Below are 134,014 nucleotides of genomic sequence, written 5' to 3' on the forward strand. Positions count from 1 at the left end.
CCGATTTCATCACATCCTAATCCCCGACCCACGGCCTCACCGTCGTGCCTGCAAGCCCTTCTGCCAGTGAAGGTAGTTTCTCATCTACTTCACCTATGTCCTCTCTCTCATTCATCATACCCATCCTTCTTCCACTCATGTTGTCACTACCTTAAATTTTTTTTTTTATTATTGTAAAATAACATTTTTGCTTGGGTTTTTGAGGATTGGTGGTTGGGGTGATTCATTGGTTTCAGTGGTGGTGGGTTGGGGGTGAGTTTAAGCGTTGATGGTGGTCGATTGGGGGTGGTGGATCGTTGGCTATGGTGGTTTGTGGGTTTCAATGGTGGTGGATTATGGGTTTTGGTAGATGGTTTTGATATAGATTTTGAGATTAATGGGTTTTGATTTTGATTATGATTTTTCAGATTAATTGGTTATGTGGTATATGATGGTGGCTGGGTTTGAGAGCTGAGAAAATGGCTGAGAAAATATGAAAAAATTGTAGGAAAATAGCATTTTCAGAATGTTACCAAACACCAAAAATCATTTTCTAAACTATTTTCCATTGCAGAACCAAACACCCAGATTTCATTTTCCTTACGGGAAAACAATTTCCCCTGAAATCATTTTACGCTCGGAATTGACTTTCTGTTGAACCAAATGCAGCCTTAAGGTTTGTAGTTTGCTAGACTTGAGTCTTTGAAGATTGATTATTGTAAATTGAGTTTTGAGTTGATTGGAAATGGACTTTTTATTTCTAAATGGCGTACTTAATGTTTTAAATTGAATCAATCTTTAGACCTTAGATCCTTCTCAAGTTTAACCATACATTAAACTGGGCATTTTAAGTCTCTCTTTGTTTGTTGGTGTTTCTTTTTTTTTTTTTTTTTTTGGATTGCATGTTTCATTGGGCTTTGCAATTTTTTTTTTTTTTTGGGCTTTGTCTTCACTTTTTTTTTGGGTGTTTTAGTTTTTATGCACCAAGCATTGAGATTAAATTCATTTACAACAAACAAAACCTTGCAATTAAGGTCAGCCACAAGCAATTTTTTAATGCAAAATTACATGGGCTAGGTTATCGGTGTATGATATATTTGGGTTTCTAGATGAAGGATAAATGTTGGCTTTAAGATCACATACAAGATACAATGTTATACCTCCAAAACGGTGACGTACGAAGCATGGTGTTAATCAAAACAATAAAGTTTTAACTTTATTATACCTACTCAAAAGGGTTGTGTGGTACTATGCAGTAGGGTGGTAGGCTCGCCCATGGATAACCAAGTTCAATAAATATCGTGATCAAAAACTTCTACTTCTGAGCTTATAGGTTATCACACATTAAGCAATAATAAAACAAGCATGTGATGCATGATCAAGCTAATATGAAAATTATGGAAAGCATGTAACAATTAAGTACAGAGAACATTATATGAATGATCATTAATTAATTCCAAAAGAAGTTTAGGCCTTAAAAACCTCATTGGAGTTGCCACTATATGGATTTGCATCTTCATTGATGACAGTTAAGCACTAAAAACAGTTACTTAACCAATGATGCATTACTCCTAAAATTGAGGGTTTTACAATAAAGTTTCGACTTAGCTTAATTCATTGATGTGATAAAAATTACACGGGTTTGGTTCTAGATACAATATAGAAAATATATACTACATAACTTGCTTCCCAATTACAATCTAGAAAAGGCAAAATTACATTGATAAGGAACAAATCTACAAACCCAAAATCTAAGTTCAAATGTTAGGTTAAAAAATGAGAAGGTTTTAGGTATCCATTACGCCCGATCTGAAGACTAGTCTTCTAAAAATTAATGGTTATATTATGTTACACACAAATCATACATTCCATCATGTTCATCATTATACTATGGAGGAATAAAATAATGTTCACCATGTGATTTGAATCATATTTAAATATTTCATCCTAGTATGCATGTTGATCATATTCTATGCATGAATAGTCAAACATCAACCCATATCATAAAAATTCAGTATTTTATGCACCTATTATAAGGAGAATTATATTATATTAGATTCAAAAACTTGCATGCATGCTAGTTGTTGGATCCTCCTTTTGATTGTTTGTTCTTTTATATATATATATATATATATATATAGAAAAAATAGATTAGGAAGTTTAAGGGTTCGTTTGATAGTAGTGTTTAGTTATTGGTTTTCAAAATGATATAAAAATTGTGATCTCATGTATTCAAAGAACTCATAATGCAAAAAAAAAAAAAAAAAAAAAAAGTGTTTAGTACCATGTTTTTAATAACATATTTTCAAAACTCTCTCAAAAAAAAAAAAAAATTAAACTAAAAAAACACAACTATGTGTTTGGTATGAGTATTTTTATTTTATTTTAAAGTTAGTACATTTAACAACTACAATGCATTTACTATTATTTTATTCTAAGATGAGAACTCCCACCATAACATTGTTGTGCTCTCCCTTCTTTCACTTTAGAAAACCCATTGTGCTTTTCTTTTTTCTCAATACTCTAAGTCTCAATCTTGAACAATCGTAACTCCCATGCAAAGACCCAAGTGAAGCAGCTCAACACATCCTTTGATGTACAGATGGATCTCAAATTAAAAATTTGTAAATACCACAAATCTAACAGAGAAATAGGGTTTGAAGAACTCTTTAATGACTATAGTGATATCTTCATACTCTTAGCACCCATTTGGTTTAGCCTTTTGAACCCAGATACCATGATATGTTTTCAAATCGGCAATTTTTAGCATTTGGTAGAATTTTCAAATCCTGTATTTTGGGCCCATGAATGTGGAAAATCTTGTTTTCGCATTAGACCCTATAAGCAACAATACCAAAACGCAATACCAAGATAGCTAGGCCTATTCAAAACCACACTATCGCCGACAAAATCACCCAGAGCCGCACCAATCCGACCATCTAAAGGCTCCATCGAAGCCTCTTGGCACGATGGTTGGCATGCGTTTTTCGTTACCGAAGTTGGCTGGTTTGGTAATTGGTTACAAGATTTGTACACCGAAGAGAAACCAACCAACTTTATATACATACACACACACACACACACACACACACACATATATATATACTTCTTTTTTTACACTTAACTCGATATCCTCTTCAAGTGAAACAATGTTGTTTAGGTTATTACTACTGTGTAATATATTTTTTCATCTCTTTTGTTCTCAGCCACATATGTTGAAATCTCTCGACCACATGAAGGCCAAACCACTTTAAGTTACCAAATTAAAAGAAAAAAAAAGGGGACGAAGATGGTGTTAATGAGTTACTGGTGAGAAAGTTTAGTGTGGAAAGACATAGGATGACTTTGGCTAAAATAATTACAGTTGGTGAATTGCCTTTTAGGTTTGTTAAGCATGACAAGTTCATTGAATTTATGGCAAAGGTAGAGCCTAGGTTTGAAATTCCCTCCCGTGTTACTGTTGCAAGGGATTGTCTTAAACTTTACATGAGGGAGAAGGACAATTTGAGAAAGGTTCTAATGGGTGGTCAAAGAGTGTGTTTGACAACTAATACTTAGACTGAAATACAAAACTCCAACTACCTTTGTTTGATTGCACATTATATTGATGTTGATTAGGTTGATCATAAAATAATTATGAATTTCTTACTAGTACCCAATCATAAGGGCAAGATCATAGGTAGGATGGTTGAATCTTGTTTGCTTTAGTAGGGGGTAGATCATATATTTATAGTTATTGTTGATAATGCAAGCTTAAATAATGTGCCTATAGACTACCTTAGGAGGGAAACAAAGGATAGGGTGGATAGCCTTATAGGTTATAAGTTCTTTCATATACGATGTTGTGCGCACATTTTGAATTTAATTGTGCAAGATGGGATAAAAGACCTTAATGAGTCAATTTTTAAGGTCCATAATGTAGTGAGACATGTGAATTCCTCTTCTAACATATATGAGAAGTTCAAGGTGTGTGTTGAAAAAGAAAAAATTCAAAGCAAAAGTTTGTTGTGTCTTGATGTATCTACCAGGCGGAACTTACTTGATATTAGAAAATGCACAGAAATTTATGGCTGCATTTGAAAGGATGGAGGATGATGATGGACATTTCCTTCGACATTTTGAGGATCCATCAAGTGGTCCTAGGTTTTTAGATTGGGAAAATGTGAGACTCTTTAATAAGTTTCTATGTATGTTCTATGAGGCAACTTTAAGATTTTCTGGTCTTTATTTGTGACTACCAATGTGTATTTCCATGAGTTTGTTACGTTTTAAGACCAACTTAATCTATTGTGTAATGCTAGGGGTGATCCTTCGCTGAAGGGCATAACACAAAGAATGAAATTAAAGTATGATAAATATTAAGGAAGTGTTGATAGGATATATTTGATGTTATTTGTGGCTATTGTAGTAGATCCTAGATATAAATTGAAATATGTGAAATTTTGGTTTAAGCAATGGTATGACAAAGAGAAGGCCGATAAGCTGGGATTGAAAGTCCAATATGCTTTGAATAGATTATACAAGCATTATCATAGAGCAATTAGGTTCCCATGTGATGCAAGTGCTAGTGGGATTAGTGAGAATAGTGGTAATGGTAATACTTCCATGTCCTCCATGCTAAGTGGCTTTGGTAGTGTAAAAAAATGAATAAGAGGTATAATACCATATACAAGCAGTTCTTGGCTGATGAGGATATTGTGAAATGTAAATCTGAGTTGGTCCAATATTTGTTAGAAGCATGTGAAGATCCTAAGAAGGAAGAATTTGATATTTTGGATTGGTGGAGGGTGATCTATTCTAGGTATAGAGTCCTTTCTCAGGTTACTTATGATGTTTTGCAATTATAGTATCTACAATTGCATCATAATTTGCTTTTAGCATGGGGGTCGAGTATAAGATCATTTCCGGAGTTCATTGTCTCCTTAAATTGTTGAGGTTTTGATATGTAGGGTCCGTTTGGATACAGCTGAAAACTGAAAACTGAAACTGAAAACTGAAAAGTACTGTAGCAAAATAATTTTTAAATGTGTAAATAGTCATGTGGGACCCATTTTTAATATATTTTTCTGAATAAAGTGATTTTGGGTCCCATGAACAGTGTTCAAACAGTGCATGAACAGTAAAATTTGTCTCTGCACAGTAAAATTTGTCTCCCGCACAGTACATGAACAGTACTTTTACTGTTCATTCGCTGAAAAAAAAAAAAAAAATTCTTAAACGCACTCGTACTCAAAATTGGTTGAGGTCCAAGTATGAACCAATTAACTTACGGGAGGCAATGGATGAAGTGGAAAACTATGAAGCTTAATTGGGTAATGTGTTTTTTTTTTTTTTTTTTTTTTTTTTTTTTTTTTACCATTCTTGTTTCTGTCATTTATTTGTAAGTTTTTTTTATATGAATTTTTTAGAGCTTGCATCAAACCCACTATGGTACATATTTTTTATTCTGGATTAATGTGGAATGTTAGGGGGGGGGGGGGTTGGACTTAGCTTAAACTATCTAACTTAAAATTTATTTATTTTGTTTTATATTTGTTGGCTATTGTTCAGTGTGTTGTTGACTATCATTTTTCCATTTTCTACTAATTTTTATATTTTGGGTATTAACTTTGTAAGGATGAAGTTTTTCTATACACAATTACTTGAAGTTAGAGTTGTTGGCTAGCTTACTGTAAAGAATTTTTTGTGGATATAACAAGCTGACTTGATCATGGAGAGGACTAGATTGGGAGTGGTTGGGCACTTGGGTTGCAATCTATTGACTAGATTCTGCTGCTTGCTGGCATATGTTGTTCTCTCTCTTATTTTGGTTTACTAGAACTAGATGCACTCAAGTGACAACAAAATCACACAATCACAATGAACACACACACTTGAAAATTACTAAACTTATTAGTCTTAGTAGACTAGACTATCTCATATTTTTGTGTGAAAAAATTGTAATGTATAGTGTGCCGATTGACAATTGTATTATCTAGTCCTACATCATTTTTTGTATTGTTTTTCTCAAGCACTATTGACTACTGTGTAGTGCTACACTACTCCTTCTTATTGATGTGCTATTGCTATATTATATAGAATGAATAATAGTAAGACTATACTAGAAATACTAATGTGAATGTTGCTGGAATTCACTCATTGAATGTTTTGCATTATGATTTATATGTGTTACTTTGCGTACTGTATCAAAGGGTCTTTTTATCAATGTGTTTGTGTATTTGATTTGTAGTGTGACAAGTTGAGATTTATCCCCACTTTGTGTTTAATGAGTGGTACTGGTATTGTGTTTATTAGATTGAGATTCATACTTTGTTAATGTGATAGGTTGAGTTTTTTTTTTTTTTTTGATAAGTAGTTTGAGATTTTATTACTTTCTTTACTAAGTTGATAAATCATTTTGTAACCTGATTATATGACAAGTTGAGAATCTTCAGATAGATCATTTTGTAACCTAATTATATGACAGGTTGAGATTTTATAAATGATAGTCAGTATTGAGTTGTTGATTTGTGAAGAGTTTAAGCCCAACATGTATAAAGAAAAGCTCAAATTACAAAGTAAAAATTGTTTCTTATTGCCCAATATCTTTTTAGAAAACAAAGCGCAAATGGCTTACAAAAAGGTCCTGTTTGAAAAAACAAGAACAATGAGCTCAATAATACATTGCTTTTTACTGCCCACTAGCCCAAATTAAGAAAAATATATATAAAAGCTCAATCGACATTACTGAACTAACTGCACCAAACCAATAGGATGCACCACACCTTGTGTAGATTAGTTTTTTCCTTCTATAGGAGAGGGGCGGTTCGTTATTGGAGGAAACTGCACCCTATAGGTGTGGTGCAAAAAACCCCTCCAAAACCGACCGCATCGAACCACATACAAGCCTAAAGATGGTTGTATAACCATTGAGATTTTTTACTATTTTCTCCAAATTACCCTCACATTTTTCAAAAATACTTCCTTTTTCTCCGTCTTTAAGAAGAAAACAGCAAGTGGCAAAAATGGGCTCCAATAAGCATTGTTGGAGTCACATAACATTCAGATTTTTTGTTATCAAACCAACATAAACTATTTTATTAGTGCTTCAAAGTTAGTAGGATATCATACAGTTTTATCCCAACTCAGTTGATAAACAAAAAAGTAAATAATAAAAATATATGATATATTTTTTAATATATATTAAAAATGGGTGGGTTGGGTTGAGTTGGGTTAAGCAAATTTGTGAATCTACTGACATGCACCCAACCCAACCCATTGAAAAAAAAATAATAATAAAAATAAAATGTTGACAATTCAATCCAATGCACCAACCCCTAAAAATAGAACCAACCTAGTAGGTTGGGTTAAATCGGGTTAATTTTGATGGATTGGTAAGTTGGCTGCACACCTCTGCCCATGACACTTAGTTTGCTCTCTCTTTCTCAGTGTGTATATATTATTATGCATGAAAACATTCTTTCAAGTATATCATATTTTTTTACTAAATTGTCAAGTAGATACACACTTGCCCTTATACATATATGAAAATATGATTTGACAGCAACATTGATATGTGAAAAAAAGGTAGCAAAACAAATCAACTTATCCATAATTGCAAAATCCATTGTAGAATCATGTCAAGGGCTTTAGACAAGTGGACTAAAGCCTTTATTATTTAGTATGCATTTGATGACTTGCCTTTTTGTTAAACATGAAGTGAAAATTTGTCGAATATGAATGCTATTTATTATTAAGTTAAAATGTCAATTAATTTTTGATGTAAATGGAAATTAATCTCAAAATTCCTTACTTAACAATAAGGGACTTTACAGTACTTTATAATTTTAACAAACCCTTTTTTAAGCCATTAGTCTAATTATTGGAAAGTGTGTAAAAGGCCTCCTATTATTATATAGTATGGATTTGATGACTTGGCGTGTTTTTTTTTATTTTTTTTATTTTTTTATGTGAATGACTTGGCTTTTAGTAGAACATATGGTGAAAAACTATCAAATATCATGTGGAAAAGAATTACCATTGCCCAAATAAATAAATAAATATATAACTTTGATTGGACAGTAACATCCACAAATAAAAACAAAGAAAAATTACTAAAAGTTTAAGATTTATACCTTATTTAGACTTTTTTTTTTTTTGAAATTATACCTTATTTAGACTTGTTCTCAATTTTTTAAATTTGTCAATTAAAATCTTAAACTTATGAAATTATTTTAATTTGAACCCACTGTCCATATGAGTTATTCAATTTTTTTTATTTTTTATTTTTATATTCTAGACAGTAATAAAGTAGAGAAAAAAGAAAAAGCAAATAGTTGATATATAAAACTTTGTAGTTCACTTAGATAACTAGTTTCGAACAATTATTTTTTCACTCTAAGCAAAACTTTCTCTCTAGACGGATATTTCTCTCTCTACCCTCTCTGTTCAATTATAGCCAATTTGATTTAGGAACAAGCCTTAATGCAAAGTTTAATAAATGATTTTCTACTTCTGTCTACTTTGTTATTGTTTAGAATAACAGAAATGAATAAAGGTGATATGTAGAGATTTCAAATTAAAATCATTTTCTAAATTTGGAACTTTAATTAATAAAATTAAAAACTTGGGACATAATCAAAATATGGTAAAAACTCTTGGTCTCTTATGTATGTAAATAAGAGTATATATAAATGTAAAATCATTCGAATGTATTAAATTATAGAAAAGTTAATAGTAAGATCTACGTTTACATGTCTCATCGAAAGTCATAAACATGGAAATTGTGAACCCTCTCATTAGCAATTTTTATTTTGTATTAGGGAATATAAAACACCCATCGTGATACAAAGTACCACCTCCCTCATTAGCCTCTTGTCATGGACTTTATTTTAATAGATTTTTAATCTGTTAGAACAGTAAACTAGTAAAGATAAATTACTTTAGACCAAAAAGGATTAAAGACTTTATCTAAAAGATTTGTTAAAAATATTGATGTAAAAAATGGAATAGGCTAGGGTTCCTAAAGTGTTTGATGACTTGGCCTTTTGAAAACATAAAGAGAAATTTTTTTAAGTAGGTGGGAAGAGTGAAATCATGAGCGTGCACATATATAAAAATCATAAGAGACACGATCGATTTTATTGATTCTTAAAAAAAAAAAAAAAAGTAGTCAATTTTATTCATTATGATTATTTATTATTAAAATGCTACAACGGTAATTATTTTCGATTTTCTAACAGTCTCTACTCTCTTTATTCAATTAATGCCGGATTGATTTAGGAATAAGCCTTTTTTTTTAAAAAAAAATACTAAGTATTTTAAGACACACACGGGAAGGTCTTAAAGAAATTGACAGTGGTGTATATCCAAAAGGGTCTAACTTTTGGATATACAACACATGCTTTAAACTTCTTTAACTCACACTCATTTTCTGATGTGAGATTAACCCACTGTTTTTTCTTTTGTGAATTCTAAGTATTTTAATACACACACAAGAAGAGTGGAGTTTAATAAATGATTTTCCACTTTTGTCTACTTTTTTATTGTTTAGAAAATGGAAATAAATAACGGAGGTATATAGATATTTCAAATTAAAATCATTTCATAAATTTGGAACTTTAATTAATAAAATTAAAAACTTGAGACCTAATCTTAAATATGGTAGAAACTCTTGGTCTTAATTTTATGCATTCCTCTAAAAAGAATAAATAAGATTATCTATAAATGCAAAAATCATTTGAATGGATTAAATTATAGAAGACTTAATAGTAAGATCTACGTTTACAAGTCTCAAAAGCCAAGGACACGACACTCGTGAACCCTCACATTATAAATTTTTATTTTGTATTAGGGGGATATACAACACCCATTGTGATACAAAATACCGCCTCCTTCATTATTCATTAGCATCCTGTCATAGGCTTTGAATTAGTAGATTGTTAATCTGTTATGACAGTAAAGAGAAATTCCTTTGGACCAAAGGATTAAAGTCTTTATCCAAAAGACTTGTTAAAAACATTGATGTAAAAATGAAACACTTGGAGTAGGTTGGGGTTTCTAAACCTTTTCAAACCTTATGATAGACAGAGACAAAGGAAAAATAGAGGAGCCACATAATAAAGCTTTTGATAACATGGCCTTTTGAAAAACATAAAAAGTGAAAAAAAATTTCAAATAGGTGGAAAGAGGAAAATCATAAGCGTGTCTATATATATATATATATATAGGATTGGGTTCAAGTTATACCTGATGTAACTCTAAACAATATTACACCACCTAATAACTTATTATAAAATTCATATTTTGAGAATCCCGCCATTGAATTACATGTTCTATATATTCCTAATATGCATACTAATTTTCATGCCAATTGGATATAATTTACCATTCAATCCATAAATTCATCTTTTATGCATTATTTTAAATTACAAAAACTTGAATTTAAACAATTGATTGATGACATGACCATTGATCTTTGATCATCTTTAAATTTTGCAAGTATGAAGAATATATGGAGATAATGTAATCTAATGGTAAATTTGTCAAAATTCGCATCTAATTAAAAAATATTGAGTGGTGTAAAATTGCTTAAAGTTACACCAAGTGTAACTTGAACCCAACCTCTCTCTCTCTCTCTCTCTCTCTCTCTCTCTCTCTCTCTCTCTCTCTCTCTCTCTCTCTCTCTCCTCTCTCTCTCTCTCTCTCTCTCTCTCTCTCTCTCTCTCTCTCCTCTCTCTCTCTCTCTCTCTCTCTCTCTCTCTGTGTAACACACAGGGGCAGAGCTATGTTATAGGGTGGGGGGGGGGCATGGCCCCCAAAATTAATTTTTTTAATATATATATATATATATATTATTTTAATGTTTTTGAAATTTAGTATACAAAAATTAAAGTTGGCTCCTCCAAATATTATATAATCTAACGGTAGATTTGTCAAAATTTGCATTTAATTAAAAAATATTGAGTGGTGTAAAATTGCTTAAAGTTACACCAAGTATAACTTGAACCCAACACCTCTCTCTCTCTCTCTTTCTACACACACAAGGGCAGAGCTATGCCCCCCAAAATTTTGAATTTTTTAATATATATTATTTTAATGTTTTTGAAATTTAGTATAAAAAAATTAAAGTTGGCTCCTCCAAATATTTGAATTAATTCAATGATGCTCTTAAAAAAAATAATTGGTCTAATAGTTATAGAGATATATTATATTTTTCACAATTCTAGTTTTTTATTGTAAAATATGCTCTTATATCTGTTAAATATTTGAGAAAGTTTGACACAAAACATGTTTGAATCTATCTTTTTTCAACCCGTTATGTGGCAATTAACAAATTACTAACTCATTAAAAAAAATCTTGTCATTAAAATTACACATGAAATGTCTCTTTAGTTGCCACATATTTGGTTAAAGCAAGATAATTTCAAATTTGTTTGGAGCATAACTTATTCCTCTAAGTTTTGGATCATTCATATTTTTTAAAATTTCATTAATTCAATTGAAAGATTTTTTTATAATTTGATAATTTGTATTGAGAATGAAATTTTTTAAGAATTTCACTATGAAATGATAAAAATGAATTTTATTTTATGAAAAATTGCTTCAAACATAATTTTGATTGAAAATACTAAGGTTTGTGTGTGTGTGTGTGTGTGTGTGTGTGTGCGCATATATATAACTTATCAAATAAAAAAGAGTGTGTGTGTGTGAGTTGTCTTGATAAATATATTAGTGCCACAACTTTGTCCCTCAAACAAAAATTTTTGCCTTTGCCCATGTATATATATAAAGCAAGGTGGAATTAATCAAATTGTGCATATTAAATTATTTGATTTTATTATCCTGAAATGGCAATAGAGAAAGAGAGGAGGCTAGGGCCAAGAGTTAAGTAACTTGTTATATGATTAGTAAGTGCCAGTATGTTTTTTACTATGAGAGTATGAGTAAGTTTTTTTAATAGTTATTTTTATTTAAATAAAAAAGTTGTCCGAAAAGAATTTCAGATTTGACCCACGGGAGAAAGAAAGAAAAAGTTAGCTTGTTATGTTAATAAGTAACATCAATGATAAAATAGTTATTTACAAAGTGACAGTTCTTTATGATTTTGTTCACTATAGATATTTTATTAAGGGGTCAAATGATATCATTAGTCTTGGGATATAATTTATTAATAAGGTCTAAAGTGCAATTATATTTATATAGTAATATTAAATATAATTAATGGTAACTTTGAACTTATTAAGAGTTAACAGATAAGTCCAAGACCTATTGGAGCTAAAGTCTTATTTGTTTCCTTTGGTCTCATCTCAAGCCACAAACTAAAGCTCAATTGGGTAGGCCCAAAAGGCTAACCCAATTAGATAATCAATTTTTATTTAATAAGAGTTATTAAATAAAGTAACTACGAAGATAGTTAGAATGTACGTATGATGAAAAGAAAAGAAAAAACAGATTTTCTCTACCAGGAGAAGAAGAAGGACTTTCTTTGAGAATCAACATACTAAAAGACTGATTGAGAGACCATTTTTCTTGGGCACCATGTGGAATTTAGATGATGATTAGAGGTATTCTCAAGTCTTGGTTTTGAATTTCACAGTATCAAGGTACGCTTTCTATTTTTTGTTCTGAAATTCAAGGTTACATGTTATCTCTCATGAATGAAGTAGATCTGTGATTGTTGCTTCCGCTATGTATTTTGTATAAGATGCAAAACCAGATTTTCCAACAAATTCTAGGAATCAAATTAGAAAATGGGACAAATTTTAAATACCAAAATGGTGTTTTGCCATTAATTTTAGGCCTAAATGTAAAATCAGCCCTTAGGGGTTGGGTCAATTGCAAAAACACCCCATAGGATTTCAACTCTTCCTTGTAACTTCAAAAGGTTTTTATATCCACCAAATCAACCCCTAAGACTAACTTATGTAATCTCTTATGGATGGATATCATGCGACCATCACGTGACTAGTGACACAAATTAGTTGATGAGTTTTCTTAATACTATAACTTCTGTTGTTGAACTTGTGTTATATGTGTTGTTGTGAAGAATTAAATATTATTTGTTAGATTTTATTGAACCTGTTGGTGAAGATGTGAATCATGTGATGGTGTAAATTTAAAAGAACAATTTTGAATTGATATTCTTTGAACCTGTCAGTGAATTCATCATATGGAGTTTTTTCATTTTTATTGCGGGAGTTGTACATCAACTTATTATTGGGAATATACCCTCTAAAATGGAAAAGTCAATATCAATAAAGAAATATGTTTATAACTTATTATTGGACAGATATCATGTTCATGTGACCATCATGTAAGTATGTAACCAGTGACGCGAATCAATTGATGAATCTTCTTAATGCAAGAACTTTTGTTATTGAACCTGTGTTATATGTGTTGTTGTGAAGAATCAAATGTTATTTGTTGGATGTTATTGAACCTATCAGTGAAGCTGTGATATGTAAATTTAAATAAACAATTTTGTTGAGATGTTCTTTGAACCTGTTGGTGAATTTGTCATATGAAGTTTTTTTAAAAAAAAAATTTATTTATGATTGGAACTGAACATCAACTTATTATTAGGAATATACTCTCTAAAATGGAAAAACCAATATTAAAAAAAGAAAAAAGAAAAAAAGAGGCAGTTCTAGAATCTATGCCAATTTACACCTATCATTGCACCGATCTGAGTAACTGGCAATTTTGATGTGTTACTCCACGAGGTCGAGGAATATATTTCACTTATTATTGGGAATATTTTGTTTGGTATTCCATAATTTTTGGTGACTTATTTGTTAAATGTGAGATAAAAAGATATATAAGAGTTATTTTATTTTCAAAAATGCTAGTTTTGTTTTTTTTTTTTTTCTTTTTTTGAAATGAGAGTTTTTATTAGTATTTTTTTGGGACAAGGTGTGACAAAGGCAATTAAAAAAAAAAAAAAAAAAAAAAAAGCCTTCGGCCAAACGGACTAGTCTTAAGCCTCCACACATTATATTTTGTTTCTTTGCCTTCTATTTTGTTTGGATGTCAAATTGGTTGCTTTATCCAAAATCTAAAAAGTAAAATAAAAATGTATCATATAGTGATTATATAACCAATATATTCTAGATCTACCTATATGTTTTTCATGGTAGGGAGGACTTATACTTTTTGGTAGATACAATAGAATTTTAATTTATAGCGTCAATTTTATAATAATTGTTCTTTATCATTAGGATAAAAATTTTCAAATCCTAAATTTCACATTTGATCACAAAAGACTCTATCAATTCAGCTAACTAAATTTCACAATGAAGAATTATACTTAGATGTACTTAACAATGTTATTTCCCAAATAATTACCCTATGCCTAATAAATAAATAAACAATCAAACGAATATGAAAAATGAAAATAATCCCATAAATATGTGGTTTGGATAATAAAGTTAGTACATATTTACTTTTAAATGTACTATTGAATAAGATAATTTTAATTTTATTACACTTTTTTTTATTTTCCTAAGGTAGTAAGCTTGCGAGTGAAGACAAATAGGTTATGATAATAATCCTAACACTTAGAAATATTTCAACATCAAATTAGTCTGTGAACAAAGATAAGATGGCTATGAAAATAATCCTAAAGCTAGTTGAAATAATGAAATGTATCAAAAGTCAATGAGGGCTTGGCTCAGTTGGTAAGTCTTGAGCATTTTGTCTAACTCATCTAAATTCGAGTCTCGCTACTAATAGGAGTCCGTTGGTGGGCGTCCATAAGGATTGGCTACATCCAGAAAGGATGGGTTTTAACCTGAGCACCCTGCCCGAGGGCTGACGTAACTTAGTTAACACCTATTTTCTTTCACTAATAAAAAGAAAGAAAAAGAAATGTACCAAAATAAATGTTACTTTAAGAAGAGGGTAGAAGCATATGTATTTTATATATCACCTTTAACTTAAAAAATAAATAAATTATGGGATGTCTAATTAGTAAAAAACATGTCAAGAATATTCTTTATATTTACTTTTTATTTTTATTAATATTTTTTATTAAAAATAAAACCTTTAATTTTGCATGAAAAAAGTAACTATGAGTTTATGGAGCTATAAACAAATAAAAAATAAAAACCCTATTTTAATAATCTCACAGTAACTTGTACTTTTTGAAAGTATAAAAGAAAATAATTTTTGAGAGTAGGTAAAAGTTTTTTTTTCAAATGATTTTATATAAACAAAATGAAGTTCTTAAAAAAAAAAAGAAAAAAAAAAGAGTGTTCTTTAAGTTTGTCCAACTAAAATAAACGAAAAATATCTTTATCTAACATGCTATTAATGATTGAGCTTATTAAAAAAAATACATTAAAAACTTCAACCCAAAAAAGAAAGTAATAAAAAGGTATAAATACAGTTACTTTTTAAGAGAGGTTTATTTAAAAAATTAGGATAACAACCATATGTACACAACAGAATCAATCAATCAAATTATCCATTCATATACTCAAATAGGTTAAGATAGTAGTAATAGTAATATAAACACTAAAAATTAATCAAGTATAGATTTTTAAGGAGCCTATTAAGTAAGATTAAGAATGTGGGGATTTTGGATAAGTAAAATTAGTGAATTAATGAGAATAATAATGACATGGAAGAGAAACTATAATTGCTCAATCCAATGTAGAGGCTAATCAGCTGCGTTTTTACAGCGTGGCAATTTATTAAAAAAAAAAAAAAAAAAAAAAAAAACATGCGTAGTGGAAACGGTACCCGACGACTGTGGTCAAAGGTTAATTAAAGGAAACACGCTACAACAAAATAGAATAAAGAAATGACACGTGGCGCAAAAGTGCTATGTTCAATAACGTGTAGGGCCTTTTTGTGGATAATAACAAATCTTCCCATCACCACGCGCTTCCTTCCGAGTCGATCATGTTGGCGGTCGTCTCACTCATCAATGCTTGCTAGTTTCACAAGCAATTTTCACTTTTTGATGAAGTGATCTGAGTGATGAAAAAAAAAAAAAATAGTAGGCGTATGAAGTGTATATCGATCATAGTCAATCATTTCCGCAAATTATGTAATAGGACAAATATGGGTAGAAAGTGTCTACTGCTTACAATCTATCGTTTCCACATATTGCAAATTGGGTGTATTCCTAAATTTATTCTTCTAGATTCACAATTTTTTATTTTACAAAACTTTTCACAATTCATGAGGTGACAAATTTAAAATGACAAATAACAAAATTGAAATCTTATTGTGCCTTTAGAATTTCTTACATTATTAATACACACAATTGGACACATCTAATTTCTTAATTTGTAAGTAGCTAGTGGCAACTCCAAAAATTTTGTTCAGGAGGTCATTAAGAAATTTAAGTTAAACATAATTTTAATAAAAAGAGATTTAGAATATATCGACTTATCTACAAAAATAAAAATATACAAATCATGAAGTTTTAGTGTTTTACAATTTCTTTCTATGAATTTTCATTATTTTGAAATTGTTACATGCTAGTTTATTATCAATTGTCAACGTGGGTAGATGTAATTATTTTATTTTATTAAGCTGGTATAAAATTTTTATTTTTATGTAGTTGTCATTATTTATTTGTCATTATTTTAATAATAATATTTTAAACTAATTGATAATAATAATAATAATAATAATAACACATGGTCATTATTAGATACACACTTGCACACATATAATATAAATTTTATAATAAAGAGAGACACTCATAACTCACAAACATCCATTATTTATTCTTAGAGTTGGAGATACCAAGATAGTCAAATAAAGAAAAGAGATAAGGTAAGATTAATGAAAATGAGATCAAAGATTAAATCAAAGAGAGCGAGAGTGTGTGTGATCTGTGTTGTTAGTTGGTTTTGGGTTGTTGATCTATGATTAGGGTGTGCAAAACTATTTTCAAAGGTAAATTAAACAAGTAAATATATATATAAAAAGCCAAGGATTCATTTGAACCCACTAAATAGTAGCTAGTGTCACGTCGCCGCCCCTACTTGTAAGTGATGGAAAAAGAATGGTGGACTCATGTAAAAAATTAGAGGTGTCAAAAAAATCATTTAGATTGGATTTATTGACCAGATTGGACTAAAAATTTGGTTTGATTCGATCTTTTGAGGGATTTGGTCAATCCCAATTCTCCATTTAAAAAAAAAAATTAGGTTTCGATCCTGATTCTAGTTTTGCAAAAAAAAGGATCAAGCTGGACCAATTCTATATCCATATAAATATAACCTATCTCCCCAATTCTTTCCTTTCATTTTATTCTAATACAATTGAGCATATACTTGGTGTGTTTTTTTTTTTTTTTTAATTTTAATTTTATTTTTTATTCTTTATTTTAAATTTTATTATTTTTCTTATGACCAAAATTATTTGCAAAAGCCCAAAAAAATTGTTAGCCTAATAGTGCGTGGCCTAGGATTGTAATCCAAACCAAACTGACCAAGATCAATTAAGATTGATCACTTATTCAATCAAGTTTAGTATAGCTTTTATAAAATCCCACAAAACGGTTTAGTCTAAAAAATGCAAAATTCAAACTAGATTGGACTATTTACACCCTTTATAAAATAAAAAAAAAATGGTTGGTAAAAAGTGTTTATTACTTACAATTGACAACTTCATCATATTGTGAAAATGAGTTTGCCTATAAAATTATTCTCAATTTCACAATATAATAAAATAATTTATTGTGAGTGATAAATAAGAAGTGATGAGTGTATTAAAACTTTGCGAGAAACGGCCGGCTCACAAAGTCATATTGACCACTTTTGCATGCAAAATCCCTAAATTTATGAGGAAGTATAAGATGAACCCAACTTTTGTACTACCACTTTTACCAACAATTACGATGCGGTCAATTTATGAGTAAAGAAGAAAAAATTGTGGATCTAATTGAAAGTAGTTGCTTACCAAAAAAAAGTTGTGGCGAACGGTGCGGTCCTAGAAGAGCGCTAATATTTATTTGTTGTCTCGTTGCCACGTGGTGGAAAATTAAGCACTAACATATAGCGCGTGACATCACGCGCAGCACATAGCCCTTGAATGAAACCAAAAATATTAAAAATTTTACATAGACAAGGACCAGTTAAACAGAACTCTCCCTTTAAAACCCCCACTGCCTCCGCAGAAGTTACCATTGAAAAACCCAAACAATAAAACAAAAAAAAAGAAAAAGAAAAAAGGAAACCAATAAAAACATTTTTTTAGGGTTTGGGAAATTAAGAAGAACTTTCTAGGCAAAACCCCAGAAAGCCATGACTGACCATTTGGTCGTCGAGGCTCATAACCTTAATCCTAACAACAATTTCTCCTCTGAATTCGATTCTCTTCCAATTCCTCCTATGGATCCTGTGTTCTTCGAAAGCGATACCCACAACATCAATAATTCCGAAACCTTTGATTCGGATCTCGGGTTTGGATTCGGATTCGACGACAATTCGAATTTCGAGCTTACTTTCGACGACATCGACGATTTCTACCTTCCTTCGGAGAATGAAGAGTTTATCATCTCTGAGCACTGCCTCGATTCGGTTCAGCTGGATCTTGAAGAACCGGTCCAATCTCAACCGGTTCAGGTCTCGGATTCCATTTCGGGTTCTTCTGGGGTTTCGACCGATCATGTGGCTTCTGACGTTTCGAAATTCCTGAACTTCTCGGGTTCGGGATCGGCCGAGTCCGATTCTGGCGATGCGGCAGCTAGGGTTTTGAATTTCCCGTCTCCCGAATCGGGCGGGTCAGAGAGCAGCGGCGGCGGCGGGTCGGTTTCGTCGCAGGGATCGGGGAACGGGCCGCGGTCTCCGAATGTGATCGTTGTTGATCAGGTGATCAAGGTGGAGGAGGAAACGGCGTCGAAGAATTGCGTTTCGAAGAGGAAGAAAGAGCACGTGGAAGAAGGAATCGCCGCGGATTCGAGGACCCCCAAGTACCGGAGATCGTCGGAGAATGTGGCGGATTCGGTGAGTTTCGAGGCGGCGCCGGCGAACGAAGACGAGGAGAAGAGGAAGGCGAGGCTTATGAGGAATCGAGAGAGCGCCCAATTGTCGAGGCAGAGGAAGAAGCATTATGTGGAGGAGTTGGAAGATAAGGTAAGGGGTATGCACTCTACAATTGCTGAATTGAATAGTAAGATTTCGTATATTATGGCCGAAAACGCCACATTGCGCCAGCAATTGAGTGGCAATGTGCAGCCACCGCCGCCCCATTCGGGTATGTACCCACATCCCGCTGCAATGGCGCCCATGGGGTACCCGTGGATGCCGCCTTGCGCCCCATATGTTATTAAACAACAAGGGTCTCAAGTTCCTTTGGTTCCGATACCGAGGCTGAAACCACAGCAGCCTGTACCGGCACCTAAGGTGAAGAAGTCGGAGAATAAGAAGAGTGAGGGGAAAACTAAGAAGGTTGCCAGTGTTAGTTTCCTGGGTTTGTTGTTTTTCGTCATGCTTTTTGGTGGGTTGGTTCCTTTTGTCAATGTTAGGTATGGAGGAATAGGGGACAAAGTTCCTGGAGGGGTTGGTTATGTTAGTGATAGGTTCTATGATCGACAACTTGGGAGGGTTTTGAGTGTTAATGAATATTCAAATGGGTCTGGAGGAAGTGTAGGAGGTGGATTTTCTAGTGGGGAATTTGATAATACTAACAGAGTAAATTATGTGAGAGGACGTGTACGAATCGAAGAGTATGAACGGAAAGGACAAGGGTCGCAACCTTTACCAGGTTCAGATGAATCTATTCGTTTGGGCAACGGTAGTGAGCCTCTTGTTGCGTCTTTATATGTGCCGAGGAATGATAAGCTTGTGAAGATTGATGGGAACTTGATAATTCACTCTGTTCTTGCCAGTGAGAAAGCTATGGCATCTCAGGCTGAACCTGAAAAGAAAGACAATAAAGAAACTGGTCTGGCAATTCATAGGGATTTGGCTCAGGCATTGGCAATTCCAGAAGTTGGAGGGAATAGAGGGAGACATTCTCATGTATACAGAAATCCTACAGGAGGGCAAAAGGCTCTTGCCTCTGGTTCAGCTGATACTCTGAAGGACAATTTGAAGTCGACTCCAGCTGATGGTAAGCTGCAACAGTGGTTCCGTGAAGGTCTTGCAGGTAATAATTTTTCTGCTCTCACTTTGCCAATAATTCTTGTTTGCGTATATATTAGGGTGCTTACTGATATGTTCTATGCTTTGAATAGTTTCTATGTCATAATTTAATGGCAAGCTACCGATTCTCCACTGGCTGAAATAGACCACATTGTGTTTAGTCTTGGTTTTGATGACAGGCCTCTAAGTAAGACCTTGTTGGCAGTGTATGAATTAAGACTTTTGGAATTGTGGAAATTACCCCTAAAGTGTATTGGGGTGGAACATTTAATTTCTTATTTTGACAATGCACAAATATTATGCTTCCCCACTCCTCCTCGAATTGTGTTTATACTCTTTTTTAGCTAGTTTTGTGGTGGCACTCCTTGTTGCTTGCAGAGGATATATCAAATCTTATTTCTCAAGTTAAGTGAATAGCATTCACTGACTGACCCACTGGAAATAGTTCAACTCAATTCTTCCACTTTTGCAAAATACTAATAAAACATATTTTATTTATATATTTATTTGCGAAAGTCCAACAAAACATATTTTGTGTCTTGACAAGAAGTGCTTATCTTGTCATCTTTATTTATGAGAAGTGACATTAGGCCCATACCTCACATGCTTTCTAATTTCAGGAATTCATAGAATATGGTGTCCTGCTATTCCTCCATATCACTGACCTTTTTTGGCCTACTTTATTGATGTTTGTTTGTCTGACCTTATGATTAAGAGTGAAGTACATTAATCTCAACCATTGATTGAGATTAATGTACCCGTATATATATATATATATATATATATATATATATATATAGTGTTTGGCTATATACCCATTTAGTTGGAATTATTAGGGAATATGTAAATGCAGATCCAGAGCCTAAAATAGGGCAACGTTTCATTTAGTGAGTGCACCAATACTAGCCTCTGATGCACCTAAACTTCGTGCTCCTGACATTCTGACTTTCAAATCATATACTTTCATATACTGTCTTACTAGTAGGTCTGTTCTGTTGCAAGAGAATGATTAACTGTTGTCACCTTCTCATTCAAGAGAGCATTTTCCTGTACATTTTGGCTGTCATTTCTGGGGGTTCTGTGCTGGGCTGCAAGTTGGGTCAATGGTGACAGTTTATCTCATGTTTTCAGTGTCCATGCGTGTTCTCCTCACTAAAACTGGATTTGAAATTTGGCACTCTGTTATGCTTAGAACTTACCAAAAATACTTTGTTAAATACTTAAGGTTCTTTTCCTTTTACAGGTCCAATGTTGAGTTCTGGCATGTGCACTGAGGTGTTCCAGTTTGATGCCTCTCCAGCTTCTGCTCCAGGAGCTATAATTCCGGCATCCTCAGTTTCCAGTGTTCCTGCAAAACACCTTAAGAATGCTACTCGCCTTAGCAAGGGGAGGAATAGAAGGATCCTCAATCGTCTTCCGATTCCTGTGGCTGGATCCAATTATAACATTACTGAAGAGCATGTGAGAAATAGTTCTCAGAAGGAAAGCTTTCAAGGCAATAAATCTTCTTCTATGATTGTTTCTGTGCTTATTGATCCCAGAGAAGCTGGAGATAGTGAGGTTGATGGCATGATTGCACCAAAGTCGCTTTCGCGGATTTTTGTAGTCGTGCTTATGGACAGTGTGAAGTATGTCACTTACTCTTGTGTGCTTCCACGGTCTGGTCTCATCTAGTGACAACTTGAAAGAGGAGAGTAGATTTTGGTGATATGGAATAACAGCAGCTTCCAACTCTAGCTCCCAGTTTTGTATATAACAGATAATAAGCAGCTTTAATAGCTTTCTTAGCCTTTAGATGTACTCTAAATTACCTAAACTTCCGTTAACTTCGGCTTGTTAGGATATACTACAATGTTCTTTGGTTGAGAAGTAGAACATTAGCCCTGAGGTTTCTTCAAATGGATGTGCGGCTGTTGTTCTCTCTCTAGTGTCTAGTGCTCTACTCTGTAGCATGTCATAATGTTGTACTGATTGCAGACATTTGACTAAATATATGGAATTGGAATAACTTATTTGGTGTATTCTTTTATTAAAAGTTCAATCTAGATGAATGGTGTTTATCACTGTCGATCAAACTTGACAATATGCTTTCTTTGTGTTGGTAAGAATAGGGTCATGATTCTAAAGCTGGATGGTTTCTTGAGAGGAAATTAAGTGCCCGTTTGGGAAGTGCATTTTCCAGCGGTGCGTTTTTGGATGATGGGTGTTTTGTTCACGGGACTCATAAGTATTTTTTTCAGCAAAATTTTCATTAAAACTGAGTCTCACGATACCATTCACACATTTAAAAATTATTTTACTATAATGTTTTTAGTTTTTAGCAATAAGTGTTATCTAAATAGACCCTAAAGTTGTTCTTTTGTTAAATGGTCTTAAAAAAGGGTCAAAATTGGTTTTGAAATAGGTTTCAAAAATGTTTTTGAATGGTTCTTAAATGTGAAAAGAGAAGCTAAGAGCCTTATAACTTGACTTGTTTGGGAGGAGGGAGGGAAATGAATGAAATGGAAAAGAATAGAAAGAATAATTTTAGAATATTCATATTCTTTTCTTGTTTGGAAGTTTTTAATAGAGGGAATGAAAAATCCATTTTTTTATTTGAGTTTAAAGTGGGAGGGAATGGAAATATGGAATGAATGTTTCCTCTCACTTATTTCATTCCCTTCCATCCATTCCTTTTTATTCCTTCAAAACCTTAAATTTTTATTATTCCCAAAATTGAGAGGAAATAAAGAGAAATAAAATTAGATTTAATAATTTTTTTTTTATTACTAAAACTCTTAAAATGCCTTTATATATTTAGTAGGGGTGTCCACGGGTCCTCATCACTCGACCAACTCATCGGACCCGCTCGAAACCGACTGGCCACCACCTGAATCGACCAATCCGATGGTCGGCAGCGGGTTGCCATGCACAGAACCCGAACCCTTTGGGTCGGTTGGCGGGTTTCCTCCCCAAAAACCTGAGCCACCCGACCCGACCATCAAATCAAAACATCCGGCGACATTCAAAGGTATTCCGACAAAAAATGACAAATACCAGCGAGATTTTTGCTTTTCCGGCGAAGTTCTACTTGAAATCCACCAGATCTAGCGAGATCCAACAATATTTCGTCGAGATCTAGTCCAGATTCGACGGATCCGGCCAAATATCGGCCAGATCTTGCTAGATCCTACAAAATTTCAACACCGGCGGCGAAACCCGAAACCGATCGACACAAACCTGAAAACTGATGGACTCGAACCGGACAACCCAACCATAAAACGGGTCAGTTTCGGTTTTGATTTTCGCCCACCTGAGAAATTTGGGTTGGTTCCGGGTCAGGCACAAAACTGACCCAGCCCGACCCGTGGACACCCCTAATATTTAGCCATTTGTTTTAAAATATGAGTTTAATAGTAATCTCGTCATAAAATGATTTTATTCATTTCTTTCTACGTTACTTCCACACAAAACTTACCATCTATTTTTCTAATTCCTAATTTTAAAACAATAAAAAAAGGTTACTTAATTTACTCATTTCTATTCTCTTATTTTAAAATAATCAAACAAGGTTATTTATTTCATTACATTCAATTCATTTCCATTACTTAATTTCATCAATTCCTTTATAAAATGAAGATATCCTTATTTAAATATTCCCTCTTCCAACTATCGAATTACTTAAAAAAAAAAGGGTTAAAAGAGAAAATATTTATTTATGTGGCAAATGTATCTTTGCTTCAAGCATTAATTAAAAATACAAAACCTGATCTTGAAAACACAAACAGTTTTTGATATTTGCGTAATAAATTTGAGTAACCATTTTTAAGTTTGGTTTTTGGAAAAAAAAAAAAAAACCGTTTTTAAAATTTCAAACCAAATAATCATTTAAGTTGCATAAAAAAAATTGTGTGAATTTAATCCGTTCCCTAATTCTACGTGAACATGAAGGGATGATAATAATTTGACATCTTTATTTATTTATTTATATTGAGGTAGGGAAATAGAATCCTCCCATTTTGGTGGTTACATGTTTCTTTTAAAAGAAGTACTATATTTATAATATTTCCACAACAAATTGTGTGAATTTAATCCATTCCCTAAATCTACATGAACATGAAGAGATGATAATAATTTGACCTCTTTTTTTATTTATTTATATTGAGGTAGGGAAATAGAATCCTCCCATTTCGGTGGTTACATGTTTCTTTTAAAAGAAGTACTATATTTATAATATTTTCACAACAAATTAAGGTGATAAGTTGTTATTGATCCTAATTTGAATCTACAATTTAAATTACTTTGTTGCTCACTTGTAATAATCAATAATAACCTACCTCTTATGATTTATTATGAAAATATTGTGAAAATAATAACCTACCTCCTATGATTTATTGTTGCTCTCTCGTAACAATCAATAATAACCTATCTCTTATGATTTATTGTTATAAACATAATATTTTTCTTTTTTTAAAGATGGATTACTGGCATAAAATGTTTAGGCCACATGGATATTCATATATATATATATATATATATATATATTTTTTTTTTTTTCTAAAAAAGTGTCTTAATTATCGTGCAGAAAAAAAAAAATGGTTCTCTTGCTCTCTAGCAGTCGTCTCTTGCTCAATTGCTCAAGCGTCCCACTGCAACACCTGCAACCCATCTTTCTCTGGTTGCCTTTTTTCAATTTTCATATAAATATATATATATATATATATTCTTTTTTTCAGTGGATTTTGATTAGTAGCGGATTTTGGTATTCTAGATTTGGTTGTATTGTGAATTTTGTGGGATTATAGTGTTTGTTTGTGAATTTTGTGTTGATAAAATTTGTGATTTCAAAGCATTTTAATCACCCATTAAACACATGAAAATATTTTCCAAATGTGTTACCAAACACCATAAGAAAATTTTGTTTTCCAGAAAATAATTTCAGTTAAATATTTTACACAATATTTTACATCTATACACCTCCCTTTCTCTGAGAGAAATTTGAGAACTAATCCAAGGGAAATTGCAGAGTTGTGGGGAGCCGCATATAGAGTTGGGGTGGGGGAAGTGTATATGTGGTTCCACCTTGGCCTTCATCATGGCCATTTGACCCTACAGATTTTTGTAGGGGTAAATGGCCTTATATGGTCTCATTTATGTAGCAATTAATAAAACTATCCACATGTATTATTTAAACAATTCACATGACTTAATGAAAAAATCGTATGGATTGTTTTATCAATCACCATGTAGTAGATTAGAGTTGACCCTAGCTGGGGAATAAAATTGATACAATGGATGCCAATAAAAAGAGGTAGAAGTTTGACATCACGTTGTAACAAGCCAAGTACAGACCATGTTGTAGTTTGATTGAAGTATTCAAATTAGCAACTACAATAGGATACTTTAAATCATCTGAAAAATGGTTTCTATGTAAACTCAATCATCCATAGCAACACTAATCCAAATGTTTGCTAAAATTTGATCTCTGGCATCAATCTTCCAACATCAAAGAACCGCAAAAATTCAACAATTGATAACATGCTTTCGGCTTTAGTGATTTGTACATTTGAAAGTCAAAAAGTACAAGTTGAAGAGAGAGCTACACCTGAAAGGAATCAAGCATGGCTTTTAGAGTTTTCTCAGATGCTTTCCACTGTTTATCGTTTGCGCTAGCTACAAATAAGACGACGGTGTTCCCCTTTGCTGTTGCCTTCGCAAGATTATGCGAACCCGTCAAAGCAAAAGGAGTCTCAAGCACATATTTGTAATACTGGACATCAAAATATGGAAATTTGTTAAAGGAAGTATTTTAATAGAAATTTAAGTGATGTAACATTAATAAAAGTTACAGAGAGTGCGTACTGAACAATAGCCATCACACACACATATTGCTTTTTTCTAATTCACAATTAATTTTCACAAAGTAACTTAAAACAAACATCTAGATTAAAGAAATGAAATATACTTGCTTATATCCAAGCGTCTGTTGGATAAATCACTATTGATTTAAGAAGCAATAAGTGTTAGCAGCCATTGTAACATATGAAAATCAGACAAACGCCTTCAAATTTCTTTAAAATTTTCAAGTGACTCACTATTCTCAATAATTAGCCTCTCTCGACATATCATTTTCCACAAATTTCACAAAATAACTCTAGTTTTTTTTTCTTCCCTCATTGTCAACATGTGTTGGAGACTACATGTCTAACATCCTTGCCCAAATATATGTTATGACAAAGTAAAGCAAGTTTCATGCATAAGCAAACCTCACAGCAATATGAATAGGTAGTAATACTGGCAATGTTACTATATTCATCTGATAAAATATTTGCACATGCTCCAGTGTCCCTTTAAACTGGAACAAATCCTGATTCAATTCCTCTGGTTTTTCTACCGTTTGGAACACACACAACCAAATAGTGCTTATCTGTGTCCTATTTCTAGTTTCTTTTCCTACTTGCAAGCAAAAGGAAAAGAATGAGAACTGAGCATAAATGACAACAGAAAAATTATGATAGCTAATCATATGGTAAGTAATGTAGTAAAGAGTTGTACCGTTTGATCACCAAGCTTTTCAACTGATGTCTCAAGGAGTTCATCTGGATCATATGTATTTCCAGTAACAAAAGGGCCAAGAGAAGCAATGAGCTTCTCAGGGCTCCCAATTTCTTCAATTGATGAATTGGGTTTATTGGTCAAGCGTATCAAAGGTGAAGCCACTACCTGGACTTTTCCTTGTTTCTCATCTTCGAATTTCACCTCCACCCAAGGCTCTGCACATTTTGGCTGGCAGTAATTACCAGATAATATATTTGCTATTCGCAATTGCTTCCAAGTTGGTGGGAGGATGAACTGGTAGGGCTGCACATTTCCTACAAAGAACTAAAACTCAAGTATCATTAGCATATACAAAAAAGAGAAAAGAAAAAAAAAACAGAATAATTATGAAACAATGCTAGAGAAATATTGGATTATTAATTTATTTAGATGGTATATTTATTGTTGGTAATAGAGGATATTAGAATCTAGATTCTAAAATCTATTTCATTCTGTAACTCTGAATTGTCTAGTTAAAAATGAATTGCAGCAACAGCATTTGATATGCACATTATGGTATACGTTGTTCATTACATAATTGATTATGTATTTGGTCAAATTATTTTTAGTTTTCAAGTAATACTAAAGTGATGTTTCAGTCAGTTGATGGTGACGACAACAGTGGAAACAAGAAAAGCCTCAACTATGGTTGCAGGATTTGAGGCCTTAGGAAGGTGGAATATAGCAGTGGTAAAGGCATTGTAGTTGTGACCAGCCTAATAGCAGTGGTAAAGGCAGCAAAGATGATCAGAATGCTGCTGGTATTTGGAACTATAGCAGTATGTTATTGTGGGATGGACGGTGGTGGTAATAATTACGTGGCTGTTACAGAATTGTCATTGCTCTATTGGTCATAACAAGAGTTGGAATGTGCTGGAAAAGCTGATGTTGTTGGCCATGATGCAGAAATTCAACACTGGTAGTTGCAAATGAAGCACAAAAATGTCTTATAATTAACTAAATTGGGGGTAAGACTGCCTATCAATCACCTCTCCCAAACCCGACAAAAAGTGGGAGTCTAGTGCCCTGGGTATGATCTTTTTGTTAGTATTAACCAAAAGCCAAAAAAAAAGAGGTTTATCATTCCTCTCATTTAGTGGTAGCATGTTTGGCAAATATTAAAGGTTAACATGTATGCTAGCGGGACAACAATTATCATGTTCCCTTAATCCTCAATACTTTATTCTGATGCTATTGTGATGCAAGGTGAAGGGACAATACTACTTATAGTTCAATAATTTAGCAACTTCTCCAATGATAGACACTGGCAGTTGTGAAAGAAACCAAATAAGAGTCTCAGTGCTAATAGCAAAATTGCGATGTTTGGGAGTCTTTAGATGCTTATAGAAAATTCCAGGGCAAAAATGTTGCATTCATTGATTATAGGGACAACTTCTTTATGCAGAATGCTTCAATTGATTTCCTGATCTCAGGCTTCATCTGACTTGTTAGTAAACAATTTCAGGTATCAAATGTAGTAATGGACTCCCAACACATAATTATGTCAAAAGCTCAAATCCACTTCATTCATTCTGTGATCAAGAATTCCGGATCAGTTGATACGTCAAGGAAATGCAATAAGTTGCCTTTTCAGTCCACATTCACAATGTCAGTTCCCCTAAGTTTCATGGATTTGCTTGACTTCCTATTCCTATCACTGTATAATCCTTCTAAACCTAAACATCCCTAACTCAAATTCCATTTTGATTAAGTCTATTGACATCCAAGATATGAATGCTAAGTCGATTTCTTTTTCCTGGGTATAAAACATGGAACACCCATTTACAATTTGAATACAAACACAACATGATCCATTAAGAATCCATGTGTGTGTCTCTATAAGCTGAATCAATAAAATTCTAAACCCTTTTGATTCTTCCTTCTTCATGTTTCAAACCCAATTGAACTTTCAAAAAACAAATCGCGAAAACTACAAAGGTATCAAAACCTTGACCAATCACCATACTACTCGTAACGCAAGCAGTTAGTAGATACCAGAAAATCAACGTAATTGCCATAGGTATTGATGAATTACCATTTTGTCCTGAAAACTGAAATTGATAAGAAAATGGTTAACTTCTATAATTTAACCAATTTAAACCTTCCTTTATAGGATAGAATGAATCCACAGACACTAATCGAAACCTTCAAACCCAATTTTTTTTGCAAATAAGCAAATTAAGATCAATGCTAAAGCATACATGAAGCCAAAAAAAATTCAAAACATATTGATGGAATATTAGTTATTGTAGCTCTAGGTGGATGATGTAATGGTGAGGGGAGGTGGGGTTTGAACCAATATTAAAGATGTCATTACTACTGATGAGCCATCACAATATAAACGAATACAAATCCTCTGTTGTATCTCAATGACATACACAGCATTATTCTCAGTTTTCTAGAACACATATATAGTCAAAAAAAGAAAAGAATGAAAGGGTGTAGGTACCTGCGCGAAGAGCCGGGGTGTCTTTGGGAGAGGCTTTGAAGAGAACAAAAGAAGGGTCAGAAGGCAAAGTGGGGAGGTAAGAACCCACCTCCACTTCTTTAGCTGCAAAAGAAGGAGGCGCTTTGAGAAGAGGGAGCACTGCACCAGCTGCTGCTGCTGCTAGGCCTTTAAGCAGTACTTCTCTTCTGAGACTGAGAGTGAGAGAGTTCTGACTTATCTGCTGAGAAAATCTGGCTGCATTATGGGCTTTGAAGTGAAGCTGTGGAGGTTTTGGAGTACTGGTTGAGGTTGAGGTTGAGGTTGAAGTTGAGGATATGAGACTGGGAAAGCGTGGAACTGTAGAAGTAGTTGCCATTATTAGTTGTGTTGTTTTTGAAGGGTGGGATGAGATAAAGAGATGGATTTGGCATTGGTTCCCTCCCGCTGTCTTGATTTAGTCTTATCCATGTTGGATGATGGTAACTAGAGAGAGAGAGAGAGAGAGAGAGAGCTGATCATGACTTTGTGATTTTGTATGGTATTGTATAGCCCAAAGCCCAAGGGATATTTCATTCGTTAATGGGGGTTGGGCCTAAAGCTGGCAGTGTAGTAGTTTTTTACATGGGGTCTAGCCTGAAGGCCCTAAAAATATAAAATAGTGGTTTAGAGTGATGAGTGTAGTAATTTATATATGGGGCTTAGCTTGAGGGTCTAATAATTTTTCCATATTTTCTGTTTTGATAATTCAATATTTACAAGAAGGGAGATTTTAAATCTTGAATGTCATGGATATTCCAAAAGGTGCCAACTAGTTGAATTACAAGATTTTTGGCTAAATTTTCTATCTTTTTTTTTTTAAAATAAAATAAAATAAAATATGCCCAAGAAATATTTAGTAGCAATTTTAGACACTAAAAAAAAAAAAAACAAAACTATCAAGCCCATTGTTTTGGGCTAAAATGGGCAAACAAAAATTGTTGATTTCTTTTGTAATTAAAATTGTATAGAGTATAGACTATAGAGCACAACCTACCCTTTCGAAGCATCGACAAATCCAATTTCAACCAACCATTCGGTAGATAGCGGGTCATAGACCCATTCATTCAATTTGAGCAAGTTGTTTGTGTTTCTAAAAACTAGAAAACTGTTTTTTAATTAGGAATTGAATGCATATTGGATTTTATTCCTTGCCTTCCTATTGACCCTCAAAAAAGGTAATTGAAAGAATTTTCTTTTAAAGTTATTTCATTTCATTTCCATTTCATTCCATCACCTCTCATTTCTCTCTCCCAAACAAAATGTTACTTTTTAGCTTTAGAAATTAGCAAAAAACTAAACAAGTTGATGCCAATGTACAAAACATTTTTTAAGAGAATAAAAAAATTGTTTTAAAATAATATTGTGATTTAAAAATGAAACATAATTCTTTCATTTTTTTTTCAAAAAATAAAAATTTAATAAAACTTGTGTTGAAAGAAGAAAAAACTCAAAGCCTACTTAATGGAATTTCAATGACAACCACCAAAATCTCACCACATCCATGTGAATCTAAACACCCAAAAAAGCACTAAGTGCATTCACATTTAGATTTGAAAAAAAAAAAAAAAACTCTATTTTATTTTACACTACCAAGTGGTCACTTTTTTATTTTACAAAACCCTACATCACATTCTCTATTTTGTAATATATTCCATTAAAATAATATGTTTTCTACACATACCAACAACAACAACAACTAGACTGAAAGAAAAAAAAAAAAAGGCCGAGACATCGCAACTCCATCACCTCAACCTACCCCCCATTCACTACTACCATTGCCACCAAAACCAAACCCAACCTTGACCCACACCCACACTAACAACCAAAGACCACAAAACCTCAGCAACCCCAACCCTAAGTGGTTGTGGTCCATCGGATAAAAAAAACCATTGTGGCAACCTGCATCAGCAACCCACCATAACCAAGCCGACAACAATGACCCACCACAACAAACTGAAGCTGACAATCACAAATAACACGCAACAACATTGGATAGAAAAAAAAATCCAAATTTGATAAACCCACACACAATAACACTGCAACTAAGTTGTGATTAGGGGGCCATACCTATTGGGTAATGGATACCTGGACCGACCTGACCCGATAATTGTGGGTATTATCCTACTCGATTAGCGTCTAGGTATCAAGTATGGGTTTTTACGCATATCCAAATTTAGCGGATCAAGTATGGGTATTACCTAACCTACCTTTAATATATATATATATATATGTGTGTGTGTGTGTGTGTGTGTGTGTGTGTGTGTGTGTGTGTGTGTGTGTGTGTGTGTGTGTGTGTAATTTTTATTTTATTTTTTTAAAAAAAGGTGGTATTATTGAGTGGATAAAAAGAACTTTGATACAAATAAATAAATAAATTAATTAACCTCTTTTTAAATAGAGAAAAAAATAAATACAACAACCAATCTGCCTGTATCAGTTTCTTCACACAAAAAAACTAGTACATTCTATCAAGAAATAAAAAATGAAAATTTATCTCTCAAAAAAAAAAAAAAATGAAAATTTCTAAATTCCTTTGCAATTTCCACGAAATAATATTAATATAGTACTATTATTATACATTGTAGTAGTAAACAATTTTTCTCTATATATAGGCTAAAAATTAATGATTTTTTTTTTTTTTTTTGCCTCTTCTTCTAATGATAGATAGGATATAGCTATTCAAATGACATTCCAATATTATAAATGAAAACGTATATTTGATAAGGAAAAGTATGTGATTCTAAAAAAAAGAAGACAAGGAAAGGTATGTTGTTGACATTTGTTTGATAGTTGTCACTAAACATTTAAATTTTGCATTAACTAACTTTAATTTTGGTAAAAGGAAATTTTAACTAAATTTTGATTTCAATTTAAGAATAAGAAAGAGGACAGTGAACCATAGTGTGCCATGAATATTCTAACAAAAATTACGAAATACAAGGAAAATAAGAAAAACAAAAGGAAAAACTTTTAAATGTACCTCTAAAGTCTCTAACCAATCAATACATAGAAGTTGTAGAACCATTGACAGTTATAATTCCATATAGGAAGCAAAAGTGAAATAGTGTCAACAGTAAGATTTATTCATACCCCTAAATTTTTATTGTGTCTTTTTTTTTAAGTAAAGTTTTTATTGTGTCTTTGATAATGAAGAGTAATTCTCAGGTATTCCTGGAATACAGTGAATGATGCTCAATCCTCTCAAATTTATAGTGGGGTCTACTCATTAAATCATATCATTTTATTTCTAAATTAATGATAAGAATATTCTATGATTTATTTCTCTTATGTATCAAAATCATATCCTTTTATATAATATTTCTAAATTAATTCAAAACAATATATGTGAAGCCATTTTCATAATACTATACTTTCTCAAAATAAAAATAAAAATTCATAATACTATAAAAGGAATGAGATCAAATTAATTACTCTCCTAGTTGCTCCATCCTTAATCCATATTGTTTGAAAACATATTCATACCTACTGATTCTAAATATCACATCTATTGCGATTGGGTTGCAATGCTCTTTGAATCTACTAGGACATTAAGACTCTTCACTAGGTACTAATGTAGAAGAGGTCGTGATGGCTAAAAACAATTTTAAAATGTGAAACTTTATTTTTTAGCGCACAAGCTAAAATAATTTTCCCTAAATTTGAAAACATGAATTTGAATTTGACTTTCACTTGTATGGAAAGTATTGATGTCATTAGTATAATTACTTCCCATTAAATACTAGATTAATGTAGTTGTCTCACAAATTTTTCTTAAGAATTTATAAGCATCAATCTTCCAATAGTAATTGCTTTTGTTTGTCTGTGCATGTCAACTTTCCTATAAGATGCATATTGAAGTAATTTGCAAGAGTGCGCTAATCATGTCTATTTTATTCTTAACTTATCTGATCATTTGTACATATTTAGAAGGTTTAAATTAGTTTGTTTGACACTTTAATTAAAATTAGCCACATACTCATGTGATGTGTGAGAATATATAAATATTATTAAGAAAATTATTAGGTACTCCCGGAGTACCATAAATGTGTACTCCCTTCATTTATGTGAGAGGAGGGAGTATGCATTTATAGTATTCCGGGAGTACACAATAATTTCCCATATTATTAAATGGGATGTAATGTATAAAAAGTAACAACCACTCATGCGATGTGTGAGAATATATAAATATTATTAAATGAGATGTAATGTATAAAAAGTAACAACTACTTCAAGTATTATTTATTTTGTAAAAAAGAGTTCTACAAGTAATTTTTATCTTTTTATCTCTACAAAGTACATATATATCATGCTATTTTATTTTGTATGTCTGATTAATATTTTTTTTAAGGTGAACTATATTTTTCTAACTTCTATTGTAGTGTGTTATATTTGATATACAACTAAACTTTATAAGTTTCAAATTTATTATTCAAATTTCTCATCTCTTAAGTGTCACTACATGGAAAAAAAAGTTTATTGCAACGAAAAAAATGGTTGCTTTTTCGTTGAAATAACATTAGAGTCATTGCAATAGTTGATACGGGGTCTTGCAATAAAATTTGAGATAATAAGTTTGTGCAACAAAAACTTTTGTTGCAATAAATTCCAAATATTTGAATGACAACTTTGATGCAATGATATATACATACATACATATATATATATATATATATATATATATGTATACACACACATTGTTGCAATAAGTAATTTATTGTTTCGAATATCTTGTAGGTATAGACTATTACTTCACGAATTTATTGCAATAGATTGTAAATAATTGACCAAAATAAGTTGGATTAAATTATTGCAATAATATATTCATTGTAATAAATAATTACTTCATTTTGTCATTGCTATAGATTATGAAATAATTGATATCAGGTTATTACAATGATGGATTGAGATCTCGTGCAATTCCTAGGGTATTGCACGGTGTGCAATAGCACAAATCCCAGCCATTCATTTAATCCAATGACTCATTATTTTAACACCTCACCAGGACACGTTGGCAATCCGTGTGCTCACTTAGGATTTCATTTCAGCTTCCCATTTTTGAATTTCACTAAAACTCTCTCTCCTCTCTCTCACTTCAACCGAGCTCTCTCCATCACTCTCCCTAAAGCTCCACTCTCTCAACCCCAACTGCGCCTCCACCACTCTCTCAACATCCACGCTTGCTCTCTGCCTCTCCCTCAACCCTGTCGTCATCGCTTCTTGCATAGCCAACTTAGACCCATAAGCAAAAACAATGAAAAAATGGCGACTCACCATCTGAAATCCCGACCCCCAAACACTCGCACCTTTTTTAGACCTAGATCAGAGAGAGAGTAAGGGTTGGGGTTGGAGAGAATCGGGTGTTTAAGTGAGAATTTGATGCTTTTCAGACCAAAATCAGAGAAAGTAAGGGTTAGGGTTTGGAGAGAATCGGGCAAGAGAGAAGTTAATGCTTTTTCAGGTTTGATCTATGGAGGGATATGAGATTGAGAGAGAAAGAAAGAGAGTTTGGTTGAAGGAAAGAAGAAGCCACCATCGGAGGTGGTGGTTGTGATGAAAATTATCCTTGCCGATTTGGGCTTGTTTCAAAGAGAGACCACCACTTGGTATGGTTTTCTTTTATCTCTATTTTTTTTTAATAAACTCTGTTTGGTTGCTAGGAAAGGAAGGAAAGTAAATAATGGTGTCACAATTTTGTTGATTGATTTATTGGGCTTGAATTTAATTCTATTTTCTCTTTTTTTGGTTTTTAGCTTAGGAATTGAAATCAAGTCTTATATTGCTTGCATTTTTGTCAATTGCTTAAAAATGCTTGATACAAAAATAGTGATTGTGGAATTAAAAATGCTTTCTCTGGCATTAAAAATCTACCAATGTGATACAAAAACAGTATATTAGAACTGTATATCTTCCAAAAATAGTGATTGTGGCTGCTCAACTTAAGGACTTTGGAGGAATTTAGTGTAGATTTTACATAGCTTTATTATGCTTGATGAAAACTGCCATGGATATTGAAAATATTCAAAGGTCAAACTCTTTTTCTCATTGGGGCTGAATTTAATTCTATTTTCTCTTTTTTGGGTTTTTAGCTTAGGAATTGAAATCAAGTCTTATATTGCTTGCATTTTTGTCAATTGTTTAAAATGCTTGAATCCTTGTAATTTGTATTCAATGGGCTTATTATTAGGTTCCTAATGATGAAAGTTTGAACCTTTATGAGCAATTTAACCAAAGCTTGAATGTCCAAAGTTTGAACCTTTATGAGCTTTCACAGAAAATTTTTGACAGCACATATTTTCATTTGGAGTTAATTACATAGAATTGAATTTAAAGACTTCTTGTAGATGTGTTGTTAAAAAGGCATGCTTTTATTGTGTTGAATGATTCATATCAATTGTCACTCCTTAGATATAGAAGAAACTAAATGGGTATCAAATTCTTAATTATAAAAAAATTTACTTTTTCAGATTTTCAATTTTCTTGGCATCCCCAAAAACTGCTACAGATGCAGATTATTAGCTATGAAGTTTGTTAGTTATAATTTCTATAATGAAATTGGTTCTTTAATCTTAGTCTTTTTGGATTTAAATTGGTTCTATAATGGCTAAATATGCTGTGATTGAATTTCTGTTTGATGGTGAGCTTGTGTGTCCTTGGTGTAATGGTTATAGCTTTTGTTTGGATTTGAAACCAATGAATGATGGTTGGATGGGCTTTTGCATGTATTATTGTAAAAAAGTTGCAATGGGTGAGTGTATTAATCTTCTTGATATTTTTTTCCCTTTGCTTTGATTTTTGTTATTGCCTTGCTTCTTGTGGTTGTTGTTATTGTTGTTGTTGTTACCTCTTGAGCAATTTTAGGAGTTTTTTTTTTTCTTTGACTTAAACTAGAAATTCTATTGCTTGATCATGAGCTATTCTAAAAATCCTTATAACATTTTTCCTTTTTTTGCCCTAATTTTTCTTAAGTGCGTGTTAGTTTCCTAAATTTGGATTGACCATGCACTATGCAGCAATGTATTATTCTGGTAGGATAATATGTTTGGCAAGTTGTAGTTCATTTTATACATTAAATCTATGGCTCTTGACAGATGAACTTGTGAGGAATTTTTTTGCTGTCTTGAATTGTTACTAGTTATACTTTATAAGTTCAACTCAAATTTTAGGTAATGAATTACATATTTTTATATGTTTGTTAGTGCATGGCCAAAATATTCTGAGTTCTTGGTTCAAAATCATCTTCCAAAATTTGGTGATTTTATTATTGACTGTAATGATTGTAACCAAAAAAAAAAAAAAAAAAGAAATAAAAATTCTATGGTTATTGTACTAATTGAAATTTGTTTTTCAACACTGTAGGATGACATAGAAGCCAAGCAACCTAAGCTCCTACCATGAAGCCTACTTAACCTACTGTGAAGCTGGCTTTGTTCATGATTTTTACTTTTATTTTTCATATTTTATTGTATCATCTTTTTGTAGTTTTCAGTGCTTTGAGTGAGTTTTAAATGGGGAAAACACTTAGCTGGCTAAGTTTTTTGCTCTATCAATCAGGTCCTTTTTAGCTATCTAGATGCTTCTCAATGGAAATTTCATTTCACGCATTTCCTTCTGTGGATAGAATAGTTCGGTCTAACAAACTACTACTTGATTGTAGTCAGATAATTTTCTCTTTGCTTTGGAGATGGTTCTGTTTCTTAGTGCTTGAAGTAATTAGTAGCAAGCTTCATTTTGCCACAGCGATGAAAATGTGGTTTATTGCATGTCATCCCATATTGCTACTCTTTTTATTGTCAGAATTAAAAATCTACCAATGTGATACAAAAACAGTATATTAGAATTGTACATCTTCCAAAAATAGTGATAGTGGATTAAATCAAATATGTTTACAACAATAATCTAAACTTGCTTAGTAGTACTTTAATGCCAGAGAAAGCATTCTTGCTAAAATATATATATATATATATCATATATGGCTATAGATAATAAAAATTGAAAATAATAATATAATATTGTTTTGGTCATCTATTATCTATGTCCTTGCATTTCTTTTCTATGCTAAATTGATGTACATTCAAAGAGTAGTGTATAGATTCTCTACCATATTCAGAGTTAGGAACTATCAAGTCCTGGATCAAACTTCTCCTATTATAGTTCTAGAGCTATGTTAGTTTATTTAACTAGCTTTGCCCTCAATAGCACCAAATATAATATGAAATTGGAAATCTCTCATTCATTCTACCATGTACTAACAAATTTAGGGAACAAAAGTTAGGGTATGAAGAGTTGCTGCATTCCACTGAGTAAGAGCATGTAAAAGAAATTGGTTATCTGTCTCCTAAACAAGTTCTCTTCAAGGAGCTTCTAGAATCAAGCACGTATATGTGATGAAGTATAAAAAATATTAATTACTTGCATTTAAAGAATGAACAAGATTTGGTACATAACATTGCATTTAAAAATATTAATCACTTGCATATATAATTAATGTTTAACTAGAAGTTATTCAAACATGCACTTGTACAATCTAACATATTTAACATGTTTGACTAACTTCTTTAGTTACAAAAAATTATCCAAAAAATTTGCTACATGTGCAATCAGTTGTCTAAATCATCAGATTTGCTGTCCAAGAAACTGTTCAACGCAAAGTTGTCCAAAAATGCTGTCCACTATGCAATATGCTACCATGTCCACTGTGCAATATACTATCAAACAAACTGTCCATAAAATGTTATCCATCAAAATGCAAAATCAATTTTAGCCTGAAAATATGTCAAAAAAATCAAGTTACATTTTAAACTTAAACAAACATGAGAAAATTTCACTATAATTGAACTTACCATTTATTAGTTTTTTACGTACCAAAAAAGTGCTGTGTTTGTAGGCAAGCATTTGTATTTTCAACACATGGAGTTAGTCCATAATTGAACCTAACTTCATTTCCCTGTGTATATATATAAACAAATAAGTTTATTCATTTGGTGAGTAGAGAGGATATAAACACATGTATTTATTTTTACTTGACCAATATTCACTTTGTGAGTAAGAATTAAAACTAAATATTTTAAATTTGAGGGACCAAAACCAAACTTGCCTCAACCAAAAATATAAGTCACTCATCAAATTGTTATAGGTGGAACTCACACAAAAGGCCAGTCAAGAATGACCTTTTAACTCACCACAGGCCAAGCCAAAACCCAAATCACCCATTGCCAGGTATGCATAGCCAAGAGAGGATCAATAGCTAGCCACACCCAAATCATCCATCACTATCAACCATCAAAAAGCCAACCCAAATCACTAGTCAACAAGACAACACACAGCCAAGCCATAACAATATCCCAACCCATCAACTACCTGATTAGCAGCCAAGACCTATTTAAATCTTATGCATAAAGCCGCTTCAACAGAAACTTCGTAATACAAATCAATCAAAAAAACAAACTTCAAATCCACTAATTCAAAAGTTTCTAGATAATACTTAAAACATGAATATACATCACACAAATCTAACAAGTTCATGAAAAAAAAAAAAAAAGGTAGGGAAGATTGGCAGAGCTCAATTGAGGGAAGATAGTCACTTAAAGCAACGTTTACATTTTACCTGACAAACAGTTGCATCATTTGGTACTTGAGATAATGATGGAGTTAATGGTGCCTATGTAATCACAATGATTATAAGAGAAATAATTTACAAAATCATCTAATTACTTATAATTGCAAAATAAGTAAACATGTAAGTTTCTTCAAAATTTCATGTATGAAAACATTTACATTTTACCTGACTAACATTCGTAGGATTTGATACTTGAGACAATAATGGAGTTAATGGTGCCTATGTAATCACAATGATTATAAGAGAGATTTTAAGAAATCATCTAATTACTTATAAGTGCAAAACATGTAAACAAGTATGTTTACCCTAAAGAATGACGTGAAACTAGTTTGGTAACTATGGATTGGTCCCAATTCAGATGTCATCATTGGCGTGGAAAAAGTGATAGGATAAGTCCACTATATCACAAAAAAGAAAACCCTATTAATAAATTCACAAATGAAAAGGCAAGTGTAGTACAAGCTCCAACTTCACAAATTATTAAGTTATTCCACTATGAATAAAAAAAATCTCTTACTTGATGTGTATAATGTTCTCCATGTGAGCCATAATTATTGTATTGCATGTTAGGAACAAAACCAGGTTCCTATATGAGAAAAAATATATATATATATATAGATATATATATTATTATTATTATTATTATTATTATTATCCATAACAATATAAAAGTTTACAAACAATGGAAACTTAGTAAGGGATAAAAATAAATAAATAAAATTTACTTTGGAAAAATATTGGCTAACCTCATCATTTAATTCAACTCTACCCGTTTTTTTTTTTTTTTGTTTGTTTGTTTGCTTCTCAACCCAACTTTTCTTTTGTTTTCCACCCTTTCGACCTTCTTTTTTCTTAAGACCTTTTGCTCTTTCAACCAAATCTTCCAAATGTTGGTTAGGATCAAGATTTTCAGCATCACTACATAATGGCATTTGATGGGGCAATTGATGACCAGCCACATTTTTTGTTGCAATGTCTTCAACTTTTTTTTTTTTTTTTTTTCATATTCCTCTATCATCTTCTCTATTAAAGCAAATGTCTCTTCATTGTTTGCCACTCGAGAAGCTAATCATACCAACTTGGGACATAATCTTCTATATCGCTGTGTAACACTCAAGTTGACATCCTTTTCCACATTTGTTCTCGTATTGTCCAAGATACATTCACTTTTTGCCTCTCTTGTCCATATTTTCAAAATGTACATATGGAATTGTCTTTATATCAAGGAAGTCAAAGACTTTCAGAACATGGCAACATAAAATCCCAACAATTTCAAACTTTTTACAACTACATGAAAATGTCTTATCTGCAGTGTCATAAGAGACTATGAACTCACTAGGCTTATGCATAAACTCAATAGTATGTATGCACTAACAAGTCCTCTTGGTGATTTTTTATTCTTGCCACTGATGCAAGGTCATATTGATCATGAAGCATTCGAAATATTACAGGTGTGTACACTTGTACTACTTGCTTCAACAATGGAGAACTTTTCAAGCCCAACTGGGGAAATTTTTGCCTAGCATTAAATTCAGCTTGTAACTCTCTTTCTCATTTTTGCTCAATCACCCAATCAAAATGTTCAAAAAATTCTGTAACATCCAGATCAGATTTCAAGTAATCTTTCAAATCTACATTCAAACTTTCACTGAGTTGGGTACTTCGTATTCCTAATGTATATTCATTCTTCATGTAAAACTTTGCTCATTTTCCTTTCAATTTGTAGATAGTATCCAACCAACTACAATCATGTATAGCATATGTGTCAATCATGTCCTCCCAAGTTTTTTCAAATTTAATTTCATCATTAAACTCAAACATACAAGTTTTAAAAACTTGAAGAAAAGAAGAACCATCCTTCATCAAATTCCCCAAATGTTTTATCCCATTTTGCATTATGTGCCAAGTACATAATCCATGGTAAGTGTTAGGCATTATCTCACTCATTGCTAGATCTTGATCTGTAAAAATTATTTTAGGTCTTTTACCTGCATGTGCAACTAAGAAGCTTTCAAACAACCACTTAAATGATTCTGTCATTTCATTATATAAAAGCGTAGCACCAAAAACCATTAACCCTCTATGGTGATTGAAACCATTAAACACCCCAAATGGTCTTAGCTCTTTATTAGTACCATTTGTAGTGTCAAATGTCACCACTTCACAAAAATTAGCATAATCAATAACCATTCTAGCATTAGCCCAAAAAATGTTAGTTATCTGCTCAATGTTATCTAATTGTACTCCATATTGAAAGGATGGATTTTTAGTCAATTGTTCCTGAAAGTACCCTAATAAACATGCAGCTTGACCATATATCAAGTTTTTTTGCTGTCTTGTTCTAAGGTAATTTTTCTGATCAAGCTCAGTGAATCCAAGATTAGCTCTCCCACCTGCCTCTCTACTCATCAACTCATGTGCTTGCTTTTGGCTTGATTCCAGAAGAGGATGCTAACTCAATCAATCCCGCATGAACTTTTGAAATTTTTCATTGAGATCTCATCATATAAATTGTTTCTGATAGATGAGGAGTGTGATTATGTTCTCCAACAAAATCATACACTTTAAACTTTCCATTTTCTTGCACTAATGAAACATATAATCTTACAGGACAATTATTCCTTGTATCATCTTGGTTACGAGTGCGAATCATATCTTCTTTTTCTTTACCTCGAATTCCCTGATTTGCGTATACAAATCCCCTTGATGTTACCTTACCATCATTCTTACTTTTATTTATGTAATGTTTTCTAACATCAAAGCCCACTTGCCTTCCATATTTTACCCAAAATTCCCATGCATCTTCTAATGTATCAAATTCCATACCAACTCTAGGATTCAAATCTGCATTGGCATCCATGTTTTGAGAGAATTCTCTCACCACACTATGCAATGAAAGAATACTCCTGTAATTAACAAATGTACAAAATTATCTACTATTATAAATATAGAAGAATGAATGTTTTTCATTGAAAATAAAAGCTGAAATTTTTTGTACCAACATTGTGCTTATCATATATAAGAATTACAACAGACCAATATATGATCATGAGAGATGATGACCCAATTGATAAAAGACAATTTCAAGCTAAAATCTCATAAGAAATTGTTTAAGTGTATCATACCTAAAGCACTACATTTTAAACATATTCAGGACCTAAAAGCATAGAATTCAACCAATGTAACATCTAAGTAATATAGGGATTTTAGCTATATCCCCTGTACCACTAACCATCCATTTCTATAATTTTGCTAGACCATATTTCACATATCCATTTGAAAATGTACACTATTCAAGTTGTAGCAAAAAAAACTACCCAAAAATATTCCTCAAAACATAAACTAAATAATGATTCCATGGTGAAATATATATCACTCGTAGAATTAAAATCAAACCCCAACTATCCTGGCCATGGACCCAACTCTCCACTTACCCAAAAAATAATTTTTATTTCGATTCAATGTATACAAAAGAGAGAACTCACCTCCTTGAGTTGTTTAATGTTGGAAGCAACCTAGGAATCAAAGATGAACCTGCGGTGACTTGGGGGATTTTGGGGATTTTCCAATGATACAATGGCCAAGAACTGTTGGAACCACCAATATGGCCATTGGTTGCGTCGCTTTAGAGAGAGCTTCAATCCTTGAGAGTTGAGACACTTGAAGACAGAGAAAGAGAAAGAGGGAGAGTGTGAGTGTTTGGGGGTTAAGAAATTTCAGATGGTAAGATGTAGTATTTTCTTTGTTTTGATTGATGGGTCTAAGTTGGGTGATGCTGGTAGCAGTGACGGCGGGTTGAGGGAGAGGCAGAGGAGCTCAGACGCAGGAGAGAGAGAAATTTGATTTTATCAAATATGAACACAGCTCACACGCATTAGCAATGGTGGACTCCAAAAATTTTAAGGGTAAAAGCGTCTTTTTAAATTTGGTGAGGTGTCAAAATAATGAGTCATTGGATTAAATGGATGGCTAGGATTTGTGCTATTGCACACTGTGCAATACCCTAGGTATTGTACGGGATCTCAATCCTTGCAATGATGTATTCGTTGATTTTTCGTATTTGCCATTGCAATAGATTGTAAATGAATTAATATCAAATTATTGCAATGATACATTCTCAAAAAAAAAAAAAAAAAAAATTGTAATGATAAATAGATTGCAAAAATAATTGGTATTAATTTATTGCAACGATTTCTTCATTTTAAATTATTGTAACAATTTATTGGTGATGCAATAATCTAACACTTTTAAGTTACTATTGCAATAGTTTTAAAAAGTGAGTGTATAAAATAAAAAAAAAAGTAGGTTTTTATGCTAAAATAAACAAAAATTTTTACACAAGTGATACAAATACTCTAAAATACAATTTCTTGAATGCTTTTACATGTAGCAATATACTGAGAATTCCTTCTCAATTCTAACAAAAGCAATGTTGATGTTCACTATTAAATGTATAAATATCAAGAAAAATCCATTCATGTGTCCTGGCATCATGATTACATATAACTTTTTTGTGTAAGCAGATGAAAAATAGTGGTTTGATAATGGACCTTTCAAGTTGCAACAATATTGGTTCTGTTCCTCCAGCATGCGATAATGAGGATGAGATACTGTCACCAAAGAGTAGCAGGGTTGAGGCATCTTTTGAATACTTGTTATTACAACTGAAGGGAACCGTGAAGCTAAGTCTCATCATGTACCAGAAATTAGGATGAAATTTTCAAGTGAGGAAGAGGCTCTCAAGTTCTACAAAAAAATATGCCATGGAAATAGGTTTTAAGGTAAGAAAAGGCAAGGTATAATGGTTGGCAGATAAATCCCTTGCAATAAGGTACTTTTACTGTTCAAAGGAAGGGTTTCGATCAAAGAAGAAACCAACCAATACAAAAAATTTTACAAGAAAAGAAACCAGAACAGGTTGCAAGGCCATGATCCAAATCAATATATATATATATATATATATATATATATATATATAAGCAGAGACATCATACGGGAAATCATGAGGTTCTACCATGTGGTGCATTCCTTGGAGTTTTCTTTATTTAGGCTTCTAAATTAACAAAGTTTGCATTTACATCAAAGTATTAGTTCATTGAATTTACCATTAGAGTAAATGCATATATTAGTTATCTATAGTTGTGCATTAATTATTTATATTAAATAAATTTATATGATTATTTTTATAAACTCTATATAAGAGATAATTTTTAGTTGGAATAATAATAATAAATTTAGAATATGACATTCTTACTTATGTTTAGTTGCTTTAACAACAATTTACACAAAAGCCATAAAAAATTAAATATTTGTGAATTCACTAAAATTAATCTTAATCCTTTAAATTTCCTAACTCTTTTCAGTCACATGTTATATATATGTGTGTGTGTGTGTGTTAGAATAAATATATTTATTTTGCTATAGCATAATGAAATTTTAATATCATTTTCTAAGATTTATACCAGAAACGATATTTCTTTTAATGTGAGAAGCAATTGAAACACTACATCATGCAACAATTGAAGCTCCAACAAAAATGGGGAAAAATTAGTAACACACAATCAAGAATGTAAAAAAAAAAAAAAATTGAATTATATATACATTTTTTTAGTAGGCATGAAACGTGCTTATCAATATTAACCACTATATCATGCAATCTTAGTGTCTTTCTATTTTGTCTATAAAATAACTAAATATTACAATTTTTACAAGGAAATTTGTTGAAATTTTTTTATATATCGATAGTTAGGGGATTTAAATCATGAATGTCTCTATTGGAAACTACAAGATTCTTGGTAAAACTTATTGAAATATTGGAGAAAACTAATAATAAGTTGCATTGCACATCGTGCGGGAATTCAGCTAGTTACATTAAAAAATGAGGAGTGTTCGATCTCCCACTTTATATTTGAGCATAATCATGACCTACAAGGTTCAAATCAATGGTATTACGTAGATTCGTGCTCTAAAATCCTAGAAGCTGATTCACTTATTCAACCCATACGTAAAATTGAGATGGCAAAAGAGGCTGAAATTAGAGCACATGCAAGATTTTGCGATATGAGTTATGGTAAACACTTGCGTTTTTAGAAAATCAATATTATACAACCCGAAGATGCTCAGGGGTTGATAGATTACCTCAAAAATTGCAAATGGAGGATCCATCATTATTCTACACATTTCAAGTTGATGCTGAAAGCCATATAAAAAATTTCTTTTGGAGGGACAGCAGGTCGAAGATTGACTACAACTATTTCGTTGATGTTCTCATTTTGGACACAACATTTAAGACGGATGATAAGTGTAATTTTTACATGACTTTTTTTTATCCTTTTATTTATTAAAATTTTTAGTTTTCCTTTATTTCTTTTGATTTGATTTGATTTTTATTTATATTTATCTATTCATTTGTGCTTTGAAGGAATGTGAAGATTTCAGATTAATCTACAATGGCTTTACATGCAAAGTGGGGCTAGGCCAATTGAATCAAGTCAACTTACTTCCAGCCAGGCATGAATTCAAGTGAAGACCAACCCAATTAAATTTAAGTCCAACTGGAGCAAGGAATCAAAAGAAATTTGCACCAAATCCAAGTCCAATTCGGACTAGAATTCTAGCCTGCACATCAGTTAGTATTTTCAGCATAACTTTGGGTTCAGATGTCCAATCGAGATGATTTAAGTTGGGCTGGAAATTTAATTTAAAGGGCTACAACTTTGTATTTTACCAAAAGCCCGAATTCTGAAGTTAAATGGGCTAAAATAGTCGGTTAAGTGAAGCCTAAAAATCTGGGATTTTCTCCAAATGGGAATTCAACTTGTAATAGGATTCCTTTACCTTTTTAAAGGCTCTTTAGGGCAAAAATTCAATGTGTCGCATTGAAGTATTTTTTTTTTTTGGGAGTCTTTCTGAAAAGGAGGATTTGAGGACAAAGGCAAGAGCTTCATGTTGATCAACCAATTCAGATGAAAGACATGAGTTTTATTTGTTTTCTTTTCTATTTGATTATGAACTAAATTTTATTTTCTAGAGCATTGATGTAGTCTAGCAATGAACACACAATTTATATTTTGAGTTATTTTATTTTTAATATTTCCATGATTGAGTGTTTAATTCTTATTCTTAATGCTCACTATTTTTTTTACGAATTATTGTTTGATCAATTGAATTACAATGAAACTGAGAGGTGATTTGTTATTTTAGTTATAGAATTAAATACCATTAGTTGAGGTAAAGTAGAGATGCTTTACCGCGATTAGTGTGATTTTTCAGAAAATTCAAAGTACATAATAAGTCTCCAATTAATTAAATTCGCATAGAGATATGAAATTGTTAGTTGAAGATATTTTTGATATTATTCGAGAGAAGATATTGAATACTTAAGGAATTTTTAATCATCAACGGAAGATTATTAGAATTTAATAATTAGGAAGAATAAATTGTGTGGGATTTGTTAGGTGAAATCAACCGTTCTAGATCCATTCTTTTTTTTTACGCTTTCAGATTTTTAGGTTTTGTATTTGTAGATTTATTTTTATTAAATAGTTTAATTTAATTCAGATAGTAGAACATTCCATTTATTTTCGATTTTCCAAATAGTAATTAATTTAGTGAATTTTGGTATTCAATAACATAGTTAATCCCTGTGGGTTCAACATTCATTTTCTAAAAACACTTTACTACTTGTTACGATTCTGTGTGCTTGCAGATTATTTTTCGCGAACAACAGACAGGTATAACATGATTTATGCACCATTTTTGGGGCTTAATCATCATCAACAAGTAGTCTTATCTAGTTGTGCTTTCTTGCTTGATGTATCCGTGGAGTCATATACTTGGTTGCTTGGGACTTTTATAGAAGCTATGGGCAGGCATCAACCAAAAACAATTTTTAGTACTGAGTGTTCAGCAATATTAGAGGCCGTAGAGGCGACATTGCCAAAATCACAGCATTGCCTTTGTCTGCAATTTATTCTCCAAAATGTAAAACAATATCTTTCGATGTATTATGGGCACCCTGGATTTGAAAGTGACTTCTACTATTGCCTATTCTATTATCAATCAGAAGGAGAATTTCAATCATTGTGGAGTTCTCTATTGGAGTAATAAAGTCTTCATGAAAACCCTTGGCTTCAAAATATATACACTTTACTCTCAAAATGGTCTTATTTATTCTGTAAGATGACCTTTTGTGCTGGCATTAGCTCAAACCAAGGCCCTGAATATTTCGGTCATGCTAATGTTTTCCAGAATGCAAAAAGTGAGGCAATGATGTTATGGGAGTATGTTCCGAAATATGAAAAAGAAGCAGAGCATTAGGGTAGAGAAGAAATACATGAAGATTTTTGCTGCAGTGCCAGTGATGATTGATCCAAGAAATAAGTGAAGAAAAACTGTTTTACTGAAGCTCGATAGATAGTTTGACAGAAAGCTTCTATCGAGAGTTAATGGGCAGCTCGACATAAGCTCGATACATCAAGCTTTACGGATTCAGAATTTTGACCCATGTTGAAGTATTTGTTTAGGGTTTTTTTTTCTCACAACCCTAGACATATATAAGACTTATTTTAAGAGCCATCACACACGGATATAGAGACCAAATGGTTATTTTTCTTTGTGAGAAGCTACTACGTTTATACATCATAGGTTTTTGTAACAAGTTCTTCTTGATCTTCATTATTGATGAAGTGAAGAACTTTACAGCCAACAATAACCATTCAAGTTGCTGGACGTACTGAGATTCGTACAAAGGAGTTAGTCACAGATTGAAGATTTGTGCAACAAAGAAAAGAAGGCTACTACAAGATCAAGTCCAATTGGGTATTGGAGTAAAGGTTCAACTGTAGGTTGGTATTTCGAGATAGGCCAGGGTAGTGGTAAGATTCCTTATATTTGTAACTGATTGATTATTGATTAGTGGATTCTTGGGAGTGGTGACCTTAAAATCACCCGGTGGGGTTTTTGCCTGGGGTTTTCCCCATTTGTCAACAAATCACCGTGTCAAATTTATTTTTTGCTGCATTTAGTATTTTTTGTGATTTGTCGGTGCCTCCTCGATTTGCATGCAATTTAACCTAATTAATCAACTTGGGTAATTGAATTAATTAACCAGAGTCAAGCTATCTTAACTCAATAGTTTTTAAGCAGTCTGATGGAGAAGCAGTCAGCGAGTGTATATACTCCCACAATGTTCAAAATATTTAGGTTGGAGTTAATTAAAACTATGTCAGTCCCATTTAAACATATGGGAAAAACAGGTTCAGTTGTTACATACAAGACAAAAGGAGAAAATACAAAGAGCTCTATAGAATTTAATTCCCAAGATTCCACAATTACATGCAATTGCAAAATGTTTGTTGTAACAAACTCCAAATATTTTAATGAAAATTTTGATGCAATGATATATATATACATTGTTGCAATAAATAATTTATTGTTTCAAATATCTTATAGGTATAGACTATTACTTCACGAATCTTACTGCAATAGATTGCAAATAATTGATCAAAATAAGTTGAATTAAATTATTGCAATAATATCTTCATTGTAATAGATAATTAATTCATTTTATCATTGTTATAGATTATGAAATAACTAATATCAGGTTATTGCAATGATATATTCATTGATTTTTTGTATTTGCCATTGCAATAGATTGTAAAAGAATTAATATCAAATTATTGCAATGATAAATAGATTGCAAAAATAATTGGTATCAATTTATTGCAACAATTTCTTCATTTTAAGTTATTGTAACAATTTTATAATATATTAAAACTTCTATTGCAACTGTGTGTGAGAGAGAGAGAGAGAGAGAGAGAGAGAGAGAGAGAGAGAGAGAGAGAGAGAGTACTCACATAAAACTATTAAGAGTACTTTCTATACAAAAACTACAATTTTGCCTACCCAAAAGGATTAAAAAAATAAACGAAACTTAATAAAGTCTCATAGTTTAACATCTAAATGGATCACTAAAAAAAAATCAAATTTTAACTTGCAAAACAACTAATTATTAACTTAAATCAATTCAAACCAATAGGACAAAGAAAAAAATGTGATCGGATAAATATGCATAAAGGTCGATACAAATTTGCCAAAAAGAGAAACAAATGTGATGTGACAATTAAATCAACAATAACAAAAATAACCATGAACGGAAAAAAAAAGTGGTTGAAAAAATAAAAAAAAATTCACCAAAAAAGAAACAAAATTGGAGAGAGAGAGAAAGAGAGAGAGTATTGACATTTTTGCTGTGAACAACTTGGAAGGAATATAGGAGAGATGTGGAAAAGAAGTAAAAAGAAATTTATAAGAAAATTAAGATGGAAGAGTTAGGATAAAAGTATATGAAAGGTTGAAAAATGTGGAACCGTAGAAGTTAAAAAGTTATAAAGGAGAAATTTAAAAATATATAAAGGAAATCAAATAAAAAATTTAAGAAGATAGTGATTGGAGGAGATGAAAAATTGAACTAAAAAGACAATATATGGTTGAAGAAAATGAAAGGTTGAAAAAGTAAAAATTACAAAATAAAAATAAGAAAGGATGCTAATGACATGGCACAAAAAGAGCTTTGTGTGTGTATATATTTGAGAATCAACATTGTAAAAGTTTTTTTTTTTTTTTGTGGTGAGAAGAAGCTTTGTAAAAGTTATTGCAAAGCTTCCATTATTATATAATAGCCTAGATATATATATATATATAGATATTGTTTGTGGTTTTAGATTATTCATTTATTTTATTGTTTAGGTATAAATATCTAAATTAATGTAGGTGAATATGTAAATGCAAAGTTGTACATAAAGTTAAAACTGTCAAAGTATTGTCAACAAAATTTAGGAATAAAATTAAATAAGAAAAATAATGATTATGTAGCCAATGACATGGTGGATGAGGTGGCGCAGTATGAGTGTAGTAGTAATAAATACTAAGCTTTAGCTTTTATATATATATAGATATAGATTGTTGTTTATAGCTTAGAGATTAAAAAAAAAAAAAAACATGTATTTGACACTTTAAGTAATTGACTAATAGCAATTGGATATCAAGTAATAAATAAGATTTGATTTTATATTTGAAAAATATAAAACTAATGACTAATGTCAATGTAAAATAAATGGTTAATAAATATTTTAAGAAAAGAGTTCAAATTAATATATAAAAAAAATGTAAGTTTAAAATTCCATCGCTAAAAAAAAAAAAAAAAAAAAAAAAAAAAAAAAAAAACTAAAACAATGAGTTTAGGTAGGTTATGGGTATCCATTATCCATGGATAAAAATCCATGTAGCATTGGGTATGGGTGCTAATTGAGTATTGAAATTGAATATCCATAAATAAAATATTCCGGTTGGGTTTGGGTATACCCAACCTAAACCCGATCCATGGCCAACCCTACCTGTGACCCGGACCCCTGCAACAACCCATATTTGAAGAAAAAAAAAAAAAACCACCATTGACCAAAGTCATGATGTTCTTAGCAACATTTACCCACCATTGCCGCGAGAGAGAGACGGAGATGAATAAAAAAATGGTGGTGCGTGGACAGTGAGAGTTTTTCTAGGGATTATAATTTTATTTTTTGAATTTAACTGTGTACACTAAATATAATTTTAGATTTGCAGTATTTAATCTAAATCAAATCGTTAATAGAACTTGCACACATGACACAACCACGGTTAATTCCACGAGTTGTAAGCAAAAAATATCGTTTTCATTATTATTGAGTGACAAGAGGAAATCTAACGAGTCCATGGACCATATATTGCGAGGCGCATATCCCTTTTCTCTTAATAACTTATAGCTAGAATTCGATCTCCCAAATTTCTATGATTAGTGTTTACGTGTTCTACATGTGGAGTACTGAAGATAGGTGATCTCAGGATCACCAGCATTTTCACTATTGATGGACCTACTCTCACATCTAGTAAGTTGTAGATGAGATTCTACCATAGAGATAAGAGAATCTAAAGGAAAATGGAGAGAGAGAGAGAGAGAGAGAATTGTAGGACAAATATGAAAGGGGAAAAAAAAGTGGATCAAAGAAGAAAAGAGAGCATGTAAATGAATGAGTCTATATGCTACATATTGCGAGACATATGTCTTTTCTCTTAAATCCATTTCGTTAGTTTAAGCAGAATTCAATTTCTTAAATTTCTATGATTGGTGTTTACGTGTTCAACATTTGGAGTACAGAAGATAGGTGGTCAAAATCAAACTTATTAAACCAAAACATGCTGCTATTGCTATTATCTTTCTATTTTTTTGGTTGAGGGTTTGAGTAGATTAGCCGACTGGGGTTCATTTAATTTGTTAGGACTTAGGAGTAGGACTACTAAAATCTAATACTAAATAAGGCCTGCAGATAAGGATGTGTAGGACCACTGAAACTTTTGTGACCACCATCTTTGATGGTCTGGTCTCATAGTCATAGACCACCCAAATTTTACTTCGTTTCTATAATGTAGTATGCTTAAATATTAAAAAGACCATTACAAAAATAATTAACAACCTTATTGAAAAACATAAAATTCACTTGAGATATTATTCATATGGTAAAATTGCTTAAAAAGGTTTGGGGTGTTACACGTGGTTTCCAGTGCCATTGTTGCCAAAGAAATCTTCAAGTCCCAAGAGCTCAATTTCATTTCTACGCCTAGATTTGGCTCCCCCGATTACTCCATCTATAAGGGGTCACATTTTGTCACGGCTCATTATGGTGACTACTGGTGTTTCATGAAAAGGCTATGCTTGACTAGGCCTTTTGGAGTCGCACAACTCAACCACACCATCGATATACGCGAAGAAGAGGTTGAGAAGCTCATGGAAAAGATAATAAAGATTTCAAGAGAAGGAAAAGCGTGTGATTTGAGTAGCGAGCTAACCAAGTTAACAAACAACATAATATGTAGAATGACGATTGTTAGTGTATAGCTTAGACTAGATTAGCCCATTGGGCTTAGCCCAGTATATTGTACTTGTAGTTTACTCATATTACTTATACTGCACGCATACCTTGCCTATATAAGGTTCTCTATTGTACATTATGATTTACACATCAATATACAGGCTATTCAGTCTTTTTCTCACTTTATATTCTTAACATGGTATCAGAGTCTTTTCTCTAACTTTCTGGTTCATATGGACATCTCTGGCATTCTTCCGCTACCCTTGTCTGCATCCAGTAGTCACTGTCAGAAGTAAGTCACTGCCGTCACGCCCACAGGCTCTAGAACACTCGGGTTTCATCAGTTTTGTTGATCAAACCACCAAAATCGAGGCACAGATTGACAGATTTGACAATCCCGAGCAAAACCCAACCAAGAATGGCCAGAAACCACCTCACACGCGCCGGCTGAAGTTTCTACCTCACGAGCACGTGTCGTTAGTCTTTCACACGCGCCACACGTGTTGAGAACATCGCCGTCATGTGCTTCCACACGCCACACGCGCCTGCCCCGTATCGTGTCCTGCCATGTTAGCCTTAGAGTGATGTCACACTGCCACATCAGTATCCCAAGCTGTTGATTGTGACCGAGCCGTTGACTGTTGACTTTGACCAAAGTCAAAAATTTTCAATAGGGCCTGTCTTGCTCAGTTTTTCATGTAGATTCCGATTTTGGGCCCCGTTTCTACATTTAAGGTCTATAAATCCCACTTTTTGGTTATTTTCTTCATTATGGCTCAACAAAACGAACGAGATATCATTCGTCCTATCACCATTATGTTGGATGGTCCTATTAGCTATAATGCATGGTCTCAGAATATGACTGTCTTTCTTAAGGGTCGTAAACTGTGGAGATATGTGACTGGTTCAATTCTTAAGCCGGTACCAAACCTAAGTCCAAAGCCACAGCTACTGAAGATGCCTCTAAGATTGCCGTTACAGCGGATGATTATGAAGAACGCCTAGAGGAATGGAAGAGTGATTGTTAAAATTGTGTGTAAAACATCTATGAACATTTAGACCCCCAAATTACAAATTACCAATTCAAGCTTATTATCAAACAATGTATATGCGGAACATGAACATAAGCTAAAACAATCTAAACCAAATAAAATCACAACCACAATAGAAATTAAATGGCAAAGATTAAGGGAAGAGAGATGCAAACACAAAGACAACACAACGATGTGTTATCGAAGAGGAAACCGAAGTCCTCGGCATAAAATCTCTCCACCACCCTCCAAGCAGTCAATAATCCACTAGAGAATCAAGTTGGGATACATGAACAACAGAAGACCCTCCAAACCTAATCTACCCAGTGTACCTAAGCCCTCCAAGCTTCTTGCTCTAACGAGGTTGCATCGAACCTTTGTCTTCTCTAGCTTACTGGATTCCGCTATAGCCCATAGCATCAACCAATATCAATTGGTCCCTTCCTAACTGCTTTCCAAGCACCAAATAGCCTCCTCACAGATATGGGTATGGTGATAAAAGGTTTTGGCTAATGTACCTCTCAAGGATGTATCAATGGAGAGGGTGAGAGTAGAGAAATTTGGAGAATCAAAGGATGAAGATTGTGGATGAGTCAATCTTGTTTTTCTCTAGGGTTTCTCTCTCAAAATTCTCTTTGGAAGCTCTCTACAATACGTGGGTATAAGGGGTATTTATACTGGTGTGTTTTTGGAATGCGAAAGGTCAATTTTTCCCAAACAGAGTGGACTGGCGACTAGGCCTTGTAACTTAACTGAGTCGCGAGTCTATGTCACAAGCTAATTGCCTGGTCAGCCTGGGATTTTTGACCTGTAGTGCAATAACTGGCATGACTCTTCAGCTCCTCTGCATGCTTCACATGTGTGCGTCTCTTTGGCGACTTGCCAGCCGTGAGATTCAGTCGCGAAGCCCTGTTTGATTGCACACTTTTGAGCATTTCTTCACACTTTCTCACACACTACCCTTACATGATTCCCACCTAAATATAAAGTTTCTAAATGCTAAATTACAAGCAAATTTGGCACAAAATAAAGCCAACAAGATGGTTGATTAAATTCAACCTTATAGAGAGTATTCAGAGTAAGATTTTGTCTTGGTTTATCAATACATCTATTCCCTCCATTCATAATCTTTTTTCTCGTCTTGAGACTGCTAAGGCTGCTTGGGAATTTTTGGCCGATCGCTATAATTGTACTAATGATTCAAGCCTAAAGTTCCACATTGAATCAAAGCTTTATCAAATGCGCCAAGAGAGAGGTCAGTCTATTTCTGATTTTTATTCTCAGACTTCTACTATGTGGGAACAACTCTCTGCTGTAGATCCTCCACTAGCGTGTTTTAAGGACATTAAGCTCTTTGTCAAATATCAGGATTGCCGTAAATTTATGCACTTCATGATGGGTTTATATGAGGATTTTAAGCCTACTAGGGCTTCTCTACTTAATTGGTCTCCTACTCCTTCTCTTGATGCTACAGTCAAGGAGCTCATTTTTGAGGAGAACCATCGGCTTACTCATCACATGTCATCATCTGATCATGTATTGGCTATACCATCTCCACAACCTCCCATTGTTGCATTCACTACTCCTCCAGGAATAAACTCTGGGCGTCCTACCTTTCAGTCTTCCAAAGGTACTTGCTGCGAGTTTTGTCGTGTCAAAGGCCATGACATCTCAGTTTGTCGCAAACTGCAGAAATTTATGCAAGAGTAGAATAAAGCTTCTCTTCCTCGGGCAGCTGTTGTATATCCTTCAGATCCATCGGTTCCTACAGGTCCATCTTTGGCTTCCTCACTTATTACGATTAATATTGAGGTAGTAGTTCAACAGGTTTTATCTCGCACTTCCACTACCCTTTCTGTCACCTCAGGTAAATAACCTTGGTTTTTTGATACTGCATGTTGTAACCATATGACTCTTGATGAATCCCAATTTTTTGATAAGGCACCTTTAGAACATCTAATCACCATTTACACTACTGATGGAACTTCTATGCCTGTTAGTCATAAAGGAACAATCTCTTCTCCTTATTTATCTCTTACTGACACTTTTCATATCCCAAATTTGTCCCTTAATTTGCTTTCTGTTGGTCAACTTTGTGAATTAGGCATAGATCTTCTATTTACTAATCATGGTGTGGATGCGTAGGATCCCCGGATGGGTCAAGTGCTTGGGACAGGCCGTAAGGCTGGTCGCATGTTTGAGGTTCATGACTTGAAGATTCCTTCACAAGTTATTTCTGCAGCTACTACCATTGCCACCCCCTCACCTAATCTATGGCATGCTCGTCTTGGTCATCCATCCTTATCTCGTCTTCAGTTGTTAGCTTCTCAAGGTCATTTAGGTTCAGTTCAGTTTCAAAAATTTAATTGTACTTCCTGTCATTTTGGCAAACAAACAAAATTCCCTTTAATGACTCATTTTCTTCTGCATATTTTGATCTTATACATTATGATATTTGGGGTCCTGCACCTGTTCCCACTGAAGGGGGATCTAGATATTTTGTCATATTTGTGCATGATTTTTCTTGATATACTTGGATTTATCTGCTTCACCATAGGTTTGAACTTGTGTCTATTTACCAAACATTTCATAAAATGATTGAAACACAGTTTAATCGCATCGTCAAAGTCTTTCGATTAGATAATGCTCAAGAATATAATGATAAATCTTTCCTATCCTTTTTAGACAGTCATGGTACCCTTCTTTAGCGGTCTTGTCCTTACACCTCTCAACAAAATGGTCATGTAGAACGAAAACATCGTCACATTCTTGATGTTGTCCGCACTCTTCTCATTTTTGCCTCTCTTCCTAAGCGCTTTTGGGGTGAGGCCGCACTCACTGCTGTATACACCATACACCATTAATCGTATTCCTTCACCATTCGAGCTTCTCTATGGTAAAACTCCTAACTACTCCTCTCTTTGGGTTTTTGGTTGTGCTTGATTTGTCTCTCTTCTTCCTCATGAACGAACAAAGCTCCAGCCTCGTGCTTGTCTCTGTTGTTTCCTTGGTTATGGTGTATCTCAAAAGGGGTTTGGCTACTATGATCCCATTTCTTATCGCCTTCGTGTATCTCGGCATGTTGAGTTTTAGGAACATCGTCTTTTCACGAGTCTTCAACAGTTTCCTGCGTCCTCTTCTTTAGAGTCTCCCATTTTTACTGATCTTTTCCTCTCTCTCTATCTTGAGCTTGTGGAGGATTCTTCGACATCAGCTACCTCTCCAAACAACTCATCGTTGGTTCTGTCCCCAGCATATGACCTGCTTGTCTTAGGTCTTATGGCACCACCCTCTTCTGAGTTTCCTATTGGTTTTGAACTTCTTCGTTCCACTCAGGTAAGCATTCCTCCCCCTTATCTTACTAATTATCACTACTCTTTTACTATTGCCACCCTTTATGAACCTCACACCTATCGTGAGGCTCATATTTACTCTTTTCGGCAGCAAGCTATGAACGAAGAACTAGATGCCCTTCATAAGAATCACACTCGGGATATTGTTGATTTGCCTCCTGGTCAGTCTGTAGTAGGTTGTAGGTGGGTTTACAAGATCAAGACCAAGGCTAATAGATCTATTGAACTGTACAAGGCTTGCTTAGTTGCCAAGGGCTTTACTCAGGAGTATGGCATTGACTATGAGGAAACATTTGCTCATGTTGCTCGCCTTACATCTGTCAGATGTCTCATTGCTGTGGCTCCTATTCATCGTTGGCCTATTTATAAAATGGATGTGAAGAATGCTTTCCTTAATGGAGACCTCCAAGAAGAAGTGTACATGCAACCACTCCCTGACTATCCACACTCAGGCAGTAAAGTTTGTCACTTTCGCCGTGCTCTTTATGGCCTCAAGCAGGCTCCTTAAGATTGGTTTGAAAATTTTAGCTCAGTTGTTGCTTAGCAAGGTTTCACTTCGAGTCCTTATGACATTGCTCTCTTTGTCCGAAGATCTTCTACTGGTATCACTCTTATTCTTTTTTTATGTTGATGATATGATTATTACTGGAGATGATTCTGTAGGTATCCGCTCTCTTCAGCACATCCTTAGGCCGCATTTTGAGATGAAAAATTTGGGCACTCTCAGCTATTTTCTTGGGCTTGAGGTTACCTCATCCTCTGATGGATATTATCTTTCCTATGCTAAATATATATGCTTTTGATCTTCTCTCTAAAGTCGGTATCACCGACAACAAGATTGTTTCCATTCCCTTGGAATACAATGCAAAGCTCACACCCTTGGATGATGAACCTATATCCGATGCTACTCGCTATCGTTAGTTGGTTGGTAGTTTAATCTATCTCACTGTTACTCGTCTGGATATTTCACATGCCGTGGGTATAGTTATAAGTTCATGGATGCCCCTCATTCTATCCACTATGCTGCCATTCTTCGAATTCTCCGATATGTCAAGGGCACACTTTATCATGGTCTCCACTACTCCTCTCGGTCTTCTCTTGAGCTTCATGCTTATTCAAATGCAGACTGGGCAGGTGATCTGATTGATTGATGCTCCATCACAAGTTTCTATTTCCTGTTAGGTACTTCTCTTGTCTCGTGGCATAGCAAGAAGTAGGATGTGGTTTCCCGTTCCAGTATTGAGGCTAAGTATCGTGTCCTTGCCGACACCACTTGTGAGCTTGTTTGGCTTCGCTGGCTCTTGGCTGACATGGATGCTCCACAACCCACTGCCACTCCTCTTTATTGTTACAATCATAGAGCTATCTATATTGCTCATAATAATGTCTTCAATGAACACACCAAGTACATTGAGATCGACGGTGACATCACTCGCCAACATCTCAAGAAAGGCAATCTCAAGTTGTTCTTTATCTCCTCTACTGACCAGCTTGCTGATATCTTCACTAAGACTCACCCGCCTGGTCGTTTTCAAGATCTTATATCCAAACTCCAGTTGGCTTTCTCCTTGCTACCTCGAGTTTGAGGGGGGATGTTAGTGTATAACTTAGACTAGATTAGCACATTGGGCTTAGCCCAGTATATTGTGCTTATAGTTTATTCATATTACTTGTACTGCACGTATACCTTGCCTATATATGGCTCTCTATTGTACATTATGATTTACACATCAATATACAGACTATTCAGTCTTTTTCTCTTGTTTTATATTCTTAACAGTGATGAGCATAAGGTGCTCAGGGAGTGAGAATGATACCGAGGAGATAGATGCGTTGGTTATATAGTGTTTGAAGTTGGCAGGGAAGCTAAGTATAGGAGATGTGTTGGGTCCTCTCAAGATTTTGGATTTCTCTGGAAATATGAAAAAGATTGTGTGGAGAGGATCACGAAGGAACATGAAGCGAAGGTGGTGAATAGTGGAGCAGGATATCAAAAGAAAGATATGATGGATAATTGTTAGAGACACAAAGAGACCTAAGTGCTGAAGTGAAGATCTCTAGGAAAGATATCAAGTCTTTCTTGTTTGTGAGTTCGTTCATTACTTATGCAATGCTTTCCTTAATTCATGGCTTTGTTCTATAAATTAATAGTAAAAGTATATTATATTTTTATTCCACTAGCTCCTACGTACCTAGCAATATACTAAAACAAATTTTCTCCAATCATAGATAGCAAGTCTGAAATGATTAAAAATTCATAAGTAATGAGTTTGGCACACATTATGATTGATGTATAATAAAAATGAATTAACTTTAATTCTATACTATAGGTTACATTAATCATAGTTTCACATTTCAACAAAATTAATTTCACATTTCAACAAAATTTATGGTTGATTCATAACTGATAATATTGTTGCGTCTATAATATTATATATTGATTCATAACTGATAATATGAAAACTTAAGGTTTTATCTTTCTTTTTTGTTTTTTTTTTTTGTGTGTGTCCAATGTTACAGTTCACTAAAATTTAAAAAGAACGTTTTGAAACTCAGAATAAATTAACAATAAATAGCTTCATTATTTAAATTATGAGCTAGCTAGCTGTTTTGCTTCCATGTCAACTTGGAATTTTGATTGTGAAATCGACTAGATTCCTGTGTTCTGTAGTTATTTACTAATTATCTAGTAATTAATTTCCAATGTGATTAGGACATTTTCGTGGCTGGCATCAAAACATCATCCTCAGGCATGCAGTGGGCCATGGGAGAGCTTATCAACAAACCACGTCACTACAAAAAAACGAGTCTATTTGCAACATTTTGTTTGCAGCTTTTGTAGAAAACGTTTCAATATATAGCAATATTGTAACGTTTTTAAAGAATACTAGTCGCTAACCCGTGCAATGCACGGGAAAGCTATTGACTATGAAAAAAAAATCCAATGAGCAAAGAATTTAAATTTATCTTATCATAGTCATAAGAGTAGTTCTAGGACCATATTATTTTACAATTTCCACTACTCTGACGTAACAGATTGTGAGTGGTTAACCATCACTTATATGTGGATGTACCATTTTTTTCACACCAATCACACTCTGCCATATCACAATTATGACAAAAATTTGTGAAAAATTTTGTGAACTTACACTTTTTCTAGTATGTAAACTATTCTTTTTCTCTTCCTCATTGATTGTACATTTGGATTCCAGTTTCATAGTTTCCTATCTTTGATATGAAACAATAAATTATGTAATGAAAAATAGAAATCAAACTTAAGTTTAAATTAAAATGAAGAAATAAATCATTTGGATCCTCAATTATCCATTAAATAAATGAAACACAAATTTAAAGAACTACTTAATCAATATTTCAAATAAATTGAAAGAACTACTTAATCAAACATGAATTCAATTACTTCCTTGAGAGATAAAGAGTTAACGTCCTGAAGAATTCCCATCCATACTTGAGATTATAGTCATTATTCTGCAAGTAAAGTGCATCAATTTTATATAGATAGAGTACATAAGTTATATAATGATCGAACAGTATTAAAAGCTATAAAAGAAAAAAAAAAACTTGCTCATCAATTAAAATCATATCTAAACTAATAATTTCATTATTTTTTGAGTTTATTGCATCCCACATCCTTGATCCTCTGATTTTGACTTTCTAATTTTCTTTTTGTTTGTCTATATAATAATTCAAACATTCATTTAGATACTCGATAGAATAAATACTACTCTGCAAATGTAACACAACAAAATTGAACCCAAACAAAACAAAGTAATATAACAGAGATACAAAAAAGTAATTAGCTTGTCAAAGATAGAAAACAGTAAATGATGAGAATATCCTTAGAAGCAATTTGGTAGAGAATCATAGTTGTAGTCAGTTCCATGTTCTTTGTTTTAATACTTCTTCATCTAAAGAGTAAAGAAGTTTAGACATCAAATTTAGCACCAATTTTGATAAGACAATAACAACTATAACAATTACAGCCCATCGTCAAGAAAATTTCCTCAAGAGTAAAATTGTTTTAGAAACCACTTTAAAGAAACTATAGAGAGCTTTAATTTTTTTTCTTAAATATTCAAGAATGGAGTGACAATCTAATCAAATAAAAGATTTATTGAATACATACAAGAAATTATATAACTCAATCACAATATAAGTATTTAAAACCTATAGGGACTTATTAAAAAAAAAAAAAAAAACTATATGGATTCGCAATGAAATATGTTAACTATATATGGTTTCATATGATCTAAAGGATAGGTGATTAGAGAGGACATCACAAAATTGTCTCTAACAACCATATATGAAAGAAAAGCCAATAGGCAATAACAAAATGCTATTCTAAAAGAGAACCAAGTAATAGCATTGTTAAATATTATGTAGCATGTCACCATAAAAGTGTTTTTTAGAGCATCTAAATCTATAGTTGATGATGTCTAAGCCCACCAAACTCTGAAATTGAAGCAAAAAATATATATTGATAATTTAAAAAAAAAAAAAAAAATATATATATATATATATATATAGGCAAAGATTCCTTCGGAAAAAATCATTATAGGTTAACATAAAAAATCTTAAAAGAAAGCTAGAACCTATTAAAGGAATTGAAAAGCCTTCCCTCCACAGAGATTCATGTTACTACTTATATAGATTAAGGGAAAATGCCCAATTTACTTTTTCATTCCCACTTGATTTGAATTGCACCTGATTTGAATAAACTCCTGCTTTATTTCAATATTTAAAGTGCCCGAAAGAGACTAAGACTCTCTTAAGTTCTTTAAATCCGCTCCTTTGTGCCTAAGACTCTCTTAAGTTCTTTAAATCCGCTCCTTTGTATTTTAACCCAGTCACCATAGATAGATAAATACGAACAAATTAACAAAAATAACTAAATTAAATCCAATTTTACTTAAATACCTTAATCAAAACCAAATATAACCTAAAGACCTAAATTTAAACCAATCCATACAAATATAAAAAAACTTGATCATATTTAATGCATAAACCAAAAAGCAAAGAGAAAAACATAACTCAAAGACCTAAATAGAAATTACTCCAAACAAAGTGGCTAAATCAATTTGGAGAAGGAGATAAACACAAGAATAAATAATATAAATGCAAAGCAATTATGAGTGACTTTTACAATATAAATTATGTTATCTCTATTAGTTGGTTCCTTGACTCAGAGATTAGTAAAAACTTCTTTATACACAATATTTTTTGTTTCAGAAATTTTAGTCCATTTCTGCTCGTAACCCTAGAAACTTAAATATGCAATCATATTCCAATTGCAAATTATTTCTAGAAACATATTACCAATAAATATACAAGAAATAGTACTGAATAAAGGAGAGACTGGTAAATACCTGACTGTCCTTGTTTTGTAGTTGTATTACCAAATAACCTAGATAACAAAATGCCAAATCCCTACCTACAAAACAATAAGAATCCAATTTTCAGCCAACATTCAAGAAACATTAATAGAAGAAAAATAGTGTAGTGTAGAAAGTTTGAAACAGTGTAGTGTAGTGCAGATTTTTATGAAACTTATTGCATTAAGTAGCTAACAAACCACTAGGCACTGTTGAACCACTAAGCTATCCTTAGCAATGGGTTTGAAATTATGACCATGATACCCAGGAGTGACAGTTTTTAGACCCCTTAAACAATTGATTAAACCTAGGTAATTAGCCAAGTTGTTGCTTAGTCCAATTAAACAAGTCTAGGTTATCACAATAATAAAGATCAAATCATCCAAAGCAGCGGAAAATAAATAACACAAGATATGATCACCCAGGAAACCAAACTGGTAAAAACCTGGGGAGGATTTGACTTAGCTATCCTCAAGGTAAACTTGAATCCACTATCTTGAAAGAATCGAAGTTCATACAATAAGATTTACAAGCCCCCACGCTCGACTTCTTATTGCTACCAACCAGTAGAACTTACTGACACGACCACGTGCAAGCTTTGAATCCACGGACTCCTTCTTTCTTGGATTCCCACCAGCTACAAGCACACCCGCTTGTGTATTCTTTAAACTTTAATGGCAACAATTGAATTGATCATCAAGGCGTAGAAAATATCTCGTCCTTGAAAACCCTAAGTTTGTGTAAAGGAAAGCTCCTCTAGATCTCACAAGAGATTTACACAAACCGCAAATATGAGCAACACTAAAACGTGGCTAGGGTTTGCCTTTTATATTTAGGACAAATAAGAAACCCTAAAAACGTTTTAAAACAAATAGGGCTGAGTTGGATGAATTTGCAGAAAAGCATTCTGCCCGAGCTTCGATCGGTCGAGCCTAAGCTTCGATCGATCGAGCCAGGCCGAAAGGCACAGTGCTTCCTGCTTTAACTCGATTCCAAATTTAAATTGACACACAACTTTGAGCTAGCTTAAAACACTTCTAAACACATTGTTTTGATCATGGTTTGCCAACAATACATTAGAGTTCTAAATACATAAAAACCTAATCTTTAGAACCTAACAAACTCCCCCTTTGGCAATCCGTGACAAAACACAACTTAGAAGCTCAAATTTTACAGAATGAAAAACCCTTTACAAAATAATGCTCATAAACCAAATTCAATCCTAGCTACTATCCATCAGTTGCAAGTGTAGATAGCAGCTCAATTGAATCAACCTGTATATTTCCTGAAACACTAAACAAAATGTATAACCGCATGTGTGGAAATAATACAAGTAAACAAAATAACTTCTTGATTTCAAACAGCACACAAATAAAAACATATATCAATGAATAACTCATAAATATAAATCAATAAGCAGTTTGAAACAAGAAACAAATAAAGTACCAACAAAACATAAAACTCCCCCTAACATGAATATCCCATCAAAAACAAGGTAAGACCTAAAAATGCATAAGTACAAAGTGAAGCACCTAGATACAATCTAAAACTCCACAAGCTCCAACCAAAAACAAATAAACTCCCCCTGAAAACAAAAACCCTAAAGTACTCCCCCCTTTTGTGACGGAATGCCAAAGGGCAAACAAGCTATCCATCATCAAAAGGGAGGTGGTCTAAACTGCGCCAACTCTGCACGCAAGGCACAGATCTCATCAAGCACGTCCACCAAAATCTGTCCTTGAGTCGCCTGAACAGTCAAGACATGATCCAACGTGCAACGAATGTCTGAATCATCCGAAGTAGTCGGCGGAGGAACATCAGCATCAGCAGCAGCACCTGAAGTCTTAGCAGCAGCTGTACCTGTAGAAGAGGGAGGAGGGGGAACACCACTAGATGATGCACCTCTAGGACGAGAAGGAGCTACTCTCAACTGAGCAGCCCTCTGATGAAGAAATGTGGCACCTATGGGAGCAATCACATGAACAAGCTCACCAGACGAAAAACCATCTAGACCTAAGTAGAGCAAAATCCTATGAATGAAAATAGGATGAATCAGTGCATACCTTATGGCAGAACTCCTATGAACCTCGTTCAAAGAACGAAGGGACAAGTGAGGAAAACTGATAGACGCTCCAGAAGTAAAGGCGTACAAAAACACACATCGCTCTAAAGGAATGGTGTGGAAGTGAGAGATAGGCCACAAGGAATGACACGCAATCCGAAATAAGAGATAGGCAGTCTCGGTAAGCTCAGCGGACGTGATCCGAGGATTAGAACCCCACTGGATAGATGACCCAGTGATGTAAGACATGACAACATCTAATGAGGGTGACTCATCATAGGGATAGTTAGCATCCCGAACAACCGACACCCCAAGAGCCTCAGCCACTACCCGAGGGGTAATGGTGAACTCTACACCTCGTATCCAACTCCTAACTAGGGTGTTGGAATCATAGACGTGGCAAGAGAGGTTCGAGTAGAACTCTCTAATCAGGGCAGTCAGGGGTGGATGATCTATCTCTACGAGAGGCAACCAACCCTTAGACTCAAAATTGGCCCTAATGGCCGGATCAAGCGCATCTACACAACAGCTCGCTCAGACCAGATCTTACGCTTACAGTTCAAAGTGTCATAGGCTTCTCTACACTTATCATTCTTAAATAGCTCAACTCTAGTGGGAGATTCAGAGGAAGTGGAAGTGGTCCTATGGGCTCTAGTTTTCCTAGGCATGGTGCTAAGATAAGGATCAAAACACAGAGCGAAAGAACAAAAACTACAAAACCAAAACCAAGGGCAGACTGCAAGTTAGCACAAAAACAAAATATAGAATCAAAATCTATATGATGCATGAACAAGATTAAATGTTATGATGCATGTTCTAATGCAGTGAATTAAGTCCAAAAGGTTCAAATTACAAAATTGGCTTGAATATTAAGGTTTTTAACACAAAAAAAAACCCAAAATTTGGAAAACCACTTGATCAATTTGAAAAATATTGACAAATTGATCATTACACATGATATAATAAAAAAATAATGACCAAATACATCAATTGGATAAGCCAATTTCATCAATTTAAGCCAATTTGACAAAATCCCCAATTCGGATCAAATTCAAAACCCTAGAATTTTCAATTTTTCAAAAACCACAAAATTGATCAAATTAAACTATAGGGAATATCATTATAGCATCATAGCACAAAAACCCATTGATCAATTTCACAAGAATAGGTTCGAATCATCAAAAACCCCAATATGTTTGAAAGCGCCGAAAATACCCATGATAATGCATGAAAAATGCATGAAATAAAGAAATAAACTTGAAAAAGAAGGGCAAAAGGGACTTATTGGCCTCCAAGGACAAAAACCTTGCAAAAATCTTGAAGGAAAACGACAAAAATTGGATGGTGGAGCCTAGAGCCAATGCGGAGAGAGAGAAAAGCAAAGAACTATTTGAAAAGTGCCTTTGAAAAAGTCTAATTCTGCCTTTTAAAAAACCTGATTCAGAGTTTCGATTGATCGAAAATCAGCCTCGACCGGTCGAAACAGACAGAGACTCCCTCTCTCAAATTTTAAAAATTTTAAAAATTTCGATCGGTTGAAAAATAGAATGAACCGATCGAATTAGGCAGAGGCTCACCATATTTTTGAGGAAAACACAATTTTTGAAAAACAAGATGATTTAACTTAAAGCAATAAAAAAAATGTGTGAGTATGAGATGATATGATTTTCAAATCAAGGATTTTAAGCCCAATATTCCCAAAAACAAAATTTCTTGCATTCTCCACAAATTTTCAAGCAACAAATTAAGTTTGCACATAATTCAAAGTATTTGCAATAACTTGGTTGGTCAGACCATAAACACACACAATAACATGTACAATGTTTAGCAAAGAGTAACTTGTGTAGTGTGTGCAACTAGCAAGAACTTGAGATACATGTGAGGTGATATGTGAATAGCAATCAATTACAAAGTCTACAAAATTCATCACCAAGAATTTAAAAGAGACTATCACCTAAAGAGTTACATCATATAACTCCCACATCTCCTAGATTATAAGTTTGCAATCGTGTAAGTTTCTTGCATTTATGCCTCATAATATACATTCCAATTTTAAGTTATGTGAGTTTGGCATCAAGCCTAATAGTACACACCAATTTTGATTTTAAGAATTAAGCACTTTAACCGAGACTTCACCTTATGTTCTTTTTGTGCATGTGCTACACTTTCTCGAGCACAAAATCTTATGATATGCACTAAGGTGTTCATGATTGGCTAGTGAACAGTGATGAGATGGTTATTTATGCCTTTCTCTAAAAGTTCAAGTCCAACATTTAAAAACATGTGACTTCAAGATTAAGACATAGTAATCAAAAATCATACACATCTTTCCCACACAACATGCACTACAAAGCTTCAACTAGTAAAGTACAATAAATAAGCTTATCAAAGCTAAACAAGATACAAAAGACATGTTATGTGAAAATAAATTGATCAAACTTGTTCTCAAAAACCAAGAAGAATAGTGCAAAACAAAATGTGCTTCCTTTTTCTTCCTTTTATTTTTTATTTTTTATTTTATATATATATATTAATAAAAATAAAAAACACCTAGAATGAAATGCATGAATGTTATGCTATGCAAATCCTAGAAACACAAAAAAAAAAAAAAAAAAAACAAAACCAAAGAACAATGATCACAAAGGGTAGAGCAATGAAGCACAATGACCATGTCAGAAAGACTCAGTTAGGTCGAGTCTTTTGCATCCAAAACCTTTTAGATGCACCACGAGCATTGGATTTCTTATTCACTTGAGAATGATTACCAACTCCAGGATTGGAATAAAGGTTTAAAACTTTTACCAAATCACCAATAAGTACCATAGGATCAAGTGCTTGAGGCACAGGTACTTTTGGTTTGTTTGCTCTCTAAGCAGCTTGCAGCTTGTAGCAATTTGGACAGATGTGTCCAGTCTTTCCACAAAAGTGACAAACCCATGCAGGTTTATCATGTGTCTTGTCCTTAGATAGGGTAGGCTTCTTTGCCTTAGATTCTTTCAGATCAACCCTAATCTTCCTAGATGATGAACCTTCTAAGGCTTTAGCAACCTCACTCATAGAGGGTTTGACAATTTCACTCACTATCTCACTCACTATTGACACCCTATTTTGCAACCTGTATTTAACCTCACATGAAGGGTAAAATGGTAATTTCACATTGAAAATATGCATCTTGATTCTGGTCATTAGATCCTTAATCTCATTTTACCAAAATGATCTTGATGTTATAACGATCAAATCGACTGGTCATGAGTCCTAATCGGACCATTAGATTGAAAGTTATTATTAAATCAAGTTTTAATGGCTGAGATGCACTATTACAAATTGAGTCTGACTATATGTGATTATGAACAATTGATTTCAATTGGTTATAAATATAATCAATTTGAGATCGATGATGTGTCATAATTTGCTTAGTTAGGACTACATTTTATGGTAGAGTTGCATACACCTAGTTAACCAGATAGTTAAACATTAATTATTCAATGAGTAATTTGTGCAATTATCTTTTAATTAGAGTAAATTTAGAACCAATTAAGTCTGAAATAGGAGTGATTGGAGCTATTTAATGTTAATTGGGAGCTAATTTGGGGACCTATTAATGTTAATTGTGTTGAAACCATTTTCTAATAAATGACCTCTGCTTACCATTTTATTGATATCTCTCAGAATATTTTGAATCTGTGAATAAGGTTATTTTTCCCAGAAACTAGACATCCGGGACTTCAATTTGAGTACAAGAATGAGACAATTCCGATCAGAATTGAGGCAGATATGATTTTTCAAAGTTGGCTCTATAGGCTGTGACAGCAGCTACGGGAAAACCGAATTTGGCTTGCTCCTCACTCCTACCAATCTTTCCATTTAATGCACCAGATTTTCCCAAAGGCTAAAATGAGGTCTAGGTTCATGATTCCTTGTCAACTCTCATTAAATGGCCTTCCATTCATATTTCCTCCACCACTACTATATAAACCCCCCTCTCCTTCATTCCAAAGCACACAAAAAAATCTTCCTCTCTTCTCTTCTCTTGAGTTCTAGTGAAGTTGAGTAGTCTTATCATATCTTGGTCTTCCTGAGACTCAAGATATTGAGTGAGACTCACTCTCCCTCTCCTAGTTCTTCTTTTCCTCCACCCTTAGGACCTCCATCAAGAATCTCCTCCTCCATTACATGGATCTTTCATGAATGTATAATCCCCTTCCCTAACTGTTTGCTTATATTGTCATGATGAGAATTTAAGATTAAAGCATGATAATTCTCTTGAATATGTTTGAATGTTCTTGATTGTTCTTATGTGTTCTTCACATGTTCTTAGTTGTTCATCACATGTTCATGCATATCACTAGATTTAATCTTAAATCCACATCAAAAATATGAAAAACATGTTTGTTTAGTAATTCTTTCAAATCCTTGAATCTAAGTTATCACTATCCACACACATTCACTAGAGTTCATTTTTTAATCCAAACGTCATGCTTAATAAATTGAATTAGAGTTTATCACATGCACACAAATTAAATTCAACATACAAATTGATTGACATATTGGATGATGTGATATGAATGTTGGCCACCATAGTCTAGAAGACCGGTTTCATCGGGTAAGGTGGGTGCCTAACACTTTCCCATCTTGTAACATAATCTCCGAGTTTAGATCACGGGTTAGTAGATCAAATGCTTATCCATGTAATTTTCGATTTTTAGATTGTAACTAGGAAATAAAGTCATGTATTTTATCTTAGATTGTATCTAGGACTAAAGTCATGTAATTTTCCTATGATCAATGTAAATTCAATTTTATATTAATAAAATGAGGAATTTTTCAATTATGGTTTTCTTATTTTTCCAATAATTAAATAAGTGACGACTCTATTGTAAAACCCTTAATCTAAAGGGAAAAATATAACTAGTCGAACCTCCATTTTGAGAGGCAATAACACGACTCCACCCATTCACGTGGGTTTGGCCCAACACATCAAAAAAAGGGGCCGGGGGCGCGGTCTCTCACACTCACTGAAGGTTCAGAAGAAGAAGATGAAGGAATAAGCTTAGTGGAATGGGGAGCGGACACACAGATGCTATCAACATAACCTAAACCAGTTTTGTCAGAAGACGACTTTTGAACACTTATCATTTGATCAAGTTTAGAACTAGCAGATCTAGCAATAGATAAATCAAGTTCCAAAGATTTAACCTTATCAAGCAAAAGCATGTTTTCAGTTTTCACATTGTTCAAAAGATCATTAGCATCAAACAATTTAACAAGCAAATTTTTCTTTTCAAGCTCAAGAGATTCAATTTTCTTCAAGCCAAGTTCAACATTTATAGCATCCTTTACAGCAACTTTGCAAAGTTTGTTATAGGCCTCTTGAAGATCTGCATCTTCAGAGAGTTCCCCATCAGAAGGGTTTTCTTCAATAAATATGCTCTCATCAACTACAGCAGTAGCAGTGAAAGTAATGAAGTTTCCATCCTCATCACAATCAGACTCATGATCAGAAACTTCACCATCACTAAGGGTTACAGCCATAGCCTTACCCTTAGATTTCAAATAGGTTGGACATTCAGATTTCATGTGTCCATACCCTTGACACCTAAAACACTAAGAGCCCAAGGAATTATTAGAAGTTTGACCTACTCTTTCTCTAGGCTTATCATTGTTGTTAACCTTAGTGGGATCATGCTTCCTAAAATTTCTAGGTTCAGCAGTGTTTGTGCTTCTTACCTTTCTATTGCTATTCTTGAGAAAGTTTCTAAAATTCTTGGAAAGATAGGCAATCTCTGTAGTAGAGAGCTCATCATCAAATCCACCACCTTCAGCATCATCAACTGACTTAAGAGCCATTGAAATGGATTTGGTAGTTTTGGGTAGATCCAACTCATAGGATTGAAGAGATCCTACAAGCTCATCAACAGGGATGGAGTTCACATCCTTGCTTTCAGTAATGGCAGTCACCTTGGGTCTAAAGTCTTCAGTCAAAGATCTAAGAATCTTCCTAATAATTTTAGGTTGATCATAGATTTCACCAAGTTTAAAGTAGAATTAACAATATCATTCAATTTAGTATAGAATTCATCAAAAGATTCATCATCAGACATCCTAATGCTTTCAAATTTAGAAGTCAATTGCTGCAATTTATTTATTTTGACAGCCTTTGTGCCTTCATGCACAGTCTGGAGGATATTCCAAGCAGTATGAGCGATCTCAACATTCGAGATTCTCTTAAATTCCTCCATAGAAACAGCGTTAAAAATCGCATTCATAGCCTTGCTATTAAACGAAGCTGCTTCTTTCTGAGAAGTTTCCCACTCACTAACAGGAGTAGTGGGCTTCTCCCATCCGTATTCAACGGAGTTCCACACCCTTTCATCAATGGATTTCAGGAATGCTTTCATCCTTACTTTCCAGTAAGCATAATTATTCCCATCAAAGTGAGGAGGAATAACTAGAGAGTGTCCGTGTTTCATGACAACAGGGGTCAAGGATCAGCTCAGTGATCAAAGGATCAACAACAAAAGAGCTACCCACTCTGATACCACTTGACAGTTTTTAGACCCCTTAAACAATTGATTAAATCTAGGTAATTAGCCAAGTTGTTACTTAGTCCAATTAAACAAGTCTAGGTTATCACAATAATAAAGATCAAATCATGCAAAACAGCGGAAAATAAATAACACAAGATATGATCACCTAGGAAATCAAACCGGTAAAAACTTGGGGAGAATTTGACCTAGCTATCCTCAAGGTAAACTTGAATCCACTATCTTGAAAGAATCGAAGTTCATACAATAAGACTTACAAGCCCCCACGCTCGACTTCTTATTGCTACCAACCAGTAGAACTTACTGACACGACCACGTGCAAGCTCCGAATCCATGGACTCCTTCTTTCTTGGATTCCCACCAGCTACAAGCACACCCGCTTGTGTATTCTTTAAGCTTTAATGGCAGCAACTGAATTGATCATCAAGGCGTAGAAAAAATCTCCTCATTGAAAACCCTAAGTTTGTGTAAAGGAAAGCTCCTCTAGATCTCACAAGAGATTTACACAAACCGCAAATATGAGCAACACTAAAACGTGGCTAGGGTTTGCCTTTTATACTTAGGACAAATAAGAAACCCTAAAAACGTTTTAAAACAAATAGGGCTGAGTTGGACGAATCTGCAGAAAAGCATTTTGCCCGAGCTTCGATCGGTCGAGCCTAAGCTTCGATCGATCGAGCCAGGCCGAAGGGCACAGTGCTTCCTGCTTTAACTCGATTCCAACTTTACATTGACACACAACTTTGAGCTAGCTTAAAACACTTCTAAACACATTGTTTTGATCATGGTTTGCCAACAATACATTAGAGTTCTAAATACATAAAAACCTAATCTTTAGAACCTAACAAGAAGTCTTCCAATATATATTAAAAAGACAGTTTTATTTATGATCACAATTAAGCTCTTTAAGATACACGATGCACAAATTATTCTGGATAGTGACAATAATAAGTTCTTAATTTTTTTTTTCACAATAATAATAATAAAAATATGTGTAATAAGTTTACCTTGATGAAAAGGTTGTATCTTTGACCCCAACTTTGCTATTCCTGATGTAGCCTAGTATTGGGAATTCAGCATTCCCAAGGTGCCCTCTGTAAGCCAGGAAAACATGATGTGAAATTAGCTGTAATGCAGATATGGTCACGTACACCTTAACCTCGGCACTATATAAAATTGTAACAAAAAAACAAATAAATGATTTTAAAAAATAAAAAATAAAAAATATAGAACAAAGCAACACAAAGGTAGGATTAATATAACCAAAGAGAAGACTATGAAATTCTACATCGATGATGGGAAAGTTAAATATTTCAATTACATCAATAAGATAATCAAGAGAGCCCCATTCAATCTATATATATGCTAGTGTTAGTACAGCCTCGCATGTGGAGCATTTTCATACATAATTATAAATGTTCATTTAAGAAATCTTCAATTGTTTTGCAGAAGATTTACAAATTGACTTTTTTTATTTATTTAATTTTATGTAAGCATGTTTATTTATTTAATCTACTGAAACCATTATCAATAGTAGTTGTTTCACTTCGTAAACAATTGACATACGCTCTTGATCAAAATTAAGAGGGTTTTATGAACTTGATCTCATGGCTTCCATCAAATTTAAGAGGGAATCCTCTTTTTAAGTAAAATAATAAAACTTTCAAAAAGCTTTGATTCCTTTGAAGTTATTACGGGTAAAAAACTCTAATCTTAGTGCACAAACACACCATGAAATAAATCATTAAAAAAATCAAACCTACTTCTCAAACGGAATCATATTAAAATCTCTTTCAAGACTCCACCAAACCCACATATCTGTCATGCTCAAAATTGGGACCATAGGCACATGAAACACTGAATTGTATTGATCATCCACGCATCCAAACTTACATAAACTGAATAATTTCCCACAGTCCCATGAAATTTCTCTACTGCTCTTCTAGTCCACAGCAACAGCAGCCTAGCAGAGACCCCTAAAGCTCCAAAGTGACACCAGTCCATAAACTAATAATCAATATGGTAAATTATTGTTACAATAGTGCAGCCAAAAAAAAAAAAAAAAAAATTTGTACAATACTATTAACTATTACCAAAACTATCTAAGTATTGTTGTCTACAATATAAACCTATCTCACCATCAATACCAATCCCAATATCTAACATATGAATCATAAAAAATTCAAACCCTTAATCTGTTGAAACCATTATCAATAGTAGTTGTTTCACTTTGTAAACAATTGACATACACTCTTGATCAAAATTAAGAGGGTTCTATGAACTTGATCACATGGCTTCCATCAAATTTAAGAGGGAATCCTCTTTTTAAGTAAAATAATAAAACTTTCTAAAAGCTTTGATTCCTTTGAAGTTATTAAGGGTAAAAAACTCTAATCTTAATGCACAAACACACCATGAAATAAATCATTAAAAAAATCAAACGAGTTGTATTGATCACTCACACATCCAAACTTACATAAATTGAATAATTTCCTACAGCCCTATTAAATTTCTCTACTACTCTTCTAGTCCACAGCAATAGCAGCCCAACAGAGGCCCCTAGAGCTCCAAAGTGACACCAGTCCACAGACTAATAATCAATATGGTAAATCATTGTTACAATAGTGCAGCAAAAAAAAAAAAAAAAAAAAAAAAAAAAACGTTTGTACAATACTATCAACTATTACCAAAACTATCTAAATGTTGTTTTCTACAATATAAACCTATCCCACCATCAATACCAATCCCAATATCTAACATATGAATCATAAAAGAATTTCAAATACACAATCTCAAAGAATTAGAATTTAAAATTCCTAATGAATTTCGAATTTAAATCCCCAAACTATACACTAAAATCAAGTTTTTAAGCGGTAGCCACATGAACCCAGATAAATATTCACAAAATTAAATCCAAAAAAAATGAAGAATTATAAAGAGAGCAATAAAAATTCCGAATTATAAAGTGAGCAAAAAAAATTCAGAAGAGAGGAATGAAAAATACAAATTTTCAGCCGTGAATTGCATGGTAACAAATAATCCCTAAAAAAAAAAAAAATACTATTTTATTATGTAATATAATATAGGGTTATGGATTCCTAATCAAATTTGGTTAGGATTATGGATTCCTAATCAAAATATAATATAGGGTTATGAATTCCTAATCAATTCTAACACATAACTGAATATCCCAAATACAAATAGCTTTATCCGAACACAAAACCTATGATAATTTTTCAATAACATTATGAAATACCCAGATCAGAAAATTAAACATTTACATTTATTGGGAAAATTATAAAAATAAAATATGTTAATGGTATAGAGAACTATTTACCAGCAGTGGCGGTGTCTGATTTGATTTTCTCTTCAAGCTCTGTTGCGGTCCCATCGTCACCTTCGCTTCTAGAAAAAATCTTCGACTGTGAAACCATAGTTGTATTTATTGCCAAATGATCAAACCATATGGTTGGTGATGCCTTCTTTCTATCTTGGACTTGACATTGTGGGGATGGCTTCTTGGCAGGATTGATTTTCAGTGTTGGGTTTTGGGGAAGGAGAAGGTAGAGAAATAGAGAAGAGGGAGGAATGGCAGAGTGTGGGTTTACGTTTTGCGCTTATGTTTTTTTTTTATTTTTTGGTTTTTATCGGGTTTAAGAAAAGTTTTTATTTTTTTTATAGAAAAGGTTTTTTTGGTTGCGTTTATTTATTTTTGAATTTTTTTTTTATTTTTTATAGAAAAGTTTTTTTTGGTTGTGTTTATTTTTTATTTTTTAATACTGTGCTGACGTGGAAAACTGTGAGAACTTCAGAGGTTTCGGTTATATATATATATATATATATATATATATTGATTACTAAAATAGATTTTTTTTTTTTTTTTTTTGGATACAAGATAGAATACTAAAATAGATTTATTGAAGTAGTTATTATAGTGAACGTTACTAATTTATTTAAATTTTTAAACAGTTCTATAAACGCTACTTTAAAAACGTAACTAGAAGGTATTCTAATTATTAAATAAAAAAAATAAAAAAATAGAGTTTTACTTTTGGAGAACTCCTGCTACTATCCCAATTCTGCCTCCAAAACAAATCTGCCTTATGAACATGTTCGCACAATCCTTATCCCCAAAGCCAAAAACACTCAGCACGAACGCTCCTATTCCTACTTTTGTCTTCCCCAATTTTTAACCCCAATCCCATCTCCTGCCACCTACACCCACCTCCGACAACCACCACCATCACCTTGCCTCTGCTGGTTAATCACCGTACATTAGCTTCTCACCCATAGGTATCTTACCTTTTCTCTCTGATTTTGTTTCTTTTGCCTTTTTGTCTCTTTCTTACTCTATGGCTCTTGTTGCTGAATTTTTGCTTTAAGTTTATTCCCCTTGCCTACTCAACAGTGGATTTCTAAATGTGTTATGGATGTTCTCATGTGTGTGTTGTTTTTGATTTCAACATATAAAAGTTTTGGTTTAAGTACCAAGCCACCATTAACTCTGTTGATTTCCTGAGCAATTACACTAAAGGGAGTTTTAAGTTGAAAGACTCCTTCCATTATGCATGATAGAATATCAATCAAGTGAGACATATATTATTACAATCTAGTGGAGGATTGTTGTATATATATAGGTATATACAAGGACAGGTTGTAATAACGATATATATATATAAGAAAAGGTGTCTATTGAAAGGACATAACCTTTCATATTGGATATATATTAAAATTACCTTTTGATGAAAATGTGTCTATTGAAAGGACATAACCTTTCATATTGGATATATATGAAAAGTGTCTTTTGATGAAAATGTACCTATTAAATGAAAAAGGTGCATATTGAAGGGTTATAATAATTTGGGTTTAAATAGTGGTTATATTCACTTGATAACCACTTTTCTTTTCTCTCCCAAAAGTTAGTTTCTAAGAAACACAAGAAATCTTGTAGTTATTCTCTAGAATTTCTATTTGTAGAATCCAACAACTTGGTTGTATCCTGGGGACAAGTTTGCGATAATCCTTTAGTAACAAGAGTGTGGGGGCAAATATTGTCTAAGGATGACAATTTTGTACTTCCAAGTTATTTATTTATTTATTTATTTATTTTTTTTATTTTTTTTTTTTTTGTGTTAAACTTGTTCTTCCTTCATTACTTTGTGTAATATTCCCAACACTTAACCCACATGAAGAGTGGAGTACCTTTTGTTTTTTCCTATGAATAGATGTGTGTAGGCCCTGTAGGCCGACAATTGGTTGAAAAGCATGGATAATATATATATATATATATATATATATATATATATATATTTATATTTATATATATCTTGTTCAATAAGAACAGAGGTTATATTCAAGTTTCAAGTTCTATGTTAGTAATGTGCTTATCTCGAAAAAGGAATTGGGATGGTGTGTTACGGACTGCAATATCTGGTATTAAGGTAAACCATATTGAAATTAAATTCTACTAAAAGTTCCAAAACATATAAGGGTCCAATTAATGTATGCTCTAACGACATACATTAATTATCAATTTAAAAAAAAAAATTATTATAAGAATTTGAAAAAGCTGTCAATCTCAATCTCAATCTCAATCTCTCTAATGTAATTTTACAAGTCTATTGCTTAATGCTTTCTGCTTGTGGTGTAATTGTAATGCTTGGTTGTACCAAAATATTAGTTTTTGTGCTCTAGTGTGATTAGACATTGTATTATTATAGTTATAGACTGGTCAGACCTGTGTGGTCTGCGTGGTTAGGCTTAGGCCATAAGGGTATGTGGTAGGTCAAGGATTGTTTGTCCTTGTTCCGCCAACCAATTGAAGAAAGAATCAAATCTCATGTCTTATAACTTATAAGTCATAGCAACTAGATCAGGTATTGAAATTTTAAACACTTATTTCATTGCTTTTAAACTAATTTAAGTTCTGAGTGTTCAACTAGGTAGTCCAGCCAAAGAAAATAACCAATTATGTGTTATATATATTTAATCGTTTTTTGCAAGAAGTTTTTAGAGTTCTAAACCAAAGACTAGCTCTTCCAATTCTAAATGTTATTGAGAGGAGTAGGTGGAGTGTCAAGTTACAACTCATTATTATTTGCTACATGGTATTCTTAAATAGGAAACCATAAGAGGATACGTATGTAATTGACCAATTATATTTATAATTAATCCTAAATACATGAATCTTTGTAGCCTAATATTTGAATACCTATCTTTTGCGTCTTTTGTAGCTTGTCAATTTGGAAGTTTGGTTTCAGTGGCAAAAAGAAATTGTTTGAAAGTTGTTATTTGAAGATCTAGAGCTTGGTATTGTGGGTTTTGATGCAGTTAGTGAATGTGGCCAGGTAAGCAATAAGTTATAAATTGCTACTAGCTACATCATTATTTGTGTAATTGGGTCAGTGGCAGTTATTTTATTCTTTTTTCTTCTTTCATTATTGGCAAACCATTGATTTTCAGAATAGAGAGGTTGGTGATATGGTATATCCAAGGTTGTCAAAATCAGGATCCTACGTAGTATCATGGGATGTAGGTGGGATCGTAGATCGTAGGATCATAAGATCCTACATTATTTGAAAAAAAAAACACACACATTGGTATGTTAAATAATAACATAAATATACATTCATTCATAAAAAACCAAAAATTTGCGTCCATTTGATGTAATTACAATATATCACTACATTCATTTGTAAGCATCATTTAAAGAGGCAAAATCTCAAAACGTGACACTTTATTGGGTTGTTATTTTTTTTATTTGGGTCCAACTGACACTCTATCGCTCTACATTAGAATAGCAAACTTGGTCTATTGAGATGTTATTTTTAATTTGGGTCCAACTAAACCTTTTGTCAAGTTAAGGAAGATTACAAGAAACCAAAATCATTTAGGATCATTAGAATCATACGATCCTACTGGTCCTAAATGATCGCAAAGATCCTTAAAAGATCCGGATCGTTTTGGGCAGGTGAGATCGTAAACTCGTAGGATCTAGATCGAGATTTTGACAACCATGGGTACATCGATTTTGTGTTTAGAGAAGTTAATAATAAAGTCCTTCTCTTTTGGTTATTTTTTTTATTCTTTATATATATATATATATATATATATATATATATATATATATTTGAAGTGCTTGAAGCTAATTAGGATACTTAGAATGATTCCTTATTCTTGTGTTCTAATCTTGGATCTTGTTTAGGCAATGATTTTTTTTTTTTTTTTTTAGTTTGTAGTTTGAATTTGACATTCCACTTGTACATAAAGATTGATTATTGTGTTCTAAATTTGCATTGCAGGTGAAAACTAATTGATAGACTTAAATATTACTTTTTTCATTATATAAAGTGTTGTGCTTTACTAAGGTTTGTCAACTAGTTCACCATTTTTATTTATTTTTTGGTCTTAAGCATATTAATATGATTATAGTTACTTTGTGATATATGATATGATGAACATGTATATGCTATTGAGAGGAGTAAGTGGAGTGTCAACTTATTACTCATTATTGTTTGTTACATGGTATCCTTAAAAATTAGGAACCATAAGAGGATACGTATGTAATTGACCAATTATATTTATAATTAATCCTAAATACATGAATCTTTGTAGCCTAATATTTGAATTCCTATCTTTTGCGTCTTTTGCAACTTGTCAATTTGGAAGTTTGGTTTCAGTGGCCAAAAGAAATTGTTTGAAAGTTGTTATTTGAAGATCTAGAGCTTGGTATTGTGGGTTTTAATGTGCTCAGTGAATGTGGAAGGGTAAGCAATAAGTGAAAGTTCAATTAGTGTATAAAACACCTTGAACGTTTAGACCCCTAATTTACAAATTACCAATTCAAGCTTAATATCAAACAATTAATGTGGGGAATATAAACATAAGTTTAATACAGAATTGATAAACAATCTAAACCAAATAAAATCACATTCACAGTAGAAATTAAATGGTAAAGATTAAGGGAAGAGAGATGCAAACACAAGGACAACACACGATGTGTTATTGAAGAAGAAACCGAAGCCCTCGGCGTAAAACCTCTCTGCCCCCCTCCAAGCGGTAAATAATCCACTAAAAAATGTAGTTGGGATACATGAATAGCAAAAGACTCTCCAAGCCTAATCTACCCAGTGTATCTAAGCCCTCCAAGCTTTTACTCCAACGAGGTTACGCCGAACCTATTTCTTCGTTAGCTTACCGGATTCTACTACTGACCATAGCATCAACTAATATGAAATTGGTCCCTTCTTAACTGCTTCCTAAAACACCAAACAGCCTTCTCATAGATATGGGTATAGTGAGAAAAGGTTTTGGTAATGTACATCTCAAGGATGTAACAATGCAGAGGAAGAGAGTAGAGAAATTTGAAGAGTCTTTATGTGAAGATTGGGGATTAGTCAATCTTGTTTTTCTCTAGGGTTTCTCTCTCAAAATTCTCTCTGGAAACTCTCTACATTTTGTGGGTATAAGGGGTATATAGATTAGGGTGAGAAAGGAATGCAGAAAGTCAGGTTTTTTTCAAAATAGAGTTGGCTGGCGACTTGCACTCGCGACTTGACTGAGCCGCAAGTTCCAACCGCGAGGTAACTGAATGGCCAATCTATACTTTTTGTCCTGTAGTGCTCCAGCTGGCATGATGCTTCAACTTTTGGCATGCTTGGCACGTGTGCAACTTCTGGCGGCTTGCAAGCCACGAGCCACCTGCGAGATCCAGTTGCGAGTCCCTGTTTCTTTGCACAATCTTAAGCATTTCTTCACACTATGTCACACACTACCCTTACATGATTCCCACCTAAATACAGGGTTACTAATTACTAAAATACAAGCAAATTTGGCACGGACTAAAGCCAACAAGATGGTTGGTAAAATTTTAACCTTACAATAAGTTATAAATTGCTACTAGCTACATCATTATTTGTGTAACTGGGTTAGTGTGAGTTATTTTATTCTTTTTTCATTTTTCATTATTGGCAAAACATTGATTTTCGGATTAGAGAGGTTGGTGATATGGTACATTCAAGTTGTCAAAATCGGGATCCTACGTAGGATCGTGGGAGATAGGTGGGATCGTGGATCCTACATTATTTGAAAACAGAAATACACATTGGTATGTTAAATAATAACATAAATTATACATTCATTCATATAAAACCAAAAAATTGCATCCATTTGATGTAATCACCATATATCACTACATTAATTTGTAAGCATCATTTAAAGAGGCCAAAAACCTCAAAACGTGATACTCTATTGGGATGTTATGTTTTTTATTTGGGTCCAATTGACACTCTATCTCTCTACATTAGAATAGCAAAACATGGTCTATTGGGATGTTACTTTTAATTTGGGTCCAACTAAACCTTTGTCAAGTTAAAGAAGATTACAAGAAACCAAAATCATTTGGAATCGTTAGAATCATACGATCCTACCAATCCTGAATGATCGCAAAGATCCTTGAAAGATCTGGATCGTTTTGGGCTGATGAGATCGTAAAATTGTAGGATCCACATCGGAATTTTGACAACCATGGGTACATCGATTTTGGAATTAGAGAAGGTAATAATAAAGGCTTTCCCTTTTGGTTATTTTTTTATTCTTTATATATATATATATATATATATATATATATATATATATATATTTGAAGTATTTCAAGCTAATTAGGATACTTAGAATGATTCCTTATTCTTATGTTCTAATCTTGGATCTTGTTTAGGCAATGGTTTTTTTTTTTTTTTTTTTTTTTTTTTTTTTTTTTTTTTTAAGTTTGTAGTTTGAATTTGACATTCCACTTGTACCCAAAGATTGATTAATGTGTTCTAAATTGGCATAGCAGGTGAAAACTAATTGGCAGGCTTAAATATTACATATTTCAATCTATTAAGTGTTGTGCTTTACTAAGGTTTGTCAACTAGTTCACCATTTTTATTTATTTTTCAGTCTTAAGTATATTAATATGATTATGGTTACTTTGTGATATATGGTATGATGAACATGTATATGCTATTGAGGGGAGTAAGTGGAGTGTCAACTTATAACTCATTATTGTTTGTTACATGGTATCCTTAAAAATTAGGAACCATAAGAGGATACGTATGTAATTGACCAATTATATTTATAATTAATCCTAAATACATGAATCTTTGTAGCTTAATATTTGAATATCTATGTCTTTTGCAGCTTGTCAATTTGGAAGTTTGGTTTTAGTGGCCAAAAGAAATTGTTTGAAAGTTGTTATTTGAAGATCTAGTGCTTGGTATTGTGGGTTTTGATGTAGTCAGTGAATGTGGCCAGGTAAGCAATAGATTATAAATTGCTACTACATCATTATTTGTGTAATTGGGTCAGTGGAAGTTATTTTATTCTTTTTTTTTCTTTCATTATTGACAGACCATTGATTTTCAGATTAGAGAGTTTGGTGATATGGTACATTGCTTTTGGGATTAGAGAAGGTAATAATAAAGTCTTTCCATTTTGGTTAAGTTTTTTATTCTTTATATATATATATATGTGTGTGTGTGTGTGTGTGTGTGTGTGTGTGTGTGTGTGAAGTACTTGAAGCTAATTAGGATACTTAGAATGATTCCTTATTTCTTGTGTTCTAATCTTGGATTTTGTTTAGGCAATGATTTTTTTTATATTTAGTTTGTAGTTTGAATTTGACATTCCACTTGTACCCAAAGATTGATTCTTGTGTTCTAAATTGGCATTGCACGTGAAAACTAATTGGCAGACTTAAATATTATCTTCTTCAATCTATTGAGTGTTGTGCTTTACTAAAGTTTGTCAACTAGTTCACCATATTTATTTATTTTTTGGTCTTAAGAAATATTAATATGATTATAGTTACTTTGTGATATATGGTATGATGAACATGTGTTGAGAATTGCTTATGGTGGTTTTTTGAATTGAAGCAAGCAGGTGGCTTGCATGGGGGTATAAGGGTGTTAATTTTAACATTGGGAGTATGTTTATTTTTGGTTCATATATGCATGTGAAGTAAAAGGAAGTGGTAATGAAAATTGCAATGTTAGTTTTAACTATATTTTATTTTTACAATGACATGATGTACATATAATTTAACTTTGTAGTTTCTCAAAAAATAGGAATAAAAATTAACTTATTGTACATTTAGATGAACAAGAGTTGGATGGATAAAAAAAGATTCTCCAGAGAGTACCTGCAAGGGATTAAGGATTTTATCCAGTTTGCTACAGAAAATGGAATTGGGTGGATGGGAAAAATTTCATATCCATGTAAAAAGGGTTCAAATGTGTATTATTTTGAACCACCAGTTGTGAAAGATCACTTAGTGAGAAATGGAATTTGTATCGGTTATGATCCTTGGTTTGTTCATGGGGAGTCTGCATCTGTTGCTATATCTAGTAGAGCTAGGAGTAGTGAAGAAGAAGAAGATTTGAATTGTGAATGTAATAACATACGTGGGATGTTGCATGAAATGTTCCCTAGACATAGTCAATTATTGGATGAATATGGTGGTTCAAATGCTCTGGAAGAACCAATTGGGGAAGGTTCAAATGCTCAACAATGTGAAGAAGAACCTAATGAAGATGCTAAAATTTTTTATCACTTACTCAAGGATGCTAGGAAACCTTTGTATGAAGGTTGCACAAAATTCAGCAAGTTGTTGGCAATTATTGACTTATACCACTTGAAATGTCTTGGTGGTTGGAGTAATAATTCATTTTCATTGTTGCTCCAAATGCTAATAGACATGCTTCCATCAAGTGCTGAGTTGCCTAATGACGCATACAGTGCAAAGAAGCTTGTAAAAGATTTGGGTTTAGGATATGAGAAGATTGCAGCTTGTCCTCAAGGTTGTATGCTATTTTGGAAGGATAATGCAAATGATGAAGTTTGTAAAATTTGTGGTAAATCACAATGGAAAGATTTTCAGCAAAGTAATAGCGATCTATCTAAAAAATGCAAGAAAAAAGCAGCGAAAATTCTACAATGGTTTCCCTTGAAGCCAAGATTGGAAAAGCTTTATATGTCATCCAAAACTGCATCTTTTATGAGATGGCATGCTGAGAGCCATACAAATTATGGGATTATGAGACATTTGGCAGATTCTCAATTGTGGAAATCTTTTGATGCTCAATATGTCGAGTTCTCAACTGATCCTTGTAATGTAAGGCTAGGTTTAGCATATGATGGTTTTAATCCATTTGGTAATATGAATACCAATCATAGTACATGGCTTGTAGTTGATACCATACAATTTGCCCCCATGGATGTGTATGAAAAGATCATCTTTTATTTTGTCATTGATTATTCCTGGTTCGAAGTCACTTTCAAAACAGATAGATGTTTTTTTGCAACCATTAGTAGATGAATTGAATGAGTTGTGTACTATTGGGATAGAAACTTATGATATCTCTCGTAAAGAGAATTTTCAAATGCATGCTGCCTTGTTATGGACTATAAATGATTTCCCAGGCTATAGTGATTTATTTGGTTGGAAAGTAAAGGGCCCTCTAGCTTGCCCTCATTGCAATTATGATACTCATTCTATGTGGTTGAAGCATGGGTATTAATTTTGTTATATGGGTCATAGACAGTTTTTGGACATGAACCATAAATTTCGTAAAGATAGAATAAATTTTGATGGTGAGGAGGAAATGGAGTTTGCTCCTAGAATGTGCATAGGCTAGGAACTCTTGATGCAAATAAATTGTTTAGAATATGGTTTTGGAAATCTTAATGACTTGAGAAAAAAGAAGAAGAAACAATTGGAAGATGAAGCAAGGCCTTAACCATGGAAGAAGAAAAGTATATTCTTCACATTGCCTTATTGGGAGGATCTTTTATTGCATCACAACATTGATCTTATGCATGTTGAGAAAAATGTATGTGACAATGTGATTGTCACGGTATTGAACGTAAAAGTAGGTTTAAGGATAACCCACAGGCACGAAAAGATCTTTAAGAAATGGGTGTAAGACATGAACTTCACTTAAAAAACATTGATTCTGACAAGCCAACTATGCCATTAGCTCGCTTCACAATGAAACATAAAGAGAAGGATGATTTCCTAAGAGTTTTGAAGGGTATTCAAGTACCGGATGGTTATGCCTCAAGCATCTCACTATGTATCCAACTTCAAGAGTGTAAGATTACCGGTTTGAAGAGTCATGATAGCCATGTACTAATGCAACAATCTCTTCCAATAATGATACGAGGATCTTTGCCAAAGAAGGTAACATCTACTTTGATTGATTTATCTTGCATATTTAGGGAACTATGTTCCAAAACTTTGCAAGTAAAAGAGCTTAAGCAACTTGTGTCTAGAATTGCAGTGACATTGTGCAATCTAGAAAGTATCTTCCCTCCCTCATTCTTTACAATTATGGTCCATTTGGTGATTTATATGGTCATGGAAGCGAAGATAGCTAGACCAATTCATTACCGTTGGATGTACCTCATTGAAAGGTATGGAAATAATGGTTTAAGTATAAGTTTTTATCAACCATTGATTTATTCTTTGTTGATAAATCCCACTATTGGTTTGGAAATAGGTACCTGCTAAGGCTAAATTCATACAATCACAATAAAGCTCATCGAGAAGGCTCCACTGCAGAAGGATACATGGCAGAGGAGTGCTTAACGTTTTGTTCATACTTAGAATCAATTGAAACATTATTTAATCGACCCTTAAGAAATGTTGAAAATGCTAGGGCTGAAACACAAATATCAAGCTTGATAATACATCCTGGATGCAAGCTCATCGCTATGTGCTATTTCAATGTGATGAAATCACACCATTTCGTATGTAAGTATGATTATGTATATTATGTAAATTACTCAAATTATGAACATTATGTATATCCATGAAATTATTAAACAATTTTTTTGTCTACATATACAGAGAACACAAAAAATCAATAAGAGAAAAACATATGAACCAACTATGGAGAAGATTCATTTGGAAAAGTTCATTGATTGACTATGTAAGTGCTCAATTAATTATTGTATTAGTAGAAAGAAAAATTGGAGTATTGAGATCAAACACTAACATTGTTTCACTCTATTGAAAAACATAGTTTGTGAAAATGGATCATGACACTAAGGAGTGACTTCTTGAAAATGTTCACTGGCTTGCACAAGGTCCAAACCATGTTGCTAAAAGGTTCAAACTTCATATTGTTAATGGCTACAAATTTAGCACAAAAAAGAATGAAGAGTACAAGAAAAGCCACAATGATGGAGTTCGTGTGACTGTTGAAGGGGGAACTGACTATTATGGGGTTTCGACTGATATTATCGAAATTAACTATTTTGATCATATGAAATATGTATTGTTCAAATGTGATTGGGTTGACATCAGACCAAGCAAGGGTTATAAGATTGATGAATTTGAGTTTGTCCTTTTGAATTTCAAACATTTGAGTCGTACTAGTGATCGATCAACTGATGAACCATTCATACTAGCATCCCAAGCTTCACAAGTGTACTATGTGGTTGATGAAAGGAATCTTGATTGTGTGGTTGCTGTTAAAACAAAACCAAGAGACGTGTTTGATGATGGTAATGGTGAAGCCAGTGAGGATGACGTTGACACATATTGTGAAAATGAGCCATTTAATGTTCCAATTGAGGACACATTTCAAGAAGTAGTTGAAAATCTCTCTTGGGTTAGACATGATGGGGACGATATATGCGATTTTGAGTCTGATAAGGATGTATAGTTGTTGAACTAATGTGTAATTTTATAAAGTAATGGGCTCCCATAAATTTTCAACTTAGCTTGTAAACTCTAATTTTTGTTATTGCTACTATCTTTGTACTAGATTAATTTCTTTTTTAGTGATGCTACTATTTTACTGACATTGGTACTGCTTTTTACATTGTTAATATCTTACTTGAAAATGGAGCAGATATGATTAAGAGGAAAAGATAGAATATTGAAGTTGTTGGGGCTACATCTGGCCATGGTACACCTTATCAAGTAACATCTAGCTAGGGTACATTTGATCAATGTACAATGCCCCCACAAGAAGGCTTGCAGCAGCTTAATGCTATCATAGGTAATGATGAACTGGATGAAGAAGAATTTGCAGAGGTTCAAGTAGTGAATGTTGAAGGTATTATGACATATAACCGTTAATATAATTGTTTAGATATTTTAGGCATTAAACTTTAAACATTTAATAATTCTTGTTTTTTATATTCTTTACTAAATATATATATATATATATATTTTCATTTATTGGTCATAGATGCTTCTAGAATGCGAAGTACATGAGGGATTACTAGTATGGCTGAAGTATTTAATTTGCCTAGCAATTCTAGATTTATTGTTTGATATAATAATTGCCTTCAGCTAGTAGGAAAAGAGGCAAGTTTACTTGCACGGGCTCTAGGTGTAATTGCTAAAATGCCAAATATATGTCCATTGAATTATCTTGATTGGTGTGAGATGCCAAACCATTACAAACAAGAAAGCTGGAATGTCATTTAGGTAATAATATTTTTTTCCTTACATTTAAACTTTTGTTTGACAATTTTTAATTTTCACTTTGCTTATAAAATACATATTTGCATGAAGTCTAAATTTAAATTTCCAGAAGCTAATAAGGAAGAAATCAAGAAGAAAACTATTAGCTCATTGTCTGTGCGTTCGAGGGGTTTTAAAAATCACTTGAAACAAAAATGCTACAAGGACAACATGACTCTAGCACAAGTAATGGCTAAGGCAATGCATCCTTTGGTCAATCTTGATCAACTTGCAGTTCTTGCGGAATATTGGTGTCCAGATGAAGGAAAGGTATAAGAAATTAATTTGTATCATTATTACAGGGATGGACCTAGTAGGGGGCCCAAATTTTTTTTTTTTTAATTAGGTTTATTTTGTCTTTTTAATAGTTGGCCCCTCTTTCAAAGCCTTAACCCCATTAGCCGGCCCCCCCAGCCAACTCAGAGCCTAGTTCAACTAAAAACCCATTAAAACCCTTTTAGCCTACGATTATGTACAAACCAAATTCAAGAAAATAAAAAGGCGAGAGAGACCGAAAGATAGAGGCTGGTGAGAGTAGAGACTGGAGAGTGAGATCAAGGATGTGAAAATAAAAATAATGAAGAAAATGAAGCTAGACAAAGGCACGTTGAAAACAAACATATAGAAAGAAAGAAGAAAATGACCGGAGTTTCAAAGGTGGGTTTGAAATGGTGAAATAGTAGTGTTTAGCTGAGATAAGAAATGGATATAAAAGAAAAGCGTAGCAAAGTCATGTGGGTAGGAGTGAAAAGGTGAGTTTGGAAACTTCTAGGAAAGTATGTACTTTACAAATACCCTAAAGATGTTTGCTTATTTACAAAAATACCAAAATTTATGTATATAATATTTTATAAGCAATCTATTTCTTTTTATCAAGATCTAAAAAATAAATAAATAAACTATATATATATATATATATATATATATCTTGTGCGTTATTTCAGAACAGTGCACCAATATACTCCAAATATTGAAAAATTCAATGGAATGATCTCTGAAATAGAATTCAAAACTTTAGAATAAAGTTATAATATATATAGAGAGAAGAGTCTATAGAGAATATATAATATTGTTTGGTGTTTGTCACTTTGATTGTTTGTTTGTAGTGGGGCAATAGCAGGGAATAGGCGAGAGATAGAGATGCAAAAAAAAAAAAAGTCTTTTTATTTTTGTTGGTAAATAATTGCATCTTAATATATTAAAAAACAATAATTTTGTGTATTTGTTTTGGTTGATAGTTTGTTAATACTATATGAATGCTTATTTGAATTTTTTTTTTTCACTTATAGTTTGGCCCCCCCTAACTTGAAATCTTGGGTCTGTCCTTGCATTATTGTATGCACGAATCAAAAAAATTTGGACATGCACATATTGGAGGATCAAAAAGTATTGCTCAATATGCAGATGAATCGGTAGTAACTTGTGCATTTATCTAATATGTTCAATTTTTTTATTATTATTTTTATTTTTTTAAAGATGTGCTTAGAATGGAAAATTACTACCTTATGTAGGAAATGGAAGGGGGGAATTCACCTACTCGAGAAAAAATGTATAGAGTTCTTTATTCTAAGAAAGATGGGACACTAGTGAATGTTACAGCTAAGGAGAATATGGTATGTAATATATTTTACATAATATAGTTGAAATTCTCTTTATTACAACTCCATTTTGTGACTTCTAATCCTATATTCATTTTTAATAATTCATTTGTTAGGAAAAAAATGGATGAATTGATAAGCCAACAACAAACTCCATTGACTTTCACTTCAAGTGGGAGTATTGCTTCGTCTGGGAATGATGTTTTTTCTCAAGTATTAGGCAAGGAGCGAAATGGCCAAATTCATGTTTTAGGATTCGGGCTAACTCCTTCTAAATTTGGTTTGAGTTCTATAACCATTGGTTCAAGTTTTAAGGTGGAATTAGAAGAAGAGAGCTTAAGAGATAAAGAAACAATCTGCAAACTCAAAGAGGAATTAGTGTTTCAAGAGCAAAAATTAGTGAGTCAAGAGGAAAAGCTTGTATAGTTTATTGTTGAATTTTACAATGTTATTTGCGCTTTGGATAGATGAAACTTGGTTTATTAAGTTATTTGAACAAATTTGAACATTTATTTCAATTTAATATTTGGAGTATTGTGCTTGAAATTTAATTATTTGATCATGGATGAATATTGGTTTACACAGGAGCATTGTTTTTATAATTACAATTTGAAATTTTTTATGTACAACAGCATTTAACAAAATGCTACAATATATGTCTATTGTAGCAGTTTTAAAAATGCTACAACACACACACACATATAGCAATAGATTATTTATTGCAACGTTTTTTAGAACCGTTACATTGGATTTTGAATAAATGAATTTAGGATTTATTGAAGCATTTTTTTGACCGTTGCAAAGAAAACGCTGCAAAAGTAAAAATGTATTGCAGCGTTTCTATTAAATGTTGCAATATGGATATTGCTGCGATTCTGTTGCAGTGGCCAAAAAAGCGTTGCAAGAAAACATTGCAAAACATTTTGCAGCGTTTTTTTGGGAGATCATTAGGCCCAACGGGCTAGTGAAAGAATTAGACATGCCAGACCTCCCTTATTTATGCCTAGTCATTAGGGAAACCTTAACGCTTCACCCTTCAGGACCTTTTATCATCAGGGAATGTGCTGAAGATTGCAAGGTGAATGTTTCACTTGTTAAGGCCAAATCTAGTGTGCTAATTTACATCTATGCCATCATCGAGACCCAGAACTTTGGACTAACCTAGATGAGTTCATACTAGAGAGGTTCTTGGAAAGCTCAGATGAGAAAATTAGTGAGCATAAAATTAGTGCATTCCATTTGGTAGTAGAAGGAGAGGATTCCCTTGGGCATCACTTGCTATGTTGATGATGCACCCAACAGTTGCAGGCTTCGTCCAATGATTAGATTGGAAATTGAAGGACAGGGAGAATGTTGATTTAAGCCAGGGGTCTTGGTTTGCTACTGAAATGGAAAACCACTTGTTTGTTACCCCATTACATGCCTTAATTAATCCTATCTAATGGTTATTGGTGTTGGATTAATGGGACTCATATGTTTAAGGATAATAACGTACATAATGTAAGAGTAGCAATAATATACATAATGTCCTCGGTGATGCGTGGATACTTTGCAATTTCATTTAAAATAATCTTTATGTTCTTCAACAACATTTTTGAATGCTTTGAAGCTCAGTCTTTGTAATTTATATTTTATATAATTTTTTTTGTCCAAAAATTGGTTTTCTAATATTTAGTGGAATTGCTTTGTTGATCTAGATTTTTTTATACTTGAACTGCCTAGTTTTTTCTTCATTTCCAGGAGACTATAACATATTATAATATTTACTATGAAAAAGCAGACTTATTTTTTAAACTGATTAAATTATTTTGAAATTTATAAATAATAATTTAAAGCATAATATACTTCCATATCCCCAACCTCTTCATTCTCACAACCAAATACCACAACTCTAATCTCAAACATCCATTTCATTTTCTGAACAAAAGGTAATCATTTGTTAATATTATCATAAAAAAAGAACATGAAGTAACAAAGAAAAATTCCCTTAAAAAACTTCCATTTATCAAGATTTAGTTACCTCTAGTTGGACTTCCATATCCTAAACAAAATGAACATGGGTAAAATATTCACCCACACACACTCAACTCTAGCATTGTACAAATGTCACACACTTGTTTATTTATATAAACAATATCCTTGTTGCCAAGGCCAAAAAACGTCCGAAAAATCCAATGGAATGCCGTTGTTTAATGCGGTGAGAATCTAGGTATGACAATTGGTATCGTCATATGTGGTGTTGGTGCTACTCAATATGATGTTGGTACCATCCAATGTAATGTAAGCATTGTCAAATGTGAGCTTGGTACCATCTATTGTGATTCTCATTAACTAAATCCTATATATATAGGCTTATAAACAAGTTCAGCTCACAGGCCTAATTTAAAAGAGAGGATTATTAAAAGAAAAGTAATCCTCTGATTGACTTAGAGCACAAAACCATGATCACTAGTTCTAGTGGCATGTTGTAGTAATTCCTATTTTTCATTTGGTTCATCCTTGCTCTCTTTGAACATTCCTTCAAATCATTACTTTCGTATGTTAGGCCACATAAGTTACAAGTGACATGCTCCGTACAAGTTTATAACCCAATTGATAGTAAGGTGCAAAATGAAACATTAGTTATAGTTTAGAGTGGTAATCGTGCATTTTGAAAGTTCTAGGTGGTAAGTGTAAATGGGGATATAATTTAGGTAGCAAGGTATAATTTCCTCAACAAAGTATTTACAAATAGTAAAAGGAAATTGCATGAAATTTATTTGTGTAGACCTTCTTCTTCTTCAACTGCATAAATTGTTCTTCATTATATTATCTAGAACATCTTCTTATTTTCTAAATAAACTAAAACCCAACTATAATACAAAATAAAAACAAATTAAAATATGTTTTCCCCCAAGTCAAGTCAATAATAAACACCATTCATTAAGAGCATTCAACATTGTAAATAAAATGATAAAACAAATATTTGCATCAAGGAACATAGACGAATTAATTAAGGAGAAGAAAGTGGTGGTACAAACCTCTAGTAGGAGACCTTTAATGCACTTGATTTAGCACTCTTCTTACGGTCAATTGTCAAGTTGTATTTTTTTCACCATTGAAGACATGTGAATGCCTTTTTTATAGACAATATATTTTGTTTTTGATTCTTCATTGATTTCAAGGTTTAGTCATAAATACTTAAAATTAAAGTAGATGAATATGTAAAGATAGATTTATATGTAAAGTTAAAACCATCTAAGATGAATATATATATATATATATATATGTGTGTGTGTGTGTGTGTGTGTGTGTGTGTGTGTAATCATTGGTTTTATTGTTTAGTTATAAACATTTCCATTCATGAATATGTAAAGAAAATATTATATATAATGTTAAAACTGCCCAAGATGACTATGGATAGACAATATTTTTGTTTTTATTATTATTCATTGAATTTATTGTTTAGTTATAAACATTTCAGCTAAAGTAAATGAATATGTACATGCAAAGTTATATGTAAAGTAAAAACTGACCACAATGAATATATAAAATCAATCTATTTATATATTTAATATTGTCAAAAAATTTAGGTAAAAATTAAATTTTTTTTTTTTTAAAAAGAATGATAATGTGACTAATGACATTACTGATTAGGCGGCACAATAGGAGCATAGTAATATTAAATATTACAACTATTTTAATATATTATTTATAGATGAAATTTTGTCTTCTACCTCTAACACACACCAAACGCATGAGATTTTTATTAAACCCCTTCTAGGGACCAAATCATAAAACTCATGTCATGTTAATCAAATCTCTCCTAGGGATTTCTCACTCCAAAATCAAGGGATTTTCACAAAAATCCTTCTAAGAGAATTTTCATCAAAAACTCATGAGATTTTCACTAAAACCCTTATGGGAACTCTTTCATCAAAATCATGGGATTTCCATAAAAACCCTGCTAGGAATTTTTCATTAAAAACCCATGACAAAATCATGGAATTTTTTCACTAAAAACTCATGAGATTTTTATTAAAACCCTTCTAGAGACTTTTTCATTAAAAACCCATGACATATTTATCATTAAATAACCCTTTTCAAAAATGTTTTCAAATGATGGTTGGCCCATGGCTTACATCCATTAGGCCCTTGTGGGCCATGGTTTTTAGATAATGGTTGGAAACACGAGAACTGAAGTGACAAAAAAATTTTCAAAAAGGAAATTAAAATTGTGTGAATTTTTTAGGAACAATATTTTAGCAAAAGATAAGAGGATAATTGGACTGTCCTTCCATGAAATTATGAAACTTACATTGTTCATCATAAGATTTGGAAATTAAAATGCAGAACAAATCCATTTTGAATGGTACCATTGCTAGGTAGATCATTCTCTCTAACTAGCTTTACACACACACACGCAAAACTATGCTTTATTGTTATGTGCAGGCCTCGAATCTGGCTTGCTATAACTGAAATACTGATGGCACATTGGAGTATTTGACAGTCAACGACATAACATTTTACTCTCACACGAAGAAACGATTAAAAATCATTATTAAGTGCAGCCTTGGCCTTGCAAACTTGAACCAAATTATTATTAGAAGCTGCATCCACAATTATAAATCAAATTGGTGGAAATTGTTTGAGCCTAGCCACAGGGACACAAACTAGAGGATGAGCCCGAGGAAGGGTTATCCCAGGTCCCTCTTCCATGTCCACAGTACCATCTCCTCCATCCCCAACTTTCCATTCAAAGCACTGAATCATTGCAGCCAGTGTGGTATGAACAACCTTCAATGCTAGCGTTGCACCAGGACAACTTCTTCTTCCACTCCCAAATGGTATAAAATGGAAGTGTTGCCCCCTCACATCCAATTGGCTATTCCCACTACCCTCTTCAGTAAGAAACCTCTCCGGTGAGAACTCAAGTGGATTCTCCCAGTGGTTTGAGTCCCTTCCAATAGCCCACACATTTACATAAACCCGGGTTTTTGCTGGAATATCATAGCCAGCAATGTTGCAATCTTCAGTACACTCCCTCGCAATTAAGGGGCCAGTTGGGTGAAGCCTCAGTATTTCTTTCACTATAGCCTGCATGTAGGGAAGTTTAACTATATCCGACTCCTCTATAATTTTGTTTTTCCCAATAACCATATCAATCTCCTGCCTTGCTTTAGCCATCACTTTTGGGTGATTAATTAGCTCTGAGAGTCCCCATTCTGTTGTCACAGCTGATGTGTCTGTCCCAGCTCCAAACATATTCTGCATCATAGGTGTGTATAAGTGTGCATATCTAATGTTTTTAAATGATGTATTTTTTTTTAGAAATAGTTTCAAAGGAGAAAAGATTTTACTAGTTAAACTAACTAGAGCTCACGATTTAACAATTTGTATAAAGGTGAAATAAATTCTTTCAATTTTTAGTGAATGGAGAAGATAAAGCAAAGAAAATTTTACCATAATGAAGGCCTTGATGTTTTTTCTGGTCATTCTGATCTCTGAGTTTTCTTCTTCGTATATATCAAGTAAAATATCAAGTACATCTTTTATTCCATCACCCATCTCCTTCTTCCTTGCCTCTTCGTGTTCCTTCATTATCTTCTCCATCATAGTGTCATATCTATCGCGAACATCCTTAAGCCTTTTCCCAAATCCTTGCAAATCCAAATTCTTGCAAAACCATATCATTTCCGACACATTACCCTTACCAGCAAGCTCACACATTTCTTTCACTATCTTCCTCACTTTGTCAGCATCGTCTTCATTTTCCGAAAACCTTTTTCTTAGTGCCATCCTTGATATCATGTTATTCGTTAACGTTATAAGCTCTGCTCCTACATCAACTGCCTCATTGGCCTTCGCTTTTTTATATAATAGATGTAGAAACCGCTTTAGTTCGTCACACCTGATCGGTAAGTGATGCTCAAGTGTTTGACCGCCTAGAAGTTCGGTCATGCAAAGCTTTTTCATGAACTTCCAGTGGGGTCCGTAGGGTGCCAAAGCGAAATCCGCTGTGCCATATGAAAGGTAGTCTGCGTTAGACATTTTGGGGCGGTCCAAGAAACTAGTTTCATAGGTTTTTAGGAATTCTCTTGCTATTTCCGGCGAGGAAACAATCACACAACGTTTGGAGCCAAAGAGTAGGTATATTAAAGGTCCATATTGGTTCGAAAGCTTGTGAAAAGCTTGGTGAGGGATTCGGTTAAGGAGGTGGAGGTGTCCAATGATCGGTAGCGCTCGTGGGCTCGGTGGAAGGCGAACTTTGGTTTTAGTTTTGGTAAGGAAGGTTCCGACCAAAATGATAGAGGCTAGCCAGATAAGGAGAAGTACAAGATTTTCTTGCAAATCAGCCATGGTTTTGAAAATTTGCGTGTGTTAAATCTGGCTTAAAGGTTCTTATTTATAATAAAAAAGATAGAAGGGTTTCTTTCTTCCACTTAATTTTTAAGTTAATTATTGTTACACACTAAATTATACAAAAAATAACTGAAATTATATTTTCAAAACATGAATTCAGTTATAATTATGAAATTGTGAAATTGTGTTTTCAAAACATGTTATTATAAATTTAACTAAGCTTTGTGTTTCATACAAATAATGTGTAACTATCACAACTTTAATTATTAATTAATATTGTGGGGTCGAAGGGCACTTCAAATTCTTAGAACGTCGGGTCATGCATCATTCTAACGATCACGTAGCAATTGTTCTTGGCTAAGAAGTATTGGTAGTATAGATATAGGTATGGTATGATACAAGATACGACAATTCTTAAAATCTAGGATAAGATATAACAGTGATACATATATTAATTAATTATTAAAAATATTTTTATTTATATCCTCAAACATTTATTTTTCATATATTGTTAATGATATATCAATTTAAAGGAAATGAAAGATAATAAAGTGAATTCATAACTTTTAAATGACGTTTAGAAAGATTCTAAAAAAAAAAAAAAGTTTAGAATATAAATCAAGATCCAAAAGAGTAAATAAAAGATAATTAAATAAGCTTTTAACATTGAAATAAATATATGAAAAATATAAATAAAAATCTTCACAAGTTTGGGATATTTGTCAATATTGTGGGGTTAGGCTGCAACCATATTAGAGCCGCATCACAATTGCAAAAAAAAAAGAGAAGATAAAACACGCATGCATTAGTATGTCAGAGGTACCTAGTGTGGTTATGTATCAAACATGAGTATTTTAGCAAAATTGGAGTATCTGTGCTTTCTAGGTGCTTGGTGCAATAAAAATGGGCTTCAATCGACTATGGGAATGAACCTCCATTGACAAATGCACAAAACACATTTAATTAAATATATCTTATATATTCATGTATTAATTTTCTATTACAAAAATAATAAATATTATTTTATGGTTAAGATGATATTACACATATTATCATGCTAGTCTTTTTTTTTTTTTTTTTTTTGAGAAGAAATTATCATGTTAGTTTATAAATATTTTGTAGCAACATTAAAATATTTTTAATATTTTTTGATTTATTTATTTATTATATGTTTGATAGGACATTATTAACATATTTTGTCACGTGAATTTGTAAATAATTGGTATAACTTTTAACAGTTTCTACGATTCTATATCATGTAACACATGTACAACATCTAGGATACATCTTAATATGAAATAATAAGTGACAACAAGTCAAGTGATATGTTCCATGTATGTAAAATACATATAATTCATGTCATCATGTCTTAAAACGATATTAATGTGACTCATTCATGGAAGTCATGTTCTCACGATGAGAAGTGTTTTAAAGTTAAAATCATCACACCTTATGTACCAAACAATCCTAATACTCTTTAATATTATTTATTTGCCTACTATAGAAATATTTCCAGTTCGTTTAACCATAATAGTTTTGAGTAGTTTCTCTGATACATATGTATTTTTTTTTATAAACTCCTCTGATAGACTGATACACATTATATTGCTCATTAGTGGGAGTGTGGGACGTTAATTACACGATGCACAGGATGAATATATGTAAATTATATATATATATATATATATATATATATATAACGCTAATCAAATACTCGTATCATTTTTTTATTCCCATAAACAAAAAATACTCGTATGATTAGAACAATGTAGGTTAGTTTGCATAACTTTTAAAGGCCTCTATTTCATTTATCTCACGTACACTTTGTCTTTCTTAAATTATCAAATACTCGTAAGAACCTACTCGCTTTGACTAAACCTATGAAAGGCAGGTATGTAGCTCACAGCTAAGCTAAGGGATTTGTAAATATTTGGTGAATTGTTTCAGTTGTGATACATATATAGCTTTCCATTTGTTTTCTTGAGTTGTTGTCATGTGGATTTTTGGGCAGAAGTGAACAAGAATATTATTTTATGTTAGAAATACTAAATGAGTGTATTGTTTGTATTTTCCAAGTAATAAAATATATAAAAGTGTCTTTATATAGAAGGCAGAAGTGTGCAAATACATCTGTACAAGTATGTGTGCTAAGCAAAACAAGTAAAGTATGCCTAAACCCTAAAAGCCTATTGACCGTTAACAACTCCCCTCAAACTCAAGGCGGGTGGGAGAACTTCTAACTGTAGTGATTCGACCTGAAGGATCTCTAACGGTGGTAAAGCAATTGGGAGAGGACCCTCAAAGGGCTAACTAACCGGAGAAGAACGAGGCAGCGAAGAATACCGAAAAAATAAGACACCAAAAAGTTAGACATTGACTCGGTTATGATGTTAGAAATACTAAATAAGTGTATTATATTTCTCAAGTAATAAAATATCTAGGAGTGAGCATATGGGTGTATTATATTTTTCAAGTAAAAAAATATACAAGAGTGGACATGTGTGTATAAATATGTGTGTTGTACAAGATGTGTAATAAGCAAGACAATTAAAGTAGACCTAAAACCCACAAACCTATTAGAAGTCAGCATTTTCCATTTAGTTTTTATAATGAAATAGTAGTGCATATCTGGTAACTTTTCCTACAATTTTTCCAGTTAAACCCTATCTGATCTCTCCATTGTGTTCTATTTGAACATTGTTTTTAACATATTGATGCGACTTACGCATAAGAAAATTTGATATATGTCAGCCAATTGATTCCTATCTAAATCACCGTTCCTCCATTTTCGAAGGGAAGGGACAAATAGGATGATAACATTTATGACAAGTTTCGATTTGGACTTCTTAGAATTATTAGAACTTTATTATCACTAGATATATTTTTTGAAAAAAAAAATCAATTCATAAACTAATGGACGTACCACCAAAAAAAAAAAGGGTGAAAGTAATGGATACCTACCCTATCTGTTGAGTGTTGAAAATTCTATACATAAAATATTTTCTATAGTTTCATAGCTTGATGGTGAAATCATTGATGATGGTTATTGCTACTATTGTTGTCCTGGCAAATGAATGAGATGATTGCGATACCTATAACGTAGAGCATGCATGCCAGTAGCCACTTGCAGACTGCAGTGGTCCTTAGGAAATAACCTAATCATAAATATATCATAAGAAATAACTAATCTATAACCCCTGTGTCATGCAGCTCTTGTTACAATAAAAGAAACTAAAATAAAGAAGAAGATTGAGATAAGATGTAACTTTTGTGTTATATAAACTACGTGTAACCTCATTTTTATGCATGAATACATTTTAAAATATACAATCAAATATATTTTATAATTCCTACATAAGTTAAATATAGTCATTATAATATTTTGTTAAGTCCTAAAAAGCCCAGCAAGAATATTCATTAGTAGAAAATGCAAATTGTTCATGCTTGTATATTTTATTCTAGGAAAAGAAATATTATTTTACTTCTTAATACTCACTCTTTCAATTGATAATTACAGTTCTTAAAAAAGAAAGAAAGAGTAGTTGTCCAGCTGTCTTAAAATAAATAAAAATTTTAAAATTAAAAATTCAGTATGCTATAGAATTCCTATATTTAAAAAAGTAATAATTCTTATTGAAATTGGTGTCACATTTAATATAAAACTAACAAAATCCTCGATTATTGCAATGAGTAATAAATAATTGCGCCAAAATTTGAGTAATAAATAATTGCGCCAAAATTAAGAAATTGATTTGACACATGACACATAATTAAACTACAATTTTGGAATCTAATCAGACTCTCTCTCTCTCTCTCTCTCTCTCTCTCTCTCTCTCTCTCTCTCTCTCTCTCTCTCTCTCTCTCTCTCTCTCTCTCTCTCTCTCTGTGTATATATATATATATGTATATATATATGGATGATGCTAGCAATGATGACATCGATGATGTTAGCAAGGAGTAGTGTGGTGCATGTACACAGAAGTGTTGAAACTTTTGGCAATGTTTTGATACCATGTTAGAAATACTGATGATTATATTGTATTACTTAAGTAATAACTTATATGATAGTGAATTTATGTACAAAACAAGTATATGTGTTGTACAAATATCTGTATTAAGCAAGACAAATAGAGTGGGCCTAAATCCCACAAGCCTATTACACGTTAACTGCCTCTCTGATTGACCACGATCCATGGCAACATGGGTCAATGGATCACAAAGTAAAGATTAAAACCTAATCGGAGTATGTCTGCTCTGATACCACTTGTTGGGTTATAAATTGATCACAATTAATTAATTCAATTACTAAATTGATTACTTAGGTCAAATTACATGCAATGTCATGGAGGTACAAAAAAATCATCAAATAATCTAGTGAACAATGAAAAGTAAATTGACACGGTGATTTGTTAATTAATGGGGAAAACCTTTCACAAGGAAAAAATCTCATGAGATGATTTTCAAGTTATCACTTTCAAGAATCACTAATCAAAATCAAAAGATTACAAGTACAAGGAATCTTACATCCCATACCTAGTCTATCCCAAAATACCTACCTACAGTAGAATCTTTACACTAATTCCCAATTGGTCTTAATTTTGTAGAAATTTCTTTCCTTTACATGAATCCCAGTATGTAACTAACTCCCAACAATTTGAAACTTGTTGTTGGATGCAAAGTTCTTCAATACACTTGAAGAGAAGGAAGCACTTGATTACAAAACTCTAAGGCGCATAAGAATGCAGTATCTTCACACTAATTATATAGATTCTCTATTTGAGTCCCTGTGTATGATGATGGCTATAAAATAATCATTTTATATCATCTAGAGTTTAGTGGACGAAATCCTAGAAGTCCAAGTCATCATGGGTCAAAAATCTAATTTGGAATTTTTGAATCTGCAAACCTCGATAGATCGAGTAGTATCAAGCATGTATTGAGGTTCATTAAATCTCAATAGTAGCTTGTATCGAGCTTGTGTTGAGTTTATGTCAAGGTTCACTTTTTCTGCTTTTCACACTCGTTTCTTTGTGCAATCTTTATATCTTCAATAATATCACTTGTTTTGTTTGTAAGACATACTTCATGATATTCTAGAATTCACTTAAAACTATCTAAGTAAAATGAATTTTGTCAAAAGAAATGCCAACAAATGAAAAATATGACCCCAACTGTTTGGCTTAAACAATATTACTCTTTTCTCTTTCCCAATGTAAACTGTTACATTGAATAAATAAAGTTCTCTCTATCGTTTTCATTTAATAAACACTTGTCCTTTTCATTGAATTTGCTTTAACTAAATTATATTTCTGATCATGTCTTCATAAAGATAGAATGCTTAAATTATTTTTAAAAATTACTCCCTGTATGCATTATTTTTCATAAATAGGTAAATATAGTCTGATATTACTTTCAGGTTGTTTAGGCTCTCACTCTTACATTGACCACCAAATGAAAACCACCCTTCTATATAACGATGGTGACCTCAGCTTCAACAATTCATAAGGACCACTCCATTTTTTGATAGCTAAAAAATTTACTACTAAATAATGCATAAGGACCGCCACACATAAAAATACGAATAAATCTATCTATACTATATATGTTTTTTAATTAGAGAAATCTGTACGGCTGAGGACCACACCATGTTGGTCCAAGGTTTTATGGATAAATTATCCATGCGGACCATGCCATAGTCAAAGATGCAATATATTTCAATCTATAAATAATCTTGTTTCTGTTTTCCGTGACAAACTTAGGGTTTAGTTGTATTAGCGAATCCACTTTAAAGAATATACAAGGAGCCTCCTTGTTTGTCATTAATTATATGGTGCAAATACGGAAACAAGATTTCAGTTTCCAGTTAATTTGATGAGTGATGATCCATACAAGTCTCTTTGTGGCTTACCGAGCTAGATCGACACGTCTCCAGTAAATACAACAATTTTGAACGTTGAAATACGAATGATGCAGCTTCGAAAAATATTATAACATAAGTGACACTGATAAATCATATATCTTTTACCTAACGTACCGTACCATGATTGACATTTAAATATGTCATAAGGAGAAAGAAAGGAAGAAAAGTTCAAACAGGTTTCTTACTTTTTTTTTTTTTTTTTTAAGTACAAAATCAAATCAACTGATGTGTATCTTAAATTTAGATATCTCATCAGTACGATTGATTTTGGATTGAAATTATAAACAAGATCTTTATATATTTATATTTTACCGTACAATGTAAAAGAAAAAATTCCGTTATAAATAAGAACACAGACTTAGGATTTGAAGTTACAAGGCTGGAGTATAAACAACAACAACAACGAAAGAACTTATCACATAAGTGACACTGATAAATCATATATCCTTTTCCTAACCGTACCATGATTGACATTTAAAAATGTCATAAGGAGAAAGAAAGGAAGAAAAGTTCAAAATACTTTTTTTTAAAGTACAAAATCAAATCAACTGACGTATATCTTAAATTTAGAAATCTCATCTGTACGATTGATTTTGAATTGAAATTATAAACAAGATCTTTATATATTTATATTTTACCGTACAATGTAAAAGAAAGAATTCCGTTATAAACAAGAACATAGACTCAGGATTTGAAGTCACAAGGTTGGAGTATAAACAACAACAAAACTTATAACATAAGTGATACTAATAAATCATATATCCTTTCCCTAACCGTACCATGATTGACATTTAAAAATGTCATAAGGAGAAAGAAAGGAAGAAAAGTTCAAACAGGTTTCTAACTTTTTTTTTTTAAAGTACAAAATCAAATCAATTGACGTATATCTTAAATTTAGAAATCTCATCTGTACGATTGATTTTGAATTGAAATTATAAACAAGATCTTTATATATTTATATTTTACTGTACAATGTAAAAGAAAGAATTCCATTATAAACTAGAACATAGGCTCAGGATTTGAAGTTACAAGGCTGGAGTATCAACAAGAACAACAACAACAACCAAAAAAAAAAAAAAAAAAAACTCTAAATAGATATAGTAGCAGTTTCAGAAATTTCTTTTAGAGTGTTCATTAAGAAACTTTTTTTATTATTTTTATTTTTAAAGAGATTGGTCATTAAGAAACTTAAATTATATAGAATCTAATAAAAGGATAATTTCATATATTGGCAACCAACACAAAAACACACAATACATAAATCTTACAATTTCTATTTACAAATTTTCTTATTTTGAAATTGTTGTACAATACTCTGATTAACAATGCCATAAGTTACTTCTCTTTCAAAATTTTAGTTTAATAAAATATTTTTGAGCCTTTTCCTTTCGTTTGTAAGAGCCTAATATATTATTAAGTATATCAATGTTTAAGGATGAAGTTTGATTATAAACTTAGTTGTAGCCTCTTTCACTAAACAAATTAACATAATTACATATTTTCAAAATCTAATTATTGAATTGTATATTTTTAAATTCTAAAAATGCATATCAAATTTTATGCTAATCGGATGTTATGTACTTTTTGATCTATAAACTTCTTTTTTATGTTACAAAAATTTGAAATTTAAACATTTGATTGATGACATAACCATTGATTTTTGTTCTTTTTTGAAAATTTACAAGTATGAAAGATATAAAAAGAAAATTAATTCAATGGTAGATTTATTAAAATTCACATTCTAACAAAAAAAAAAAAATTTTGAGTGGAGTTGTAGCTTTAGTTTACAATCAAATTTGTCACCAAACTTTGTTCAAAGTTTAATTATGTTGGTTCCTTATCAAAAGAAAATTAATAATAATAATTATGTTGGTTCTAGAAAAATATAGGTTAGTCACAGATTTTTTTAAAGGATAAAAAAATAATAAAAAATAAAAATTTATATATAATAATAATTTTTTCCTAGGTCAAGGTAGTCTTGTGACCACCTTCCTTTAATATGGAGCCACATCTAAATAGACATCCATATAGTATTAACAAATTATAAACCAAGACAATTATATAAAATCATTGTTTCTTAATACATTAATATACAATCATCTACCAACAAAAATTATTAAAAAAAAAAACACAAAATAATATTATTTCGTGATACTAGACTAGCTAGGATTTTTTAATTTTTTAAGTTAAATTTTCCTTAAGTTTTTTTATTGAGTAGTTTCTAGGCTGAGCTAGCTAGGTTTATTGGATGAGAGAGGAGCCTATGGTTTTGGAAGAGGGGAGCCCAATTGCAAAAATGAAAAATATAACTAATAAAAAAAAAATCTTAGGACCAGTCCGTCAGTCCGTCTTATGCAGCTAAACGTATTCACAAAGCGGTTTGCATGCAAGGAAGAGTTTCCAATAATTGTCCACACGCATATTTTGTGTTTTCCTTGCAAACGCATTATATAGCCTTGTAAACAAGTTCAACTCTGAGAGACCTAATATATATGAAAAATTATCCTCGAGCCTATTAACACATACCACAAACCATGATCACTAGTCCTAGTGAAATGATATACTGCTACCTATTTCTCATTTGGTTAATCACTGCGATCTTTGCACACTCCTTCATTAAATCATGCTTAAAATCTCTGCCAACAATCCAAAACCCTCCGAGCCCACCAGCCCTATACTTCAAAACACAAGACATCAGTTTCTCTTACTGGCCTGAATTTGGCTCCTCAGAATACTTCATCTATAGGGAGTCACGTTTTGTCATGACTCAATACGGTGACTATGGGCGGTTCATGAAGAGGCCATGCATGACTAGGCTTCTTGCAGTCCCACAGCTCAACCACACTATTGATATATGCGAAGAAGAGGTTGAGAAGCTTGTGGAAAGGATAACAAAGAGTTCAAGCGAAGGAAAAGCATGTGATTTGACTCACGAGCCAACCACCTTAACAAACAACACGATATGTAGAATGGCATGAGTATGCGGTGCTCAGGGACTGAGAATGAGGCTGAGGAGATACATGTATTGGTTCAGCAGTGTTTGGAGTTGGCAGGGAAACTAACTGTAGGCGATGCTTTGGGTCCTCTGAAGATGGGAAAAGGCTTATATATATATATATATATATGGGCGTTGGGACTGTTTGATAGGCTGGTGGAGAGGATCATGATGGAACATTAAGCTAAGGTGATGAATGGTGGAGCAGGAGATCAAAAGTGAGATCTGATGGATGTATTATTGGAGACACAAACTCACAAAGAGACCCAAGTGCTTCTTTCTTGCTTGTGATTTTGTTCATAACTTATGCTATGCTTTCTTTTGAATTTTGGCTTTGTTTAACAAATTATTAGTATATATTTTAATACCACTAGCTCCTACATAGCTATATGCTAAAACAGACTTCCCTTTATTCGTTCTCTGCCAGGGTAATGCCATAACAAATTTTATAAGTACTCACTCCCGAAAAAAAAAAAAAAAAACCATTTACAAGTATTGAATTGTTTGCAAGTTGTGATTAGCTTAGAATAAAAGTGATCGAAATTAATAGTAATAGTATATAACACATAAAGTAATAAAGGAAGAATAAGGATAACACAAAAAACTAATTCATGTGAAAAGTGATTATAACCTATTCATGTGAAAATGATAATGTTATATTAACTGTCATATATAAAGTTAGACTCCAGGATCGATTACAACCTATTCATGTATATATAGGTTAGACTCCATAATCTATCTTGAATAGGTTGTAACCTATTCAAGTTGTGATTAACTGAATACCTATATATACAACAGTAATTCCATATGAAAATGATGTTATACTAACTGTCATAATCCAAACCATTGCTCACTAATCCAAATGGTTGCTCATTCATATCTAATTTTAACTCATATGTGTTTTCCTTTTTCTTTTTATAAAACTTGTGTGTTCTTAATTCCTGAATTTGTTATCAGTTGTGTATAAATGATCACACAATACTAGTTGAACAACCAGAATGATAAAGCATCACAGATACATTCCCACATTCAAAAACAAGAATAATAAAGCAACGCGAGGATTTTAGTGACAAATTAAGTGAAAATATTTTTGAAGAATATTTTCAAAAAAAAAAAAAAAAAGCCGCTCAAGGGGAATCCACCCCAAGAAAATCCACTATAGAGAAGTTTGTTATAAAATCGTTCATACAAAACCGTTGTAGACAAACCTATATATGCGTGTAACCAAGTAAACATCATGTTTTCTCCTACCATATCCATAAGGACTCCAAAATCTAGACTTCTACATAATCTTTTCTACCACGAATGAACTCATGCACCAATCCAGAATTCCAATAAGTCAGTGAACTCATGGGCAGAGGGTGATAATTTATGTGATTGCAAAGGAAAACTAGGCTCATAATATAGGATCTCAAGGTGAACAAAAAAGGGAGAATTTTCTATTTTGGCGGAAGAATAAAAGCACAAGTAGATCTCTTTTGCATAGTAGCTTTCTTATCTTCAAAGTCGGGCTTCAAAGGGTATTTAAAGGTAGGGTAAGATTAGCTCTTATCATTCTTCGAGTAGAACTAGAACTTTTGGTATTGTAATCTCACTCAAGCAAGGATCGAGTGAGAGTCCCACAAATTTTTAACTGACTTTAATGATCGCTCAAGCAAACCTTGACTTCACTCAACCAAACCTTTAGTTCTTAATAAACACCTTCAAGCAGCTCTTTACATAGACTCTTACCTAACTTTATATCACTAAATACAATTGTTGAGGTCCAAAATGTAATAAGGAGCCAGGACCAAAGAAATGAGAAAGACCGAGCCTATGGGAGAAGGTTTGGCCCTTAAAATGAAAAGAGTGGCGCACGGCCTATGGGAAGAAGAAGATAAGTCTTGGGCCGTAGAAAAAAGGGATGAAGGAGGCTTGGCCCAATAATGTGAAGAAGTCATGATGACCAAGGAAGTCCAATAGGAAAAGGAAGAATAAGGAACATGAGGGGGCTAAGAAGGAGTAGGATCTGGCACAGGGATCTGCCAGTCTTAGGGAGCAAGTCCTCGAGGAGAGCTAGAAGATGCTAAATAGGATGTGGATACTCAGGATATGACATGCTCATTTTTAAAGAAGCATGAAAGATGAAGGAGGCCCTGTCAATATCAGTTTCCGAGGACCCAAAAGGGAGTGACAGAGACAGATGATAGTTTCGAGATCAACACTTATTAAAGGAACCTAAGGACCTTGGGCAAGGCAGAAAAGGTGAAACAAGGGAAAATGTGGTCAGGAGCCATTTCAACTGCACCATTAGCAAGAAGGAATTTGTCCCATTTTTAGTAAATGAACAAATTATAAGAAGTCAACATCAAAACATTAGAACTTTAAGGTGTCCATTTTAGGGCTTTGGAAGAAGAATGAGGAGTTTTAACCTCAGAGAATAATCTGGCTTTACTCAGATTAGATCTCCTGCAAGAGAAAAGTTAGCAAATGGGCTTTCAGCTATCAATTCCCAAGAGGGTGAAATAAGAGAAAAAAGGAGAAAGAACCAGCCACTAATGCTTTAGATAGAACAATGGTTTTGGTACCCAAAGCACCCAAAAGAATGGACTATTGATTTAAAGAATCTTCAAGCAACACTATAAAAGGGGGTGAACCCAAGCTAAGAGGGGGGCATTCAGACATAGGCACTCAAGTTACAATAATACTAGAAAAGAGCATTAAGCTTCTATTGGAGATATAGTGGGAAGAGTGAGGCATTGTAAGAGGTCTCAGAGTAAACGCTTGAGGAGTCATTTGGATTCAAAGGAATTCAAACTTCACAAGTCTTGAAAGCCTAAGTAAAGTTATTTAAGTCTATGATTTTTGAATTTTATTGAGCCTTGTGGAACATTCCAACAAAGTAGGACCTAATGTACTTGAACACTCTATAATAAAATATAATACTACTCCATTTGGAGGATCTTTGTCACTCTGTTTGCGAAGGATGGGGCGGTGGAAGATGATAATGGTGAAGAAATTGCAGATAACAGTGACGGGCCATTAAGTTTGTGCAAGCGTAAACTTGTGCACAAAGCTTTAAAAGTCATTACTAAAAGTGTAGCAGTAGAGGAGACTCGGAAGACAGCAAAGCATCATATGGATATTTGGTTGAAAGAGGTTGACGATGTATTGAAAAAAGGCAAGGAACATCTTAACACGAACTATGAAGGTGTTAGCAATACAAGTTGTGTTGCTCATGTGGAAAGGAAAGAGAAAGTGGTGAAGTATCTCAATCAAGAGGAAACATCAAAGAGGAGAATGGAACCTCAAATACAGAAGAAACACAAAAATGAAGCGAGCGATGAATCCACCATCATCTAGCATGAGCCTTCCATAGAAGTACTAAATGGTCAGAATCATTATCCCCCTTGACTATCTTAAAAGTTCATTGTCACTTCGTCCTCTCACTTTTTTTCCCCTCTTGTTTTAACATACAAAGTAGGAACTGTCATGTTTTTGGGAGATAAAAAGGAAAATTATTGGGTAGTTGCCGAGTTCATAGTGGTATACATGAGAAGAATGAGAAGAATGCAGATATCTTGTTGTTCTCCTGGTTTTAATTTGACTGTGTGTAATACCCAAAACCATATATATATGTATTAAACCTTTTTCAGGGGGCTTTTAGAAAAATTAGGCTAGTAACCCCAGCAGTTATTATACTTTTTTTTTTCTTAAGTATGTGCCCACAAACAATCCCAAGGATTTATTGGGGTTAGGTGCTTATGGTTTAGTCTCTTGATTTGTTATCAACCTGGATACTCAGTTTTGTTGTAGGAGTGCTTGCCTTACAGGAAAGATTTCTTTTCAATTTATATTTTCATGGTTGTTTTATACTTGATGCATGGAGTTAGGGATTAGGGACCCCTTAAGATGTGATTGTTTTCCCTGGTATATCACTTGCCACCTTATGACAACAAATTAAATTTTAATTCTAGTGAAAGAACCGGATCTAAGCAGTAAGCACCACTTGAAAACTTTTAGAGTTTATGTAATGGCCAGACATCATTGCCAAGTTTTAGTTAAACTTTGTTATTAATATAGATCGATGTACTTGGAATACTGTACAATTGGTTTTAGGTTGAACTTGTGCATCTTAAAGGAAAGGTTTAGATAGTAGTATTCAGTTCTTATAGCTTGTTAAGAGGTAAGTTAACATTTCCTTATTTAGTTATATTTTACTTAATATATCTTTGGAACCCAACTTTTTAATGGAACCCAAAGTTTGGTTGGACCTATTATCCTTTTTTGTGTGGTTGAGGGGCTTGAGCAGATTAGCCGATTGAGGTTCATTTTGTTAGGACTACTGAAATCTAATACTAAGTCCTGAAAATAACCATGTCTAGCTAGGACCAGCTGAAACTTTTGTGACCACCTATTTTTGATGGTCTTATAGACCACTCAAATTTTAATGTAATATACGAGGTCTGAAGTATGAAAGCCCGACCATCTAAGAGCATCCGTAGCAGATGTTCTAAAAATTATGTCATTTTACCACATCAAATGCCTACTTTATTATTTTACCACATCATTTTACAACATCCCATTTATCAGATGTATTATAATTCAATTCTATACATTAAAATAATATTTACTACACATTAAAATAATATTTACTACACATCAACACAATAAACAAACAAAAAACAATATACCACATTTCTTCCGTACCCTGGCAAATTTGCCACGGTACTGTTCAATGTTGCAAAAAAAAAATTTTTTACCACATCTACTAAATGGGCTAAAATTGGGTTTGGTGTGAAATATGTGTCAAATATTTAGCATTTGGCACATATCCCACATCTAGTGTGGGTGCTCTAAAACACACCATTTGAAAATAGTGTCTTAAGTTGTAAGAGGAGAGTGAGACATTATTGTCACTCTTCGTTACGTGTTCTGCACGTCAAATATATATGAGTTGGAATTTACCTTAGAATCTTGATAAAAAGAACTTTACAAAGTATTCTTTATAGGATAATTATTAGTTTTCCCACCTTATTGCACATAGTACAATGCGCATTAAAGTCACAATTTCAATTTAAAAACGGAATGGTGTGTAATAGATATTGCTAATTTTTCTTACTAAAATTTATGCCATTTGTATGTGTAAATACTAAATACTAAATAGGATGTATGTGAGTCGGAATTTACCTTAGTAATTCTTGATAATAAAAAATTTACAAAATGTACTCTTTATGGAAACTTTATGGTATTTATTCGTGAGAAATGCATTTTCACGATAATAATAGCGATAGTTTTCCCTAATTAAGTAGCAGTATTGTTGTTGTTAATATTATTATATTAGATTTATTTTGTTTGGTAAGATTAGGACTTAGTGGGACGTAGGTATGACATAATTGACAAGCAACGACACGGAAGAAGAGTGAGGTTGCGACAAGAGCAGGAGCATAAACCCCACGGCCTCTCTCTATGGCAATATGGAGTACTGGAAATAGGTGGTCTCATGACCACCAGCATTTTCACTATTGATGGTCGACTTTCACACGGCTAGTAAGTTGTAGGTCAAATTCTACATAGAGATTAGAGAAACAAAAGGAAATGAGAGAGAGAGAGAGAGAGAGAGAGACGACAAGTATGAAAGGAAAAATGAAAAAAAAAAAAATAAATAAAAAATAAAAGAAGAGAGAGAATTAAATTTAATCTCTAGTCGCATAACTACCATTATTAAACAACATTTCATATTTGTGCAAATTCTCTGCACAGTTTGTAAAAATAGGTCTAGAGAAAAAAAAATTAAAACTTTAACATGGATTTTAACCTCTTTTTTCATTTCTTTCAATCCAAATAAAAGAAACTCAAAGATAAAAATAGAATAATAAATACATCCTTAAATTTATGATTTGGTAATGAGTTGTATTAGTCTAATAGTCCACAAACTCCAAGATAAAAAAAGAATTAAAACACCTATAAAATGTGTGCATTTAGATTAGCATTTGTTGAAAGCTTATTTGCTAAAAGTTGGTAAAAATATAGTAAAAATTGAGGCTTTTTTTTTTTTTTTTTTTGAAGGGATAAAAATTGAGGCTTTAAAAGGCAGTACAAAAGTATATATACTAAAAAACTGAAAGAAAAAGACAATCCAAACTCATGCTATGAGCTTTAAGAATAAAATATAATATGTTAGGGAATTAAAAAACAGAGAGAGAAATCTACTATGTAAGAAGAAATTACTCAATATTAATAGTAGATCTAATACTCAAAATATTTATATTTGAAAATTGCACGTCAAGTTATCAAGAAATTAATATCATTAGTAGTTTTATTTACAATAATATACCTTTAGGATACCAAAAAAATGAGTTCATAAAAAATTTAGGATTTGAATTTAATAAAATAGGATTGATCAATGAGTCGGGTTGGATCTGTGTTCAATCCGATTAGGTCAAGTCAAAACATGTCGCTGTTCCTTCTTTTTCTCTGTCTTTTTTTTTTTTTTTTTTTTGGTCGAGGTTTTGAGCATATAAGCCCATTGGGGGTTCATTTTTGTTAGGTCCACTAAAATCTAATACTATGGTTTAGAAATAGAGAATTGTATGTTCATAATATTTTCACAATAAATTTTAGGTGGTAAGTTATAACCGATTCTAATTTAAATCCATTATTGAACTGAAATTACTTTTTTACTCATTACTAACAACTCCAAGGGGTTGATTTAGTGATTCTTAAAACCTCACGAAATCCATAAGATCCTGGGTCAAAACCTCTTACCCTCATTTTGGATATACCTTCATAAGATTCTTACAATCTACCATTTAGAATTTATTGTAAATATACTTTTATAAAAATGTTGTAGATATAACATTTTTACTTTCTACTGAAAATAACGATGTCTAGCTAGGAGTAGTAGTATTGAAACTTTTGTGACCACCTATCTTTGATGGTCTCATAGACCACCTAAATTTTACTTCATTTCTTTAGGTAATATGCGATTCATCTATAAAAGATTTTGAAAAGTGGCCGGTACAAGACATGCGACCTCAGACCTCAGGAGAATGCTATATAAAGACTACGAGGTCTGAAGAACCAAATCCCAACCAACTGAAACACACCATTTTGTAAATATCTCCTCTCTCTTTCAATTATATCCTTCAACTTCAATATACCATTTGTGTTACTTTAGATTTAAAAACTGAACCCCAACTCTCTTCTTCATAAAAAATCATCTCTACGTACCCTATGGCAAACGTTGCAAGATCCTTCCCTGAGGGTCATCTGTCCTTCAACGTCACATTCATCGCTACTAAAAACACTTTCCTACTCGCACATGAACAACTTATGCCTAGTTCATTGCATGTCATTTTTGCCTTTATGATTCCAGTGGTCATCACCTTACTTGGACAGAAGTATCAAGGGAAGGCCATTACTCCATTTGATACACACCCCATAACCATGACTTTCGGCATTTCTTGCTTCTTAGCATATTGCTTGGCATATGGCTTTGAGCTGAAGAGTCATGTGGCTCACCAACCTCCAACTCATGCAGCTACACTAGGAAGGAGCCTGGTGGTATTTGGTTCACTGTCATTGGTTTCCTTTCTATCAATTTTATTCCCAGTCTCAGTACAACCAATTCTATTTGGACTCCATACATTGCTGTTGATGGGCTTTCCATTGCATGCCCAAGTCTCTAAACTGTTTGGTGCACGGGAGAGGAGAGAGAGACATAAATCACATAGGTCATATTGGAATGTGGCAGCAACTACCTTTAGGGAGGGAAGCATACTTCCACTGTAAATCAAAGAAATTCTGGCTACTCGATTTGGAAATGACTTGTACTTGCCGGGTTAACGTTTATGATGTAACTCGTTGATTCTGAAGGCTTATACTCAGACATAGAGAATGAAAACAGTATATGTAGTTGGTGAATCCATGATTTGTATATCTGATGCAATTCCTGAGTACTGGCAACTATAACAGATGTTCAAAGTTCAAACTGCAGAATTGCATTATTTTAGATTTCATGATTGCTGGATGAGGTCAGTTATGCAGGTTTATATAGACTAGGCAAATTTGGAGGCGGACGCGGTAACCTGACTAGAACCACACCAAAAAAAAAAAAAAAACCTGACCCAACTTAGGATTTCTTTTGACTTATTTTGCTTGGAATTCGCTTATTTTGCTGAAACTGAAATTTTTTTGCTAAAAGTATTATAAATAAAGATAAAAGTTAACTGATATAATACAGTAGAGCTCATGAATAGTACCAAAAAATGCAATATGACCTATGAATAATAGCAAGAATAAGCTAAATGGTAAAATAAATTGACAAAATTAATCATACCAAACGGATACTTAGTGTAAATATACATTAAATAATATTTAAATTCTTAAGTCCAAAGTTTACTCATCTTGTTTTTATCACAAATAAAGAAAATAAAAAACCAAAAAAATCTAGATGTGGACCATGTCTGTTTACAATGTCCCACTACAACAAAATGTATTTTTAGCGATGAAAATTAGCGAGGAAATATTTTTTGTCGCTAAAAATACAAATTTAGTGACGAAATATGTATTTCGTCACTAATAGTGAAAAAAATTATAACATTTAGCGACGAAAAATAAATTTCATCACTATTGTGATCTAAAAAATGGGCCCCAGTGGAGGGAAATTTCGGCGCGAGTATAATTAATCTATAGCGACAAAAAATATTTCCTCACTAAAAGTTGAAATTTTTAGTGACAAAATATTTCGTCACTGTAAGTATTGCTATGGATAGTATTAGTGACGAAAATCCTTTCGTCGCTATAAGGAAGAATTAGCAACGAAACATATTCGTCACTAAAAATAATAATAGTTTTGCACTTATATATTTTTAGTGACGAAATCAAAATTTGTCACTAAAAGTATGCTACAGCAATGAAATTTAAATTTCGTCGCTAAAAATCTTAACAAAAAAAATGGTTTCTTTAGTGACGAAAATAAAATTCGTCGCTAAAAGTGTAACAAATTCTGGGTCCTTTTGTGATGAAAAAGAAATTCGTCCCTAAAAGTATGCTGCAGGGACGAAATTTAAATTTCATCGCTAAAAATCTTAACAAAAAAATTGTTTCTTTAGTGACGAAAATAAAATTCGTTGCTAAAAGTGTAACAAATTCTGTGTCCTTTTGTGACGAAACAGAAATTCGTCACTATAAGTAGGCAATAGCGATGAAAGCATTTCGTCGCTATAAAGTTGTCTTTAGCTATTGCCCACTTCTAGTGAGGAATTTCTGTTTCGTCACAAAAAGTGGTCTTTAGCGACGAAAACATTTCATTGCTAAAATACCACTATTTCGTCGCTAAAAACCCATTCACCCACTCAGCAAAACAAAAAACATTCACCCAAACCGTATATGAAGAGAAACCCACTCTCAAAAAAAAAAAAAGAGAAACCCAAACAAAAAAAATACCGATGAACCCAAACCGTTGCTGTTGCCGTTGAAGCGTTGCCGTTGCCGTTGAAGCATCGCCGTTGTTGTTAAAGCGTTGCAAAAGAAATACCGATGAACTCAAACCGTTCCCGTTGCCGTTGCCGTTGAAGCATCGCTGTTGCCGTTGAAGCGTTGCAAAAGAAATACCAACGAACCCAAACCGTTGCCGTTGCCGTTGAAGCGTTGCCGTTGACGTTGAAGCATTGTCGTTGCCGTTGCAGTTGCCATTCGCGACGATCTAGAATCAATAAGGTTTTTTTTTATTTTTTTATTTTTTTTCTTTCATTCCCTTAAATACATAGTTTCTAGAGAAATTTCTTTTAACACAAAAGATAAAAAAAATTTCTTTTGTTGAGAAATTTTGTGCTTGTATTTTGTTGAGAATGGGTATTTTTGTTGTAATTAATCCCAGCTCATTTTTGTTGAGAATGGGTCTATCCAGTATATTATGCAATTCAGTATGTTACATGAGGAGAGTTCTATCCAGCTCAGGTAATTTACTTCACTCTTGTTTCTTTTTTTTTGGGGGGGTTTCTTATGAAATTTGATAAATAACTAGTATATATGATTGATGGCATTAGTTAGAAGATTATTTTGATTTAACTTGGTTGGAATTATCTTAGTGGAACAAGTTCTTGTCTGTGATATTGAATTGGGAACAAGTTATTGGTATTTGCTTCATTGAATGAATGTTGACTACCTAGTTGGTTTAGTTGGCACAAACGACTAGTACTGATGTAAAGACTGAAGTACTTATAAATTTAACTTTTCTTTTGCAAATTGGTATTTGAAGCAGTGTATGGTTGTATATTCCCACTTCATAGGCACAAATTATTGTTATTACATATTTATTCATGTAGTGAAAATGTATTATATGGTTATAAAACTTACGTTTATTTGGGTTGGCATAGTGTCAAAGTGAAACCATGTATACTGCCAAAACATTTATTAGTGTCAATCCGACCTGTTTTGCTCCTTGTAAGTTTGTTTACTTCTGTTCCTTGCAAATATGTATCTTAACAAATCTTTAATGCATCAGTAACACTGTAATGTAATATATCCAAGGTTCTTTAGTTTTCTTTTCATCTAAGCTAATTTTTAATGTGTCATTAACATTATTTATTTGTAATGATATGTTTCCAAAGCTTTTGTAGCAATTTGATATTTATTACAATAGTTTCTTAATGCAAGCTCTTTAGCTTCACGTTTTCTTGATTAAGCTAAAGGGTATGAATAAATTGGTCTAGCTTATAACCAAGCTTACAGCTAAGATTTTCATTGGATTGGATGTTGTCACATTAACATATTTAGCCTTTCATAAGAGCTATTCATTATAAAGACTGAAGTACTTATAAATTTAACTTTTCTTTTGCAGGCTAAATACACATTGTTTGCAATAACTTTGGATTTTTTCTGAAAGTTGTAAGCCTAGCTTGAGCAAAGTAAGTAAATTTTAGTTGAAAACCTTATAAAACTTTATACTTGTGATGTTGGAAATTGGATTTGTGGTGCTATGTTGTGTTGGAGCAAGCGGAAGGCTTGCATGGTGTTATAAGGTGGTTTAAATACATATTGGGAGTGTTTTTCAATTTTGCAAATGTGAATGAGTATTATTAATTAGATGTGATGAATATTACTTTATTCGATTTCAATACTTGTAAGTACTCTATACTTGTGATGTTTGTGATTGGTTTTGTGGTGGGTTGTTGTATTGGAGCAAGTAGGTGGCTTGCATGGTGTTATAAGGTGGTTTAAATTCATATTGAGAGTGTTTTTATTTTCTTGAAAATGTAAATGGAACTTGTTAATTAGATATGATGAATATTATTTTATTCGATTTCAATACTTGTAAGCACTCTATACTTGTGATGTTTGTGATTAATTTTGTGGTGGGTTGTTGTATTGGAGCAAGCGGGTGGCTTGCATGGTGTTATAAAGTGGTTTAAATTCATATTGAGAGTGTTTTTAGTTTCTTGAAAATGTGAATGAAACTTGTTAATTAGATAAGATGAATATTATTTTATTCGATTTCAATACTTGTAAGTACTCTATACTTGTGATGTTTGTGATTGGTTTTATGGTGGGTTGTTGTATTGGAGTAAGCGGGTGGCTTGCATGGTATTATAAGATGATTTAAATTCATATTGGGAGTGTATATTTGTGTGTGCAACATATATTTGTTTAAGTATTAATATAGACTTGTGCATTCATGAATGTGATATGAATGTGATAGAACTTTATCTAAGTAGCTTGTAAACTTAGATGTTAGAATACATTATGCATGAGTTGTCCTTATTTTACTAAAGTAGGATTCATTTTATAATTTTCATCAAACATGGATAAAAGTTGGATGACAATGGGTAAGACAACCAATGGCAAATTAAGTCATCCATATATTGAAGAGGTTAATGCATTTATTAATTCCGCAAGAGCGGTTGTGGACTTGAGTGGTAATATTCCGTGCCGGTGTATTCACTGTATAAATTGCTATCGACAATCTCCTCAAACCGTGCGTATCCATTTGCTTCATCGTGGAATTATGCAATCTTACATTAATTGGTATAATCATGGAAAACCTCATGTATTAAACAAGAACATTCATGATAATGAAATGTTAGATGATGATCATATGGATGGCATCGATGCCTTGGTAGATGACTGAATTAGAGGGGAACCAAGAAATGCAACCGAAGATGGCATTTTGACAAACTTGAGGAAGATGCAAAACGTGAGTTGTATCCGGGTTGCACTGATTATAGTATCTTGAAATTTGTTATTGAGATGTTGAATGTAAAGGTAATGACCAACTTAAGTAATAATAGACTTGATATAATGCTAGAATTACTGATAAAGGTTTTACCGAAAGGTAACTTGGTTCCAATGTCAACTTATGAAGCAAAGAAGATATTGCATGACTTGGGCATGTCATACGAGCATATAGATGCATGCAAAAATGATTGTGCACTATTTTGAAAGGAAAATGAAAATCTTGATAAATGTCCGGTGTGTGAGGTGCCTAGGTACAAAAATACACGTACCCAAGGTAAGAAGATTACTCATAAAGTATTGCATTACTTTCCGTTGACACTGAGACTGAGGAGATTGTACATATCAGGCCAAAGAGCTAAAGACATGAGATGGTATATAGACAAACGTGTAGACGATGGGATAATGAGGCATCCGGTTGATAGTGAGGAGTGGAAGGAATTTGATTTGCAACATCTTGATTTTGCCCTCGAACCTCGCAATGTAAGGTTGGGGTTGGCTATAGATGGATTTAATCCTTTTGAGAATATGAACAATAATTATAGTATGTGGCCTGTCATACTTATCCTTTTGGAAATATGAAAATTTTCGTCGCTATATGCGTCTGGATTTTCTTAAAAATAGTTTTAGTGAAGAAAAAATTCGTCACTATATGTACTCGAAAATAGTTTTAGTGACGAAATTGTTCGTCACTAAATATGATTTAATAAACTGAAATGGTTTTAGTGACGAAATATTTTCATCACTAAATACTATTTTTAGTGAGGAAAACATTTAGCGACGAAAAAGTTTCGTCGCTAAAAGTTTTTTTTTTTTTTTTTAAACAAATCGAACTTTTAGTGATGAAATTTTTCATCGCCAGGACTTTTAGCGACGGGGCTACAACGACGAAACAAATTTCATCACTAAAAGTACAATTTGTTTAAAAAAAAAAAAAACTTTCTTAGTGACGAAAAACAGGACCTTTAGTGACGAATTTTTTCGTCACTAAAAATACATTTTCTTGTAGTGTCCTCAAGTGCACTTCTTGTTTCTAAAATATTAAAAAAAGTTAAATTTCATAAAATGATATTGTAGGGTCACGTTTTTTAGCCTAGGCCCAAGATGCATAGGACCTTAGACCAGTGAGCCCGGTACAATGAATTTTTAGAGGGCGGGCCAAAGAGCTAGGTTTTAGTGTATGGACAACGGTTAACACGGTGTTCTTCATGACCAAGCTGAGATGGACCGAGTTCACTAGAGAGGATTTGTCCTCGACACGGTCCGGGGAGCTTTTTCTGGTGCCTCTAGTGTGTTAAGGGGTCTCAGCCACACCGTTCTGTCTCATTCCCTTTCCTTTTTATAGTAGTTTCCTTTATCCTCAATGGGGTTCCTTGGGTAGATACTTGTCCCATTAGCCCTTCCTTCCAGTTGTTGGGAGTGGTTGTCAAAGCAGAAAAGCATGGCTATGTCAGGCACAAGGTACCGAATGCAATCATGGCAGCTTTTCCCTTTGACATTTCCATTTTCCGCTGTCCTTTTCTGCTCTAGTCTTTTTACTGTTCCGTGGGATGATCTAGAGTGTCATTACCAGTGGCGGGCTGCCCCCTTTGTCCTCGGCTACATCCATGCCAAGGAGGGTTCTTCCCATGGCCAAGGAGGGGTTCTTCCTGGGACTGGGCCCTTGGCCCAATGTGGACGTTGACATGGACTTTTTTGGTCTTTTACCCCCCATATCTATCTATCTATCTATCTATATATATATATATATATATATATATATATATAATTTTAAGATAACATGTAATATAGGGATGTTGGGCTCAGGAGTTCATTATCTGTTTATATATTGGGCTCGTGGCCCATGCCGAGGATGAGAGGACGTCCGAGGAGGATAAATCTTTGTTAGAAGAGATAGTGTTTGTAAATAGAGAAGTTAGTTTTGGTCATAATGGCTTAAGAAAGTGGGCCGAGGATAAATGCATCCTCAGTTAGCCAAGGCTGAGGTCTGAATATGTGGGTCGCTGTCCTGAGGGATGTTCCAGGGAGTTCTGCTGGCATAACTAAGCATTGTAGAAATAAAGTATAGAGGGGAATCCTAAAATATCTAAGGAGAAAGTTGCTACCACCACATTAATTGCTTTGTGCTGATGCCCATTTTTTGAATCCGTACCCAAAAGCTTATGCGGAGGAAAGCCCAATGAAAAGCAAGGCCCAAAGGCCCACCAAGAAGACAAAGAGCAAGAGAGGTCCAGAGAAAGAAATGCAAGGGAAAGCGATCTGTAGCAGAATACAAATCTGCCATAAAATACAGCTTTGTCTCTAGCAGAATGGCTTTGGCAGATAAAGATAAATTGGGCCCAAGACCCTTTTGATCCAATCAACATTATTTGACCCACAAAGGCCCAAATCCTTTTGTATAAAAGATAGGCGTGAAAACTAATATGAAAAAGCACGGTGAAAAGAAACAAGGAACAACAGGAAGTGTCAGCAGCAAGAAACGCGTGAAGGAAAGAAAAGCAAAACTAAAGGAAAAGACAAACACAACAGGAAACGTGTGAAGAAATAAGATAGAGACACGTAGCAGACCGAAACAAAGCTAATCTGTTACGGCAGAAACGGCGTGGGAGACAAACACAGAAGATAGTGGAGTAAGCACAGAAGGGCCGAAGCACCACCAACCTGTACCCAGCAATACAAGGGAGGTGGGCTCACAGTCAAGGGGATTCAAAGGGTGTGGTTTGGTGGTGGGGGAAAAAGATGGTCTATATTTGGTTTCCTGCCGTGACTTCTTTTGGGAATATACCTTGCTGGGATGGTATCTTACCCAAAAGAAGTAATAAATGGTTAGGACCATATGATGCATGCCATAGAGCTAGGTAGTGAGGTAGAGGTATACAACAGGAACAAACAGAAGGAAATTTTGTCGTGAAATGAGTAGTGGTGTAGTAGACATGTACTGAACAATGGCAGTGATCTGGGCAACCAATGGGTGGGTGGGTAATCTTGAAAGGATGCCCACAACAAACCAAAAACAATGGGTGAAGCCCTAGGGGTAAAAAGGAGAAATCCCATTGAATTAATTCGCTATAAAAAGGGAGATAACCATGGCAAAAAAAGAGGATGGAAGGGGAGAAGAAAAAAGATGGAAGAGAGAAAAACACTGAAAGAGGGAGACCCAATGGAGGGAAGCACTTAAGGGTGAAAATCCATGGTAAGAGAGTAGTAAGCACCCAGAGAGAGGTACCCAGGAAAAGGAAAGACCAAAAAGGGGGAACAACCCACGACAGGAGAGTAATAAGAAACTAAGAGTAAAAAAAAGAACAGGGAGAAAGAAAGAAAGCAGTAAAACAAAGAGAGAAAATATGGCAGGAATAGGGGCATGCATCAATAAACCATCTTTTCCCTCCCTCTTAGCAAACCCACTCTTTGATGTCCCCAAAAGTAATAGCTAGTAGTCATTTAGGCCTATTTTTCAAAATGACAACTTTGATAGCAAAAACCTATGACAAGGTTGTTCAAGTTGGGGTTTGGGTTCTTTCTTGGTTTATTTATCCTATGGAAAGATTCAATACTTGATTTTGATTGCAAATATATTTGATTTCTCTCATTATAAATTATATCTGCTGTATTTAATCATTCTACCGTAACACGTTTATATCACGTTTGCTGCATCAATTGTCCTGCTATGGTATTTTTACTTTTTGTACTAGTTATTCTACTGTAGCACATTTTCATTATATTTACCGTGTTAGCTATTACACTAGCTAAACCTTTTCTACGGAAGCTTTCTTCTTTATTTGTTATTACATGTTTTACTTTTGACACACTATTCATTATCCTGCCATAAGTATATATACATATATCTTGTTCCTCATTTTCTGCAAAATATATTTTATATATGTATATGTGAATACGTATAAGTATATATACTCATATATGTATGTATATATTTGGGAATATGCTAATCCATTTAAACTAATATTTGTTTGATGGGTATTTTCTTTAGATTTTAGATTTGTTTATATGCAGAAAGTAGAAAAGTATTTTTACAGTAAAAACAAAGAGTAGTCATTCACATTGTAAAAGGCTTTAAAGTACAGCAAACAGCTTTAAAGCAGAGCAAACAGCTTTAAAGCAGAGCAGACAACTTTAATGCACAACAGACAGCTTTATTGTACAGCGGAAGGCTTTATGGCAGAAAGCTTTAATGCATAGCAGACAACTTCAATGCATATCAGAAAGCTTTATTGCACAACAGGAAGCTTTATTGTATAGCAGAAAATTTTGCTACATAGTAGAAAAGTCAGTCCTGCGGCAGAAACTGGAGAAAAGTTCCTTCTGCGGTAAAAACAGAGGATATGCACCACGTTCAGCCTTCCGTAAGTGTGCTTTTGGAAGACGAGGTATAGTTTGTACACAAGTCGGACCAAATTGAGTTGTAGTTGGAGTAGTCTCAATTTCCTTACTCAAAATATTTGAGCCTAATACTACAGGAGGCAGCCCAACCCGATACAACCAAAAAGGCCCATTACACTTTGCAGCTAATTCTCTGGCCACATGAATGTAGAGGTGATGCCTGAGCAGTAGAGACCAGTTTTACAGCTACTACAAAAGACTTATGGGAGGTGCTGATGGGACAAATATCAACACCAGCCACCTAGCATGCATGTGGAGGGCAAAGATGAAAGGAAAAGAGAATATAAAAGAGAAAAGATGCAAGGAAAGGGGGGGGATCGAAGAAATCAAGAAAAGAACACTGTGGCAATCTAGAACCAGGGTTGTAACCATACTTAAGAACATTATATAAGAATCAGTCTCCTCGGACTTTGCCAAGGACGTTCTTTCTTCAGTTTAAACTTGTATATTTTCACTCCTTTGTCATTAAGCCTACCTAACTTGTTGTTTGGTTAACTAAAACCCAGTTTTCTAACCCATTCTCTATAAATTCATTATTTTGAGTTTTTTGGACCTAAGTCCATTCATACCTTGGGCTAGGATTTCAAATCTGGTCCTTACATGTAACATATTGAGTAAAAATAAAAATTAATATGAATTGCATTTCAATCTACTTAATTGTTAATACTTGATTATTAGTGGAAATATTCATAGTTGAAAATTATGCCTCAATGAAAATATATTAATATAACTTAAATATACAATGAAAATGAGCTAATAAAAAATTTAAATTTAAATTTATGACTATTTTATAAATGGATCAAATATTAATTAGTATATTACCTTCAAATCTATATAATCAACTTCAAGTGCAAAATAAAAATTTCCACATTCTCTGGTTGAAGGCATGATTGATACTAAGTAAAATTTTTACCATCAAACTAAAGGTTGATTCAGAAGCAACTATAGTTATAAGAATGCTCAAGAGATCACATGCCATTAAAGAGAGTTCTAAAAATCAATTTTATTCTCTTTTTGCTGGAGGAGAACATCTAAATTTCCATGTTGCTTTTGGTTAAGTGTAGCTCTTCCAAATACAAGTCTAATTGAGAAGTTCACTCATTTGTGTTTTTAATGGAAACACACTCTAGGGTTTATATCCTCCTTCACCCATCGTAGCTATCAAATAATAATAATAATAAGTCAAAATGCAAAAAAAAAAAAAAAAAAAAAGGAAGAAAAAATGAGTCCTTATGACCAAGGTTTTGAAACTTGGACCGGACCGTTCGGTCCGACCTAGTTAATCAAAAATTGCCCCTTGAGACAGTTCTTTTAACCCCAAACCCAACTCTACTCGACCACAAAACAAACTATTCTTTAAACCCAAGACCCGATTAACTGGGACCTGCCCTTGAGATGATTATTTTAACCCCAAACCCCCACCAAAAATGTAAATTGAAATTGAAATGTTTAGTTCTATGAATAACGACCAATCAGGGAAAAAAAAAAAAAAACTATCGAATTAAAGGAATGAATAGATCTATGTGTGTGTGTCACTGGGGAATCTTAAGAACCTCAACAACATATTCAGAGGTTAAAGAGTGATTATACATGGAGTTGAAGTACAGTACCACCGAATTCTACCTACGGCCCAGATTTTATTGAGCTATTTATTGGCTGCTGTCGGAAACCATGAGCGACTACAACATCAGCTTCGAAAATGACCGGTGGGCAGTGGGACCACGAAGTCTGTCGAGCATCAACCTTTCTCTCCTCTTAGCATTTTGTTAGGACTTAGAACTATATAATAATAAAATCTAATATACTAAGTCCTGAAAATAACGATGTCTAACATCTCAAATAAAATAAAATAAATAAATAACGGTGTCTAGCTAGGAGGAAAAAATTGCCAAACAGACTATTTGTGGGAAAAAATTAGGCGCGTGGCATGTGTTCAAAGTTATTTAGTAAGTTAGACTGTTTTTGAAAGTCGAGTTTGGCAAACTCGACTTTGGGCTGAAAAACGAACACTATAGTGGCGTTTTTTTAGTGTCTATAGCAGCGTTTATAGAAAACGCCACTATAGGTGACCTATAGTGGCGTTTTTGACAAACGCCACTAAAAAAAATGCCACTATTGTGTCTGTATTCCAGCCCAAAGTCGAGTTTGCCAAACTCGACTTTCAAAAACTGTCTAACTAACTAAATAAGTTTCAACGCGTGCTGTCCGGCTAAAATTTTTCAGAATTTTCACTGTTTGGCAAATTTTGCCCTAGCTAGGACCACTGAAACTTTTGTGACCACCTATTTTTTATGGTCTCATAGACCACTCAAATTTTAATGTAATATATACGAGGTCTGAAGCATGACAGCCCTACCAGCTAAAACACAACATTTGAAAATGTTGGAAAATATTGTGTTTTAGTTGTAAGAGGAGAGTGAGACGTCATTGCTGTTGATGGGCTTTCTATATATTACCCTACGTTGCGTGTTCTGCACGTCAAATATATTTGAGTTGAAATTTACCTTACCAATCTTTTTTTTTTTTTAGAAAGAACCTTACCAATCTTGATAAAAAGAACTTTACAAAGTATTCTTTATAGGGTAATTATTAGTTTACCCATCTTATTGCACATACAATACACTTTTATTTCAGTTTAATAACTGAATTGTGTGTAATAGATACTGCTAATTTGCTTTAATTTACTGAAATTTATGGTATTTGTTTGTGTAAACAGCATGCATGTGAGGCAGAATTTACCTTACTAAATCTTGAAAAAAGAACTTTACAAAAAGTATTCTCTATGGAAAATTTATGATTTTTTAATTTTGAAAAACAAACACATCCATACACAAAAGGGAGAGGAAATGAGGTTCTAATATAAATGCATACCATGAATTCCATTTAAAATCTAATATAACTTTTAAAGGATGATGGAACAAGTTATATTACATACAACACAATCTTTTAAAAAATACGAGAAACACTCAGAGTTTATGATATTTGTTTATGAGAATAGAATTTTCATGATAATAATAGTGATAGTTTTTCTCCCCTTAATTAATTAGTAGTATTGTTGTTGTTAATATTAGTATATTAGATATATTTTGTTTGGTAAGATTAGGACTTAGTGGATTCTAAAAATAAATAAAAAAGGACTTAGTGGTACGTTGGTATGACATAATTGACAAGCAACCAAGCGGAAGAAGATTAGAATAGTGAGGTTGCGACAAGAACATGAGCATAAACCTCGGTCACTGCCTCTCTCTATGGTAAATATGGAGTACGCGAAATAGGTGGTCTCATGACCACCAGCATTTTCACTATTGATGGTCGACTCTCACACCGCTAGTAAGTTGTAGGTCAAATTCTACCATTGAGAGAGAGAGAGAGAGAGAGAGAGAGAGAGAGAGAGAGAGAGGAGAGGAGAGAGAGAGAGAGTTGTGGGATGACAAATTTGAAAGGAAAAATGAAAATAAATAAATAAAAAAGATAATCCAACTCATGCTATGAACTTTAAAAATGAAATATACATGTTAGAAAAAAAAAAAAAAAAAAAAAAAAAAAAAAAAAAAAAAAAAAAAAAGAAGAAGAAGAAGAAGAAGAGAGAAATCTACTATTTACATAGAAAAGAAATTGAAAGCTAGGATTTGTGTGAAAACACAAAAACTTGTTTAAACCCCCAATTAAAAATTACAGCTAGATTGTTTTTACTCTTACTTAATCAAAGAACTGGGCGAAAAATCTTTTTGTGACCCTCCAAGTCAAAATCAATCCACTAGATAATAAAATTGGAGTACACGAATAACAAAAAACCCTTCAATGTACTTGAGCCCTCCAAGCTCTTGCTACCAACGGACTTCTTCGAGTCATGTCTTCTCTAACTTTCCGGATCTTGCAATACGCCTAATTGCATCTGCCAAGCCTTGCTAACTTCTTTTGGCAAATCTCCAAAACTTCCCAAGCTTTAAAACACTCTCTACACTTTGAAAAGGTGTGGGTTGTATTTGGGTACATATCTCCTCTCAAGGGATGACAATGAGAGAGGGAAAGAGAAAATGCGACAATGATTTCTCACTAAGGATAAGTAGCTCTCTCTCTCTCAAAGATGGGTGTATGTGTTGTAGAAAACCTATCTAGGGTTTTTCTCTCTGAATGACCTCTCATACTTTTGTGGGTAATGAGGGTATATATAGTATGGGTGAAGGGTAAGAGAGTCACACTTAAACATCCTCTAGGCAGAATGTTTCGCGGGTATCTCGTGAGAAGTCCTTACCCACAAGACACTCTCGAAATCCTTCAGGTTGGCATGACTCTTCAGCTTCCAGTATGTGCTTTTCATGTGGCTCTTTTGCGGGTTATAAGCTTCTCATGACCTCGCGAAATCCACTTGTTCTTTAATTCATACTCGATTTTTTACCAACTTAATACTAAATCTAATACAATAAAATCCCACAAAATACAAGGAATAAAATTAAAGCAATTACAACACTTTTTGTCTAGGGTTTTTCTCTCTGAATGGTCTCTTATACTTATATGGGTAATGAGGTTATTTATATTATGAGTGAAGGGTAAGAAAGTCATACTTAAAAATCCTCTAGGCAGAATGTTTCACGGGTATCTCGTGAGAAGTCCTTACCCGCGAGACACTCGTGAAATCCTCCAGGCTGGTATGACTTTTTAGCTTCCAGTATGTGCTTCTCATGTGGCTCTTTCGCGAGTTAGCTTCTTGTGAGCTTCTCGCGAAATCCACTTGTTTTTTAATTTATACTTGATTCTTTACTAACTTAATACTAAATCCAATACAAGAAAATCCCACAAAATACAAGAAAAAAATTTAAAACAATTACAACACTTTTTGTCATGGAATAAAGCCAATATAAAATATAGTTGTAAATCACAACTTTACAGAAATTACTCAATATTAATAGTAGATCTGAAAATATTTATATTTGAATATTGCACATCAAGTTGATGAGAAATTAATATCATTAGTTGTTTTATTTACAATAATTTAGCTTTACACATACATTAAAAATGAGTCCATAAAAAAGTTAGGATTTGAATTTAATAATACAGGTATGATCAATGAGTAGGGTTGGATCTGTGTTCAACATGGATAGGTTGGGTCAAAACATGCTCTCTCTCTCTCTCTCTCTCTCTCTCTCTCTCTCTCTCTCTCTCTCTCTCTCTCTCTCTCTCTCTCTCTCTCTCTCTCTCTCTCTCTCTCTCTCTCTCTCTCTCTCTCTCTCTCATGGGGGTTCATTTTTGTTAGGTTCACTAAATCTAATTTGGCATGATTTATAAACACAATTTTTACCTTTTTTTTTTTTTTTTTATTAACTTTTATATACAACTTTTTAAAACCTCATTTTTCTCACATTTTCAAATTTTTTTCAAATTTTTTTTAATAATAAGTGAAAAAAGATACTTACAATGAGATAACTTAAATAAAAACCAGCAAAAACTTATTAGCATTGCTCGGGCTTTTTGGTAGTCTCAGAATGCATACGGATTACGGACAATAAAAGGTTTCAGTCATTTCACACACTCTTAACACGTCACATATTTGTTCCAAGAAGTTATGCCACGTTCGTTGAATGTGCATTGCAGATTTGTTAATTCTCCCATTTGCAATAAATAGATAAATAAAAAACCTGATTGGAGCAAGAAATCAACAGCAACTTCATGTTGGGCCGAAAGGTCTAAGAAGTGTTTCAGCCAGACAGACACTTTGTTTCTCTAATTTCTTTCTTTAACTGGAGTACGATGGAGAGTGTCAAGAGGAGCAGTGTGTTTTTGTAGCAAACAGATCTTCCGGTCAACGGTGCGGGTGAGAAAGAGAGAGAAAGAGAGATGTGATTTGGGAGCGATGACGGAGAGATCGGGGGTGTTTTCAGCTGGAGCAACCGGTGTTCCGATCACCACCACAAACTTCGTTTTGGACGAACCATACAAAACGATGAACCAGAGCGCATCGTCCTCCTCCCCTGCCCAAAACCAGGACCACAACACCACTACTAATAACATGTACAATACTGTGACTGCGACTTCTGCTAATATTAATATCAATAGAACCGGAGCGTCCGATTCTGAGGAGTACAGTTTCTTGTTTAGAACGAAGCTTAATCTTAACAAGGACTGGGTCCGGCCGACTGGTGAGCGACTAAGCTCCAATAATTCCAATGATGTTTGGTCGGCGGGTTCAAGAGATCGGCAAAAATCTCTTTCTGGAGATTCGGGATATTTGTTGTCGCAAGATTCGGGAATGGCCGCAGAGGATGACATGATCTTGGACGGACATCTCATGAATGATTATTACCAAGAGCCAGATATCTCCAGTATCTTCGAATTCGATCAGTACGATGATTCATGGGGATCGATGCCTGCCAATGTAACGACGTCAAATTCCAATCCACCACAACCATCGCAAATTGCTATTGAGAAAAATCATCGAGGAGAGGTTGCGAGAGAGGTAAGAGTAATAATTTCAAGAGGCATTTGGGCTTTTATTCTCTCTCATCATTTTTTTTTTTTTTTTTACATTAGTTATTAGTTGACATTTTTTTTAACATAATGCCAATGAAAACGGTTTATTATGAGTGAATGTGTGTAGGATGAAGGGATTGTACATGCTCAAGAGAATAATCAGATATTTGAAGAGATCTAGATATCCTTCTTTGTAAAAAAAAAAAAAAAAAAAAAAAAAAAAAAAAAAAAACCACCTTGTCCCTAGACCAATTTTACCCACTCCATCTAAATTTCTAAATAAAAATGAAAAACTTATTATAATATTTTTAAAGATGATTTTTTATCCTCTGTTTTAGGATTACAACTTTTGCAAGAATTTGTTGAAGTAGTTGACCATAAGTGGTGGATAATAAGACATATATTATATATATGTGTGTGTGTGTTTTCTTTAGCTTCAAACTTAAATTTTTGATATCCTAATGTTGTATTATTGAATTTATATGTCTATGTTTAAGATTTAAATTGTTTACTATTTTTAATTGTTGTATTCTTATGTTTAAATTGTTTGTATGTTTTTCAATACTTGAATTGTTGTATTGTTACTTTCAAATTGTTTATATGTTTTTCAATACTTGAATTATTATATTGTTATTTTTAAATTGTTTATATGTTTCTCAATACTTGAATATTTGAATTGTTATTTTTAAATTGCTTATATGTTTTTCAATACTTGAATTATTGTATTGTTATACTTTTAGAAGCTTTAGTAATGTTAGAACTGAATTTATTATGTTTTATGAGTTTTTGGTTAATGTATGATATATTTTAAGAAAATATAAAATTAATGAAAAATTGAGTGGGACAAGATGAAACAGGGAAGGTACCCTACAGGATTAGAGAGGTCATGGATCGGGTATGGGTTAGATATACCCAAACCTAATCCAATATTTACCAATGGATACTCGATTATCTTACCTGATTAGTATTCATACTCGATTGTTACTCGAACTTTTACCCACAGATACCTAGACCTAATCTACACCTTTTTGTTTTTTTTTTTTCAGTGACATAATTTTAAACTAAATTTTTTTTATATGGTAAATTTACTCTTTCCTTAAACCATTCATAAATAAACCTTCCATTTTTACATTACTTTTGCTTGATTGTATCATGGGAGAAATTTACGGTAACTTATTAGCAACTCTTGTGTGGGGCAAATATTGTCTATAGAAGTTTCCTTGTTTGTTTAAGAGCCCATTTGGTTGGGCGGTTTGGCTGGGTGAACACGTGTTTTTAAATGAAAATGCTGATTATAAGTTGTTTGGCTAGGCGATTTATAAGGAAATGCATTTTTACAAAACACCAAAGAAACGCGTTATCAATTCACAGTATCGGGCAACTTTTTTCAAAACGCAAATTTAAACTGATATCACATTCTCCTATTTTACTTGTTCTGGATTCGAAATACCGAATATACCCTCAAATACATACCCTCCCTTCCTATTAATCTCCTCTATTCTCTATCATCTTTGCCCCTGCTATTGTGCCACTGCCTTGTTTAGTCGTGCACTTATAAAGATGATTCAAGTCTCCCATCAAAAAAAAAAAAAAAAGGATGATTCGAATCACGCATCTATCCCATTTTTTATGGGGCAATGGTCATATTTTAGTTTTTCTTTTCTATCATTTTCGTTTGGGTTTTGGTTCAATGAGGTGGCACTCTAATTTAAAGCCAGGTAAACAAATCCATGTTATGCTGGAATTGATGTACGCATATGGATAACATGCAGGAATAATGGTAAATGTTAAGGGCTCTTTTTTATTATTTTATGAATAGTCTACCAAACTTTCAATAAAGATCAACAACCATTACATTGAAACGGTGAGACTTATGCTACAGCCATAGAGAGGCTAATATAACAGGCTACAATTTACGATAAGCCCATTATAGTAATTGCACCTATTATCTAAATGTTCAATGAAAAGAAACAACACTTTTCTACATATTTTGCCAAACGCTTAATTGTGATTTTAAAAACACACTTTTTGAAACCGCTATTGTTTAAAAACACATTTTTTTCAAACAACTTCATCAAACGGGCCCTAAAACATTGATTAACCATTTATTTTACATTGACATTAGTCCTTAGTTGTTTCTCAAAAAAAAAAAAAGACATTAGTCCTTAGTTTTATATTTTCCAAATTTAAATCAAATCTTATTTATTACTTGATATCCAATGGCTATTAGTCTGTTACTCTTTTTTTTTTAGAAAGACTATTAGACTATTAGTCTATTAGTTAAAATGTCAAATACATGTGTATTTTTTTTTTTTTCTAATTTCTAAGCTATAAACAAAAATTCTAATTAAAGTGTCAAAAAAATTAATTTAAACCTTCTAAATATGTATAAATGATCAAATAAGTTAAGGAAATAAAAAAGACATGATTGACATAATCTTGCAAATTACTTCAATATGCATCTTATAGGAGGGTTGATATGCACAAACAAAATCAATTAGTAATTAATAGGAAGATTGATATAATACGTTCTTATTTTACATATTCCCTTATAAATTCTTAAGAAAATTTTGAGAGCAAATTACGTCAATCTAGTACTTTATGGAAAGTAATAATAGTAACAGTATCAATACTTTCTATACAAGTGAAAGTCAAAATCATGATATAAGAGATTTGACTTTATAAAGAAGGAATAAGTAGCAATAATAGTATAATACTTTCTTTACAAGTGAAAGTCGAATTCATGTTTTAAAATTTATGTAAAATTTTTTTAGCCTATGCACTAAAAATTAGGTTTCACATTTTAAAATTTAATGAGAGAAATTGAATCCAATAATTTGGGGATTCAGTTAAAAGGAGGGGGGGGAGGGGAATAAGGAAACAAATGACAACATAGCCAATGAATGTAGGGAATTAAAATATTTAGGATAAGTTTAAATTAGTATAATATTTAGGTAGCTTGATTTTCTCATTAACTAATGAATTTAGGAGAAAGAAGAAGAAAATGAGAAGGAGGAGAGTGAAGAAGAAGAAGAAGAAGAAGAAGAAAAAGGAGAATGAAGAAGATCGACCTGGAGAACAAAGAAGGAGAAAAGAGAATTTGGCAGATCACAGTTGGAACTCAAGTGTTTAAGACTCGAGCTACACATGGATTTTTTCTTCCAAATTAAATTACCACCACTTGCATCACAAGTTTTAGAGACTCGAGTTACATTAAACTCTAGTTTCAGAGTCTCAAGATGCTAGTTTGCTAAATAGTTTTGCAAACTTAAGTCACTTGACAACTAACAAAAATGTTTCAAATATAATGCTAAATTGCAAAAAATAAAAATAAAAATCCAAGGCAGAGGCAACATAAATAGGATTGTTGATGACTAGTTTTGCAATGATAACTTCATTAAAGTGGGCTATTGTGTGCTATGGGGTTGAGGTCGCCAATCCGGTTTCTGCCTTTGATTTGTGGGTGGTGCTACGATGGTAGTGGAGGTTGAGGAGAGTGGTAGTAGAGGTTGAAGAAAGTTGTAGGCAAATAGGTTGTTTACAATGGATTTGATTGGGGCTATGAGCAACAAAATTGCTTCCCCCCCCCCCCCTACCACCCCTCTGCCCACAATTTACCACTGTTAGGGTATGTTGAGTACACTGAATATAGATTACATTAGAAATAGTAATCTTTATTACTGGAAATAGAAAACATTGTAATGGAATAACTATTATTATTCATAAGTTTGATTGTTACATATGAAAAGCTTGTAAAATATGATGTATAAGGAAACTTTATATTTTTAGAAATATATTAATTTTAAAACCTATTATATGCACTAAGGAATAGTTATTACATCCATTTAAAGAGGAATAACTATTCTTCAATTTAAAGAATAGTCATTCCAATGTAATAATTAATCCATATAATAAAGATGCAACCAAATGACTGACTTACTATTACACTTGAATAACTATTCCATTACAGGAACTATTACAGCATACCAAACGTACTCTTACTGTTGGAGATATTTTGACTTTGTTTAGGCTGGTAAGTTAGACATGTGTGATGATTTAATTGGGAGCCTAAGTAAAAATACTGTAAAGTATTATATTTAACTTTTGCCTTTACTTATATTGCACTTCTATTATTTATACAACACTCATGTTTGTCTATATAAAATCATTCATATTAGTGTTTGTATAATAAAAAAGAATCAAATTTTACACTTTATCCCGTCAAGCTCAAAATTTACCCACATCAGTCTATGCAAAGTTGTTTGAAAATACATGGTTATTACGAACAATTTTGTAAATTTATATTAACACAATTTATTTTAGGTTTTGTTTTTTATTTTTTATTTACATATTTCGAGGATGAAAGAAAAGAGTGTATGGTGGCTGTTGTGTATAAAGAAAGAGAAATAAATAAAAAATTGATATTTTAATAAAATGTAGTATAAAGTAGATAATTTGAATCATTTGATATGGGGTGTTTTAAAAAGTGTGTGCGTAAAATATAAAAAGTAGGTTCTTATACTAAAATAAACAAATTTTTTTGAACAAGTGGATACAAATACTCTAAAATACAATTTCTTGAATGCTTTTACATGTATCAAATACTAAGAATTCCTTCTTAATTCTAACAAAAGCAATGTTGATGTTCACTATTAAGTGTATAAATATAGGGAACAATCCATTCCTGGCATCATGATCACATATAACTTTTTTGTGTAAGCAGATGACAAATAGTGGTTTGATAACGGACCTTTCAAGTTGCGATGATGAGGATGAGATATTGTCACCAGAGAGCAGCGGGGTTGAGGCATCTTCTGAATCACTTGTTATTACAACTGAAGGGAACCGTGAAGTCGAGTCTCATCATGTTCCAGAAATTGGGATGAAATTTTCAAGTGAGGAAGAGGCTCTCAAGTTTTACAAAAAATATGCCATGGAAATAGGCTTCAAGGTAAGAAAAGGCAAGGTACAAAGGTTGGCATATAAATCCCTTACAAAAAGATACTTTTACTGTTCAAAGGAAGGGTTTCGATCAAAGAAGCAACCAACCAATACGAAAAAGTTTACGAGAAAAGAAACCAGAACAGGTTGCAAGGCCATGATCCAAATTACATTCAAAAATGAGGAGTGTTCGATCTCCCACTTTATATCTGAGCATAATCATGATCTACAAGGTTCAACTCAATGGTATTACATAGATTCGTGCTCTAAAGTCCCAGAAGCTGATTCACTTATTCAACCTACATGTGAAATCGAGGCGGCAAAAGAGGCTGAAGCTGGTGCATATGCAAGATTTTGTGATATGAGTCATAGTAAACACTTGCGTGCTAAGAAAAGCAATATTCTACAACCCGAAGATGCTCAGGGGTTGATAGATTACCTAAAAAAATTGCAAGTGGAGGATCTATTATTATTCTACACATTTCAAGTTGATGCTGAATGTCACATGACAAATTTCTTTTGGAGGGACAGCAGGTCAAAGATTGACTACTACCATTTTGGTGATGTTCTTATTTTGGACACAACATTTAAGATGGACCGGTATAACATGATATGTGCACCATTTTTGGGACTTAATCATCATCAACGACACGTCTTATTTGGTTGTGCTTTCTTGCTTGATGAATCCGTGGAGTCATTTACTTGGTTGCTTGGGACTTTTATGGAAGCTATGGGCAGGCGTCAACCAAAAACAATTTTTACTACCGAGTGTCCAGCAATATCTGAGGCCGTAGAGGAGACACTGCCAAAATCACAACATCTCCTTTGTAAGCAACTTGTTTGCCAAAATGCCAAACAAAATCTTTCGATGTATTATGGGCACCCTGGATTTGAAAGGGACTTCTACTGTTGCCTTTTTGATTATCAATCAGAAGGAGAATTTCAGTCATCTTGGAGTTCTCTATTGGAGCAATACAATCTTCGTGAAAAACCATGGCTTCAAAATATACAAATTTTACGCTCAAAATGGTCTTATTTATTTTGTAAGATGACCTTCTGTGCTGGCATTAACTCAAACCAAGGCCTTGAATGTAATGATAATGTTTTCCAGAATGCAAAAAGTGAGGCAATGATGTTATGGGAGTACGTTCTGAAATATGAAAAAGCAGCAGAGCATCAGCGTAGAGAAGAACTACATGAAGATTTTTGCTGCAGTGCTAGTGAGCCAGAGTTGTTTTTAAGCAGTCGGATGGAGAAGCAGGCAGCGAGTGTATATACTCCCACAATGTTCAATATATTTAGGTTGGAGTTAATTAAATCTATGTCAGTCCCATTAAAACGTATGGCAAAAACAGGTTCAATTGTTACATACAAGACAAAAGGCGAAAATACAGAGAGCTCTGTAGAATTTAATTCCCAAGATTCCACAATTACATGCAGTTGCAAAAAGTTTGAATCAGTAGGCATTTTATGCGCTCATGCTCTGAAGGTACTTAACATAAGGAATATCTTTCAAATAGCTCCACAATATATTCTGAAGAGGTGGACAAAATCTGCAAAGAATGGAGTGGTGGAAGGTGATTATAATGATGAAGAAATTGCAGACAACAGTGAAAGTTTGTGCAGGAGTAAATTTATGCACAAAGCTTTAAATTTCATTACTAAAAGTGTAGCAGTAAAGAAGACCCGGAAGATAGCTGAGCGTTACCTAGATAATGCGCTGAACGAGGTTAACGATGAATTGAAGAAAGGTAATGAACATCATAACACAAAAGATGCTGAAGTTAACCATGAAGGTGTTAAAAATACGAGTAGTGTTGCTTGTGTGGACTGGCAAGAGAAAGTGGAAAAGGATCTATATCTCAATCAAGGGGAAACATCAAAGGGGACAATGGAATTTCAAATACAGAAGAAACGCAAAAATGAAGTGAGAGAGAAGATAAACCCGCCATCATCCAGCATGAGCCTTCCATAGAAATACTAAATGGTCAGAATCTTTTTATTTTTGGTAAATAAAAATGGTCAGAATAATTATACCCCTTGTCTATCTTAAGTTCATTGCCACTTTGTCCTTTCCTCTTTATCCTCTTTTGTTTTAACCTACGAGGTAGGAAATGTAATGTGTTTAGGAGAAAAAAAAAAGGGAAAATTATTGGGTAGTTGCAGAGTTCATAGTGATTTTTCTTGTTGTTTTCCGGGTTTTAATCTAATTGTGCGTAATAAACTAATAATGTGGGTAATTTAGTTACTTAATATTGTGGTCAATAATATTAAATATTTTTCAGGGGGCTTTTATAAAAATTAGGCTGGTAACTTTAGCAGTTATTAGACTTAATAGTTAAGTATGTGCCCACAAACAATCCCAAGGATTTATTGGGGCTAGGTGCTTATGATCTAGTCTCTTAGTTTGATATCAACATTAATACTCGGTTTTGTTGTAGGAGTGCTTCCCTTAGAGGAAAGATTTTTTTCAATTTATATTGTCATGGTTGTTTTATCCTTGATGCATGGAGTTAGGGATTATGGACCCCTTAAGATGTGATTGTTTTTCCTGGTATATCACTTGTCACCTTATGGCAACAAATTAAATTTTAATTTTAGTGAAAGAACCGGATCTAAGCAGTAAGCACCACTTGAAAACTTTTAGAGAGTTTCTGTAATGGCCGGACATCATTGCAAAATTTTAGTTAAACTTTGTTACTGTATTTATAGATCGATGCACTTGGAATACTGTACAATTGGTTTTAGGTTGAACATGTGCATCTTAAAGGAAAGGTTTAGATAGTAGCATTCAGTTCTTAACAAGCTATATAGCTTGTTAAGAGGTAAGTAACATTTCCTTTTTTAGTTAAATTTTACTTAAATTACAATGTTATTTGTTTATTAAATTATCCTTTGTCTTCATTGCAAATTTATCTTAAATTATTTGTGCAAAATTGAATTATAGAAAAGAATTAATTAGAATTTCTTATTTATTAAGATATTATAAATGTATTTGATTAAGTTGGTTATTAGAAAATTTTTATATCTTTCCTTGGATCAAGCATTTGTATATAATAACCATTTTGGACCCAGGCAATGAAGATTATATATTGGCATAAAAACTAGTTTCTTCTAGATCTTACTACAAGCCTACACATGATTTTAAGCCTAATCACGGAAATATATTATGACCATAGTCATAAAGATTATTATTAAGAATATAAAATTTGATTGGATATGTGAACCATTTCCAATCTAAGGAAATGTCTCATATTTTTGGAACTCGTAGTAAATTTTAATTTATGATGTTAAATTGTTTTGGAATTCATTGTAAATTATAATTCTTGATATTTGTGGAACTCATTACAAATTATATGCCAGTTTTTCAATCGAATGAAAATATAATTTCTAAGCATATGAAATTTTATACTATGTACAATTAATTTATTTAATTTATACAATATGCTTGATCTGGCTAGTTGAGATTTTAGTTACTTGTTGAGTTGTCAAACTCACCTCACTTTTCTCTCCTTCAGTTTCAAATTATGAAGAATAACAAGGTTGGGAGTTTTTGCTAAGAAGAACTTAATTAAAGAGTTTTAAATAATTAATATTGGACTTCTAGT

At 33.0% G+C, this 134,014-nt stretch overlaps 3 protein-coding genes and 1 pseudogene across 3 annotated transcripts; 2 read left to right on the forward strand and 2 right to left on the reverse strand.

Moving 5' to 3' along the window:
- The first annotated feature begins 18,110 nt into the window (after nt 1–18,110).
- Nucleotides 18,111–22,089, forward strand: LOC115952944 (bZIP transcription factor 17-like). Its single transcript, XM_031070316.1, has 2 exons — nt 18,111–20,070; nt 21,310–22,089. The coding sequence occupies exons 1-2, from the start codon at nt 18,225–18,227 to the stop codon at nt 21,738–21,740; spliced, it is 2,277 nt and encodes a 758-aa protein (XP_030926176.1). The 5' UTR covers nt 18,111–18,224; the 3' UTR covers nt 21,741–22,089.
- A 3,210-nt stretch (nt 22,090–25,299) lies between these two features.
- LOC115954278 (psbP domain-containing protein 6, chloroplastic-like) lies at nt 25,300–29,539 on the reverse strand. The gene is made up of 3 exons (XM_031072190.1): nt 29,092–29,539; nt 26,601–26,917; nt 25,300–25,815 (listed from the first exon to the last, which is right to left on the reverse strand). Exons 1-3 carry the CDS (start codon nt 29,444–29,446, stop codon nt 25,645–25,647), a joined length of 843 nt encoding a protein of 280 aa, XP_030928050.1. The 5' UTR covers nt 29,447–29,539; the 3' UTR covers nt 25,300–25,644.
- Nucleotides 29,540–46,465: 16,926 nt separating this feature from the next.
- Nucleotides 46,466–88,568, forward strand: LOC115951605 (annotated as a pseudogene).
- A 3,166-nt stretch (nt 88,569–91,734) lies between these two features.
- On the reverse strand, nt 91,735–93,465 carry LOC115952449 (3,9-dihydroxypterocarpan 6A-monooxygenase-like). Its single transcript, XM_031069623.1, has 2 exons — nt 92,569–93,465; nt 91,735–92,373 (listed from the first exon to the last, which is right to left on the reverse strand). The coding sequence occupies exons 1-2, from the start codon at nt 93,463–93,465 to the stop codon at nt 91,735–91,737; spliced, it is 1,536 nt and encodes a 511-aa protein (XP_030925483.1).
- Nucleotides 93,466–134,014: the final 40,549 nt, after the last annotated feature.

The sequence above is a fragment of the Quercus lobata genome, chromosome 7, assembly GCF_001633185.2.
Source record: "Quercus lobata isolate SW786 chromosome 7, ValleyOak3.0 Primary Assembly, whole genome shotgun sequence".
Lineage (NCBI taxonomy): Eukaryota > Viridiplantae > Streptophyta > Magnoliopsida > Fagales > Fagaceae > Quercus > Quercus lobata.

Coding starts and splice junctions, on each gene's coding strand:
- LOC115952944 (XM_031070316.1), top strand. CDS start 18,225: ATGACTGACCATTTGGTCGTCGAGGCTCATAACCTTAATCCTAACAAC. Junction 20,071..21,309: donor GTTCCGTGAAGGTCTTGCAG/GTAATAATTTTT, acceptor TTCCTTTTACAG/GTCCAATGTTGAGTTCTGGC.
- LOC115954278 (XM_031072190.1), bottom strand. CDS start 29,446: ATGGCAACTACTTCTACAGTTCCACGCTTTCCCAGTCTCATATCCTCA. Junction 26,918..29,091: donor CACCCCGGCTCTTCGCGCAG/GTACCTACACCC, acceptor AGTTCTTTGTAG/GAAATGTGCAGCCCTACCAG. Junction 25,816..26,600: donor AAAAGCTTGGTGATCAAACG/GTACAACTCTTT, acceptor TTTGATGTCCAG/TATTACAAATATGTGCTTGA.
- LOC115952449 (XM_031069623.1), bottom strand. CDS start 93,465: ATGGCTGATTTGCAAGAAAATCTTGTACTTCTCCTTATCTGGCTAGCC. Junction 92,374..92,568: donor ACATCAAGGCCTTCATTATG/GTAAAATTTTCT, acceptor CCTATGATGCAG/AATATGTTTGGAGCTGGGAC.